This window comes from Diadema setosum, chromosome 2, assembly GCF_964275005.1.
Source record: "Diadema setosum chromosome 2, eeDiaSeto1, whole genome shotgun sequence".
Taxonomy (NCBI): domain Eukaryota; kingdom Metazoa; phylum Echinodermata; class Echinoidea; order Diadematoida; family Diadematidae; genus Diadema; species Diadema setosum.
In genome coordinates this window covers 45,849,814-45,976,889 of record NC_092686.1, presented here as the reverse complement: position 1 = coordinate 45,976,889, position 127,076 = coordinate 45,849,814, and the positions used below count along the sequence as shown (strand labels likewise).

At 38.2% G+C, this 127,076-nt stretch overlaps 1 protein-coding gene across 1 annotated transcript; it reads left to right on the top strand.

Moving 5' to 3' along the window:
• Nucleotides 1-30,248: 30,248 nt before the first annotated feature.
• Nucleotides 30,249-126,639, top strand: LOC140246056 (cyclin-dependent kinase 17-like). Its single transcript, XM_072325501.1, has 14 exons — nucleotides 30,249-30,351; nucleotides 57,519-57,675; nucleotides 86,210-86,703; nucleotides 94,450-94,583; nucleotides 98,010-98,129; nucleotides 101,887-102,058; nucleotides 104,459-104,553; nucleotides 105,480-105,542; nucleotides 108,410-108,533; nucleotides 110,981-111,101; nucleotides 114,108-114,354; nucleotides 114,907-114,997; nucleotides 115,909-115,986; nucleotides 126,235-126,639. Exons 3-14 carry the CDS (start codon nucleotides 86,559-86,561, stop codon nucleotides 126,270-126,272), a joined length of 1,428 nt encoding a protein of 475 aa, XP_072181602.1. The 5' UTR covers nucleotides 30,249-30,351; nucleotides 57,519-57,675; nucleotides 86,210-86,558; the 3' UTR covers nucleotides 126,273-126,639.
• Nucleotides 126,640-127,076: the final 437 nt, after the last annotated feature.

Below are 127,076 nucleotides of genomic sequence, written 5' to 3'. Positions count from 1 at the left end.
AATAAAAGGCATGCGGTACTTGATATTAACCTTCACTGGATGCATTATTCAGTTATGTCATAGAGAGATTTTGTCACCCATTGCCAATGATGGATGCATGGTGTTGATATTGTGAGTGCGCCATGATTTTACTATGTTCTCAATGTACAGTATATACATTGTATGTGAATCCTCACCACATTACCCTAATAAAGTTGCAGATACCTAAAAGGACAAGTGTGGGTCACAAATATTTGATTTTTAAAAAGACCACAGTTTACAAGCACAAAGAAAATTTATCACAAGGCAAGTGCCAAATTGTGTCTCGCCCATTTGCATAGATGAAATTCATGTTTATCTAACTCCCGGAAGTTCATTGACCCATCTACGACCTTTGACCTCGTGGTGACCTTCAACTCCCCAAGGGACATCTGCCATCAAAGTTTGGTCACAAATGAACAAAGGGATCAAAAGTTATGAGCCATAATCGAAACACGCTGTAAAAACTTAACATTGGGCCCTAAAATTTTGTTGAGCCCTATCTGTGACCTTTGACCTTGTGGTGACCTTCAAATCCCCAAGGGACATCTACCATCCAAGTTTGATAACAAACGGATATGTACATCAAAAGTTATGAGCCATAATCGAAATGCGCTGTAAAAACTTAATATTGGGCCCTACAGTTCATTGACCTCTGCCTGTGACCTTTGACCTTGAGGTGACCTTCATGTTTGGTATAATGTGTAACTGTGTATAACCACTCTTCCCTCCAAGTTTGATTGAACTTGAAGTCTTAGTAGAGAGTTATTCAAGTTTTTGTAGCGTTTTTACAGTATGAGTATACTCACTGATATGATACAGAGTACTGTTTGCATGGTGACAACATTTGCTCCCGAGACAGTTGCTCCGGTCTTATTTTCTCTAAGGACTTGGGGTTTGGTTTAGAGTTGTGGTAGTGTTTTAGGTTTAGTTTGATGTGAGGATTACAATCAGGGTTAGGGTTGTGTTTGGGGGTTGAATTTATGTTTGGCTTAGCATGCAGATATTTCATGGGAGCAATTGTCACAGGAGCAAATGTTATGGAACCCATAATTTAAATGCTAATGTGAAAATGTCCGTGTATTTCATGTACATGTGTTGACACAGTACCAAGTATATGCCTGGAGATATATAACATGCCTTGTCTTGCTCTAACCCCTATGAAACACAACAGCAAAATTTGTCTTCCTTACAAGCATAGTGCATTCTTGTCTGTAGATTCCACTTGTTACAGTATTCTACCTAAACAAAAATTTTTTCAGTGACATGTGTATCAAAACATGAGAAGAAAAAAAATTATCTCATGTAGAGGGGAGAATTACTGTCCAAATTTAGTCTATCTGTGCTCTACATCATTTTTTTTTTCAAAAACTTTAGTGCACTTGTCATCCCTATCATCGATTACCAAAATTATGTACCGGTACCGTATGTCCCCCAAAAATTTACAACGGTACCCTCCACAGTGATATCTTTAAAAATATTGAATCAATCTAAATACAAATTCAGGGTACGAAACTATAACTCATTGCCCACATATTACAGAAAACCCCATTCGATTTGTTTCAGTGGTCAAAGAGAAATGAGGAATATTGTAGAGGATGTCGGGAATCTCTTCCCTCCAAGTTCTGTCTATTGTATTCACACACAAGAGCATCGAAGTGCTAAACTTAGAAGAATCAGACTCATGACATGCTTTACAGCAATCCACATTTCTCTGTGACCGCTTAACCAAATCGAATGGGGTTTTCTGCAAAATAGAGCTAAAATGTTATATTTCAAGACCCTGAAGTAGCATTTAGACAATTTAATCATATTGGGTGTTATTAATGCGAAAATCTGATTGTAACTTTTGAATGGATTGTTCGATTTTCCCCAAACTTTCACTGATGTGTTTTACTAATATTGCTGCATTCAGTCAATCTGCATTTATATGAAGGTGGACTTGTCCTTTAAGATGGTACTTTCCCATATTTTCTGATACTGAACACTTGACTCACATTGCACTTGACACTTATAAATTGATGTACATATTGTAAGTACAGTGTACTTCCATAACTGTTTTAATGATGTATCAGTGTAAGAATATGAATGCCTAATGAGCAGTGGATGTTTGCTGTGTTTCTTGTTGAAAGTTTTCTTGAATGTCTTTTATCTCATGAAAGGCCTCAGTATATGTGCAATTTAACAGATTTACCTAGTTAAAGAGTGTGTGCAGTTCTGGTCGAGGTGAGGATTTAGCTTTTAACGTTTTGCGAGATATTCAGAAACCACTTTATGAGATGTCAAAGAGCATGCAGTTCTAAGGGGTATCAAAAGTTTATTCGATGAAAATCGGTTTTGAAATGGCTGAGATATCCAAAAACAAGGTGAAACAAAGAGATCCTAATAAAGTTGTGGCATGTCGCCTTTTATCATTAGCTCTTTTTTGGATATCTCGGTCATTTGAAAACCAATTTTCATCAAATAAATGTTCAGTCCTTCTTAAAATTACATGCTCTTTCATATTTCATAAGAGGCTTTTTATTATCTCACTTAGGAATGTTCAAAACATGAATCCCCACCTCAACCAGTACTGTACAGTCCCTTTAATGCTAAGTTTGGGTCTTACTTGTGTTGGATATCAAATGATGTACAGTATTCTATTTTGCAGAATAAGCCAAAGTTACTACCATTGTAAATGTATTATTTATTTAAGAAAATTGTTTACCATGAGCCTTGATGAAGACTGGAGTTTCAATAATCTTCCCAAATCTGTGTATTTATGGAAGAAATTGCACCAGAACCAAGATGTGTAGAGAGAAAAACCAGTCAATCTGAGAACTGGGGAAATATTCAGCAGAAATGCTGTTTACTATGACTTAATCTGCCTAGCCAGTCCATAACTGATCGTTGATAAGATGTACATAACAAGTTTTCCATGAATACTGGCATTGTAGGTACAGTGGTATGAAGGACTTAATTTACCAAAGAAATCACCTTACCACCAACATGGCTGTTTAATCAATAATATCTATGACTAAAAGTACAGAAATACAGGTAACGTACAGAAGATAGGAATGATACTACTCGAATCATTGACAGAGCAATTTTATTGTAACTGACACATGTTGAGTACTTCAAAAAGAAATAAATATGATTTAGTACTGTATTTTGTTGGTCTATGGAAATAATTTACATGTACATTGTATATATGTTTCAACAATGGAACAATGCTGGGAATTAACAATGATACACACATAAATAACATTTTGTTTTGTATTGTCATTTATTATTCATAAATGGATTTTTTTTTTCCTTTTCAACAAACAAACACAGGATATGAGTGGCAATAACATTCACTAACGATTGCAACTGTACTCCATAAATACACACAGAATTATGCATATAAAAATATTCAACAAATTTTTTTTTTGCTGTTTTCATTTTCACACATTTCATGACTCAACTCATATTCATGAAATTGACATCTTGCAAAAATATTGCCTCCTGCTATAAAAAAGAAGAAGTGTTGTATATCTTCACCCAGCTGAGAATCAGTAACTTTTCTCCTAAAAAGAGAAAATACTTAATTTGTCATTCTTTCACTGTAGTTGTTTATTGCAAATTCAGCTACTCGTGATATTGTCTTACATGTCCCAATTCTCAAAGTACACTTGGGGTATATAAGGTGAATATAGTACTAACTGTACCTTAATTAACATTCGCACATGAAAATGAAGTTACTAATTTGGAGGAGTGTCAGTGCCGTGATTTCAAACAGCTGCAAAAACAAGCTAATATAACTCAAAATTAGAATTGTCAGTGCATCGAAGTAACGGTAAATTTATGTCATTTTGTCACACTGGCAAATACTATACATGAATAAAACATTTATCATTTCAGAGTACAATTGTAAGTCTAATCTAGATAGATTTTGTGATAGCTTTTGACTTTCTTGGCATGTTTCACATATATTTTATGTTGCCTGCTGTTTAAAAAAAGGAGAAGATAAACCCTTCCCATTGATTTTCTTCCATACCATAGTTGGCGAAACTGACAATGATGTTCCATAATCTTGTGCATTTTGCATTGTAGTGACAATTAATTTCTGGTGCATGTACTGCTGTATCACAGTTACAAGAATACTCAGAAAGTGCATAAGATGCATCGTTCTATGTCTGACTAAGGTTTTACAAAATTTATGTAGGTGCAGAAGGCAACTACACATACTGGTACTTCAATATTGATTTGCAATCAACAGGTAAACAGTTATTTCAGGTGTGGTAAAGTCAATTGTGTAATGGTCTCAAAATTCAGAGTGAACAATGCAAGAACCTCTTCCCACATTTGGTGCTTAATATTTACAAATCAAATAAACCCAAATAAAGCTTCCCAGCTTTATGTCATCTCAGTTTAAGGTTTGATGAGATGACTCTTGTTTCCCTTTGTCAACTCTTTGGTATCACACTTTATTATTGGAATTCTTACGAACAATGTCTTCATGCACCAATACCACTTCCCTGTATTAACAAGGAACAGATGAACCAACCATTGTGGGTTGTGGTTTTTTTTTTGTCTTTTGTTTTTATAAGACTTGAACACCATACAACACTTCAAACAGATCTGACACAATGGTGAAACATTCCCAGACTGGAAACACTAGGCATGCTTCATTCATCATGGTCATTATCAAACTACAGCAGTAAAGGAAGTCATATTAGGATTCCTTTCCTCCTTTCACAATGACACTGTTTTCACAGTCAGCAAATTACACATCATGCATGAATAGCGGGGGTGGTTGCTCATGCCCTGCTTGTGGCTTGATGACCTTATAGCCACATACATGTATCTACAAAATAATACTAGTACTAGTAGCTTATGATATCTTCATACATGTTCATGTTCTATGCAACTACATCTGTACCAGCCTGGGCGTTCAGATGTCAAAAATTTATACCAAAACGGTAAAGCTATATGATGAGTTTCAATTTATACTTCTGAATGCTGACTAACAAAACATCATTTAATGAAATGACATATAATGAAATGAAGGTCAGAGATCATTTCGAACTAGAACTCGATAACGAATCACCATTCCATGTGAATCTTAACGTATGGCGACCATAGAATGGTACAACTGGGTGGGCTTACTGTGAACATGCATGTAAGGTGGCCCTACCTCTTACTTCCACTTCAGTTCCTGAACCTGCCAGCTGTTTACAATCATGAATAAGCTCTGGACGTGCATGCATCGCTTTTAACAATGTGAATTTGTGGTGCCAGTATACGTATAGTAAGGACAAGGTGTGAATAACTGTGACTTGTGTGCATCCACTACCGGTCCAATCACCAAAATTGTCAAACTCTTCCATCATATTCAAAAGAGCGAGGCAATACTTGGAGCAGAGAAGCGCTTTAGAAATAAGCTGCTTGTTGGATGCGTAGGGGAGTGACCGCATCCAACGCATGTTCGCGGGAACCCACTGCAACAAAGAAGTCTACGAGAGGGTAAGCAGCAGTCTTTATAGCGAACTTGGATTTGAGCAAAGATCATGGGAGAAAGTTCAGGATAAGGTCAACACGTTGAGTGATGAGTACAGGAATATCAAAGACAGATTGCATACGTCAGGTGAGGGCAGGAATGAGGTCCCTATTCCAGAATGGTTTAAAACTATGGATGCAGTGCTGAAGCAAACAAAACATCAACAATTGGAGCTGCAACTGATGGATGAAGAATAACAAAGACCGACAACTGCACTGCTTCCATTGCCACAAAAAAGAAGACAACTTACACCTAGGTAAAAACTGACAAAAAACAAAGTAGATGGAACTGAAACCTTGGCTGGAAGAAGCAGCTAGTACTAGTTTGAAGTAAAACCGAGTTGGACCCGAGTCTGTGATTTCAGGCAAAGTCAATATAACACAGAATAAATGGCAGATTTGTTTGAAATACACTGTACTATCAAAATAATGCCCAGACAATTTCTATGAAAAAAAAACAAAACAAGCGAAAGTCATTAAGTACTGTAAAAGTGGATATTTCGCGCGACTAATTTTTCGCCTCAGAAGAGTTTCGCGTGTTTTTAATTCCGCGGAATCAAGACATCATGCACAGGAACGTATGGCAAGCAAAAATATTCGTGTGCTTTTATTTTCGCGCTAGCTTCTGGTTGCGCGAAATGCGTGAAAATTTCAACACCGCGAAAATTTCCACTTTTACAGTAGATCTGACATGCTTCCCTCGGTGGCGAGAGCAAAAATATGTTCAACATTATTCCACTGCTCATTACAAATTAACAACAGGCACCAGTTTCTTTCATTTTTCATGATATAATGACATTTGTGATTGAGAAACTTTTATTTTACATGTAGAGCAGTGATTATCACGTATTTCTGAAGTATTCTATTATCATGTGACCGTAGTTGATAGTGGAATCTTCCACTTATGTTGGGGGACACAATACAAGATATGCACAAATATGACATGTTGCAGCAGTAGATTTGCTCATTAAATTACTTAATTGTCACTGTAAATATAACACTTCAATAAAACACTATTGAATTCGTGAGCCAGGAAATGAGAATAAAAATTAGATGAGATAATGTCAAATAAGGAAACTGTGTCCTTTGGAAGAAATACCATAATGACATCTGCTTTTTCATTTGCTTTGAGTTGATCACTCACGGCATTGGCAGCAATAATGTTTCTGACATCATCGTGTCGACGGACATAGCTAAAATGAATATGGGCAGACTACCAAAGCTGACTCTAATTAAGTACCTGGCAGTGGAACAAGTCTTGTTAAACAAGGCAAGTGCTTGTACTGCTTTAGATGAGTCAGACCTACCAGACACCCTTCGTACAGATGGAACAACTAAAAAAAAGAAAAGGTTATACCATGTTCCTAGTGCAACAGAAAAAGGTACAAGTGGCATGAGTTTCAATGACATAATATCTGAGACTGCAGACACCCTTCTAGAGGACACTACAAAGAAACTCTGGAGAGCTGGTACAGTATCAGTAGATGTACAGAGAGTTCTGTACTTTGTTTAATGAAGACAGAAGTGCAGGGGCAGTTGAGCATTACCTCTTCTACAGTTCAGGTTCCGTAGTTACAGGTGAACTCAGCCTAGCGGGTAAACTTGGCCCCCAGCGCACGCATTACAACTAGTTATAATAAACGCGCTGGGGGCCGAGTTTACCCGTAACTACGGTATATGCCTGACATATTTGCACATTGTGAAATACTTCCTTTCTACATGTATTATTGAAGTATAAATGGCCAGTTTATGACTCTATTACTGTATGTGCTACCGTGGAGATATATTGTTATGTCTAGATACACATTGCATATCAAATCATGTTGTGTACAGATATAATTCATATTAAGTGTCTACATGCCAAGGCAAGTCATATTACGTAACCGCATACAGCCACATGCTATTGGCCTGTTCCATGCATGCCATTATGCAAATAACTTCAGCATGTGTCTCAGCATGCATTCCAACATTTCCACCCATCGACAACGTTGCTCGTAAGTATTGGTATACACTGTAAGACTGGAGACATTGAGTCTGCAATAAACACTGGAATCTGCCACACCTCTTGTGTTCCTTATTTGAAGTAACTAGTTATGTTCTCGTAACCCGCGATAGAACATAATTTCTGGCAACGAGGATCAAGCTGTTTCACTTTTATGATTGTTGAATTTCGTTCCTGACTTTAGTCCAGTTCCAACCAAAATGTCTTCTACACCCCCACCCTCATTTTTCTTACAACATCCTGGTCAACCACCAACTACACAGCCAATATGGAACCATCAGTTTGAAAACTACTTACTGGCATGAGGGAACGATACATTTCAGCCTGAGAGAAAAAAGGCACTTTGTTACATTGCTCAGGAGCAGAGGGACAGAAATCTTCTACTCCTTGAACACTGGTACAGCGACTGCATCAGAGTCACGCCCTACTGGAAACGCGTATCAGATGGCATTAGCAATACCTGAACTTACTTTCTTCCTCACATTAATGTGGTCACTGAGAGATACAGGTTCAGATGACACAGGCAGAGGGCTGATGAGACTGTTGCATAGTATATTTCCACCTTACAGGAATTAGTTAAACATTGCACTTTTGGGGTCCAGAAAGATGACATGATTTGTGATCAGGTTGTTGAAGCATATGGGCTATACCGTACGAAAGTGAGCTTAAGAACCACTACCAAAAGATGAGCCTCATAAAAAAAATATACATCACGATATAACACAAACATTGAGTTGAATATATTCATCTACCATCATATATACATATAACAACAACAATATCAGCTGACACACATCCTCTCTGGAATATATATTCACATTTTAGATATGAAATATGTTGATATTCTGGTGTGAAAAATTGGACATTTAAAACTACAGTTTATCTAAACCTGTGGATAATAAAATTCAAAAGTGAGATTTCAGAGAGAAATTCAGTGGTCCGATGGTTGTGCCGCCCAGTACAGAAGCAAAGTGGCATTTGCGGACATCAGCTTCGGGACAAATGTGGAGATAAATTATTTCGGGGCTCGTCATGGCAAAGGGCCGTGTGATGGGGAGGGGGGAGTCTTGAAAAGTGTATGTGATAGAGCTGTCCGGAGTGGGAAGACAATAATACGGAATGCAAAGGAGATGGCCACATATCTCATGGATAACCACAGCAAACAACCAACTAACAATGAATGTTTACATTCCAGAAGACAGATTATTTATGTCAGCCCAGCAGACATAAAACGAGACAGACCATCCCGAAACATCACCAGGTCTGTCAAAGGAACACAATCACTACACATGGTGGGAGGTATTTCTCCTGGGAAAATCTCAGTCAGAAACTTATCTTGTTTCTGCAGTGGGTGTGAAAATTCAACAACTTGCGCTAACCAGGAACATGTTGATGCCCACAAGGAAGTCATCCTGAAGATGGAACGTATCCTTTTTGTGAAATGGGTCTGCTTTTTACGAAATTGGATTATGTTGGTCATTTTATTGGTTAGTCTCTAAACTTTGTTGGGAGAGGGTTGGCCTTGAATTAAACATCATATATGGTCCCAACTTGATAACTGTGACAGCATGAGGATATATTTCAGTTAACTTAAAAATTTGAATATGTAGCGCCAAGTATATTGCTACAAGGGTTCTGAAGAAAAAATATATATAGATTTTAAGCATATACAGACAAGAACACAGAACTCCTTCACTAAACCTAACGTTTGCAGATCAGGAGCTTGAAGACGCTCTTTCCAGCGTGCCTCCATCACCTATATCTGATCTGCCTTCATCGCCTACCGATGGCTCACCGCTGTTCCTAGGAACCCAGGCATCAGCGCTGGGCAGAGTTGACCAGCCTTCGTTGTATGCAGATGGTCTACCCCCATTACCAGTGTAAGATCTAAGTATCTAAGGTAGCATTAAGTGTTAACTTACCTTCAGCATTCTTTTTCCATAACATTATTGTGAAGGGGATTTATTATGGTGAAAGAGCCATCCTACATACATATAAGAGGAAGATTTATATGAGAAGGAATGGAAGAAAAGGAAATGAATGAGGGAATGGATGTGGAGTAAGAAAGCTTGAGGACATTCTAATTATGAATAATTTTGTGTGTTATTGATATCTAATTTACAGGCTGATAACAGGAACTCAGGGGTCGATGTTGGGCACGTTTGACCTGCCTTCATCGCCAACAGATGTTCCACCGCTGTTATCAGGAACCAAGTCTTCCCCTTTCGGCACCTCTGATCTGCCTTTGTCGCCTATGGATGGCCCTTTGCTGCTACCGGGAACCCAGGCATTTCTGCCAGGCAGATCTGATCTGTCTTCGCCTACAGATGGCCCACCACTGCTACCGGGAACCCAGGCATCTCTGCCAGGCAGATCTGATCTGTCGTCGCCTACAGATGGCCCACCGCTGCTACCGGGAACCCAGGCATCTCTGCCAGGCAGATCTGATCTGTCGTCGCCTACAGATGGTCCACCGTGGCTACCGGGAACCCAGGCATCTCTGCCAGGCAGATCTGATCTGTCGTTGTCACCTACAGATGGTCCACCGCGGCTACCGGGAACCCAGGCATTGGGCAGATCTGATCCGCCGCTGTCTCCTATGGATGGCCTACCCCCATTACAAGTGTAAGATCTAAGTTTCTAAGATAGTATTGAGTTTTAACATACCATCCCTTTTTTTTTGTGGGGGGGGGGGGACATTTTACCATAAAACATAATATTGCATTGTGAAAGGATTTTATGAGAAGGAAAGGAGGGAATGGAAGGGGTGAAGGAGTGAGGGATAGTATGTAGAGAAAGTAAGTACTATTCTGATTATGGATGATTTAAGTGTGTTATTGATATCTAATTTCCAGTCCAACAACAGGAACACAGGCATCTCTTTTGGGCAGATCTGATCCGCCGCTGTCGCCTACAGATGGCCCACTACTGCTACCGGGAACCCAGGCATCTCTGCCAGGCAGATCTGATCCGCCGCTGTCGCCTACAGATGGCCCACCACTGCTACTGGGAACCCAGGCATCTCTGCCAGGTCCTGCTTTCCGTATCCCGAGAGAGGGAGATTTTGTGGCCATTGGTGTTGAGGGCCAGAAACAGCGGACGGTTACATTTATTGCAAAGGTAATATGTTTCTAAGAATATAATCAGAATACCTGACAGTAGACTCGCACGTATATACTAAATATGCTCTCCATAAAAAATATGAACCTGTACAATTGCATGTTTACTTTAATGTGTTAAGGAAATGAAAAAAAGACATTTCATAAGATAACTAATGACTGAATTTTCTTTCTGGGGACAAAATTATATATTGTCTTTAATGAAAACATAGTGATCTCGTATTTGACTCGGGTCATATTTACAGTGCATGCAGACATTGATTCCCGAGGTCATATGAAATGAACATAGTAATTAAACAATAGTTGTAAAATTAATCATTATTATTAATGCATATTTATTTTTTCTCCCTTTCTATCTTTCAGGTTCTGGAAGTCGATGGTCAGGAGCTTAATGTCGCATACCTCAATAAAATATCAGAATCCACATTTTCTTTTCCGTCAGACAGTGATGCCACATATTGGCATCCACTTTCTGACGTGAATAGAATTCTGCACCCGCCATCTTTGAGTGGCACAGGGTCGCGGGTGAAGTTGGCATTCAAAGGTGACACATTGTAGAATATATTCTACGTGTCACCTTCAGCATTTGCAATGAATTGCATTATTGATAGCCAAATTACACCAAGCCTGGTATCTTATGTAAACACTATCTTCTTTCACCCTGAATCCCATGAAAATACGCAAATTCTATCGATCCTTGGGATGTTATGTGGAGCACCAGCATGTTTTCATATTTTAGCCAGGCTTTAATCTTGTTAAGTTTCACAACATAAGTCACAAATGTAATTATATTGCTGTCCACATTTGAATTTGCACAATGCTCATGACACCATTGTTCGCAAGCAGAGCACTGAATCCTGAATTCAGTGATCGGTTCTTTGTACTGCTCGGAGCAAAATATGCACCAGTAGTCTTTGGAGGTAGTCTTCTTGGAAGTCTCCTTACCCTTTCCAGCATATTTGGATTGACCTTTCCCACCTTTGGCATTTGTCTTTTGCTTATTCAATTCTACACAAACTATCTTTTGCCATTTACTTTGCAAAGTCTAGCGGAGTTTTTCTTTATATGGACTGCTTGTGAGCACCTCTGCCTTGCCTACTGCACGTTTCCATGTTGTGTTGCTCTGCTCTGCTTTGGGAAGTGGAGAAATATGCTCGATAGGAACTCTTGCCCTTGATCCCGATGACGATCCACTTGCATCCGAAGAGGATGGATGGCTGCCAGGCGGTTCATGTGTTGATTTTCTTGCGATTTTCTTATTCTCACTCGACGAGGGTCCTTGGAGGAGGTCAAGTGATGCTTGTCCCCTGACATCTTCTTCACTTGCTGCATCTTGAGTCTGGATGTTTCTTTCTGTGTCTTCTGATGGGGCATAATCAGATTCATCAAATACATCCGGATTGAAAGGATAGATGCCTGTGCACTGAAACCCTTCACTCCTTTCTCAACTGCGGCGCAACGGTCATACGCATTTCTCACAAGCTCTGCCATGTCATGGTGTGATGCGTTTCCCTGGATTGTTCACCATGAACTTATTGCACTCTTGTTCGTAAGAAGTCTTTAGTGGACCATAGAATGTTCGGTCCAGTGGCTGTGATTTTGCTCAGACATTCGCCAATTTGTAACTTATGTCTCACTGCTTTCATTGAAACTAGCACTCTCCGTCGGTTTATTTCCCCTTTAAAGTTTCTCACATGCTTATTTAGTGTCCATGTCTCTGCTCCATACACTGGATTGACTACACATAGCACGATAAGATTCGTTCCGTAGTAATCTTATCGTGCTACGTGTGGTTAACCCGATTATAATAATGGACATGGACACTAAATAAGCATATGAGAAACCTTTTAGCATGACTCTAAACACTTGTGTATAAGGCCAACTTCTTGCCCAATAAGGACGAAGATTCACCATGATGATGATAATGATACATAACAATGATAAATGGATACATTTCATTAAAGAAGGATAAATGGAATGCTTGTGAAATATTGTTTTATTTTTAATTCAAAAGGAACAATTACACTTCAATGAGAGAAAAAAAAAAAAAGGAATACAGCCTCTATTGCCAAGTTGCATAAGATCAGGAAAATGTCAATATATACCGGTAATTTTTTTTCTATAGAAAATCGTTCATAAAGTATGCCAGGTACTTTAGAATATGATATAATGGACGTTTGAAGAGTCATGTGCCAAAACTTCTTAAATAGAATTCAATGACCTTTTCTTTTTATCATGAAATTGAACATTAATGTTTGTATTTTAAAGAGAATTCAAATTTGACTTGTTTTATGACATTGAGTGTTGCAAATTAATTGAAAATATGTGTTCTTGCATAAAGCTTGTCAAAAGCAAGATACCAATCAAGACAATGATATGGCTTCTGAGTCATGATGTTATCTGGTGTCTGTATGAGCTAGTGCTCCAATTCTTCTGTGTCATGATGAACATGTGCAAACAATCCAACTTGTGTTGGATGATGATGATCATCATCATGTAGTGTTGATGATAGTGGCGGTGATGATTGCAGCCTTTGTGACGAGTATGACTGGTTGGTGGTTAAGGTGATGCTGATTGTGATGATGGTAATTATGGTGGTGGTGATGCATGATGGCAATACTTTTGTAATGGTATGTTGAAGGTATTGATGAAATGGTCATAATGGTGATGTGCTGATGAGGATGGATGTGTATGTGTCATGGATGTGATCCTGATATGATAGAGCCTTGTTAGTAGAAGATTTTGATGATCATGGTGGTGGTGATGACAACAATGTAATGATAATAAAAGTGTGATAATGATGCTGAAAAACAGGAAGGGGTCGAGCAGAAGATTGACTAGTGGTCACTACCCTGAGTAAGGCTCTTCCAAAGTTTGGAGGCAATCTGGTAGGTCGTCATTACAAAACTTATTATAATAATTACCACCAGCACAACTATTATGTTTAGAACTCCGTTATCAGCTTTCATCAATGAGTAATAATATCATCCTTCAATTCTCGTCATAAATTCTGTTCAAATGGACCAACATTTCTAACAAGCTTCCCCCCCCCCCAAAAAAAAAAGGGGGGGGGGGGGTAATGGTTGTTTGAAGGTTAAATATAAATTCAAAACTCGTCTTTTAATATTACATGAGAAAAAGTACCAAAGGGTGGGGTTCCAGTCAACGCGACGCGACCCAACGCTCCCAACGCACCCTTTCGGCAAAACCGGGGCGGGGGGGGGGGGGGGGGGGGGGGGGGGGGCTTTGGACGAAGGGTGGTGTTCCCATTAACGCGACGCGCCACCACCCAACCCACCCTTTCGGCACAAGCCTGTGAAGACTGATTTCCGAAGCTGCCTCACTTCGCAAAGTTAGGATAAAAATTACCATGAATAGTAACCTCTGTTTAATATTATGCAAATAAATCACTCAAATAATCACTATAAACAAGTTTTATGGCTTGTCCACTTGGGCAGAGTAACATCCAGACGTTTTCTAAAAGCTCATCATATCATAAATTTGATGAACCAGCTTATCTTTTCTTCATCTCAACTACTTCATAGGTGTGTCAACCTATTCAAATCTGATTAAATTTTGAGTCTGCTGAATTATTTATTTTTAGACATCCATGTCCACAAAATGTGTCACTTTCGTACGGAATAGCCCATATACGTGAGAGATAATTGCCTGAACCTGATCTGACACTTCAGAAAGTGCTCAACTGCAGCAGATGCATCAAAGACGCACAGCGAGACTCCAAAGCGATGACTCAAGGACAAGGTATACATTTTTATTTCCTGCTCCACTAATGAATATTCCATAAAGAGACAATTGAAGGTGATCTCTGTAAGGCAGGTTTGCTTACAGTATTGCATATGTGTTCAATCAGTAAATAGGTATTATTTTAATTTTTATACAAACTAAACTTTCCAGATAAGTAATAAAATCATACAGTCTGTTAATTACTGGACAATCTCGAGCATTTGAGTAAAAGAATGTTTCTAATGCTGTTCCCTCCCCCCCCCCTCCAAAAAAAAAAAAAAAAAAAAAAAAATTAATGAAAAATTCACACACATTATTCACACACATTTTAATATTTCCCTCCATGTGTCTTCTATATAATCTTGCAGGTGGGGTTGTGAACATGAGAAAACAGCTTGGGATGCACATATACAGAAGGAAAAGGGCAATCATCAAAACCTCGCTGTATAAAGACTGTGGCCTGTATATATGTATTGACAACCCCTTCCTAGGCGCTTCACCTGATGGTATCCCGAGCTGTGATTACTGCAAGCTGCGGCTCCTGGAATTCAAGTGCCCATACTGTGTGAAGGATGGCATGCCAGAGACAGACGCTGATGCTCCCAAAGGCCTATGTACATGTATGGAGCTTCAAGAAAGTGGGGCTTGGAAACTAAAAAAGGAGCATCAGTACTTCTACCAAGTTCAGGCACAGTTGAACATTTGCAATGAAGACACAGCAGTATTCGTTCTTTGGACAAAGAAGGACCTGATGATCCAAAAAATAAGGAGAGACAGAAACTTCTTTGAGGCAGCTATAATTTCAGTCAAACTTCTTTTTTTTTTTTTTTTTTTTTTTTTGACAGGTGTCCTCCCCGAGCTCGTGGGGAAATGGTTGTCACAAAGGCCTGTACAGTCAGTTGGAAGAACTGTCAGTGTGCTTCAACCCATCGTCAACCAGGACCAAGGACCAGGACCAGGACCTCCATATTGCCAACTGTGTTTGGCAAGAGTGCTTACTTTGGTTTTAATCACCAAATCTTGGATAAAGTGAGTACGGTAAATTTTCTATAGTAAATACAATGTAGCAAACTGAAGCCATACAGAGTAGGCTTAATGATAATAATAATCATTATTATCATTATCATAATCTTATATCATTTATGAAGCAATGCAGGCTCTGATGACATAGGAATAATAATAAAATATTGATTAATTAAAGCAAGAATGGTTATGAGATAGGGAACAATGATTATTGATCGAGCACCAATAGAAAGGCTAAAAAAAAAAAGGTATTGATCAAGCAAGACAGCATCAAACGAACAGAAATGTGTGAATGGGGTCTACAATTTATCCTCAATAGCAATACTGATTAGATTTTAAGAGAAGACTTTTCCTCAGACATTCATTGGCTTACAGTTTAACAATTTGACAAATTTAATCATTCAGCATTTCCAACCAAAAGCTGACAGGCACAGCTTGGTGCGCTCATACATTATGCATGCGAGTGACACTGGGCTTACATGATTGTCACCTTCTGCGTTCGGAAATGAATAAGGATAACATTCGGCTCCAGAAGATGCTGACATAAATGTCAGCTGATTGCTTTTACGTTCGGAAGTGAATAGCAGTAATATTCTGCTCTGTCTTTTTCCCTTCAGATAAGAATGGGGAGCTACACTTGGACAAACCAAAGTGCTCCCTCAGTAATTACATGGGGGGATCGCCTAGAAATAGTGCTAGTTAAGGTAACATCCGTCTTTTTCCCGTCACAGAAGAATGGGCAGCTACACTTGGACAAACTGAAGTGCTCCTTAGGTAATTACGTGGGGGATCGCCTTTCCAGTGAGCTTGCAGACTGCACAGGGAAGACAGGGAAGACTGCACCCTTCTCTTTGGAGGCATACTTGAAGCTTGCAAGCAAAATTTATATTTCATGTTAAAAAAAAAAAAAACATTTAAACTAAATCTACAGCTGTATATTTAATCAAATTCTGTAGACTACCTATTTGCTAATAAACATTTTACAAACTGCACATTGTATTCCTTTTTTATTGTTTTCATTCTTTCGTTGTACACAGGATGGCCAACATGTCAGAATCTGTCCAAGATAAAATACAGAAGTCACTGCTTCAAGTAGTTGGTGTTTGCACCAGATTGCGCCACCATCAGTACAGACCAGCTCAAGCAGTCAATCAGATAATGATTGCTGTAAAGGACATCAAAAAACACATGGCAGACATGCATCAAAAAATGCCAAAAAAAAAAAAAAAAAAACCCTCAGCGACAAAGGTAAAAAACTGGCGACACAGAATCATGCCCTAGAGCAAGAAAACAAGAGTCTTAAAGCCGAACTAGAACAAATGAAAGCAAGTCTGAGTGCAACACAGTTGAGCCTGAGTGCTCTGGTTGACGACTCTGAACGTGGAATGGGCCACCCAAGAGACATCGGTAGAAAGCCAGGACCTCTTCAATACAAAATAAAACGGAGTACAGTTGCTGTAGTTACTCCATGGAGTAGAAACTTACATGTAGCCCAACCAGACACCCATTGTGTACAGCAACAGGGCTGTGTACATTTAGTAGTACGAGTACTTGCCTTTAATAAAGTAATCTTTAAAAATAAAATTATAGAGTAATCACATTAATGTACAGTATTTTTTATGTGAAGGTTTATATTTCTTTATACACAGGGTGCACCCTGTGTCTGTAATATTGTATCATGTGTTTGTACTTTTTCTCCTTTTGCATCATCCTTGCCAAACTGTCATATCAGTATTCTCATATTTAAATACAATGTAGCATTCATATAATTTGTGTAGTAATTGTTATCTTGCCATTAAGTAATAAACATTGCTATTGCTGTAACATGAATACTATGCAGTAATCACCTTGACGGTTTTTTAGCTTTTTATACCACTCTCCTGCATGTTGGTATGTGTAAGTGGCAGTTTGAAATGAAGTAATATATTTACAGGATAATTACATAACCTTCTAAAATACGTAACGCAAGACAATGGAATCTGCGCCGGCTGTCCTGGTCCAAGCGGTAAATCAATCGGTTATTGTCGGTGGTCGGGTTGCGGGTCATCCTGGGGGAGGCCCGAATACTGGTGGTTCGCTGAAATTAATGCTATACATCATAGTGGATACCCGCGGGTCAGCATATATTTTTATTTAACTGTAACTGCATTTCTTTTTTTCTCTCTTTTATTACTTTTTTATGTCTTATTTTTCAGTGCTTTGTTCTGTTGCTTCAAGTGTGTTCATACCCATTTTTGTACAATTGTTATCTATTGTTCAATAAAAACATTTAAAAAAAAGTCTTGATATATATCATGTGTGATACTTGCCTACATAATATAAACCATATCAGCTGTACATTTTTAATTACTCTTACATTACATTTTGTATCAGTAATATATTACTGATATGTATACAATGCTGTATCTACAGTAGTCGGTACATGTTATATATTTTATCATCTTGCCATTAAGTAATAAACATTGCTATGTATTGCTGTAACGTGTACTATGCAGTAATCACCTTGACGCTTTTCAGCTTTAAATAATGTTTTCAGTACTGAAGTCTTGATCATGTGTGATACTTGCCTACATAATATAGACCTGTCAGCTGTACATTTTTAATTACACTTACATTACATTTTGCACCAGTTATATATTTTTTAAATGTACACAATGCTGTATCTACAGTAGTCTGTACATGTTATATATTTTATATACCTCATTACAAACTTATAGATATCGACAAGCGTTACCTCCATACTTAACAAATCCTTTGTTAATATCTTAATTAATCCATGAACATGTACTGCATTACGTAGAATATGTCTGATTAATAACGTTAATTTAAAATCTTTATGCAACAATTTACATAAAAATGTTTGTGTAAACCACTATAGAAGTATTATTCACATTAGTGATAATATGACCGAAATATTTAATGCCACATACAAACATGTAGCATACTTTACATTTATTCCTTTAACACTCACTTTTTATTACTGTCGTTACAATTACAAAAATGATATTATTTATGATGCTTATGTAATGTAACCAAATTATTCTGATACCTTGCTGCAAAACAATGTGTACAACTGTACAAATACATGTAAGTTTCATGTTAATGGATACATTGTTCATATATTTAATTAACTGCAAAAAAAACATAAACAACATTGATGTTACAGTCAGTGCTCGTTTCATGATAATACTGTGTTCATGTACAACTAGCATACAACTATGCTCATGTTCAAAATATTAGACATATCTTTGATAAAAGAATTCCATAAATTTCTCATGAGTGATCTCATATCTTTGAACGGGTCCGGATTCCTTGCTTTAACTGTTTCCTTCTCTTACTATTCTTTCATTCTACTGTTATACTTTGAAATATTATTAGACCAATGAAACCACACATGGATGTTTGTATATATATTAGCTGTAAATAAATATATTAGGGCAATCTAAATTTGTATGTATGAATTCAATCTGTCAATAACGTTCACAGAACAAGCAGCCAACTGAAGAAGGTACTTTGTTTCTAACCTCTTTGAAGAGAGAAGGGGGGTTGAGGAAGATGGAGAACAGCCTTCTGTAAAACCACAACCTGTGTTTGTTACCCGTGAGGAGAGAGAGAGCATCATACAAACAATTGTAACCAAACAAAAAGTGAGATCGCACAGAGGATTCTTGACAGGGTAAGCACCCTGGATGATGACAGCATCAAAACAATGCTACTTCATGAGTGGGACACATGTGTGAAAGCAGGGAAGAAGGATGACTACATTGCATCTTGGGCGGATGGGGGGGGGGGGGGAGAAATAATATGATACATATAGATAGGTTTAGTTTGTACAAAAATATTGAATATTCTGTTGCTCTATCTTCCACCTCTACAGGTATTTCTAGGCTGCTGATTACCTTTTTATAATGACACAGATATCCAGCTCCCCCTTCCCTTTCATTAGTTGGAAGTGGTGCTCAATTAGCCCTCCACCAAGACCCCACAAAAGATCCGTCAGCACAGAATGCTCTGGAAAAAAAAAAACAACAACAATAAACAAACTTGAATGTGGTGCATGTGAAGTTTAGGCAAGTGAACTTATGGCAAGTTATGGATAATTACTAGAAAGAGCTATGCGAAGTACCTTACTGAAAATGTATTGTAGCAGAAGAAGATGTCATAACTTAAATAATATCTGTGATTCTTAAAGAATAAGAATGGAAGAAATGGAGTTTCAAAAATTACTACAAAATTACTACTGTTTCAAAACTTATTACTGAAACAACTTTAATATGTAATGAAGAATTGAAACTAGATGAAAGATTTGTACATTTCCCAAAGCATTCAATTGTTTTATCACACATTATGTGATATATATGAATTTGTAATAATACATGATCTGCAAGATTACAATAAAAATTGATCGCATGCCACATTGTGTTCTCTACCCGGATGACATGCTCATTGTGAAATACATTGTGATCATGCGGTGTATCAGTAAAGAGCTTGAATCTTGGCTTTCAGCTTGTCCGGTCAGGTGCAGTGAATCTCTGTCTCTGTCTGTCCCTCTGTCTGTCTGTCTGTGTCTCTCTCTTGATGTGTGATTCTTTTGTGAAGCTGGAACGCATGTTTATGCAATAACAAGTTTGTCCAGTTTACACAACTTTCCCAGTCGCTGCTCTCCAGCGCAAGCATTTATCGCGTGCTAATTTGGAAGATCACTAATGAAAGCAAGGATGGGTCTTTATCCAACATGAACATCAGTATCAGACCATCATTACTTCACTAATGATGACTGCTTTTAAGGCAGACAACAATTACAATCTGTTACACAACCAAAAGGAAATCAAAGGCTCACTTCTTTTTTTTTTAATTCATTGCCATACAGGAATTTTTCTGATGAAAAACACAATGCTAACTAGGTGCATACAAATTGGTCTGGAAACTTGGATTATCAAAAAAAAATATTATTAACTCTGTATTGAAATATGTTTGCGTACACACCTGCTCGTTAATTCTTACCTTGATTTAATGAGGTGCTTTGTCACCCAGAATAAACCGACAGCTCTCACACACTTTTTATGTATGTTGCCATGTGCTAGAGGATAAAACAAGGAGAGATCGGTAAACCATTGCACATTGCCATGGCTACAGACCAGCAATTACGACACAAACAAATCAATTTTCATTTGGCACATCTCTTTGAGCAAATTTCATCCCTCACCACAGTGACAAATGCTGCACAGCAATTCTAATTTACATTTTCATTGTCCTGGTGGCACTGAAGCTCATCATTTAATGTTCATTGAAATTTTATGTGTTGTTGGAAATAATCTTCATTGAAATTATCATTAAACATGTTTGGGACAACAGATGGGCACATGCTAATACACAATGACCTTCAGAACTTCTTGCAAGTTTGTGAAGAACACTATTCTTTGGCATTCCGTTTGTTTGTTTGTTTGTTTGTTTGTTTTTTTTTTTGGGGGGGGGGGTTATCTGTGCTCTACTGATTGAATCTTTGTGATCAAATTGCAAGTATTTTTGCAAAATTCATCAAATTTATGTTTGTCAACAAGCATCTCTACTCTATATGGCTACATTAAATTATGGCTCATTGAAGGGTGAAATAGTTAAGTAAACACACAAAACCTTTTGTCAAGGCTTTCATTACCATACCAGAAATTTGAGAGATTTCAGTAACTTGTTGTGCCCCAAACAACCAATCATAACATCAGTAGTTGAAATCATTGCCAAGAATACTACAGATATAGCTTCTAAGTCTGCAATTTTTTTTTTTTTTTTTTTTTTTTTTTTTGCGATCTGGTCATTGAAAACCAGCACTCTTAACATTTAATGCTATTGCACGGGTAGGTGATAACCTTAGAGTTTTATTGCTTTTTCCACTATTTTGTAAAGGGTACATGTATGCAGTAAGGTTTTTGTAGTGGGTTTCACATTCCCAAACAATACTATGAGTCACACCCTACTTGTTTTTGGAATACCAATACAGGAAATACAGTCTGGTGCCATAGTCCATGAGACCAAATTTCATAAGAACAAGTAGGAGGAAATGATTATCATTACCAAATCTTTTAGCGTCGTCTCATTGGTACACTTTCAGTGCAAACAGAGACCCCTTATTCGTAACTTCACATACCAGTACTTATTCCAGAATCCAGGATAGTACAGACATAAACATACAAGCACATTGTAGCAAAGATTTGTATGCATACATACTGCATGATGTTGTTCAGTATATCCTGAAGTGAGTGATGTGCTGCTAGGATACCCGCATCCATCACCGTGGAGACTGCATCACCACCATATTCTACACTGGACAATAGGGGAAAAAATTACCAATTTGTGATTAATGATGATGATGATGAAAATGCTTTGAATGAGAGTTGGAAATCACACAGCCCCTATAAAATGAGGGGGAAAGAAATATGACACAGAAGAGTTTGAGCTTATTAAAAAAAAAATAACTTTTCTAGCATAATGAAAGAACACTTGACTAACCGCTTTCAAAAAGCAGGGGGAATAATTGCTACCCTTAACATATGTCAGTAGCAAGTTGATAGAATCTGTAATTTTCATGAAAAAGGAATTTTTGTGGAAGTCCCTTTATATTTTCTTTATATTGTTGTCCACACATACATCATAACCTCTAGTAGTCTCCTCATCCAGCGGTTCCAACACCAAAACTGTAAAAATTCATAACTTTTGCATCAATTGTCAGATTTTCCTCAAACTTTCACTGATGTGATCTACTAATGTTACTGCTTTCACTCAATCAACATATCTCTTTGGGTTTGGGTTTCCTTTAACCCTGGGGCGCTCCTCTGTACAAACTCTGTATGTAGTACACACCAGGGCTGGTCACAGTTACACAGAACCTATTATTGTAGTGATGTACATCTGTTCAAACTGGAGTGAAAGCCCAAGTCCTCTTGCAAGTCATGCAAAATTCAATACTTTAAGATGATGTTATCTATTCAGCCTTGCATAGACATTTTATCATGTCTCTCTTAGCATAATGCATCAGAAAAAGAACAAAAATAACAGGGTTTCACAGAGGTTTATATTTGTGTGAAATCAAAATCTACTTGACAGTACATTTCTGAAGGATAGATTTTACTCAATGATTCTTTGTTTGGTGCTTTTGTTTGTTTGTTTCTCTGTTCTGTTACCAGCACCTTGGCACCTAAAGTTGTAATCATAACTACAAAAGTGCCAAGTAAATCATCTTCCTACCATTCTAAAAAGCCCTTCAGCGGCACAAATAGCAGTGAAACTGTACACCTGGTGACCGGGCCTAGTGATGGGTAGACACGACAGCTTGCGCCTATCAATGGGAGATTCGGCCAATCCTGTGTCTGCATTTTCAGCGATATCGAAATTGAGCAGCATCCCGTCATTCCTGAATTGCTCCACACCGTCGGATACACTGCATAGGGCATGTACATTCACAGGAAAGGAAATAATGATATTCACATAATCAGATCTCACTTCATGATTTTGTGAGATTGTGTGATACAATTTCAACTTTAGTCTTGTGTGGTTGAAGGAAGTGGCTTTCACAGCAGTACGCTACATACTTTAGTATCACAGAGACATGGGGATAGGTCCTGTTGGCTACCATTTATTGGCTCTAGCTTTTTGACTCGACCGAAACCACAAAATTTTTTTTGACCGAAAGATCGGTCTGTATCTGGTCTTGGGGGATATGTTCCGCGGAGACTGTGTCTGGCTCCATGGATCCCTTCCAGAGGAGAGTGATAACGTCAAAAAAAATAAAAGACTCCTCTGGACAGAGGGATCTTTCTGTCTAATACCGGTAATTTATGTGCTATCCTTTACCATCCAAGCACATGCACAGGTGCACATGTGGGCCTACCCCCTTCCTTTTTTTTTTTTCAATAATCTTTGATTTCTACAATGTAACACACACACAAAAATCCAATCAGTACATGCATGATACGAAATTATGGGTGCTGTTCGTTATTCCGAAGGTTCGTTATAAGGAAGGTTCGTTAATCTGAAAATGAAAAGGGGTTTGTTAATCCGAACATTTGTGGCATTATTCCGAAGGTTCGTTTATCCGAAAATGAAATACGGTTCGCTATTCCGAAGGCTCTTTTATCCGAAAATGAAATAGGGTTCGTTATTCCAAAGGTTCGTTAATCCGAAAATGAAATAGGGTTCGTTTCTTAACCTAAGGTTCGTTGATTCGACAATGAAATAGGGTCCGTAATGAACCTTCGGAATAACGAGCTTTGGTTTATTTTCGGATTGACGAACCTTCCGAATACCAAGCCTTATTTCATTTTTGGATTAATGAACCTTCGGAATAACAAACCTTATCACACTTTCGGATTAGTGAACCTTCGGAATAATGAATCTTTAGAATAAACCTTTGGAATAACGAACCTTCGGACTAAAGAACCTTTGGAATAACGGACCTTCAGAATAACAAAATGTAGGGCCTAACCTACAATGTAAATTACACCCTTTCTCTCTCTCACACACATACACACACAAATACACGCACCACACACAGATTCTAGAAGTTTTTCTTAGTAGAAATTCTACATGTAAACTGTTGCCCATAATTATTAACATGCCACATGGCATGGAGTAACTGCGACCAGCAGCCCCAACGTACAACGTACAGTGCAGAACGGCGGGTCTCCGGGGCTAGGCATGGAGTAGCTCCATGTGTTTTATTAGTACACGCTAAAAAAAAAAATAAATAAAAAAAAAAAATTATCCTGGTACCGCACTAGACGTCCTAGATTTTTCTCACCTCACACAGCCTACAGCCCTGTCGCGCTCGCTCGCTCTCTGTGTAACAAAAAAAGTCGTGCTTCGCATGGCGTCTGGTCAGGCCAAGGAGGTACACATACTAGCCTAGTAGTGTTAGATCTGAATAGTACCTCCTTGGTCAGGCTAACCTTGTTGAACTGGCCCGTCGGCGGCCCGACTATGACATTGACGTGGTCTCTGTGCGAAGCATGGCGCTTGTCGGTGGCTCAGCCTGGCCTGGCTGTGCATGTGCCTGTGTTTTCTAGTAGACATTGTAGTATGCTCTTCACTTCAGTCTTAGCTCATGCCGATTCTTCCCGTTTACACGTATGGTATCAGTTCAGCAATTTCGACACTTACCGCACACTTATAAAAGGACATAGCAGACTTAAGAAATGACAACGTCGTTGGACTCGCAGCCCTCTTACTACTATACTGCTACTGACTGGAGCCTTGTTCATTGGTTTGTGTACAAACGTCAAGAAACGTGCCGTCGTAAACCCCATCATGCCATGCCTAGCATGCCTAGCAGACTACCACAGCTTAGCGGTTGTAGTCTGAGTTCCAGACCAACAAGTTTAGAAGCGCAGGCAGTTGTTCCGGACCTGTCGACTAGTTGTCTAAAATACTACAATTTCCTTCCCAGATAAAACGACAAAAGAAGCTGGGGGTAAATTACAGAATACCGGCAACCAATCACGGAGAGCGCAAATCGCTCTGAAAAGAGCGTAATTACGCTTGCTGATAGCAACCATCAAAAATATTAATCCGATCTGCGATACGGTCCGTGATTCGGCTGTCGACGATTGCATTAATTTTGTTTACGTGTGTTTTCTTTGCTCAGTGCGATGAGAAGTGTGGTATTCATACGTTGTTTACGGGGGTTTCGGGGGTGCCCCCCGATAGCGATAATAATGTAGTTCTAGATCCTGACGATGCTAGTCTAGACTAGCCGAATTTACGATGTATACTCACGTTTTTAGGAGTCGAGGATACTCCATATCCTAGAAATCGATATAGCAATTTAGGTGAGACAAGAAAACAATCACTTATCTAATTGCTGGTGGTATAGCTTACAGTAGGTGCTTACGCACTGTGTGGGTGCGCTTGACAGCCCACCATGTTGACTCTATGCAGTCGTACAAGTATAGTACATTGTGCAACAGAACAGCTTATGATGCGTACGTGTGCAGTGGTAGCGCGTATTGAGTCTGCAGAACGCGCGCATGTTTACTAGTACAGTGTACAATATGTATAGCAGTTGAGTGCGCACATGTGTCTTGACAATACGCGTAAACGCGCTGCCTTGCCAAACTAGTGTGTAGTGTGATTGATCGTGATTATAAGATGGCTAAGTAATTTCCAGCTAGCTGATTGGTCAAAGTGTGCCACGTGATCATTCGCGAAAAGTGTCTATCCCTGCACGCCCGTGGGATTTTCGCGCACCCAAATTGTCTAATCCACGGTTGAAATTTTCGCGGTGTTCAAATTTTCGCGCATTTCGCGCAACCAGAAACTAGCGCGACCCGGCCAAGCGCGAAAAATTAGTCACGCGAAAATATCCACTTTTACAGTATTCAACACAAGCTGGGATGGGGTAATCTCGGGGAAAGCCTAACGTTACTCTGGGCCATTTTCCAACGGTGAGTACAATTTCAAAATCTTTGATATTGGATTTATTTCATTATTTCTTTCTCATACAAGGTATATTCACCTCGCGTTTGAAATTACTTAGCCATCTTATAAAAGGAATAACGCATTTTCCCGTCGTTGTTCAGCGATATGCAGTGCACTCGAGGTTTCTTCTTCGCATGCACACTCCACACTCGCCTCCGGCTCGTGTGGAGTGCGCATGCTCAGAAGAAACCTCTCGTGCACTGCATACTCGCTAAACAACTCCGCGGCATGCGTTATTCCTATAATGACTTGTGCGATTGTGTCGAAAAGAGTGTAAGGAAGAAGAGTGCTGCTGGCTGTGATGACGTCATCACCTTTAAAATAGTTCCGTCAAAATCGGCTCGATTTTCTTTATCGACGATTTACTCGAGTTATCTTGATTTAGAGCAGTTTTCCTCTGAAACCACTCAATTTTCATAAAAATTGTGTGGTCAACCTACTTTTTGACGGCCGTTCCGTTCCCGGGCTTTTTTGGGGCCCCAGACGACGGGAAAGACGAATTTCAGCCCTTCGGGCTGAAATTCATCTCTAAGGGAGAGCCGCCGGAGGCGGGGCCGAAGGCCCCGCGCCTCCGGCGGCTCTTATACGCACCAATATGCTAATTTATATGACGCAAAACCGGTATTCGAAGCTGGTTCAGCTTGGTGGTCCTGCCTTCGGCAAAGGGCAGCTTCAGATAGGGCGCATATTGTAAAAGGGAGTACAATTTACAAAGGGTCTGGAAACCAGACTACCTCACCAGCTGATCGGGCGTAAATACTACTTCAGTACTCAATTCCAGTACACACCATTAAACCCAAACAACAACAGGATCAGGTGGAAGGGGCGGGGAAGGGTTCAAACAAAATAATCCTCCTCCCTCTGGCTTACTGTATATCAGGCGAGCAGGCGAGCAGGGTCAAAGATAATAATCATCATAGTACTACCCTTCCCTACAGCGGCAGCTGGAGAAGGGGGAGGGGGAAGCGGTTACCCCAGAATCTTTTTTTCAAACACCCCTTTTCTGTAGACCCGAATAATAGATTTTCAAGCAATATTGATCTGTGAGTGAGAGAAAAAAAAAAACACCAAATATTGTATTTTCTTTGGGATAGGCCCGACGGACCCCCCCCCCCTCGCTCTGGATGTCGCTACCCTCCCTCTCCTGCGTGCCCCCCCCCCCCCCAATCGATGCATATTGACGCCTCCCCCCCCCCCCCAAAAAAAAAAAAAAAGTCAAGGGGCAAGGTAAATAATGATGGTGCACGCATTTCGATATCATTTTCACGCAAAAATCATACTTCAATATTTTCTTTGTATGCAAAAAAAAAAAAAAAAAATACTGTTTTGCGACACTGAGACTCGTGATGCGGTACGGTGACTGTCCATGCAAAAGTGTACTTTAAAAATCATCCCAATTGATGTATAGGAGTTGATTTCCTGAAAAAGAATGTATACCGTAAGCAAACGATCTATATAACAGAAAGTTATTGAACTTCCCCATCATGTTTTCATAAAAGGGTTATGATTAACCTTAACTAAACATACAAGTCTAGCTCCCATGAGGGCCTATGTTTTTGTGGGGACTTCTTTTTTTTTTTGGGGGGGGGGGTCGATAGATTAACGAATAGGGCCGAAACATCTGCTTTTCATCTTGAAATAAATTTTGCTTGTACGAAAAGGAAATAAACATAGTAAAAAAAAAAAATTGTCAACAAGTTAGTAAAGGAGGCTGGTGGGTGGTGACGATGGTGTCACCATTATCTCACTTGTATATGGCACACTGCTTCCAGAATGACTGTCAGCTTCCAAGAGCATGTGAAACTTAACAGTAAAGGTGGGATAAACATTTCAGGGCCGATGCCATTTAAAAACAAAACAAACAAACATGAGAGGAGAAAAAAAGATCATGACAAACTTTCCACAGAATGATTGTGAAAGAAAAGCAATAAACGACGTCGACAACGACGACGACAACAACAACAACAACAACAGCAACAGCAACACCAGAACGGTACACCCCTTGCGTGGCCCGTTATGCTGTCACAGTGGCGGATCCAGGGGAACCGCAACCGGCGCATGCCCCCCCCCCTTTATTATATATGTTGAAACAAAAGAAATAAAAAGAAAAAATGGGGGAGGGGTACGTGCGCCCCCTTTAATTTTGTAAACGCGCCCCCTCTTTACGGGATTCCTGGATCCTCCCCTGCTGTCATTATATATTCATTTGTGGTTTTTGTTTGTCCCCTGATGGTATGATAAAATTACAAATTAACATCATATTTCAGACTCTCATGCAATCATAATTAAAAGGGAAAAGTCAATCCGACTCATTTTAAATTGCTGTTACTTCTTCTATTGATATAATAGTTCTTTTTCTTGTTGCTATAAGTGCCGTTTTCATTCGAAAAAAAACCCCAGCATTTTTATAGCTGATGATTAATATTGTTGTTACCATTTTCCTTTTTTTTGGGGGGGGGGAGGGGTAGGCGGGTTCGTTCTTATTGGTATAAGCACATTATTACTGCATATTGCTGCATATTTTGTAAACGATAGCGTCTTGAAGCCAGACTATGCTGCATACTGACATTGGGGTTTCAGTCAGGCAGTGGCTCCCTTATTAATTCATATCCTGTTTATATATTCACCTGGCCAAAGAATGCACAAAACATGTTTTCGAGGAAACATTATACAATGTATGCCAGTGCCAAAACGGCAGAACCATGCATGATCGTTTATAGAAGCCTTAGAATGGGATAAGTGGAATAAGATGTAAGATGGATGGAAAAAATGGTTATCTATAGGGAAAGTTTCTTTTTTTCCGTAGTTACTGCATTTCGATAAAACATATAAGTATTTATATCCGCATGCTGAGCATACACAGCAACCGCCAACAACTTCAAGTTCTTTGGCCATGATATATGCATGCCTCTTATCTCAAGCTCTTTCCTATTATTGACTAAAAAAAAAAGAAGAAGAAATGAATCCTAAACCTTTTGTTGCAGTCGTTTCATTATCTATGTTGTGTCTTTTTATATGTGATCAGTTTGGCCTGAAATTGAAAGTCGTATCTATAAATGACAGGCTAATTATGATGTACAAAATACACAATAATCTTACTCCTCTTTCAGCACAGGACTATATTATTAAACAGGCTATTCAGTTGACGAGAGCCTCGCAACCACACTCCTATCAGGTACCATACTCAATCTTGCTGAATCGCATCGCCATTCGTTCTTTCCAAGAACTGTAAGGAACTGGAATTCCCTGTCGTCAGAAATTGTTTCAGCGCCATCTGTGGGATCATTTCGAAACCGTCTAACGGTCGATCACAGTGGCTAGTTATTTTCGTCAAATTTTATATGTGCTTGTAAATATCTGTAAATAAATTGTATTATAATGTAAATAGTACAGTCTGCAAGAATCTTCAGTCTATTGAAGGAGGGAGACTTAATCGGAAGAAGAAGAAGAAGAATCTAACCACACTGGCATGCAGCAACGTCGAATTAAATGCACGTGAACTTTGGGGTCTCAATGGAAATACTGTCGCTGTCAATCTGTAAATCAATCAGTTTATCCATAAAAATATTCAACAATCTGTCAGTCGAATAACAATCTTACAAATTTATAGGTATTTAACCATAGGATATCTTTACATCTATTCTTCTAAGTTCGTATTTGATAATGCCGATCCCGAGGCTTTTGCCACATTTATTATCTCATCATGTGGATGAAATATGAACAGCCTGATGAAAATGTTGGGTAGGTCATTTATATCCTTCCAATAAAATGATAACCGTACTCACTACCCATACCAATATCCAACAAAGGTTTTCTATTCTATACTTCAGCTTTTCCGGAATCTAGAAGGAAATGATACTTTGAAGTGAAAGCCAACAATTTATTTTTCTTTTCTATTTTACCACCGCCAATAAGGAGCTCATGTTTTTACCGGCTTTTGCATGTTTGTTTGTTGGTATGCTAGTTGATTTAATACTGAAGAAGTAGGAACAGATTTCGATGACAGCTACGGGAAAGGTCCGTTGGGAATCAAATATAATATACCGGAACAAACAAAATAAGAGTAGGCCTTTGTACTTCTAGTAATATAGCTGTTGAGACTATAGGACGCAGTCGGGTAAAACACTGTTCACGTATTTAGCTAAAGATGGCGCGCTCCTAAAAAGTTAGTACCGTAGGCGGACTCGGCCAGCCCAGCAGCCAGCGAGACAGACGTGTTGTTCGAGCTTGACAAACAACAAAAGACCCGTTGGCATTTCGGCATCGATTCATGGCAGCTAGCTCTGCCTGCGATGTTACATTATACACGGTACGGATACCGAACTACACACACGCAACAGTAAGATACCAATAGAATTTTGCATACTCGTAGTGCTAGTGCAGTGTACGCCCGCCGCGACCGGTCGGGTGTTGTTGCGGAGATTGCACAATTGACGATAGGAATTCTAGAACAGTCAGGTAAGCATAAAACAACATTATATCCCCAAAATTAAGGAGTGCAAACTTGAGAGTGTGACTGAGCTTCGAAGTTATTTTGAAATAATGTAGAGGAAGCAGCGGGATGGTGTAGGAGAGGTCTGTACCAATCGTTTTTCGGTCATTTTGTTTGGTGCTGGCCTGCCTGGTGGGCCTACCTACGTACTGTACTACGCATATTTGTCTGGATTGTACAGTAGATTTAATCGTAACGTTAAACCCGTATGGCCGTAGCCGTACGACCCATTCATTTCCATCTGGGTATGTCGGCAGCCAGCTAGCAGCACAGCGGCTGGAGAAGTCTGCAGTAGACACTGTAATTTACTATTAAAATATGTTACCGGTATGTACATGTAGCTACCTCATGTGACGAGTATTTTTAACGCGACTGTGGGCTTACTGTTTTGTGTGAAATATTGTCTAAATCTAAAATGACATCTTGGGCGACTTCGACACGCCCGTACAGAGTCTTTTCTTGGAAACTGTAAATTAGATTAACGTTAGTTATAGTGTAATAATGGAGTCGTATTCATGGCAGTTTGTTTGCTTTTTTTTTTTTTGACACTATGACAGTATTAAAAGTAGCCCGACCAGACGCTGTAAGTACGCTGTGCATCGACGTACCTACGTACAGCGACTGGGCTGTGTATAGTTATATTAAAAGTAACTACACGCAGCCGCTGTCGCTTTGCGACAGCGCTGCACGTGTACTCCTTCGCAGACGTTGTCATTTTTCAGTGGTGGTTGTGCGACTCCTTCATGAATATCTTTTTGAATCGTGGAAAACTAAAATATAAGGAATCCCCGTAATCTATGATAATCATCCAATAATCGGTATGCGTATTTTTTTTTAATTACATCAAAAACCTACCGAAATCCGTCCTTAAAATCAGGTCTGTGAGCGTCCGTATTGCTTCACTCCTCATCTTCTGCGTGTTATTGAATGGCAATCACTCTCCTATGCTACAACGTAGGTAGTCGGAGGTAGTCGGAGTGATGTCATATCATGAGAGCAGCACGCGCGGAAATACATGGTAGAAGACGACAAGCTTTACGTAACACACGAAACGCACGGGCGTACGTAAAATGCTAACACGGTATCTCGGGTTGAGCGTTCGTGGCTGTTCGTTAATTTTGTGAATCATCGCATAATCTACTCCGAAAAATTCAACAATAAGGTTTGGATACCAACAAAACACCAAATTGAACTCGACCATCAGCAACATACGATATAGGTGGGTGGTATTACTGTTCAAATCAAACAAAATAAAAGACATTTTTGTGGTCTTGCCGTCAAAAGCGACAGTCGTTTACGTACGTTTAAACACTAGTACATGTCAGACTGTTGTGCTGTGCACAGCGGTCTGGTCAGGCTATATTAAAAGATGCCTGATAAAGTACTGATGACCTGATCATGGGCACACCCGAGCTGGAACCATCCTATTTAATTAAGGACAAGATGTTTGACTGTTCTGTTTACAAATTTATTGTTGGAAGAAATCTGAACTGAGTAAATTTCACTCACGGCTTTATCTAGCAGTTACAGATATTTCTGTCAGTGGCGTGGCAAGAGAACTGGGACGGAAAGTATGCACTTTGACTGTACGTCTATTGAGATGCATTTAAACTCTAAATTATAGTAGACTCTAAATTTATACGGCACCTGCACCAAGGTTTGACTGGCGTGTATTTTCGACGTTGTGGTCAAATTACGGCCGGCTTGTGTTATAAAGTCCTATCCTAATTTTTAAGACCAGAGCACAGAGGCAATTAATGGCATACTCGTGAAATAGGCCCTGCTGGTGCTGCTGCGCGTGCTGCTGCCTGTCTGTACTAATAGTACGGCGGCTTTCCTGTTATACTCGTGAACCACTTTGTGGCGTTCAGTGGTACACAGCGTGGCACACAGCCACAGCGGTGGGGCTTTCTTCACAGTCAGTATTTAATGCTTGTGAATGTGGCCCCACCTTCTTTTCTTTTTCCTGTTGTTTCTCTATTTCATTTTAAAAAGGACTTCCTAATGTCTCTCGACTAATTTAACCATAAATACAACCCTAGCCTAGCCCTAAACCTAACCTAACCTTGCTTGCTATTTGAATGGATGTGTGCGCACTGCGGTGGGGCCAATATCACGATTTTCCCCCAATTAATTATGATATTCCAGTAAAATTTTTGTGTCCTGCATAGTACATTTCCCTATTGCCTTGTAAGTCGTATCTGCTGTGCACTGACACACAGAGCATTGGATAATGGGTCTTATGTATGCTCATTTTGCATCTATCTGTGAGCATGTGATGTAGGTCATCTATCTTCGCTTATCCCATAAGGCTGCGTTCACATAGAAGTATTCGGTATTCGGTATTCGCTATTCGGGCCCCGAATACACCATCACCCGCACCGTCAACTCACCATCCCATGCAGTGAGGATTTCTTCCTCCTACATCCTAGCAAATCTTATTAACAATTTCTAAACTGCATCAGAATGTCAGTCTACATGCTTATTTTTGCTAAAGGGCAAATCCAGACCAAAATTGTCATTATTTCATAAACGAGAGACGGTATACGCTGCAAGAAAATCGAACAAGTTCGATTCCCACTTTGCTATACTTTTCGCAGCTATTCGGTACTTTCGAATAGTGCCCTCCTATGTGAACCGGTGTGAGGAAATCCTATCGTTCGATTCAAGCTATTCGTGTGCCCTCGAAAAATGAGCCCGAATACCCGAATAGTATACTTCTATGTGAACGCAGCCTAAGCTACATGTAGTTGCAGGACTGGGTCGACCAGACTCTGTGCGAAGCACGGTACGGCTTCTGTACAGCGACAGGGCTGTGATAACACCTAGTTCGTGTGGGACATGCATCATGGAGTTTTGCATTCATGTACTATGTAGTGATGGAGTATTTTGTGGTTGTTCCAAATAGATTCTATTTTATTAGGGAACCTGTCAATTCTGTCATTGGTAAGCGAAGCATGACTTCCTTATTGGGGGATAGTGTATTCTGCCTAGATATTTGTCAGATATTGCCAAGGTAGCCTGTAAAGTTCTATGGATGTTTCTACATCACTCTGTTCATTTGAGAGATTCTCACTGCTATAGGAAGTAGAGTGTTCTACTACTTCAGGGTCTACACAATGATCGTGTAGTCATGTTGACATACAATAAGGTTGATTACCAGGTACTTTGTAGTTACAGTAACTCCTCCCAGCTAACAGAGCAGGCTTGCATTATCATGTAGTGGTCAATCCAGTTGATGGAGGCCTTAAATCTTTTGTGATTTCATGAAGAAAATTATGTGCTACAGTAGGTCCATGGTCGGAGTCATATTGACGTTTGTAATGGCAAGTGTACTCTACATGCCTAGTAATTTCTGCCCTGGGCACACACACCTGGATGTCATCCGAGTGTTCCTTTCTCCATATCAAATCACAGAGGAAGCTAGGTAGATCTGGCCCAGTTCCTGTGTATATCCACTCATAAGTTCATGGTGATTACCAAAAAGGGAAACATTTTGAGTGTCTCGCTTTCAGAATTTGCCTTCCCACAAATGTATGAAACATGAGAAATCACTTGCAATTTTGTAGATTTAATACAGTCTGTACATTGTACACAACTGTATGTTGACTCTCAACAGTTCCCTGCCAAGGTTGCTCTCATTATTGTCGACATCTTGTAAGTTGTATGTACATGTACTGTGTTCTACATGCAGTAGTTACATAACGTAGCTCTATTGCTAGTTTTTGTGTTTTTTTTTTGTTTATTTATGAATTTACTATACACTGTACTTACAAGAGTTTAGTATTGTATTACATTGTTGCAACTAATTCTCGCTATTGCATTTAGCATAGTAACTGTAAAAATTCAAACAGCAGCGGCGCTATTTGATTGACACTTAACAATGAGTCAACAATACAACTTTTAGCTCAGCTGGTGAGCAGGGCGAGCTCTATTTGATCATACACGAAGAACGCAGAGCACTATCTGTACTTTTAAACTACAACAGTTTTGTAAATTTTCTTATAAACAACTGCAAAGCTTTGAAAATGCATTTTTATTGTGCACTTTATGAGTGAGCCGCGAAAGTGTGACCCTGCTTGACCTCCATTTGTTGTGTGCAGGTGTGTGAGATTGCCTCATTCATTTGCACGTAGCGTACGACTAGCATACGGACCTGGCTGCGTAGTGACTAACTGTATGTTATCCATCAAATTAGGCTGTTTTATGATTATATTTCTTGATCATACTAGAGATTTAAATGACTTTCCCATATCAAATTATAAAGTGGTTGGCAAACAGATTAGTGAATCTCAGTTCAACTGTGTGCTGTATAGTTTGTTTTAATGGGGACTGTACAAGATAGACTTTGTTGTCATATTGTAGAATTTTTCCTGTTTTATGTTTTGTTAGATTCTTTCATCCTGGTCTAAATTTGGTAAACTCATCCACTGGTTGGAAGTATCTAGATGTGATATTCTGATTCTAAAAGGGACTTCTTAGCATACAATATACAGTAATGAGATCATTTAGTCTCTGGGACACAGCAGAAACATGGTCTATCCCAATTCCAGGTTGTATGTTAACCCGTTGAGGACGGACTGATTTTGCTACAACACACATTTCCCATTGTATAGACACTGCCCGAGTATACTCAAGACTTGTCCTCAATGGGTAAACTGTATCTGTCTAGTCTGGATACATGTACATTGTACATGCACAAAATTGTAGAATTACATGTAGACTGTATTGCATTCAGGTTCTATGGTAGCATACAGTAGATAATACACATAATTTACACATGTTGAACCTGCGTTACCTCTACTGTTAAGTGTAAAGACACTAACAGTATGGTTGGGAAGTGAAGAACTTGGAACATGGTATACCCACAGTAGGAGGGAAATTCTAGAGCATTGATATCAAGTGCCTTGTACAGTCTGTACATGAAGAAGGTGGGAATATGGGAACTTTACAGAGCCTACTTACTGTCCTGCACTACAAGTGGCCTCCTGTCTTAATTCTTGTACTATAGAAAAATTTCCCCGGCACTTGTTCTTGATTATGCAAATATTACATGTACAACGTTTATGAAATTGTCTGGGACACAAGAAGAGATGCCATTGAATTGTCTGTAGTAAAGCATTTAAAGGGATTGTGTAGTTTGGGTTGAGACCTACAATGTAACTTCAGGTTTGTAAAATTTTTGGGTGGGAGATAATGAGAAACCTGCAATATGAAACATGAAAGAGAATGCAATTCCAAGAGGGATTCAACATTTATTTGATGGAAATTTGTTTTGAAATGGCTGAGATATCCAAAACAGAGCAATCCTAATAAAAGTTTTGACCCACCTCTTATTAGGATGGCATCGTTATACTTTGTTTTTGGATGTCTCAGCCATTCTAAAATCAATTTTCATCTTATAAACTTAAAATTCCTCGTAGACTAGAATGGTATGCTTTGTATTATTCCATAAGTAGTTTCTTGGTATCTTGCAAAATGTTAAAAGCCTAATCTTCATCTCCTCCAGTACACTGTACCATCCCTTTAACACAACAATCTAATTTCAAGATGTCATGGTGGCTTTAACAATGGGTAACATCATGTAGACTTCATGTACAGTACAGCTGTACATTTAGCTGTGGTGAGTGAATCTGTTGAATCCAGCCTCAGACTGTGCATATAATCTAATGCAAGGTTCAGCTTTGCATTATAAAGCAGAATTACCCCCCCCCCCCTCCTCCTTTTCAACATTGTGCAATATCATTTATATGTCACGACTATGTGTTGGCATGTGAATAACACACCCTGGGACGCTGTCAACAGAGGGCTCCATTTGATATAGATGTTGAAGGAATGTATAAAAGAACATACAGTGTATTGCAGCTTCAAAAAGGATTATGAGAGATGCTACTTGTGTACACAATGTCACATTGAAAATGCTGTCGTGAAATACTTCATATCGCACCCACACAATGTTCTCAACCAGATTTCTTGACAGGTTTCAGCCTTTCGGCATCTGCTATGGTGGAATTAAAAAAAAAAAGACAATACTTATTCACTACAGGGAGATTGTTAGTTTTAAGATTACAAATTGGTTTTAATACTTCTAGATGCATCATCAATTAAATTTATCCTTTCAGTTTCATGCTTTGTTTTCTAGCTTTAAGTTTCCAAACCGCAAGGAGGCCTACAATTGTACTTTAACACATACAATGTATGTATCTATCCTTATGCTCAATAACAATGTAACTTTATACAGTACCTTTCTGATATTGCTAATCCTTGAGTGAATTAAAATGAACTTATACGTATAGATGTCTAAGAAGTTGGTCAGATCATTCAAATGCATACTGGAATCATCTGTCTGTGAAATGCTGTCATGCTGTGAGTTTGTGTTGTGTTTGTACATTGCATGCTACAGTTTATCAAGAAAATTAGATTCTTTCAAGGTATTGTAGTGTTCAAACTTTGCAACTATCCCAAGATACAGGAACCAGAAAAATAAATGATTTAGCTACCCTCATAAAAGATGATTTATTTACTGTACAGTGTATGTTGTCACATTTTAAGACACAAGTGTTAATATTGTCAAGAGAAAACCAAAACTGAAACTATTGCTTATGTAGTTAAGATGTCAACTGCATCATTTCTAATCATTCACTGAGCTGTGCAACAAATTCTTGTAGATCTCATTTCTTCAGTGATTTTTACAAATGATGAATACTCTCTTCATCCTCTGTGGGAGAATTGGTGATCCTTGAAACCACCAGTGATTTCATTTTGTTGGTACTCCAATGAAATTGACCATATATCTGTTGTCTTGACACAGTAGATGGTGTGATTCAGGTGTGTGGTCTCATTGTGGGTGCATCGGAGCCGTGTCACTGGGTATTGATGATTCACCCAGCCAAGCTTTGCACAGTGGTGGCAGGTTGACACCAATGCAAACAGAATCTGAATATGTGCTGTAGAATCCTGTGGGCTGAGATTCGCTCAGAGTCAGAGGCCCAGAGACCAGGGAACATTTGCTGTGTTCATCTTTATTGTCTTTTGTCATTGCCAGTTCCGTCATAAATCATCATAATGGCAATGCAACCATCATCTCGCTTGAAGGCGACGATGTAATGAGAGTTACAGGCAGCCTTTATGGTTTGTTTATGATCATCATGTGGATGACATACAAGTAGCTACTGTCTTAGAATCATCTACATTTACAATGTAATGCTACTGTAGTTTGTGCTGAATAGAACAGACAGTATTTCCCACAAAGGTACCAGTACATTATGTACGTGTATTTACAATGTACATATAGTCTCCCTGACTTATTTGTGTTCGCACAAAGGACAGTAACAAGAATGTTAACAAACTCCATTTACAAATTAATTGCACTTCTTACTGTCTAATCAACACACTCTACATATTGTAATCACACATGAACACTGACAAATTATGCATTCTATTTCCAGCTGTGCTGATGGACAAAAAAAAAAAAAAAATGTGAGCAAAATTTCACATTAACATGTTCTTGTGGAATGTGCTATAGTGTGGAATTAGTAATATTAATAGTATATTAATAGTATACACGAACATTGTACTCGTAATTGATTTTGGATTTCTTTGTGTGTTTGTGTGTGTGTGTTTGTGTGTGTGTGTCATGCATAATGTCATGCAGTTTCAAAAGGATGGGGATGGGGTAGGTATGAAGTACTTTCTGACCTTTGTATTGGTATTCATGACTTAGGTGAACTACATGTACACAGGAAGTGGTGGAGGCAATTGGAACAGCTTGAAGCCCTGGCGCGGCCCCGTGCATGGGATGTGTGTGATGTTCCTCAATTATCAAGCTTTGTTTTCTTAGGACATTTGTTTTGATCAAGTTGAGTGCCATGCTGCACTTTGTAAACATGCCTTCACCATGGCCCTGGTAATTTATTTTCATCTCCCTCCAGGTTTGGCCTCAAGTGCGCAGGCTGTAAGCGCTTTTGCGAGGAGAGCTTTGCACTCGATTGTTTACTGTGGGTGCTTGGGACCATCATGTTTTCTGTGCCCAGTGTTTATTCCTGGAGTGAAATGCATTAATCCACCTCTAGACAGGATGTTTTTAGCCTGTTTGGTTGAAATTAAATCAGGCAAGGGTTGGAATCAAGCATATAGCAGTACATATACAGTACAAACTATATTAGTATGTACAATTGGAACACTTTTTAAAGAATTGGCTAAAGTGCATTTTTCTTTGAAAAGAAATGAATTGTTTCAAAAATGTTCTTTCTTTTTTTTTAGTCAAAAATCATCCCAAACCAAAGAAGACACAAGCTAGGTGAATTGATGACATTTATTACATACTGAGAAATTCAATGTACAGTACGTGTCTAGAAGTGATTTAGCACAAACACCATCTACGTGTATGTATCAGCATTCATGTTTAGTTTCTGAGTTGGAATGCTACATTTCCTACACAACTGTTATCTACTGGTACAGAAACATGTTTAAATCTGAATTATTCTTAATCTTTGATGAAGGACAGATACTGTAATGACACAAACTATCTGTTTTTTATTTTGTATGAACATGTATTTCAGAGAGATAGAGAGAAAAAAAATTGAGCTTGCCACACATTGAGTTGAGTCGATATCAATACAGTTTCACTTAATGAATATAAAAAAAAGTTGCCTTTAGTCAGGTACAGTAGATTGTTTGGAGAGCTCTGCTTCCTTTAGTTTCCACTCTTTGTATGTAACCCCCTTTCTCGAGATTTTTGGTCGTGTGATGTTCCTCAAAATGCAGACTTAATTGTGTGACCATTACGACCCCATTCCACTGACCTTCGGAGGCTCATATGGTCCTCAAAATGTGAAAATTTTGACGTTCTGATGAGCTTCGATGACATTATGAACTGATAAGTTAGAGCTGCAGTTGTAGAGACTCACACCAATACTCACCAATGGTGATACCAGTACCAGAAGAGAGTCCAAGAACTTTGACTGAAGTTAACCTGTCCGATGACTGTTCAATCATCAGAAACTCAACAGACTGCCACATAGGACGTCAGCTGGACACACCTGACTGGACACTTATCCGACACTGACTGGACTCGCTACTGGAAATGGCATCCGATGCCGAACCAAGCTCGAGCTTTTAGTTCCTTCATTGAATCACACCCAACATGTCTAACACTGACCCGATGGTTGACCAACACAAGTCGGATTCATCAGTGTGATTTGATACACTTTGGTGAATAGGTGGAGGCAAAAAACTTTGCTTCGGACAGTGAGTGACCAATGAGAGAAAAAAAAATCTGTGGAATGGGGTTATTATTGCCTTCCTGTGCTTCCTTCCTGCTCCACTTCACAGATATTTTAAGCCTATTGTAATTGGGTGATCCTTACCCACTTCAGATAGAACCACCTCATACACACAGACCCATTACAACTAGATTGTACATTTAGATTTAAGGTAGAACCACATCTCGTGATATGTTCACACTGGAGAAGCTGTAAGCAAACCCACTTCTCCTTCCTGAGAAATGTCACTCAATCATTTAATTGACCTGAGTGCAAAAGAGTAAAATCAAGCAAATTTAACACAACATATTTCAATGTATTACATATTTTCACATAACATTAGTATTGGTAGCAAAATTCTATTTTCCAATTTTTGTGTATGGCAGTATATAATTGATTTGGACCCTCAAACTATCCTATTCTTGTAAAATAGACACAGTTGCCATTTTCTTTTCCTCTTTATTTTATTGAGAGTGTGATGTGACTGTTGTAGAAATGATTTTCTGTTAGGCTGATTTGATGGGTTTTATTTTGGTATTGTGTATCACATGTAAATATATGTAGACCTGTCGTAGGCTGAAAGATGAACCAAATTTTAGCAAAGACTAGAGCCATGCATCTGTGATGAGAAGGTCTATTCTTCAGTCTCTCTTTTTATGTCTGATGCAAGTCTGCACATAACTGTGCTTTTAACCTCCTTTCAAGTATTTTTGATAAATTTCAGGTGGTCCAGTTTCTGAGAGGGCACAGAAATTTCTGCTTTATTTCAAAAGTGAAAACAATTATAGCAATTACAAGTGTCTGAACTGGAAGGAAAGCTTTGTCGATGACTTTAAAAAGTCAGTGATAAAATAGGAAACCCATGTCAGGGCTTCCTTTAGGCCAATTTTCACCTCGCATTTTGTGTCCTCATTTGATTAGGGCAAAGCATGTGTTTGTCCCGTGCTATATGATTGAATTACATGGCTCCATTGTAGATTCTTCACATGTTTGATTGCCCCTCAAGTCACTGATGCCTCAACAATTTCATCCTTGCCCCTCCCTTTAACCATCTCTGCCCCTCAAAAGAAGTCCTTTGTAACACACCTTTTGACATCCTGGGAATGTGATTTCAGCCCATCTCTAAAAGAGTATTCACTGATTGAAAAAAGAAAAAGAATGGTTTACTTCTTCTTTTTTTTAAAGTACCTTTAAGAACATGACCTATTAACCGAAATGTAAGCTAAATGAATAAAAACCGGAGAGCATGGAAATGCTCAGTGTATTTGATGAAGCAAATTCTGGGTACAGTATAACAAGATGTACACCGTGTGCATAAACAGTATATTAACCCGTTGAGGACGGTTTGATTTTGCTACAACACGCATTTCCCATTGACACCTGCCCAAGTATACTCGGGACTCTTCCTCAATGGGTTAAGTTTTAACAAGTCACATGCTTTGGGTTGTCTAACAACACTTGTCATGGACTTTACAAGTATTATCTTTTTGTCACATCAGTGGGAGGTCATTTTTGTGTAGTGCTCATATTATTTGTACAGAAAGGACCAAAACATTTTTTTCGCTTAACATTTAGAAGAAATACTAGTATTGACTAGTCCGTAATAGCTATCATAAAACACAATCGTTGCCAAAGATATGACTTGAGAAGACTGTATGTGAGTTAGTGGTCATCTTTCAAGTGCAAACGTAAAGTAGCGTATTATGTGAAACAAAGGAGTTATACCCTCATTTTGACCTACATTTTCCCCCAACTTTTAATACCATAACATATCCGTCTCTTTAAATAATACTGTAATAATTCCAACATGTAAGAATTCCTGACACGTGACTGAAATATTCAATTTCCTTTTGTGACTTCTTTCAAGTTGTGCATTGCTTCTTTTTCACCATCTTATCAGCTTTTACTTTCTTTCAAAAAGGAAGCTACAGTATGTATCTCTGCTAGTAGATAAAATATTGTTTAACTACCCTCATTATTATGAGCCCAAAAGCCATTTAACCTAGAATATGGATGTTTACCCAGTTTATATTCAGGGAACATTTTTGTTAAATAGCATGCAGTGTGTCAAATCCTGTCTCTGAGGTATTGTAGTACAGTTGTTGTGTACAGTTTTGTAACAGCTCACACTAAATCCCTGTGAAATGGATTTGACTGCTCTTGCCAGTGCAGTGCAATATGCTGGACATTTTGAGAATATTGAAACATAACGGATACAAACCATGTCGTCCATGCAGCATCATGTTAGACAGTAACCGATGGCAACAGGGCATGTACGTACATGCACATGTACAACGTATGTAATAATGCAAAGCCTAGAACCGTGTGAATGTGTGTCATGCACATTGAGGTATAGTGTGGACAAGCTTATAAATGCATACATAGACTTGAACCATTACTGATTGCCTACTCTGCCCTGCTTTCATGTGAGTCATATATTCATGTATTGTACATGTACGATGGAGATTGACAATCCAAATTTTGACAGAGTCTGCAGAAAATAAGCCACTGCTTCTCGCAGACCTTTCCCTGGGCAGAGCACATCCAGCACAGAGTCTCATTCCATCTGTCTGTCTGTCTCTTCCCCTTCTCTCTCTTATTGAGACATAGCAACAACATCAATGAAAGGTTACAACCACAACAAAAAGAATGTTGTAATAAAATGTCCTGAGTATTTTCCGATAACCACCTTGGAAGACAGAGAGGGAAACATACGATGTAGTATCATCATAATGAACGTAAGACTAAATTGATTCATAGTCTCCTGGCAAGAGATATTTTTGATGTCAATTTGTGTTTATACCCCAAATATCTCTGCATTGTCTTCTTGTAAGAAACTACATTTTACTTGCAGGGCTGCACACTAACCATTTTTCTTTTTTCCCTACTGGTCCAACCTGTATGTCAGACCAGTAGGTACCCAGTCTTTCCACTTATGGTCCATTCCTAAAAAAGTTACTGGTCTGACACTGATTTTTGCTGGTCAGGGACCATCGGACCAGTGCCAGTGTGCAGTGTTGTTCAATGTAACGCCATACATGTCCATTATGCAGCACAATGCTTCAGATACAGCAGATCATGTTATTAATCATCAAATTTTTTTAATCATGATTATTCCCATATTCATCAAAGTTATGCTGGAATCGCTACGATTAATTCATAACTCAACATGCAGTTGTCGGGAAAAATAAGTATAGAATGCTGGTGATTTGTTACATGGAAAGACTCATTTTATATGATGAAAGGTGCTGCATCTTGTTCCACTACACTGTGTAGGCTACCACATGTGTGACAGCACTCAAAATATTCACTTTTACTATAAAAGCAGTTGAAGTCTATTAGGATAGTAACATGACTTGCATGTTATAGTATTTTGATGTTAAACATATATTTTTTAAGCAACAGGAGAGATTATATAGGATATGATTCTCCATCAGTTTACACTGCAGTTGTAAACACCAGAATAATTACTGCATTTTTTCATTTCAGAAATCAACTTTAGTTTAGTATTGGTTTATAATACTTTGCTGTCAAAAAAAAAGGGCGCCACGGTTAGATGTGACTAGCAATGAACATCAAAGTAGTGAAAGTCAATGTACCAACTATCTCCAGGTTTCCTTTTTTTTTTTTTTAAATCAGTAAAAGTGGAAACAATATCTTTTTGGTTTGACAGTTTTTTTTCTCTTACATGCTAAACACTACCAGTAGGCCTTTTCAAGCATGGTCTTGAACACACTCCTGCATGGGCAATGTCAGCACATACATACTGTTATTGGCTGTGCTTTCTGTTACAAAATATGATAAATTATTGATGATAGCATAGTCACACAATGCAGTACATGTATAAGCCGAGATAAGCAGCTTGAATTCACTTTTACTCACAGCTGAACAAACACCAAATACTGGCCTGTGCGGTATTGCCCGCAGCAGTGTAATTTAGCTTTTGTTTTGCCATCAATACTGAGTATTGCTAGGCAGCAGTGGCTTTCACAGTGATTGAAGTGGATTACAGCAGTACCAAAATAATATTCTGCAGGATATGCTATTTTCCAACCGAGTGAAAAGTTATGCATAAATATCCATTGACAGTCGTTAATTTTACTTCAGTATTAAAAGCGTGCATTAATTCCCTGTGGTGAAGGAGAAAAAGCTTGGATTTTTAGTTGCAATTGAATGACCTTTTCATGACTTGCGTTCACATAGTGGACTGTACATACGTTTGGAATTGTTCAGACTGCTGCCTTGTGTAACATTTTCAATAGTTTGGCAATTGATGATTCCTTTCTTTTGGGATGTGCTGTGCATGGACTACAAGCATGTTTTGATTCGTGGAGGATGTAATGACAAAACATACCAAGTACATTGTGTGCATACCAGAATGCCTGCCAACAGTGTGGCATTGGAATGCAAAATGCTTTGTATTTAATTGCAATATTTTCTGTATTGAGCACAGAGAGAAGTATTTCAGTGGTACAAATGTATCTTAAAAACCTTGGGAAAACTGTTGAAAGTATTAATGCTACTGTAGATGTTGAGGAAATCCATGATGAATATAAGAGGATTCACATATTGTCAGTCTTTAACTCTAAAATGTTTAATGTGTGAAAGAATGTGTGAAAGAAAAGAAAGCTATGAAATATATTCCATGTGTGTGAAAAATTAATATTTATTTATAGGGCTTTTGTCTTCCCCATTAAGAAGAGTTTTGTAGAAAAGCACTTGTACACTGTAAGCATAACACTTTCAATGTGTCTAATTTGCATGATTCCCCTTATTGCAGGTGAACAACTTTGCTATTAGATACGGGAACATATCCTTTTGACAATTGAATTAGACATGCAAATTATTAAAAGACATAACCTCAAGGTATAGTTTGTACTTGGAAGTCTGTCATATAGCTTCTATGGATTTGAACAGGGTAGGCATAGGAAATTTGCATTGTCAAGAATTATTTCTGTAATGAAGTACCTATCAGACTTACAGTGACTAAGCAAATTAAACAAATGACTGATAAAAGACGTACTTTGCTTTTATTGTTCATGCCTTCAAGACAAAGGATTTTGCTTGTTGTAAACAAAATCAATATTTTCTGTGGTCTTTCATTAGACCTTTCCTTCTCCATTCTGCTGTTGAATCCAAAAACTCTTTCAGGCACAGGGCAATTGTGTGGCTGGTTACAGTGTATTTGATATAGTACTAAGGTGTAAGACCTACAACTGTACATGAATATGATTTTGAAATGAAGTGGTGCTCACAGAAAATTCTACTTCTTAAAGTTGTATGCATACAGTTGCATATCAATATAGTGTGCTATTTGTTCCTACAAACTTTTTGTTTATAACATGGCATACAACATGTACAAAAACTATAGTTGATGTACCATGTGTGATGGAGGTTGCAATAAAAAGTTGAGAGCTTACACAATGAATTTGATTTTTTTAAAACAAAATCCATTGAAAGTGACCTTTAATTGATGCAAGTTTCAGATGATATCACAAAAATCTTACCACTTATATGTTTATTGAAAATTTCATTCTCTGTGATAATTTAAGCATATTGTTGCCTATATGTCTTGATTAGCAACCAGGGAAAAGAGGGAAAATACCTTTTTTCATGACATTTGAATATCTTATGAAATACTGTATATTTGCCTTAAGGTAAAGTTACCAAGATATCCATCCAGTATTTTCCAGAATGAAAACATTCCTGTAGAAATGAAGAATATAAGCATACTATTTGAAAACAAAATATAATTTATTTTTCAATTCTGAGGTGATAAAGCCCTAGTGCAAAATAACAATGTAGTTGGAAGGAATGTTCCTTGCTGTATGCCTCCCCCCCCCCCCCCCACCCTTGATATGATCCCTTTCCTTATATGGATGGCAGTGGAGACTCCACACCCAATTTCTCATAATGGACATGGTGCCAGCTGAATACATGCATAACCTGACCTACTGTATACAGACTGTCCCCAAGAAATGCTGCTGATGAGGCACTGTGTTGCTATGACATTCAGCCCTAAATGATTCGGACTGACTGGGCTCCTAATGAGGTCAATAGCAGTGCAGTGTGATGTGTGCACTCACTGGTTGGGTATGTCATTGTTCTGTTTCTATAGCATGGTAGAGAGCCTAAGGGCAAACCATTTCTGTATATCATTAGACTCATGGGAAGCACATGAACTCCATTACAGCTGGTACATTTGGTATGACAAGGGAGACGTACTGACTGCATTATCTCTCTATTTAAATCAGACATGATATCCCATTGCATTACAAATCTTGACTGGAAAGACACACTTCTCAAGGGGTACTGAGTAGTGCACATTGATATTAGATCATTTCGTCTGCCTGTCTGCATTGTAGGCCTACAACATACATCATCAACGGCATGTTGTGGCAGGCTTAGGATATTTAGAACTTACAAGTGGATGTACTTGGTGCTATGATGATGTATTAAATGTCAGAAGTGAAGTCAAAAGTCAGTTAAATACTGCTTACATTGTACATGTTGATACATAATGTGTAGGTTCACAAAGATTACTTTAAAAAAAATCACAAGCCTAGTGTAGAGTGGATTTTAGCATCATGCTACAATGTAACTCTAGATGGTTAAGTATTGTCATATCATGTTCTTAGCATTAGTACTTTCAAACATGCATATTTAAAGTACATTGTAGCAGATCTTCACAGCTTTGCATTATACATGTACTTTGAGAGGGAAGTTGACCTTGTAATATTTTCAGCTTGATATCTTCTCATGCTCTTTATTGTTGTATTCTGCAGTTTACTGATTAACACTATAAATAGTGTTGTATGTCAGGTATTGAATGTTGGGGAAAAGGACTGGAAGTCCCTCAATTTGATAGTGAAACTCATTTATGGCATGACATTATCACCCAGTCAGTCTTTCTGTTTCATGCTGAAAAGAAGATGTTTCCTGTTCATGGTCTGCCACAAGATTGCAGTACAATTTTAGCCACAAATCCCACAAGGAAAGAGGCATCCCTGCTGTGGTAAGATTCTCCTCCCAGTGTGGTGTGACTGATCACCCTCTCTCTGTATAGTTAGTACCCTGTCTTTTGTTCTCTGCAAAGGCAGTCTGCCCCTCTTTTGTTTGACTGGAATCTTTTGTCCAAATAGGCTTCCTTTTAGTATGTGTCTGCCTGTTGTATATGAGGAAAAACCCACTTGTCTGGTTCCCAAGTTTGGAGGAGGACTTTATTTGCTGACAATCTTTTATACAATGGGGGAGTGATACTCAGATTTGCACTAGAGTCAGCCAGCAACCCATGATATCTTTATATCAAGATGTTAACCATTGTTGCTCTAGAATGACACACTTCCATTGTGTTTTGCACTGGTATGATGTTTCAAATGACATTACATTGTAAATGCACTTGTAACTTGTGAAATGCACAGTGAGAACTGCAATATTGAAAGTGCATAAAAAAAAAAAAATCTGTACAGATGTTCAAATATTAATGTTGAGATCTATCTTCTTATAAAGTTTGAAAAAAGGAATGAAAAACAGGCTTACACATTTAATACCCAAGCTGAGGATGTACTGTAGTACGACAGGTTTTGAATTCCTGTTTTGATGTACGTAGAATATAGAATGATTTGCATCAACAGTATACAAACAGAGGGGACAGCATGGAATAAGATAACGTGCCTATAAAAGTATAGGACATGTACGTACAAAGTGTACACGTATAAAAATGATTTCCCTTGCAATCGGGTATGAAGAAAGGGACACATCTATTGGATACCTACTGTACTGATAATTAATTCAAAGAATATACACATTCTACTCACAACATGCGGAATAATTTGTTATGAACAATAAAAGCACACTACATTTTCTGTAGAGGACAGTAAATTGTATTTGAAACCAATCTTGCAAAATGATATCAGTCTAAAATTAGAAGCTCTTCAATTAACTTACCGGTATAACTTTAGGTTTGATTTGCAGCTTTCAAGTACATGTATAAGGAGAGGAGAGCTAAAAAGTAGATTATTTCACTTGATGAAAGGGGGGCTTGAAAGGAAAAGTTAGCCTGTGAAGAGGAAAATGCGTAAGAATTTTCTGGTTTCTTGTTATTTTGTTGTAATCAGATTTTGGGGTCATGTTTGCACGTTGCTGATGTCATATTATTATTATTTTTTGGATAAAATGGAAGAGGAAGTGGTGATTGTGGTTTCTCCGTTTCCCAGTGCTGACAATATCAGCGTGGCTTTGGATGGATATGAAATACTGGGAGTTCATAGAATATAGTGGAATGAACACACAAAAAGGCATGCACAGACACACACACGAACACATGCAAATGCACCATACTCTTGCAGACTTTTTTGTGCTCATATTCTAGATTTATGGTGTGTGTGGATTGATGGAGTGGCTAGAAACGATTGTGAGATAGGGCTCCCTCCTGGATGATTTGTAGACACACTTTATGGACGTGGACTTCACGCAGACCTCACACAATGAGTCATCCCAAACCCTCCATGCTCTCAAAGCGACAAGGCTGACACAAAGATTTGGGCTTGCCTGCACTCTAGAGACAGACATGGTACTGTAGGTGCACTATGTGGTTCATGATGTGTTGTGCTGTGCACCCACACTGAATGAGTTCACCTGCATTGACTCTTTGGTGTATTGTGTGACCATGAGCAACATGACAATGCAACATTACCGGTACAATTGTACATATTACGACGTGGTTACTGGGTATTCAAGTCTCCCACTTGGGGAATCTCTCTTTCTGACAAAGCAAAAATCCCACATATAATCGTGTGTGTTCCATAGGGTGAGTAATACACCTGTATCTCTGCAGATTCAACAACCGACTGCCATGGTAGAAATTTATGTCGAGTTTATATCAGGCTGTGTGTTTAATACACTGTGTGTGAAGAATTGCTCGATACAGTATAGCAAGTGCAGTAGACACAAAGACCTGGATTCATGAAGGTGGTACAAATGAAACCATGGTTTAAACCATGGACAAAAACCATCATGGAGCGCCAAGTGTCGCATGAAATATTTTATTACGAAATCAGTCATTTCGTCGATGAAATGATTATTTTGTAACAAAATGACAACATTTTGTAACTAAATGAACATTTCGTCCACGAAATGATAATTTCGTTAACGAAACAATCATTTTGTCGACGAAATGACTGATTTCGTAACGAAATATTCCTTGCGACACTTGGCGCTCCATGGTTTTTGTCCATGATTTAAACCATGGTTTCATTTGTACCACTTTCGTGAATTTGGGCCATAGTGCTTCCTTTCTCATCAGCTAACTTACTGTTAAAGTGATTCAAAATTTTGTCAGTCTGCCAGCATCTTACTATAGTCAAGGAGCTTGAAGCTCCTTGCTATAGTACAACCACTGCTGCTACGTGGACTACTGCTGCTACTGCTGCTACTACTAGTGCTACTACTAGTGCTACTACTACAATGTACGCCCTACAGTGTACTACTAGTACTACTACTTAGTGGGCACATATCCAAAATGGAATCCTACACCATTTATCTGGGACCGACATTAGTATTCATGTCCAATATATTAGATTCATCCATTTGTTTTGCTGTAGAAGGCAGTCTGAAAGAAATCGCATTCAGGTTTGACCTGCTTGTTGTCAAGAGAAAAACGACCAGCCAGTGTGCTCCCATAAATGCAATCCAGTCTTTTTTTTTTTTCTCTTTTGTTTAATTTTTCTATAAAACCACACAAAGCCTTAACATGATAAACAGTACCAGAAACTAAGGCTCATCAAGTCTTTTGAAAGCTTCATTGTAGCTTTTACATATCAGAGTGAATATCTGTCAATAATTTGACAGAATCAGTTTTCAATATCTAGACATTATGAAAGGGGAATTAAAGATGATTTTCATAATTTCATATCATGCTTACATAAATCGACAGGTACATAGGTTTGTGGAATATATTGCGGTCTTTGAGCAGAGAAACCAATACTCCGAAAAACCCCAAACCAATTACGCTGAACAAGAATAACCACATACAACTATACAGTGTAGGAGCCTCACATACAATATGGTGTTCTTCGGGAATGTAGCAATGTACACGTAATTCCATTACAATACCGCCTGCTTATTAAACAAGTTCACCTGTGTAGAATTTATGCATGTTTTTTTTTTTTTTTTTTTTCTGCTTCCTTGAACCTCCATTCATGTACTAGTACACATATTTGTATGGTGAGGCTACTACTTAGTATAATGTACATGGATTGTCTTCATCCCTTTCTGTTGTGATTTGTTATGAATTTTGAAAACATTTGTATTCCTCGTCCAAATCATTATAAAGTCTTAAACTCTGTACCCAGTATGACTAATTTATAGTTGTTAAAATGTAAAAATCTGAAAATCGTCCATGAGTTACATCATGGGATTGAGAATATACATTGTATATGTGTGTGTGTTATATGGGTATATCGCTTGTCATTCACACACACTGCACAGAGCAAATTATCATTAGCATTTTGGAAAAAAAAGTCAAGATGGACAATATTTAGTATTTTTTCATTGCAATGCAGATCACGGTAGTGTAGTGATAGCTGTTGATGTTTTCATGTCCCTGCAAGAATTATCAGTTTTTGCACCATCTTGCAAAAATTGATGTTTCAAAAACATTGTTTTTGAGGATATGTGTGAATGGCCTTGTGAGGCTCCTGTGTGAGTATTATATATAGGTAGATAAGGACAAGTCTCTCCTTATGCTCCAGAATGGGAGATTGTTCAGGCAATCGTGGATTACACATTTTTGAACTCATATCTTTTTTTTTTTCAAATTACTTTGCATTCTTCAGTCCCAGATATATCTGTATGATTCAGATCAGGGAAATTCTTACAAAATTATGCTACATGTGGATATAAACATGGTGCAATTTTGTCTGGCCCAGTTGCCCATGTATAATGTATTTTTGCAATAGAGATTCTTGCAGTCATGCAGCACAATGTTATGTATGTTTTATATTGTTTTGAAAGCAATGTATTGTAGGCTATGTGAACAAAAATGGGGGAATTCATGAGCTAATGCATGTTTTTGCAGGTCTAATGAAGCTGTATTCTCAAGCTTTTACATCTTGTTTGGAATACCCCATATCAGAAGGACATCGATCTTAAATTTGAGAACGAGGCATTGTATAGTGTATGTACACTTATATAGTGAGACATTGCTGGGCATTGCTTAAAAGATAAAGTAAAACTGAAATGACACAGTAATGATGAAGTAATCCACATTGATTCGGCTTGACATTTCTAGCTCTAAAAATTCAAAGAAGACAAGTCAAAAATAATTCTCAGAAGTACAGTGTGTTTGTCATATATCCAAGGTTGCACAATACCCTTTTTAAAGAAAGCATGCAGACAAAACACAAAGAAGTTATTCATTGAATGAATGCACTGTGTACACACTGTACATTGCTTGCCATGTGCTGAACATTCAAGTTGAGATTTTGTGCAGGCCCATCAAAAAGCACGGCTACTCTCGCTTCGCTCCACCGAGCTGCATTAATGTTAACTGCATATTGCAGCAGATTACAGGAAGACATGAGAGGCACTGCAGGGATGTGATGATGTACAGTGAAGGAGGCATATCTGGAATGTTTGTGAGATGATGTGAGTGAGTGTTATACAAAAAGCTGCTGATCCAACTGGATTGCACGAGGAATTACAGGATGAATTTTTATTACTAAATACAGATTACATACATAGTTCGATTTTATGATATAGACCTGTATGTAAAAACATGGAGTTGACCTGTGTATTGGCTGTAACACTATACATATATGCATCCTAAGTGGATGAATGGGGAAAAAACAACAACAACAACAACCAAAAAGGTATACAATTCCTAGGTTGTATTATATAAAAATCATAATGAAGAAACCACGATACCCTTTTCGGTAATTCAATTCTGTGGATCTGATGGGTACATGTTGTTCAAAGAATCGATAGAATGCCAAAAGTTAGTGCACACTCTCACAACTGTAGTAGTTGGAGCAAGAAATGTAGTTAGATAGATCTGTTTCACCATCAAGGGTAGATGTAAACATTTTCCCTAGTTGTAGCCATGTACATGTAGTTGGCGGCAATGATTTGCTTGCCAAAAGTAGGCCTAATCTAGACCAATCAAAGTACTGTATTTCAAAGCCTTCTTGCTGACGTAGATGAAGCTGCTTTTAATACAGGACAATGCACTTTCATATGCTTCTGATCCATGTGCAAACTGTGTAAAGAATAAGGAGAAAGCCAAAGAAAAGTTGAACATCCTCCAGGATGTAATAAAGTGAAATTACACCCTGGAGGAATTTGTTGAAATAACCTAGCGTCCTCAAGGTAACTGTCCCATCAAAGTTGCATTAGGGCTAACTTAGAAAGGGAGCCGGAGTGGAGCTAGCTTCTGTATCGGGTTGGCCTTTCAGGTCCACCCCTTGCAGCGGCCTCCAGCCGTGTTTCAACACAGCCATTCATGTGTGGAGCAGGGCAGGAATTCAGCGAAGGCTACAGTGTAAGTGATCCCATGGAGCCAAGAATTCATGGATGTCTCTCGTGCTGGTCTCCCCTTTAGGATGACTGTGGCAATGTCCTCGTTCACTCAGTGCACTATGGAGGCACATTTATAGTGTGTTAAAGCATGATTACCAAGATATGCATCGTGCCTCCTAACACTGTTTTATAGTTTCTGACAATGATGCACATAACTTATACAGCACATGTTGTGTGTTGCTGGTACCAGTCAAATAAATTAGCGGACCTACCTATCAATTCAAGCTTAGTTACAATGTTATCTTTTATTGACAACTTTTAGTTGTTTAAGGACCATATGAATGCTTTTTCCTTCTCCCTCTGAAACATACACACACAACATGTACACAGCAAACAAACAAACAAGTCATACAACTTGTACCTTGATACTGTTAGCAGCAAAAGGTCCCTAGTGTATGTTTCTCTAGATGTGGTGCCTTCAGCTACCATGGGATTTCTGCGAATGATGCCGATTGAGGGAAGAACTTCGCAATTCTCCTCACACTGAAAGTTGCTAGCCTCGACCTGGAATTCCAACAATTTTCTGTGTCCACTTATATCCACAGCTTTCAAAATTATCCTCTAGGGTCAATTGTGTACAATGCACATGAAACTGTCGCAATGAAATTATGTGGTAGGGCCTATTCAAAGACCTTTTTGGCTGTGTTAAAGAATCATTTGCCTGGTTCAAGTTCAGCCTGAGGAATAGTGCTACTGGAATCTTGGTGAAAATTTACTGTGATGCACTAATACATGATAGCATGTTAAGGTGTGGCAAATCTGAGCAACCGACTAAGTACTCAGGAGGACATTTTATGAGTTTACTGGATGGCACATCCAGGCACTTTTTAAAGTGTGAAGAAACGTACACATCAATAGCGGCAATTAAATGCGGTGATGGCTGCCACCACTTTGATCTATAATGGGAGGTCTACTGAGATTCTAAGGAGCACAAACTTTACTTCTCCTGATGATAGCAACAGAGAATGTGAACTGAGGCTCGCTTGTTGGTACTGCATGGTACAAGTGGAAATCCTTGCTTCCCTCCAGTTGATTATTAACTAACCATGCCAATTGTGCTCAATATATCATGCCTGTTGTACGTATGTAACGTGCAGTTGGCGGTGGCAAGCATGGATGGGAGGAATACTTTCCACATTATGCCCAATAATCTGGAATTGGTTTGTCCCTGTGGAGACATAACCTCCACACCCCATCAGTCATATTAATCAGATTTGCCTCACCATGTTTCGTAGATGGAGCATTGCCTTTCATTTGAGATAGGACTTATTTGGTCTGATTTTCCAGATGAAAAATATTTTCATTCTTTATCAACTAGATGTCCATTTACAAATCAAATGTGGCAGTTTGAAGCCCTAAAGCATTTTTTTTTTTTTTTTTTTGGGGGGGGGGGTTGTTCTTCAAGAGATTTGTAAACATGTTGGCACTAATGACGTCTTTTTTTGATCGTCTTTTTTTTATCGGTAACTCTTGACGCTTGATACTTTTTTTTTTTTTTTTTTTTTTTTTTTAGTCATTAAATGCATTCCTGGGGAAGTTTTGACAGGCTTGCATGGTCATAAAGAAGGAATGGTAGTACAACATAACATCATGCCTCTGTTGAAGGTTTTTTTTTTTTAATAAAATCTTTTGAGCTCCTCTTTGATGAAATTAGAACTAGGTTTGAAATTAGAAATATGTAGAATTAAAATAGTACATTAAAAAACAAATGTAGACTTTACCTCTATAGAGAGCTCCATTTCTTTCCCTGTAAGAAAACATTTTTTTTTTGTTTTTTTTTGTTTTTTTTTTGTTAGTGGGTTCATTGTTGGGTATTTTTTGCAGCTGTTGAAGCAAATAATTTAGGCCAGGTTTAGGGGCCTGTAATTTTTGTGTGTGTGAGAGAGAGTGAGTAAAATGTATAGAGCAGTATGTTGAACGTATCTGCATTACACTGCAACTCTTGCATGATCAGTTGGTATTTCTTTTAATTTATGAAAAGTGCATTTGGAGAAATATTAAGCGCCTACAAATGTGCCCAGCTCTTACAATTTGGCAATATGTATCAGAAATGATATAAAAGCTTTTGACTCTACCAACTGTATATAATTTTACAGTGTACAACAAAAAACAAACAAACAAACAAATGTACTGAAATGTGTCCTCTTGGTGACTATGTTGTCCTTTGGTGGTGACATATATTTGGACACAAATGCCAACGGGAGGCAAACAGCGTTCTTTCCCACCCATGAAAGTTTGTCGCTTTCAGAATCAGGAAGAATTGATGACTACCTTTTAATGTTAGCTCACAAAATGATACAGGTACCAGGAATAAGAACACACACTGTTCTTGCTGGTATCTAATAGGTAATTTTGAGCATAGTTGATTCCCTTGGTCAGAGATTTTCACTTTAAAAAGTATTCATCACATAGATTCAACCTGAATTATTATTATTATTTTAGATAGCTTTATTTACACAATATCAGAGATTCAAGTACATGTGGTACCATGCCTGCAAGTCAGTGTTTTAGACTAGCAGCATTGTTGAAAAGTGCCTGATATGGAGTTTACTTCCCCTATTCAGTTTTCCCCCATGCCTCATTTCATTTGCAACCATGCTAGAAGTGACACAGTCAACCCCTCCAGAAAGTCCAGAATGTCTCCTAGCTCATCCCACTTCACCAATCAATACAATTGATGTGTAAAACATCATCTAACATCATAATTGTTAGAGACATCCCCCTCCCCCCTCTGCCTTTTTCCTGCAGCAGAGATATATTTTTAGCTCAAGTGGATTGTTTTTTACCGCTAACCTCTCTCCATCTGAAATTCCCGGACACGTCCCCAAATTGATATGGGACATTATCATCCATCAATAAGGACGTCATCATGTAGTGTCGCTAAATTGATTTGTGCATGTCATTATATGATGCAGGGTTTTTGGAACCCTGGAGTACCAAGTAGAAATTCGCCATTTTGTTGAACTATTTTTTTTTCTACATGTAGCGCTGCACATCGGGTTACTCCAAAACAGGTGAAAGCAATTGTTATTGCTTTGTGCAAGAGTCTCTAGTGCTATTGTACAAGAATCTCTGTGTTGTTTGAGAATTTGAATGTACAAAAATCCCTGTGAAGTCATTTTTAATGGTGGATCTTGGATCTCCCAATGTAAATTTGATGTATTTGATTCTGTCTATTATCGAAAATAAAATTCCCAGTGTTGATTTCTTTCATTTGATACAGTAATGCTGTAGTTAAAGTGTGTGTGTGCTCTCTTTGCATTCCCTTAAAAGCCTGTAGCTTTTGTAAGCTTTTATTATTCCACTGTAATCAATGATATTGTAGGAAAAGGTGAGAAATTACCATACACATACTTCTTGCATAGCTCAAATGAACTGGCCAAATTTTCAGAATGCTGAATCCTGGTATTCCCTCAGTGATTAGAAATATATATATTTATTATTATTGTCACTGTAATTACATCAAACACAACATAGCAGTGCTAAATTGGCATTGGAATACTCATTGCCGATTGCTGAAATTTGGCTGCCGTTATAGCAATGCGTAACTGTACATCTCATGAACACAAGATGGCGCTTCACCATGGCGTAACCTAGGGTATGATGGCACCCTGGGGTACGGCGTGCCGGCCTATGTGTGAGTAGACACCAGAGAGTACTTACTCCAGCAAAGTTGACTTCTGGGGACTAGCTTGGCCTGGCTCCATTACTTTTCTCTGCATCCCTGTAATTGGCACCGCCTGCAGTGCATTGTTCATGGTATTCAAAGAAGAAAAAAAAAAAAAAAAGAGAAAAAGACATGAGTTTGAGATGGAGCTGCTGCAATGATAAACATTTTTTATGGCTCGGTTAATTTGCACATGATGCAGTTCACAGACATAAATTGAGCCTCTGATGAGGTGAGATCTGTAGAAATTGGTGATTGAAATATGAACATGACAATTAAAAGGGTGTGAGCATTGAAAATACGTACATTCAAACTGCACAGCCCATGTGAATGACAGGATTCCTAACATGCCGTTACATAGTTTTTAACCAAACATCAAAACCAATTGTCTATATTCAAGAACTAAAAGATGACTGAGGAAACGAGAGCTTTGAAATGACTGGTACAGAGCTAATATTATCTTATTCAAGGCACACCACACTCCTGAATAGCAATTGAAGCAGCAGTTATTGAGCTCTTTTCAGTTACGTTTTTCTGTTTTCAGAAAGGTTTACATACATGACATCCGATATTCACAGGGGAAAATAAGCAAAATTGTACATTTGCGGTAAAGAGTTTATGTGTGCAGATTGATATGCAGACATATCAAAGTAATCTACAGTGTAAATCTTTCCTAGTATACCTGGTTCTAGATAAATAGTCTGGATGTTGTATACGTACATGTTTTGTACCATGGACTGCTTTTTTAGTGAGTTAAGTCCATTTTGCACTAATTGCAGTGGTACTATTGCTCCATTCCAGAGAGATTAGGGTAGAGCCTACCTGCTAATACTCACTGAACTGAAGTATAATGTGCATTTAATTAATTAGGAACTTATTGAGCGCCTCGCTGGGTTATCTCTATTAGATTGAATGAGGTGAAAGAGAAGCTAGAAGGAAGAGAGAAGAGGTGAGGGGCGAGAGAGGGGGTTCTCAAATTCTGAGTAATGGTGTACAGAGAGCATGTCTCTAGGCAAACAAATATCAAGGACCTCCAAAGTGTGGAATTGAGAGTCTATTTTTTTCTTACGAGTAAGATGAAAGCATTCTAGATGAGGGGCAGCTTCCACTAGTTTGAATCAGCATTGTTTTGATAATTTCCAAACACCAGTGTGCAAATGATATCAAATATGAAACCTTAGTTTTGACAGCAGAGTTGTGTTTAGTGGTAAACTTGGAAAGCATTACAGTGTGTATAGGAGTATTATCAAATGACTTAAAATGCTGTAATGCAATATGTTCAAACGTGTAGAATGTGATACATCATTAAATCCTTCTGAAACCACTGCAGCTGTATCTCATTTTACCATTGACAGTGCGCACAACAGGTTAAAAATTATAATAATGGGGCTGCAGGAGTTTCATCATTATTCCCTCAGTCACATCAAGTTGATAAACTGTTCTCTTTCAAGCTAGGAAATCTGCTACTCACTCCCATCTTTTTGTAAAAAAAGAAATACATGTATTCAAAGCGTGCAAATTGGAATAGAAAACGTTGCAGTGTTTCCGCATTGTCAATACTGTGATGAGATGAGAATTGAGTTCAATTTGCAATTTGCTCTTCTTTTTTTTAAAAATCTTTCCACAGAAAGCTGTAGTGAGCCAAGGATGTGTGCTCAACCTTCAACATAGTGGTGACAACTTTCCCCCCGAAAAGTCTCCATGGTCGAACCATCTCATGTCTGGGAGATGTGAAAAGTGCCCACAGAGCTACCGTCAAGTTCATGAATTGCAAATTACATCAGGTAAGTATTTGCCTGATTTCCCAGCAGCCCTACCTTCATATTGGGCTATTGCCATGAGAGCATGGTCCTCCCTGGAGATTTGAAGGAAAGAGAGGGAGAGAGAGAGATGGGAAAGAGAGAGAGAAAAAGAGAGAGATAAAGACTGATAAGAATATATGTGAGAGAGGAAGAGAATGAGACAGATGCAGGGATGAGAATTATTGTAGAGAAAGTTCAACAGCAAAATGAGAGCTGGAGAAAGAGAAGCAAGTAAACATGGAGAATGAAATGGAAGAGTGTATGGGTTGGGGGTCAGAAGATTGGATTTTGGAGGAGCCAGAATAACTAGACATGAAAGGAGCGACAGATTTGAGTGTACACTACAGTATGTCCCAGAAAAAATTACAATCAAATATTCGCATTGATAACACCCAAAATGATTAAACTGTCTAAATGCTACTTCAGGGTCTTAAAATATAACATCTTAGCTCTATGTTGCAGAAGACCCCATTCAATTTGGTTATTAAAGCGGTCACAGAGAAATGTGGAATGTTGGAAAGCATGTCATGAGTCTGATTCTTCCAAGTTAAGCACTTTGATGCTTTTGTGTGTGAATACAATAGACAGAACTTGGAGGGAAGAGATTCTTAACATCCTCTACAAAATTCCTTATTTCTCTTTGACCACTGAAGCAAATCGAATGGGGTTTTCTGTAAGATGTGGGCAATGAGTTATAGTTTCATACCCTGAATTAGGTGATCCGAGTATTTGTATTTGGATTGATTCACTATTTTTAAAGATATCATTGCGGAGGGTCCCGTTGTAATTTTTTTTTTTTTTTTTTTTTTTTGGGGGGGGGGACATACGGTACAGTGTAATAGTTTACCTAGCTGAGATGTATTCTCCTTTTCAGCTGTTCTTAGTCATTGACTAGACATAATGCAATAGGAATAAAGCGTTTTTGCTTTCACAATGAGCTTCAGGTAAGACTAATCCAGCGTACCCATCTTCTTTTCTTTTTTTCCACAACGTCTGATGTGCTTAGTGCTAACAGTTGTGCTCCTATGAATGAGTATGGTTGGCTTCTTAGCTTGTATAGCCCTCTATGACCTTCTGAAAATCTGAAACTGTCCACACAAATTAGCCATTTAATGTCCCTGTTTGTGGTGTAGGTGGACGTGCTGAGAATTGCTGGTCTGTTTTTGTCTGACAGAGGGTCACCAGAGCAAATTATGTATTGCCTTTGAAATGTTTTTTGCTGGGTGATACCGTCGCTCAGTGTGGGCTGGGCTCAGGCTCTAGGCTGTGTTTTATATAAAGATATGATCAAACATAAGTCATGAAATGAAACGCAAGTCAGGTATCAACCAATCCAATTCAGTGACCTACATGTATGTTTGATTTTCTGATCTACTGTAAAACATAATGTATTCGCGGCATGAAATTTTCGTGAATTGGAGCCGACAGCCTTTTTCGTGGCATGAAATTTTCGTGAATTGCCAGTGGCATTCAATGCATGTAGACAAGAACTTTCGTGTACATTTTAATTTTGAGAATCTTGGCACTCGTGAAATTTGCGAAATTAAAATGCACGCGAACATTCCTCGTTTTACAGTATGTTTTGTCTCAACTTCAACGCAAAAGAGCCCTGGACATGTTTACAATGCGACAATGTTAAGAGAACACAAGCCAAGGTAATGTGTTTAATGTGTCACTCCAAATTTTAAGGCAGTGATGGTGATTCCAGTATTCTAAATCATATTGTAGATTCCCATAGCAGCTGCAATATTCACCTCAGGAGTGAATTTGCTTCAAAATTTACAATCAATGATGAATTGTGACTTACGAAAATTTACTTTGCATTAAATGCAGTTCCCCCAAAGTGACCACCATTAGTTGCATACTATCAATCATAAAAGATTAACCTGCTGACGATGATAAATACTGATTGATGTGGACATGTACATTTTGATATTGAACTCTTACATAATTACGTAGAATTATACTTGGCAAAGGGCATTTATTGAACATACTTGAATATATACTAGATTAACATTTTGTGACCTAAAAGTAGCATTTTTGCTTCTTCATTTTATTGTTGTAGAGAGGCATCAGTGAGAAAATCTATAAGCTTATTCTATTTTTACAATGTACGTAGAGTATGTATTTGATTTGGCATTGTCAAGAAAGCTAACATCCGGCCATGCATTTCAGCGGATTTGTAGCATAAAATCTTGGCAGGAATCATTTAGAATGGTCGATTATCCTGGAAGAAAGACTGAGGTTATCCAGGTGAAAATGGCAGTGCCCCTCAGGTGAACTTGCCATGCACTGGTGAGCACAAGACCCTCTTGGTCTCCTGTTACAGTATACAGAGGTTTTGATTTCAGACCCAATGAGGTGTGTGTGACATCAAATACCGTATTACCTTCCCAAAATTTACGAACAGTAGGAGCTTTACTATCAGAGAGATTCTTGCCTGCTAGTGGTAGAGGGCAGCTAAGGGTCACACTGTCATGCTGTAGAAAACTTCAGAAGAGTTTTGCAAAGAATGCCACTGATTCTTCAAGCTCTTTGTCAACTATGTGTCTTCTCATCTAGCCTCTTGAAGATGTCTACTGACGGGAATGAATGATAATTCTTATCCCAAACCAAGAAATGATGCTATATAGTTTGGCATGCACGGAAGGAAATGCCAACATGCAGGAAAATGCAATATTGTGCATACTAATGAATGTCATCTTAAAGTTCCCACATTTTCAAATTTGAGTGGCTTCATTCATGTGTAGTGTTAGGCTTTTTCTTCTTGATTTTGTTATACCGCAAGGAGATAAAGGTAGTATTTAATCGGATTTGAGTAGCTTAGGAGGGGATGAGTGCCAAAAATAAAGTACTAACGCCATAAAGTCCCTTCCTGCGTTCGCCTATCAGTCATGTCTCTCAGTAAACCTTACTTTGCAGAACGAGAAGGCGAGAGCAAATCACAAAAATTCTGTCATCGTGAATGCCCATTTATACCGGCAAGTCAGAGACATTCATACAATAAGTACAATGTACGTATGCAAGTGTATTTCCATTTATGCTGTTGTTCCTGTAGGGCAGAGTCAAAGTTTGCATGATCAGGTTGGACTGGTTGCTATCAGTGTTACATTGTAAGTGGAAATGTCAGTTGGATATGTGGGTGGTAAATATCTGCAAGTAACAAAAGTACACACACAGTGGAATGGGAGAAGCTGATATTGTCAGGGAGAGAGACATGCGTCCTTCTGGCGTACATACTGTAGTCCATCGTCTCGCTTAGTGTGTGATGCAGATAATTGGCAGCGCAGAATGTCACTTTATTAAACATGATAATGCAACACCACTTCCCGTTCTTTCATGTGCGACCACTCAGGAATTCCCCCTCGTCTATATGGAACAAAGAGGAGGGTTATACCTGAATGAAACAACTGAATGTAATACCTGCTTGTAGACACAGTGTAAACACAAGGCAGAAATGTGCTCTTGTTGGTGGTGAACTTTCACGCACTTGTACAACGTGAATGATTCCGACATGTAGAAGGCTTACTATTCATCTTTCCATTACATGTGTTGATACAGACATATCTCAAGTTACAGTTTCAGATACAGTGTATATAATCTGTATGAGTATTGGATGTAAATGTTCATGTAATTACAATGATACATCCAATGACATTCATATCAATGCACACAGCTTCAGACATAAAAATTTACACAGTGTTTCATATATGATGTAGAGTTCACTTTTCCTCAGCACTGCACTATCAGAGTATACTGTACAATGTATGTGTGGAACATATTGCAGTGAATCTTGAAGTTAAACATTATGGCCCGAATTCACAAAGGTGGTACAATCCATACAAATTGTCCATGGTTTAAATCATGGTTTCAATTGTACCACCTTCGTGAATTCTTGCCTGCGGGTCATGGTTAATGTTGATTTCACTGAAATGATAAGACCTACAACACTCATATTTGACAGGTCTGGTAGTGCAGTTATGCTGCATTTTGCCAGTTTTTCTTATGCAGTGTCCATTTTGTGAAATCCAATGTGATTATTTATAAATGCGCTGCCCAGAACTTCTGAAAAATGTTTCCTAAGATTCAATTTTCTATTAGCTATGCTGTAATCATTTTACACCCATGAAGTTTAACATTGGATGAAATGTAGCAGATTGTGGAAAATTTTCAGCCATTACGTGGGAAAGGAAGTGGTGTCGATTTCCCAATTTAGGAAACGGTTGTGATCTAGTTAGAATCCTTCTAATGCTGCGTAATCTAAACATGTCACAATGGATTAATGAATGAGAGTGGGGTTTATATAGACTAGTTGGCAAGCATGTTTCCCACTGTTTATATGGAACTGATGAAAGAGCTGATGGAAACAGTAATTCAGAGTAGCCAGGAAAGCAGCATTTGTCATTGGTGAAACTGCCATGTTGCTTTGTTACAACTTGACCAAATTTGAATTAAAAGACAAGTTCACCTTACTAAACATGTGGATTGAGTGAATGCAGCAATACAAGTAGAATACATCAGTGAAAGATTCAGGAAAAATCAAACATTCTGTTTTACATGAATAAAATTTTGAATTTTCTGTGCAGGCACTGCTGAATGAAAAGACTACCACAGTTTGTGATGTCACATGCATAGAATGATATATAATGAAAATAAAAAGAGAGTTCCACTAAATTGAAATTAAAACAAAAAAGTGCACATTCCTGCAACTTGTTACTGATGTACCAGTATGTTAAGGGTAATGTTATTCCCCTTTCCTTCTGAAAGAGGCAAGTCAAATGCTCTTTTATTATGGGAGAGAAATGAAAATATGTTAATTATTTTCTTTATATTTTTTTATATTGTTCTATACATGTGACATCACAAACTGTAGTTTTAGTCTTCTCATTCAGTGATGGCAGCACTGAAACTTCAAAAATTCATAACTTTTGAACAAATTGTCTTATTTTCCTGAAATTTTCACAGTTTTTTATTTTTTATTTTTTTTTTACTCTATTTAGATATATCACTGCATTCTGTCAATCCACATGTATATAAAGGTGAACTTGTCCTTGAAGGAAAGTACTATAGTGGAATTTAACCTACCAAATTCCAATAAGTTGTCAGCATCATCTGAAATTAATGCCATGCACTGCTTGAGCATGCCACATGTATCACATAGACGTATCACACTCGGCATGCAGGGAAGTAGAATGGACATCGATCACTATCACTCTTCCCAAGTAGGGTAGGAATTCCATATTCCTCATTACATGTGTTTTCATTTATTCATGTTTCCCAAGGGATTTGAGTCTCTGGCAGACAGATATGTAAATTAATAATAAATAAAGAAGACCTGTACACAAGGGCAAGATAAGACTGGAGTTTCGGGCTCTTTGGCTTTAAAGGGATGGTATGGTTTTGGTTGAGATAGGGCTTCAGGTGTCCAACTTTTTTGTGAGATAATGGAAACTTCCTATCTAATATTAAAGAGCACACAATTCTAAGAAGAATTCAAAGTTTTTTTGATGAAAATCAGTTTTGAAATGGCTAAGATATTAAAAAAAAAAAGAGGTCGTAATAAAAGGTGGGACCCACCTTTTATGAGGATCACTTTGTTTTACTTTGTTTTTGGATACCTTGGCCATTTCAAAACAAATAAACTTTGAAGACCTCTTCAAATTTTATGCTCTTTAATATTTCACAAAGGGGTTCCCTCATTATCTTGCAAAAAGTTGTGTAGAGACTACAAAAATATGGTATATTGCGTTCTAAGAACTGATTATTTTTATTATCAAAGTTAAAATTTGAATTCCCCATTCAACCAAAACAATGTCAGCCCTTTAATGTGAGGTGAGATTTTAAGAGCATGTAGGGAGGTACAATATTTAGACTCTGTCATCTGAACTGATTCTACAATGTATTTCTTGGCAATTTTCGTGGCAACAGTACACTTTTGTTTGTACAAGTTTGTACAAGTTTGGTGCAACAGTACACTTGGCAGATATATCATACAACATTTGATTAAAATTGATTATATGTGTATGGATAGATAAAACTGTTGAGAAGGTATGGTAAAGTGAATTTATTTTACAAACATGTAAGCCTTCAGCTGTTGGTACAAATTACATGTATAATCATAATGTTGATAGATGGAATTGTCAGTATGTACTGTATAAAATTAGTACATCATAGGTATCATCTTTGATAAATAATGTAGAAAATCACCGCTCCCCCCTAAATATTCATAGTGCATCACTGTCATGCTTTCATGATATGAATTGACTGACCTGACTACGTGTAGTATGTCTGATGCAATCATCTGACACAAAATTAAAGGTATTATGGCCATGTCATGGCTAATCCTATTAACGCAGTGAAAATTCAAGTAAAGCTAGACCTGAAACTAGAATGAATGAGAGTGATAGAAAGTGGCAGGTCACATTTAACAGACACACACACACACACACACACACACACACACACACATACACACACACACACATAAACACACAATACTGTTGAAGGTGTACATCGTTGTATACAGTGAGTTTGATAGAATGATACCATATCATCCTGGGTATCATGGTATAGGTCACCCAGCAGATAAGCCTTCATTGTAATTTTAGCTCAAAATATGCATGGTGAACTTTGGTGCACTCTGAGCTACATGCTGTGCAGGTACATTGTATAAGGGTGTACACACATACCATGTTTAATTTTGTTCTCTTTTTTAAAAATCTTTTTTATACCGAACACATAAAGTCCTTGACCTTTGCGGTATGCTGAAAAATGTTGTAAAAATTGAATTATCTCTCTTGAATTATGTGATGTCACACATGCAGCACTGACATATATTGTACACTACAATGTACAGCTTGTACAGGCTGGAGGGTAAGGATGCCCATGTGGGATGAGAAACTCAGATGATTACGTCACGAGTTATAATACAAAGCAAAAATTTGGGCGTGAGGCACGCAAGACAACCCAAATATTCTCAAGCATATGGGTTGATATGAGCTCCAGACCAACTGGCACAACAATAATGTCAGACATCTGCCTTGGAGCCAATCAGACCATCTATGTTAAAGTAGCCAAGATGGCTGAAAAATTTGTTCAGTGATAAACTCCATAGACAATGGGCCACCTCCCGCCCCTCGTGCAGTACAAGTCAGTCGGCGATTTACACCGGCAGCCCACCATATTTTCGCCCAGACAAAGGAGTTTAACTGAGGAATACTGCTGAGCAATATCGCCACTGATTAATTGCTGTCATGTGGCATGGCTCAATCTGTTGAAGCAATTTCACTTTCGATCATCGCCAGCGAGGCAGTGTGCAATGGCTGGATGTTTGTGGCGTCAGTGATGCATGCAGACGTCTGTTTGTGTGATGAGCAGTGCCCTAACTTGAGAGAAATTAACAATTTCCTTACAGCTCTGCTAACAGTTGTAGATTTGAATTGAAAAGGAGGGAGAGGAGGGGCAGGAGAGAGAGAGAGAGCGATGGGGGAGGGAGCAGATATTTGAGGTGAAGGACTCTATGACAAATCTAGTACTTCTTTTATCAGCAACGTTTTTAGGATAATGACTGCACTGTATTGACTCTAGGAAGAATTTTGTGTAAACTCAGGAAGTTGCTTTATTAGACGTGTATGAATTTTTAAATTTCCAGTTTATTGACCTATATTGTGTATCCCTTTCTAGTGGGTTTCTAATGCAGTCCTAGCTAAAGATGTCTTACCTGTTGTAGAATAGGCTTCTCTTTGCTATGTGCTCTCCTCACACTCTCGATTATTCACTCTGTGCATAGAGTTAAATTATGTTTTCGTGCTTGGCTGTTTTACAAAAAAAAAAATTCAAGAAACATGTGTCACTTATAGAGCATTTTAAATCTGAGAGGAAAAAGGCCTGCTAAACATGCCAGATACTGATATCAAATAAAATCATACATAATATACTCTTTTGTTAAAAGCGTATGTTTTGTTTTGATAATGAAAGTGCATTTCAAGAACAATTGCTAAACCTTGCACTATATGGTTGTTGTTCATTGATATTCCTTCTCATTGTTTGACCTTCAAAATACTGTCCAATATATCACAAAATTTTCCTGTGTAAGAAAACTCACCCTATGCAGGGAATCATTACTTCATTCTAAAAGCTAGCAGCACAAAATGGACTTTGAACAACTTTGTGTAAGAGAAGATTTAAGAAAAAAGAAGAAATTTACTGTCACTTTGTTATGAAAGTTGTTTTGCACCCAACTTGAACTTTTGGAAATATCTTCTTTCAAAAGATCCTGTGAAAATGAAAGCACATCTGGTGCACAATTTGTCGTTTGACAAGGGGGGGGGGGGGGCAAGCTCTAAAGTCACATACACTAATATACACTGCTCAATCAGAAATCTCCATATAGCCAGGAGATTTAGGGAAAGTCACAAGTAAGTCACAGAAGAAGACCACATCTCCTTGATTATGTACTTTGAAAGCTGCAACCGTAAACTGCAGATGAGATATATGTGGGATATTTATGTTGTGAGTAAGAGAGATTTTAAAGGTCTTGTTTACCTTTGGGAGCAGTGATTTAGAAAATGTTCAAGATGTCACTTTTGATGCATATTTAGGTCAGTTGTATCACAAAGCATCCTACTGCATAATTTTTTTTTTGCAATAAAGCCTAAAATATAAGGAAATATCACTATTTTTCTCATTAGGGCATAACTGTAGACGGTTTAGTCTGGAAGCATTTTTATTATAATTATTGTTCACATTTTGTATATTTAACAATGCTTAACATTGATTATACTGTTTCAAATTTTTACATTGGTTGTTTCCATGCCTAACTCACAATTTAAGAACTACTTTGAAGCACTGATGCTGGGTTTTTGTTTCATCTGCAATGTGGTAAATTATGCCTTTAAGTCTCAAGACATGATGCATGTTTGTGATTTGATCTCTGTCATTTTGCTTTTAAAGCAACAATGCATACAGACAGTCTGCTGCTTTGTGTAAGGTCGACAGGAAACAAACACCAAACTTCGGCAGCATTTTATGATGACACTGGCTTTTAGTGAAAGTGGAGAGGATTTGTAAATGACAACCAGTATTACACCACAGATCAGGAGGGATGCCTTGATGTCTACTGAACTTTGCATGAGACAAGGAAAGGAATTGTTGACAAACAACAAGAAATAATGTTCTGGAGTCAATGTTACTATCATAGACATTCTCAGATCACAAGGAGGGGGAATGTTATCACATTTTCTTGTCTCATTGTCATCCCTCATATGTATACATTGTAGGAAGAAACATTCCTGCTATTCAGGTAGTAAAAAATAAAATAAAATGGTTGGTTGCGTGGTCCTTTAGCCATGAGCACTACTGTACCAAGTAGGGCAGGGTGCCACGTAACTTCTTTTTTTTTTTTTTTTAACCAATTGCCCAATCGAGCAGGCAGATTTTCATTTTGTTGTAAAACACTTGCCCAAATATGAATTTTACTTGCTCAAAAAAAGAAAAAGGAAGTTCAAAAATATAGGAAAATAATGTGGAAGAAAAATCACTTCTAAGTCAAAGTGTTAATAAAACATAATCACTTGAATAAACAGCACATGTTGATTCGCAGGAGAAAATGTATCGGAATAACAGACTTGGTTTGATCGAGTGTTGGCGTTGCTTTGCCTTCCCTTAAGAGTTTCTTCACATAAATGTTGGAAAGTTGCTGAAATGAAATTAAAGTGCATTGCATCACTGGACAGTTGTATCATGAGGCTTCTGTATGGTTGATTTTATGGGTTTGTGGGGGTGGGGGATGTGAAAGAAAGGTGGCTTCAAAACTCTTTGCTTGCCCAATTTGGGCAAGCATTTTTTCCTCAATGTTCCAATAACACTTGCCTGACTTTGATTTTCACTTGCCCTGGGCATTCAGGCAAGTGCTTACAGTGTATGTTACACCGTGTATAAGGGTCTGTTTTTCCCAGTTATTAGACTAATAAGCTGCTAAGGAGAAAGAAAAGAAAAAGGGAGGGAAAGTACCTAATTACGCCAAAGAGAAAAACACGGATTCCATTGACGTTTGCTCCATAGAAAATGACCCCACTGCTGCTGGGTGAATGCTGGGCGTAAATATCAACGAAAAAGTGTTAACAGTGCATCATGCATCCATTGTGTCATCATAATGCAGTGGTCGGTGCAGTGCAGGTGAATCAGCCTGTCCAGGTGAATGATGGGTCCTTAGTACTGGGCTAGTGTTACCTCTTTATTTTGAATGACAGAGAGTGAATGATTGGCTCGAGAAATTTTATATGCGTTGTCTTATCCAAAATGAGCATGCTGATGGTAAACATAGTGGACTGTGTTGTCAACTAGACTACATTGTAGCATTAGTCACAAAATGTTATTGAGATATTTACAACGTGCTCGATGAAGTTTCGTTTGCATTGGCAAAGAGTAAACTATCATATGATTAGGTTAATTTCCTGAATCAGGACATGGCACGCTATCTAGAAACTGGGGATGGTTAGACACTTGAAACATAAAAACTACATCACTAATAGAGAGTTTCAGTGTTGAGATGTTATCACAGGTATCACTTTTATAACGTTGTTAATCACTTCATACAATGCAGCAGGTGATCAGTAGGATGGTGGTCATTCAGTGTTGAGCTTTTTATTTTCTCATTATTTCATTCCCTTGTTCCTCTCAACTTTTTTTTTGATACTAACCTTCTTATTAGCATCAGGTTTAGATTATGTTTTGAAGAACCATGGTGCTTTAAAAGAAAGATAAAGGCGGAGCTGGTATTTTCAATCACTTGCCTGTCACTGAAATGTGGCAAATTATTTCTGAGAATTGATAACAGAAAGTAGGTACAATGAATTATATTTCATTGTCATGGCATGACATTACATTTATCATGATTGTGATCGTCATGATCATTGAACGATCCATAGCTGACATGGAGAAGAGGTCTGATTGAAGATGCCTGCTCCATCCCTGAATGAGTCGTGTATAAACACACTTGTATTAAATATCGAAACAGCATTTCATATGCTTTGTACACAGCAGCATGTTCATACGTGTATGTAGAGCTGCGCGTGTTAGATGACATTTCAGTGAGAGTACACATTGGGGAGCAAAGCTGTACATACATGGTGCACTGCCGTAATACATAGTGTACTTGGTATGTTACTCAAGGCAGCCCTGCGAAAATCAAAGAAAGTACACGCATAAAAACTACCCACGTCATAGCATGATGCAACTGCCATTCATGTGGTAATCCATATGTAGTACATATTTGTGTCAAGTAAACATGAATTCAGCATGATTGTCTCCTGAATTCTGTTCGAAGTTTCTCATGGCTGATATAGGACAATGGATTTTGTTTTGTGTACTCTATTCTAAGATCAAATCAGAATTCATTCATCTGCATTTTTTTGGGGTGATAATTGAGAAATTCAAAGCATTCTAATTAAAATGCTTATAATGACTGACTTTCACTTAAATTTGCAGTGATATTGTGCAAGTTCTCTCCTGTGTGAATAGATATTGTAGAAGGATGGCAACCAAAGTGCAGTTTAAAGGTATTATTTGAAAGGATTGCTTTATCTTCCTATTCTAATTAAATAACCCTATTATTCACAGCCTGATTCGCACAGTCTTTTCACAGGCTATTTCATGCCAATCAATCAATAGCTCCCTCTTTTGTCCAAATATTGACTTCTGCCATGTATGCTGACTCCCGGCTGGAAACAACCATCCGGCATTTCAGGCAATCAATATGTATGTCACACACTGCTAATCATCAAAGACATTGATTGGTAGAAGACCTAAAGGACGACATCCTTCGTCTCAGCTCTGATACGATGCTGATTAGAGCTGTAAGTAGTCCACTGGCCTTGTAGCATCATCCCGCTGAGACAATGTCCAGTTCTACTGACCATTCTTTTAATGATCATCATCCTCCAGCTGAGAATCAGGGGATGCAATGGTGTACACATTGGCCAGTCTTAACCATGATTTCTGTCGCCATTGCGGGCTTGAGGCTTCCTTGCATTACGGTTGGTTTGTTTGTTAGTTTGTTTGTTTGTCCGTGTGCAAAATAACTCAAAAAGTTGGGCACGGATTTGGATGAAACTTGCAGGAAAGGTCAAGAATGACATAAGGAACAGATGATTAAATTTTGGTAGTGATCTGGAAATTTTTATGGATTTTATGAAGGATTTTCGATATTTTGGCAGGAAGGGTCAATGAACTTGGGAGTGGGAGTTCAAGCTGCGCATTTTTGAGGTTTTCATACGCGCACTAAAGTGCGTGCTCTAGTATCTGCTAGGGCGAGGTGCGCCGCGCAGCTGAGGGTTTATGACATAACAAAGGCTTCTATATTGGGAAATCGGACGATTTTTCAGCACGCATACGTATGGGTGGAAATCACTGATCTCTATGGAAGAGCAAGATCATCATTGGAAAGTAGCTGCTTGGCGGAGGTCTGCGCTCTCAGAGTGCTTTTCTAGTTATCTATTGTATGCTTTCCTTTTCTCCCTCGAGTCCATACCTGTATGATAGACTTAAGTACATGATGTAATGGTGTGTATATAACCGAGGACAGTAGGTTCAATGTTCTGTAGTATAGACTGCAGAAGTATTTGAATATCAGGCAAGACGTACAGTGAAGCATAACAGCACTTTGCATAACCTTGAAAGTGCAAGTGTTCTTTGCAATGTGATCTTCATGGTTGAACACAGTACAAGTATCTCACACCATGTCAAAGACAATGAAAAACCTGTTTATAATGATCTACTTTCTCTCTGAAGTAGATAGAAGAATTCTTGCCACACTAGCCACTGCCCTGGATATGTTTCCTGTCATGGTATGTGCTAGTACATACACATACAAATATGCTCTTACTAAGCATTCCCCCCCCCCTTTTTTTAAATAAATGTGAGAATACATTCTAGCCTTTTTATCAAATAGTGTCATAATTATATCTCAGCAGTGCTGACTTTGTAAAGGGTGGGTGTTAGAATTGTTGAATTACAGATACAAATAATGTGTTGCAAAATATTTTATTAAATCATACCGAAGGGAAAATTGCAAGGTACAATTTAGTGATATCATTGCCCTGTCTATTTCACATGGATGTGATTGAGATAAATATCACTGTTTCGCAACAAAACACATCAAAATTAAAAAGATATATAATGTTTGTTTGTACTGGAATGTGTTCTTTTCTGATTATCTGATTTTGTTTGTATAAAGAGTCAAGTTGAATTTTGACTGAAATTCCTTTTATGACCGCTGAGCGTTAAAATGTAGCTGCCTTGTCATGGTATTGGGAATTCTGCGAATATGTAAATGTGACATTGTCAGTAATATGAGCAAGGAGGTATGCGAGAATGTGTATACCTCCTTGGTATGAGCAGATGGAGAGTGTTGAAAGGAGATTTGTGATACTTTGTAATGATCAAATTGGACTCTCTTTTTTGTGTGTGTGTGTACATTTGATAAAGGTCATCAAATTCTTAATAGAGTTTTTTTTTCTATTTTTTTTTTTTTTTTTTTTTTTGGGGGGGGGGGAATTAATGGAGATTGTGCTTGCAATACTGTAGTCTCACTCTTCAGCAATTTTATTAAACAAGGATCAGTATATATATATAAAAAAAAAAAAAAAACATTCTGGATTTTCAGTCTGTATTTACTTCCCATGGATGCAGAATGCAACCCCTTCTTCCCTTTAAAAAAGCAAAAAAACAAAAACAAAACAAAATAAAAAATCCCATCCCAAAACAAAAAACAAAAACGAAAAAGAAAGAAAGAAGCAAATACAGAAACTCAAAATAAAACGGGAGTAGGACAGGGAAACACAACATATAAAAATAATGAGGTTTGTCAGGCTCAGCGTGGTGTCTATGACAGATTTAATTTTGTGTTTGTGTAGTCTTGATAATACAAATCCATCTGACGACAGAGCTAGAGTATGGTATCATAGTTTATATGCAGCGCAATGATTAGGTGGGAAAGGAGGCTGGTCCAATATCTGTTCCACTTTCAATTCATTATACATGAGTGCCTGAAGGCAGATCTATGCATCCAGAGTCACATTGTGTCATTGCTGTACTTGGGTTGCTGAGAAATTGATATTTTTAACAGTTGGGAGTTATGCTTGTGTGATGACTGTGATATCAGGAAAGCTTTTAGTGGAAGTCTCAGAAGCTGCATTTTCTGGGGTTGATTCTGTATTATCTATTTTGATTTTTATCATTCATTGTTAGCGTTTTACAAGGTACGTTAAAAAAAATTGTATTTTAACTCTTTGTTTTTCACACAGGGCTCAACGTTAGTGGTGGTCCGGTGCCTCTACAAATTGATATCGGGTCACCAGATTTTAAAAATGTTATCCTTCGGTATCCCAAGCGGGCAGCTAAAATTCAAGTTTGAATTTTAGATTTTTACAATTATTTCCGGCCACTCCATTTCTTTCTTAGGCCACCAAAATTTCAAACTCAAGGAATGGTCTAAATGGGCCACCAGACAGAAAAAAAAGAGTTTATCTAGAGCCCTTTCACATTTATTTGTTTTGGTCGCAGAATTTCAAAAGTCTTTGCTTCATATAAAACCATTTCTCTGATTGGCACCACATTCTAAATGGTAAAACTTCCTGTTCTCTCCCAAGTTGACAAATGTTTGCAACATTTCTTTCTATTATTGTGCAAATTTAATGAATATTTTTTTCATATTGATATATTCTTTCTGCAATATGAGATACAGCTGTGCATGCAGTGCAATTCAAAGATGTCATTTTAACGATGACAGCTAGGATGGTAATGTCTGCAGCAAATTTTCCCCAGAGGTTGATGGGTTAATGTTCCTGTTATTGGGTCTGAAGGACCCTGTGAGGAGGCTGTAGTGTGAGGAGACTGTACAGTGTGAGGACTATGCTGTGGAGGTGTAAGGCAGGGATTACGAAAGACCCACCTCTGAAAATAGTCCTTTGTGAACATCAGCTGGGCAGAGCAGAATCATCACCTCCATACTCACTGTACAATGAAGGTGACACTAGTGATACATCTGCCCCTAGGAACATCAAGATCCAGGCATTTAATGACTTATGAAGATGATACAAAGATAGTTTGGCTATTTGTGTCTTCGGAAGGCAAGCTTGAAGGTTGAAGAGTAATCGCAAATATACATAGATGCTGTTATTTTCCTATAAAAGCTCATGAACAGCTGCAAAACTGCTCAAAATGTGAAAAATTGTGGCAGTATGGATGTCTTGAGTTCAATCTTTCTATACTGATAGCTTCCTGTATTTGCTGAGGTTTTTGCAATGAATTCTCTCTTTTTCATTTTTGCAATAATGTCATAATTAGCGGAATGATTAGCAAGGGTAAATCTTTAAATGAGACCCTGAGACTAATCTTGTTCAAGAGAGGGAAAGGGAGTGATTGAGGTGTACAGACGATGGACAGATATGTTCACTTGAATATCAATTGGCCATCTTTCAGGTAAATCACATTATGCCTGTGTCTTCAGTGTCTATATAAATGTGTGTGTGTGTGTGTGTGTGTTTGTCTGTCTGTTTAACTATTGTGTATCAAGTTATTTGTGTGATAATGCAAGGAGATACTGCATTAGGGCAAGTGTGTGGGATGCTTGTTTGTCAGATGGCAACATGTCCTAAAGTTCTGTGAATAGCACATGCCGTTGATTGCCTGAGAAGTGGAATCACCTTCCCATAGTGGACTGGAAGTTAAATGTCAAAAGCATCATTTTTTTCCCTTTCAGCCATTCAATGGGAGATGCCCAGTATCTAATCAAGATATGTACTTTCTGATTGCTTGGGAAAACATGTGGAAATTGGAAGGACTCTCTGTAGAGCCTATAATGGAGAACTATATGATTGCTGGGTAGGTCTCAAAAACTTTGATTCCTGTTTTCTCTGAAAATGTTTACTCTTATAATCGGTAGAAAAGAAGGAATACTACCAGTGATAACAGGGCATATTTAGGTTATAAGATATTTGCTTAACAGTCTATTATTAGCGCAACCAAATTTATACTTTTCAGAGATGTGGTGTTAAACCATGCAGGAAACTGGAAAGTGGAATTCACAAATCAGTGAAAAACTGTGTCAAGTTGCCATTCTCTAGCTCAATTTGTACTGCACTCTGTGCTACGTGAAGAGCTAGTTAATTCAATTCTCCAGCAATTTGCATCCCTTTTGGACTGCAGCAGTGGAATGAGCAAAGCTATTGGAGTTAGCACTTAGCGTAGCAAATCTACCACTAATGTAGGCAAGCGATGTTATTAGATTGGACAGACCTGCTGTTTCTTCAAATGAACTGTGTTTAGATCTGCACAATTTGTAGCATTTCTGTTCACTTTACACACAATCAAAAGGAAATGTGCCAATATATGTGGGATGAATTTACAGTTAATGTGTTTCAGGCGACGGTTCCCTCCTTTTTTTTTTTTTGCATTTAAAGCCATGTATCATTCCATGGAAGCACATGATTATGTGTGCGCAAGCTGTGCATCCAGAGGCTTTAAACAAAATGCTCAAAAGTTGAGATCTTATCAGTGTAGAAATCTATTGCACATTTCGCGCAAAAATAAAAGTGTGTGAATTTGTAATGCCAAGCAGTTACCTTTTATTGCAATAAGTGCTCCCAAAGCCCTACAGCCATGACAGCAATGAGCTGTTCGAAGTGTTCACTCTATCGTAGTGACCATCCACGAAATTCATCTTAGCTGGCCAAGTTCAAAAAAGTGATTGCGTGAAAATTTTTGCTCTTACCATAATACTGAATGTAAGAAGTTCATGATTACACATGGTTCTTTCACTATTCGGACCCAAAAATATGAGATAATACTAATGATAATAGTTGATATTTTTAGAGCACCTTTTCTACTGGATACAAAGCACTATGAGATGCCGTCCGTGGTCGCCATGGGAGATGAAATTACCAGGCAGTGACAGTACAAGTCCAGTGCATAATAAGTAGGGATATCAAAATAAGAATGGTAGGTCTTCTCTCTATTCTTTCCATTAAGCAGTGGTAAGCATACATGTGGTGTATGCATCATTCACTTTTTAGTAGATTATAGATAGTCAATGAAATATTTGTACTACAAAAAGTACATAACTTACAATTTGCCATATGGGTTCCCTGTCATTAAAGCCTTCTGTTGAAATACCTACCTGTAGATTAGATAACTTGTGCATTATATATGTATGCATTTATTACTGTTGAACATACAGCTTTTTCATCCGGCAAGTCATACTCAATTAGATGCAATGATTATTCCTTATATGAAATGCATAGCAATGTGATTTTTTTTTTTCTTGCCACTGAAAATCATGCCAATTTTAATGGTACCAGCAACAGATATTGCCCAGAAATCTGTAGTTTATATTAATAGTTTCTTATAAGTAGGATGGATCCAAAAGAAGAGCAGCTTTGTTGTTCGTGGGAGAGGGAGTGTTCCCATTGTCCCATTGTCTGGCAGAAGCACAATCTAGAGGTGGAATTATGTTCCTAATCGGCATGAGCCACTCCTACCCAGTCGTGTGAACACAGCCTGTGTGTCATGTGAGTGGGGAGTTTGCTGAATGGTTGACCCCATTGCATAGCGTATGGACCCAGATGATTTGGCGAGATTGTGAATTGGTGGTGGTGGGGGGTGGGTGGGATCATGGTTCGGCAGCCAGTGACGTGGGCAGCCATGAAGGGTAGGTGGGCAACAAGCCAGATGCCAAGATGGCACCATGAGGGCGTGCACCATCCTGGCTGTGCTTAGCTGTGTGAAAATGGCCCATCCATCAATGTTGCCTCTGACATGCCAACAGTGTGAAAGCTGGGCTTGTTTTGTTCCATGTGCTGAGAACGGTGATGAAGATAGTACCCTTGTATATCTTGATTAGATGTTAAAGTCATAGCTCATCTGACAGAAAGCTTTATGGAAAGCTCTATGCTTTCAAGTAGATAGTCAATTAAAAAGGAAGTTTAATCAAAATTTATAGGTGTACATTCAGTGCCTCTGAATATTCACAGAAAGTGAGCATCATAGGTAAGTGCATGTTGATAATATAAACACGTGTATGGCTAGATATCTGATGAGATACTACATGCCTATGCTTCACTTTCACATTGAAATTGGCTTGTGGTTTTAGACAAAAGCAATATAATTATTATGCAGTTACAAAGTACAAGTGCCTATGGTCAATTCCAGCGTAACGGACATGACATTCAGACCACTTTTTTGTGATTCAAACCATCACACAGTGAAACTGGGAGTCTCCAAAAGTTTCTAATTGAGTTTATCAGACACATTTAAGTATATGGAACGTACACTGAAAATTTCAAGGAAATTTATCAAGTGGTTGTTGAGAAATTGCATTTTTAGCGAGCGTAACGGACATGACACTAAATGGACAAGGCATTTTGATCTACTTACCATTATGAAAATTCCTGTGAATTTTTGGATAAGATGCAGCTGGTTTTGGTCTTGATTAAACCTTTAGGTCATGCTTTACTCATAAAGTCCTAATTTAGAGTAGTTTTACTGTTCATTCTTTTTTAATGGTTTAAAATATTGCGTAACGGACATGACACTTCGAGTGTAACGGACATGACAGTTTTGTCCACTTTTTGTAAGCTAAGGGAATTTTTTTATTACAAGGTATAGCAGATATTCAATGGTTGGCATAGTAAGGTTAGAACATAGGGACACACATCATAACTGCAATCATGTAATATTTCTTATATTTATATCATTTTAGGGGGGTTAGTCTTTGTATATATTTACAAAACAAACAAATATAAAAAAAATTCGCTCCTGCACCAGCTAGCTACAATTAGTGACAAATTTCCAGTTACTACCACCCACCATAGCAAAACAGGACATATTACTATCTTATACTGTGGTTATTTTTTTCTTAGTGGCCTAATATTTGATACTTAGTATTATACACTAGCGTAACGGATATGACACCCTTGTAAGGTGAACCATATTTTCACTTCTTTGTTTCAAAATAAAAAGATTAAAATAACTGCACACTGCTAACTACATTATGTTCTTGAACAAAACATAAAAAAGTCCTTTTATTGCAGGTTTCAGTGATCTAACAGCTACTCTAAAGCACATGGAGTACAATGCCCAGAGTACCACAATGGCATACATGTACAACACAGAAGATCATGTCTCCATATCTGCGGATAGGCAAAGAAAACAGAACAAACCAGAACCAGATCTGTATGAAATAAAAAGTTTGAATACAACATCATTAAAATGAACTCAGGATTGCATCAACTTTTATGCAATGAAACAGGACAACAAAACTGTTTGGTACCATTATCAAATTAATGTTATTATCTGAAAGAAATAAGGTATGTAAATTTTATTTCTGCAAAGTTCTTTCATTTGGCATTAATGTCATCCTTGGAGTAGAATCATCCTCTGTTATCCAATCTTGGATAGACTATTGTAAAAACTTCCACTGCTAGTACCAGTACTTTATCATTGTCAACAAATGCTTTATTTTCTTGGCTAGAAGTAAATGATCAAGCCCCTTTTTTTTCTGAGAATTTTCACAACATATACCGGTAATCCATTTCCATGTAGAGTGGTCACCTGGGCAACAAAGTATTTCTTGTTTTCTTCACGGCAAATTCAACTCGTACAAATTGTATAATCAACTTCTTGCTTGCTTAGGCTTGCCAGAGTGGAGTACTGGTTACATTATTCTCACCAGCTTGTGAGTAGGACTTTTTGAAATACTGGATGCTTTCCCTACAAACTGGTTGTAAATGATTAAATACAGTGTACCTTTCAGTGGATAAACATCTTCTCATAGCATCTCAAAATTGTGCTTTTTGTACGATGCTGAGCGCTGTCATATATACCGGTATATCCCTTGGCATAGAGGTACATCTAGTTTAGTTGTATTGATGAAATGGATAGGCAGCATTCAGACTGACTTTCTCTGACGATAGAGCTACATGTACTGTCAACACGCTTAATAAAGAAACAATTCCATTCTCAGCCCTCTTGGCAAATGATATCTCATTAACGTGCCACTGAAGGTGTGGATTTATAGAGTCATAGAGATCAGAGAGGTACATGTATGGATGCAGCACAATCTTTTTTTTTAATTATGAGGCAACACCATCATTGAAGACATTGATGCTGGTGACATTTGGATTCTTTGTTGTATCATCAGTGATCATGATCATTGGATGCACGAGGATCCATTTGTGCAGGAGTTCCTGGCTGTTGTGTTGACTCCATGGCGAATATGTGTTAAGTGTTGTCTACAATGTACTTATATGTAGAAAATGCTCATTTTAAGTATTGAAGGGAAGGCCAACAGTGAAAACTCCATTGTCTAAATACTCCTTGGAATGACAGCTGCTGTTTATCAGTCAGGATTACAAGAGGTGGGAATGGATCAAACCGGTTTAACAGGGTAGCAAGATCATCTAAAATCAACAGTCTTCCAGTGGCAGAAAGCAAAGTCTGCTTGTTTTTGTTTTATTGAGTGATGTGCAGACTTAATTATTTACTCAAGTATAGAAATGTCCTACTATCCTCAAGCAATTAAAACTAATCACCATCCTGTTTCACTGAGCCACAGTGTTATTTCTGCCACTTGTCTAATATGAGGTGTCATGTCCGTTACGCAAAGCGTCATGTCCGTTACGCCATTTACAGGAAAACTAGAAGTGGTATAGAAAAGTGGTTTCCACGCATGCAAGGGGATTCAATCCTAACATAGAAAATGAATTTGCAGCAACTTTACACTAATTTCCTCTTGGCTATGAAAACTTATAGTAAAAAACGTAACGGACATGACGCTTCAAATGTTAGAAAAATCACACAACTTTGAGGATCAATGGGTCAAAAACTGATGATTGCTGAGGAAGTTGGTTGTGATTTTCCGTTGATATATACACTGGACTATAATTCAAAACCTGAACAAGGCCTCTAGGACATATCTGGCCTGCTTTAGAGACAGGAACACTAAACTCTTTAAAAAATAGCCAAATTTTTGCCTCATTGCAACACATCATACAGTATTTTCATTGACTGAGAAAAATACAAAATTTTGTAATGACAAAGATGAGACTAGTGAAAAATTAAAATATATATGTTACTTTTTCAGAATATTTGAGAACTTAAGTGAAACTCAAAACTTCATTTTTTCGCCAAAGTGAACATTTCTCATGGAATTGCCCCTATGTTTGTTTGGCTCTAAAGAACAGCCGTTTTGACTCTGTGTATGTTTTTTTTTTTGGTTATGCGTAATTTATAATAGTCTTCTGAAATATCATACTTATGTTTATTTTTGAGAAGTGCAGAGAAAGTTGAAAATATGTGGTTGTAGTTTCGCATCCTCATTTTCTGCCGTTGTATTGCATACAGACCCAATCAAAGTCTTGACTTTAGATGAAGTGGTAGATTGTTATTTGTAATCTGTATACTGTATGTTTATGCTCGTGTAAGAGCATGTGTCTGTTTCCTTTGGATATACAAGGTTGAATTTCATGTCACCTGTTTCGTGTAATATAGGTTGTGATAACATGACTCGTGAGATATCCAGCCATTTGTTGGTGTAATGGGGACAAAATTTCAACTCTGGCTTTGTAATCACAATACTCAGACAATGTACCCCATCTGCCATCAATACTTTCACCTGTTAGTAAACATGATTATTTCATATCATGGACTGTGGTACATATCAGAGATCAGCAAGCGTTTTACAGACCCGTTCAGATGACGCCAATGACACCAAACACCAAGCACATGTGTCAGTCTTTTTTTTTTGTGTGTGTGTGTGTGTGTGGCTGCTAAATTTGAGCTCATCACAGGTCATGAGCGGTACCCAGGGTCGGGGAGGTGGGATGAGGGATGGCTATGACGTCATGCTGTGACTAAAGTGATGATCACTCCCGGCTTTAGTCCGTGCCCGTACCTCTCCAAAATAGCAGCCTTTTGCTCCGGCTTGATGATGGTTGAGAGGGTGGTCAGCTCTTCAAGTCGAAATGAAATTCTCCCGCTCGGCTGACTTACAAGTGCTCCATCGCTGGCCTCTGCACAGTCCCATCTTTATCTTCTGTAGAATAAATCACAAATAGGGATGTCTCTAATAAGATACTGCCTCAAGGCACATGAACATTTTAAAGGAAGACCCAAAAGCAGAACTTGTGTATTTGCATCTCATTGCTTGTGTTAAACCCATCAAGGCCCGAGGTAATTTTACTGCAGAATTTGTCATCCTATCCTCGTTACAGTGCCAACTCTAAATTTGTCTGATTAGTATCCTGTATGAGAGGAAGAGTAGATAGAACAGGTAGAATTCATTCAAAATTCAAAGTCAGAAAAACAAAAATTTGCCAATTTCAAAAAGAAATGTGGACATTTAAGCTTCTAAAAATGTTTTGAGAATCACATTTGAATTTAGTTGGAATCGTTTAATAATTGCCCAACCTATCAAAGTTAGCAATTGTATATTATATCATGACTAAAATGGAGCTCAAATGAAGAAAGCATTGATTACTGTGCAACACAATATTTTCGCGGCATGAAATTTTCGGGAATTGGAGCCAATGGCCTTTTTTTCTGCATGAACATTCGCGAGTTGCTTCTAACATTCAATGCGTATAGTGTAGACAAGAACTTTCATGTGCATTTTAATTTTGCGAATTTTGGCTTGTGAAATTTGCAAGATTAAAATGCTCATGATCATTCCTCATTTTACAATAGTATACAAATAATGCACAGGTGAGAGTGCGTTAGTGGAGTTGGAGCGCACTCAAGGGTATTTACAATTTATTGTGTAACATGCACGAGGCGCAGCTACAGTTTACATTACATTGTACAATCGTATGTCTTATGTGGAGCCAAGGGTATAACTTATCTCACCATGCAATATAACTGTTCTGAGAAATAATGCCCAGTATTTTACTCCAGTGTGGCCTACAGGAATAGTACAGCACACTAATACTTGACCTGTGGTATGTAGGGGGCGCATCTATGTGGCCAGGGAACAAAACAACGCTGTGGTGATGGTGTTAATTCAGCTGGTATTGATGATGGTGCATGCTGTGCACATCCCACTGTCCCTCCCCATGGTTGGATTGGAGCTGACTGGCTGTAGGGCTGTGACGTGTTACCATACTTTTGATTCACATAGAAAGTGAGTCACCTCTGTAAGATCACGTGCAATGTGTACCCATTTACAGTGAGTCTTTTCTGGGAAAATGAATTATGTCTGTGAAGCAGATCATACATTACTTACTCCTTACGACCGATCAATTGAATTGTCTTTTATTTTTTCTTTAAAGACAAACAACTATAAATGCATATTCAAAATCAATTGACTGAAAAATTGTTCTTTGTGTAGATTCGAGCTAAAGTTGTATGCATTAAAAACCTTGACACAATTCTTGTCAGGAAGATGTAGAATTTGTTTTGATAGAAACATAATGTGCCTTGTATTGACAGTGCAGTTTCATAGAATATTGGTAAGGGAATTGTTGACCAGCTATGAGTAATATAATAGTCTCTTTTTTTTTCTTTTGTCTCCACTGTATCAATCTCTGTCACAAGCCAGCTGATCTCAATGTTCTACCGAGTGTGCCTCCATACAGACTCAATGTACCCTCAGTTTAAATCCATGAATCAAAGCCACAGGGAAATGTGTCGAGACATGAATGTTGCATCAGTGGCATGGGTTAGTGTTCCCGCACCCAGGTGATGGTGCTAATGGTTCTTTGTGTTTTCTGGTGCCTGCGGCCTCCCATCTTCCTCTTCAAAGCTCAAACAATGTTTGCGTACTTGCTGTAGTGCTGTCTCGAACTGCATCCCAGCGTCGTCGCCATGGGAACGGGCAAATGATGTTGGCACAGATTATCGAGTGGGGCTGGCTGGCCAATCTGCAAAGGATGGATGGATGATTAAAAGAAGCATCCAACTGCAGTGTCTTCGCATTGTCTTTGATTGTCTGTATTTATGTTGCGGGGGGGGGGGGGGGGACTACTTATAAGCATAGCTCCTTCTTTTTGGTTCTGTATTGATGTTGTGCTCTCCAGTGAGATATATTGAACACAGGAGGTAACTGAATGAGAAAAGCAGTTTACTTGAATGCTCTTTCCATACCCAAACTTATCTTTGCGGTGCATAAGCTAACTGCTGTGCTTTCTATCAATATGACGTGGTCGTCCAATTCTGTTTTTCGAGGCCATGCTCAAGTGGAAAAGGTCAATTGAGATTTGTTTGTGTGTCCATGGTGGCTGAATCACTTCTCTTTGGGCTTGAGGCATTCAGGTCTATGCTAGACTGGAACACAGTTTGTCTAGATATATATTGGCTAAACATGCAGACTTGGGATCTCCCCTCCCCTTCTCTCCCCCCCCCCCCCCCCCCCCACACACACACACACACCAACAATTCTATTTTTGTGGGTCCTCTGTGGCACTGTGGCAGTGATTCTCTAAGCGTGTGGCATATTGGCGTGTTCACCTGTGCAAATATGGGAAGAGTAAATATCTCATCCGTACATTTCCCTGAATAAGTCTGCATCACGTTTGTGATAGATCTCAATGTGTTTTGTAGTGCCTAGATGTTGCTAGAACTCTGTGGGGCATTGTCTATCCGTGGAAGTTGTTGGAAAACTGCCCAATATCTTCAATTCAAATTGGAAAAAAAAAAACACCAATTGATGTTTGTTGAGTAATATGAAAATGGAGAGAGAGTCAGAGATAAATAAACTGAGAGAAGAAATTTGAATTTAGAGAGATAAAGACTTAAAGAAACAAAAAGATTGAAAAAGGAGAGAAAATATATATCATTGCATCGTGGAAGTAGAGAACATATTATGTGCATAGATATGCAAATGATATAGTATTGATGTCATTATTGAAGTGAAATAATGTAGGTTGTTGTGATCCCTTGAGATGTACATGCTGGTGAATTTACTAGTTAGTAAAAAATCATCCAATTTCATGAGATATCTCCACACACTTTACTTTTACAGCAAAATCTCCCTTTCTACCCCCCCCCCAAAAAAAAAGAAGAAGAAATGTATTGATGTGATTCAACTGGAGATGCAAACATGGAAGGAAGTTTACATGTAGCAGAAGTATAGTAATTATAAGGGATATGATTTTTTAATAACTGTTTTTTTCTAGAACCTTTCCATCATTAGATAGGCACAAATGAATTGTTATTGAGCACCATACCCCTAGACATGCACAAATTTCCATTTGTGACCTCATAGTCATTATTGGGGATTATTGACTGCCAAGATACCATTTTCAGGCAGGAGAATTTCCTAAATTTACCAGCAGCTAATGGAGGGGATGGGGGAGATGTACAATAGTTCTGTGATAAAGTAGACCCTCCTTAACAATATAAGGAGCGCATTACCTGTGAAGACAAACAACTCTACCTGACCTTGTGTCTTAGGCATGGGATCATCTTTCATAGGTACGTGATGGCCAAGAATGAAGGAGATCATATTTTCTTGTCTACAATTAACTCTGACCTGAATAACAGGGATATCATTGATGCAGGTAATTAAAAAATATAGCTTTGACACCCTTACCAAGGCTGCTCTGTTTTGTTTGTATAATATCTGTTTATGTTTATGCCTGTTGTTGATACCCCATATCAAATTAGGGGAACCTCCCCTCCTCTCCTCCCCTCCCCCCCTCCCCTCCCCCCCCCCCCAAAAAAAAAAACACCCCAAAAAAACCAAACGGTAACAACAATAAACGACAATAACAATAAAACTCTGGCGTCTTGCACTCTACATCTGATAGAGCATCAAAGTAATATTCGCACAATGTTTCATTTTGATTGAACACATGTCTTGAAAAAAAAAAAACACCTCCCCCTTCCTCTGCTACTTTTGAGGTCTTCATGAATACTCATGTGACATCTTATTTCATTTTCATTTCACATTTGCAGACAACAATCCTCACATTTTCAAGTCATGATGTTAAGCACAGCTATAATTTGGGACCAAAAAAAAAAATCCTGTTAGGCTTGCCTTGATGTGAAGTACCCATGTACATGCTGTAACAAGGGTTGAAGGGAGAATTTTTGTGCTGTATGTGAAAGAGTCACCAGAGGAAATCATGCTTTGAAGTGTGACATATTTCTGGAGTTTACATGAAGTTTACAAGATACACGATTGCAGACTTTTGTCCTCAATTCCTGTGGATTGTCTGACCGGTAAACCTTGACTGAAATGTATCCATCTCAATTTACTTCATTTTCCATGCTAATATTTCCTGTTGAATAGTGAGTGAAAAAAAAAATGTAGTCGAAGGCATTCAGAACAGCTGATATCCATGTCATAATAGTCATGGGAGCTGTGACTGAGGTATTAAATCACTGCCAAACTCTACTTTTCAGCCAAAACACTCTACCCTTAATGCAGCCTCTTTGAGCTCTGCCTCAAGTATCAAGGTATTGATGTGCAGCTGAATACCTGATCCTGTCCTGAGCTTTTGATACAGATTCGCCCTTTCTTAGAGCCCTTTTGTGGCTGTGTCTAAATGCAGGGCTGTTAATCCGTGTGTTGTTTTCTGAATACAGGGTCCTTCCCATCAGAAACCGTTTACTCACTTTCTCGACAAAACTTCCTCCATAAGTGTGATATGATCAAGATTAAAGTCTCTGTTTGTTCATTCTTCCCAAGGGGCCTGTATCTAAACAACAATTAACAACAAGGGCAACAACAATAACAAAACAAACAAGCAAAAATAGGAAAAATACACCCATGAACTTTTCAAGAAACCTGTTTTTTTCTTCTTCATCTTCTTTGAGGATTGGTCTATCTCACAAATCCTTTGAATTTTAAATCAATTGGCACACATCTCACCAGCTTAAGTACCATTCCTTGCAAGTACAGTACAACCTTTTGCCCCTTGTGCATTCATGACTAGTGGAGACTATTCGGATTGGAAATGTGTATCATGCTTCCTTCTACCTGTGCTAGACCACAGTGACAGAATTAGATCACCTCTGTCTATTTTCAGACAATTTATATCCCAGAGGGTCGGCCCAGAGATGGCAAGAAATCACATCAAAGGAGACTTCCTTGAGCTTACTGCATGCGTTTGTGTACTACGTGCTAGGACTACAATTTCCCCCTTTTGATCCATCAGATGTCTGTCTATCCAGCGTCTAGCTGCAAAGAGGAAATTGAATGGGTTTTCCTATTGTGTTTGCTTACTGCACTATCATTCAGGTATTTCAAGTCAACAGAAGATAGCAATACTCGACCGATCTCAAGCCTATTCAGATCATTTGCCCCCCCCCCCCCCCATTGCAGCCTAATCTGTGTTGGTAAACAAAGATTTATACCATTTGAACTTCTTGAAGTGTGGATATATCAAACAAATGGTAGGAGATTGTGTTAGGAGTGAATGCAAAGTCCATAGTGAGTAAGAGGGGCAAAACTGGACTTTAAATTACAGTTAAGAAGATAAAAGAGCAAACACAATGATTAGTTCAGATGATACCGGCATTTTATAATTCAAATGCTTGAACTCATGATAGCTGTTTTTACGTCATTAGACTAAGTACAATGGAGTATTGTTCTGCATGATATACACATGATGAATGCAATATTCTATAAGTGTATTTAAATCTGTCATGACTGGGAAAAAAAACCAACAACCGCCTGCCTGGCTGATGTGTCAACTGAGGTCTGTGCAGTGTGATGTTTGTTTAACATCCACAGACTTTTATCGGTGGAAGAACTCTGGCCACACGGTGAAGCCATGTGCATGTACGCGTGCATGCGTGTAATGATGTGCCCCGAATGTATGTAAGATACGTATTGCCTCAGCTGAGTCATGGCGTTTAATCACGGACCCGTATGCAGACAAGGCAGTCAGTGAAAGACTTTGCTTTGGAGACGTGCACTGGATACCACCCGTCCCTCTCCCCCCTGCTTGTTAGCGCTCATTTCCAACTAACGAGAGAGCGAGCTGCAGTGACGACAGATCCCTGGTCTTCAGGTGGGGCGAAAGGGACATGCAGTATTGCCTACACAGGGGAGGGCTGAAAGCTGTTGCGTGCAGCTTGCCTTTGAGAAGGGAACTCCTTTTCTCCAATTTTTTCCATCCCCTCTAGGAGATGCCCTGTAACATTTCAATGTAGAATGGTATATATCTCCTGGAGCAATATGTATTCTTGTTAATTTGCTCAGTAAGAACATTTCTTCTGTGATAGTTAGGTTTCACAATTTAATTGCTGTATGCATATTCATCTGTACATGTACATGTATAAATGTACTCACATACCATTATGCGTGTACCTTATTACATGTTAGAAAAAGAGGAATGAAGTGCTTTTCTGTGATTAAATGTGTTTATCTCACATTTGTGAGATTAGAAACCCCCAAAAAATATTGAAAGCTGGATCAAGAATATATATTTTGTTTTTTTCATTGATGCCTCTGAAAGAAGTTGACATTTACAATCATCTTTCTTTTTGTCTCATTTTCTTTGCACTTTCTTTATAGGTTGACACTTGAGGAGCCCTGTGAAAAAGTGCTGGATCAACTTGGATGTTTCCTTCACAGTGAGTAAAGAGAGTGCATCTATGCAACCTTGAGCACAGGATGTATCACCAGCTTTTCCGGAGTCCAGTGTAAAAAGAAAGAAGAAGAAAACTTCTTTGATAACCCGCAGCAACTGAATGCATGACTCCGTACCGTAATTCCCAGAGTGCAGACTTCTAGCTGTGACGCTTGCCCAAAAAGTGTTGGAATACTTCAGGAAATATATACTACATACATACATACATTGAAGCCGGAGGGGGCCATTTCCAGAGGGCTCGTCAATGTTTTCGTGAGCAGCTATTGACGTGGGATGAGTAGAATGAAGCGACTAAAGAGGAGACTGTCGCAATCATTCCGGAGTAACTCTGTGATCGAGGACTCCCTCTCTGAGCTGACGGAGAGTATGAGCATTGAGGAGAACGGCACCAATGGCACCAAAGAAGGTGGTAAGATAGGTACGTCATCGCACTGCGCGGTTTCTGCATGCTGTAGTGTGTTCTGGGTTTATGTCAGTTTTCCAATACAATGAAACCCATTACCATCGCATTGTCAATTCCCTTTCAGCGTTATCAATTTAGAATGTGCCAGTGCATCCAACCCTTCCATACCCTCCTATACCAATTGCCTAGCACTTTGCAGTCCCTTTAACTCCTACTTCCTACTTAAAAATAAGGAGTTCTCATGTTTTATGCAGGAATATTCAAACTCTCAGTCATAATTCCCAACTCATGTTTTATTTCATTCTTCCATGCAGATGCAGTAGAGGTGTATGTTATGTATACATTTTACATATTTTCACAAAAGTCAAATATACACACACACTCATTATAAGAATGCCATCTTTGTTGTGAGTATTGATGTATTAATAAAGAGAAAGGATAAGGAAGAAGACATACCGTACCGGTAGTACTATGGTTGAAAGGGGGGGGGGTGATCGAGCAGTCATGAATAAAGTATATGCCTTGTAGCATGGCTGCTATTGTAGCTGCAAATGTTGAGAAATTGTACAACAAATGTGATTTTTTCAATTCCTTCAAGTTCAGTGCCACAAATGCTGCAATTCATGTGGTATTCTGTATGTTACTGTAAAGCTGTACAATTCTGTCTCAAAAGTGGTCATATACCAATGATGCCTGTAGCATTGTGTTCCCCATTTTCTTGATCCTAAGTATGACTTGTCTGTGATGATTTCTTGAATTTGTGTGGAAATATTAACTTCCTCTAGCCTAATAGATGTATAGAGGATACAAATTTTGAAGAAGTACCGAGTATTGCGCATCCAGTGTAATTCAGTGAGATTTGAAGCACAGCATATAATGTGATGAGTGATGAAGCTGGAGTCTTGCCTACAAGGGGTGTGTTGCTACACTTACTGGACACCGGTATATTCTAAATCACCTCATTGACAGTCAAATGAATTCAAACTTTTCTCTTTTGTGATATTTGTCCTATTTTGCTCTGAGCGCTAGTGTGGATTTCACTTCTTACATACATTCAAAACAATCCTCTTTTGGGATGACCTTTCTGTTTGTAAGTCAAGTTAACAATTCATGATTAATAAATTTTACCGGTACTTTAGAATGTCTTTGCTATTATGAAATGTAGAAATTTTTCTTGGGGTGTATCATATCATGCAGCCATTGCATACCATGATTTCAATGGATGTATTTTAAACAAGAAATTATATTCACATTACATTCCTTGGGATTGTACACATTGTACAGTACACCATCTGGGTAGATTTGTGGTAACATTACCATAGCGGGTGGGAGTGCTCATGTTAAGCAGGACACGGACTCTCAGATGTTACAAATACCCAGATTTAGTAACTTACTCTCTGAGCCCTTCAGCCACTAATGGCTTCTTGATTGATTCACCACGCCACACGCTTTCCCCCGAATTGTGTCTTGCTACATTGGATAGTGTGGTGTCACACACAAGCAGTTTCCCAGGTGCGGGATACTCTGAGTCTGAACTAAAGCGGAGAAACATTTGCCCGGCACATGTTCAGAGAATTTCAGGGTGGGCAGATTTCATGAAGAGCACGGTTACATGTGTATAGTCGCATGAAACCATTTTCTACCTGTAATTGAAATGTTGGCAAGGTGAGTGAGGTGATATTTTGTGCTGATAATGTGCCAAGGAGTGATGAATTTGTGCAGGAATCATTTTTGTTGTTGTGTCCTCACAATCTGTTTCTTCAAAGATGATTCAGTTCTGCATGGAGCTAGGTCCATGAGTCCTGGCAGTGCCATATATTTTCTTTTATGAAACTGAAATGGATTTTGTACATTGCATTCGGTATCAAGCAAAGATGGCAGTGCTGCTATCGTTTCAAAGAAGTGCAGCTATAGTGTAGATGTCATACTCCCCCCTTGTAATATCTCTTTCATAAAAAAAGATAAAACATGCACAAAGTCTGTGTACATGTGATTATTTAATGACTTCATTCATCTCACTATCCTACATGTATTGATGTACAAGTTCAATAGACACCTCAACTGGATGAAAAGAATGATCCAATTATCCACTAATGAAGTGCTGGAGATGATGACTGCCATCAGCAAGACTTTCTTCTTTTAAGATAGAGTTGTTTTTCGGAGGCAAACATACAAGTAGCAGGAAATCTCTCTGTGAGGGGGAGGGCTGGTGCCGGACACCAGATGAATGCGACCACCATCAATGTCTCTTGTTCTGCAAATGTCACAGACATGGCTGTGTTTGAAGAGTAATTTGCCCAGTTTGCCTGACGATTGAGAACACTGGGGGTAGGCATGGCGATCCTTCATGTTTTGTTTTGTTTTTTTGTTATTTTTTTGGTTGGTTGTTGTTTTGTACCAACATTGAGCTTGACAGCCCACCGTGCTCGGCGGAAAATTGTACTCTCATTTTGTGGGACCTGGGGAATAACTACAGGTTGGCAACTCATTATCCATGGGAAATGTACATTTGTTAGTTTTGGTAAATTCTTCATTAGTCGCCTCATTACTGTATAATCATTTACATACATGTAATATGTCAGTAGTCGACCCAAAGCCAACATGAACAGCAGGCTGTTTTGATGCCCTCGTTTGGCATATAAATATATGTGCAAATAATGATGATTTGGCCAAAGATGTGCATGTTTAGTTTGTGCATGTTGGATAATTTTGTGCACGTTGGATAATCATGAAAACATGATGTATTACCCGTGTGTAGTTCACAATGTAACCACCCCCCCCCCCCTTCCCCCATGGCTGTTACACCACTCATTAATGGTGTTATTTGCTGAGCTGAAGTTAATTATGACTTTCATAACCATGCTGCACTGCAACTTTTTTTTTTTCTTTTTTTAAGGTCCTTACATTGGTGGAAAAACAAATTACTGTGTGATTGAACCATCTAATTGGCTTTATCACAAACAGTATAATGAGAAGATTTTCACAAAGTAAAAGGGGCCATTACATTTCCCTGACATATTATGTGCTAGTACCATGCATGCAAAAAAAAAAGTTAGAGGGAAAATTGGAAAGACTTTCAAAAGTTGCAGATTTTTAAAGACAAAGTAATGTCCATGTGTCATTATCACTGGATACAAATGCTACAACAAATATTAACAAAATGTTTGAGTAATGAAAATATCAAATATAAAAACAGAACATGATAGAGAACTACAAATCAGAAATATCAATCATGCATGGTGTACAACGCTAATGTTAAAGAGTAGCCTTAAGAAAATGATACAGTTTGTTGATTGTAAACCATGTTTAAAACAGTACAAATAGAAAACACAAAGCACAAAATTGCCTGTTTCAAGGACAGTGTAATTAGATGCCACATACATTTTCATGTTAGCTCATCTGATAATTGACAAGGCATGTTATTTGAAAAATGGTGAAGCCAAAATTTCGTTTTGACTTCACTCTAAAGATAATAATAATAATAATAATAAAAGGACATTTATATTGCGCAGCTACTATAATGATATACTCTACTGCGCATTACAAAATGACATGCATATAATACATAAGAAATTCAAACAGAAAATACACTACACGCACCATTAGTATCCATTTAAATCAAGTACATACTACAGTCAGACACTGAAGGTTGAAACACTGGAACCAGTCATGTTTTACATGAAGCAGGGAGCAGCAACCTTTTAAAGTGCAAAGTGCACGTGCCTTGACCAAGTGTACTATTGATCGAGAAACCCAATTAGCACTTTGGGCACTCTAACCATCTCACCTCTTTGTACAGTGTACGTGATCAATGATTTACCTGTCAGTCAGTCTTGTTCTTGAAAGATACACTGTACCATGATGTGTTATTGGGATCAAAGTTATACTGAATACGCCGAATATTTTTTTAGAGGTTTTTATTTTCGCGATTTTCGTGAGTCAGGTGCTATTCGCGAAACTAAAGACACGCGAAAATATTGACTCTGATCCTGATGTGAATGTGACGTACGTGTGTACACTTCTCCGTTCAGAAGAGGACTCCCCGATTGCGAATTCAACCACTCGCGAAATCGTCGAGAGTTCCCGATTCGCGAAAATTTAGACTCACGAAATATATGGCGTATACAGTACATTCCCACTCATGAGTGACATTACAGACTGTAACAGTTTAGCTCTTGCAGAAGTAGTTAAATTTGTGTTAGATATACAATTTTGTAATTTATATCAACTTTCTTGTTTGTAAATGACATTATAATGATAGTGATCTCTAATATACCAAGTAACCTGCTCCATTTTGTAGGTACTATCTGTGTGCACAGTATAGAACTTGTATGATATTTGTATTCTAAAGCAGGCTATGCTGCGACAAAGTTTTGGATTGTTCTTGAAATATTTTATGAGACTTCTGTTGTGGTGACTTGCCTGGCATACAATTGTCCTCTCTTTCTTCATGGTAAATTTTACAGCTTGAAAAGTCTATTCAGATATTGGTTCCCTGCTCTGTACCTGAGATCCTAGTTGTGGCACAGCGAATGAATTTTCCCATAAATGTCAGTCCACACCTGACGCTGGAGTTGAGTCACAAAAATCCAGTTTGCAGTCATGTTCCTGACTTCAATCCCATATTTACTGCAGTCTTATCTGCACTGATTGCATTTGATGTGCGTCAGCAGCCAAATCTTCTCTTTGATTCCTGCTTGTCTCCTCTCCACCAAACCTCCTCCCCTAGCCTGGACTGTGGGCCAGGACAGCTCCAGCCCAGAATGTAATGAGTAAACAATCTCCAAGCGCGTGTCAGATTCCATTACCATTACCAATGAGGCAGGCTTGTGGAAGAAAAGGTGTTTTGGCTGCTTCGTCAGAAATAGCTCTGGAATGGAAAACCGGTTGTGACATTTGCTTCTCTTTTCATATTGATACATGATTGTGGCTTCATGAGAAACCTTTGCCTGGCTATCTTTGAGATCATACACAGGAGAATTCAAAACAAGGATGCGTGAGATGAGTGGATGTCAAAGGGGAAAAGATTGTTCTCTGTGATGATAGTTAATAAGGAACACAAAGAAACATTCCATGGCACTGGGGGCACACAGCATGACCTTCCCTTCTCTGCTTGATCTCTTGCCTCTTCCATGCTGCTGGTACCATGAAATTAGGCCTCTCATGGCATTGAACTGCAGGAATTCTACCCAGTGGTCAAGTCATGTATAATATATACATGTACATACCTTGTGCAACAAACTTGTAATTGCATTCCAGCGACAGCATTCCTGTGGGCCTGTTAAAGGCTGAAGTAGGCTGCCACGACGACCTACAGCATCAGACATGAACAGGTCTGAGAAGGGTACAGAAACTGTCCTGCCTTCTTAGGGCAAAGGGTTGGGATGGGAAGGAAGACGGAAAACATTAAAATTCAGTCCTTCCTCCAATTGTAAACTTCATGGTTACGATAGAAATGGGGGCAGTGTGGTATAGTGCATAGGGCTTATGACTTTCAAACACAGGTCCCAGTTCAAGTCCTGCTACGTGATTATGTCCTTGGACATGATGTTTTTTACCCATGATGTCCCTCTTAACCTGGGCATAAAAATGGATACCTTGCTATACTACAAAATAGGTTAATAATGGTAATGGCAGAGCCTCTGGAAGAACAGTGATCACACTGAAGATGCACAGGGGTTGTGGTTTTCTTGTTACATCGCATACAACATCAAGTTGCCAAATCAACTACTGTGAAGGAAATAAAGCCAAATTTTCTTCAATATCATTTAATTACCAAACGTTCAATAGGGGCTTTAATTTCACCACACACACAGCCCAATTAGGATCAATTTACTGCTCACACATTTTGCAGCAACACCACCCAGGCTTCAGTATGCTTTGTTAACTCTTAGTGAGGCTCTTTATCAAGCGAGGTAAAGAAGGAAGTACTGCCAGTGTGAGTTACCTGCACAAGTCAGCGAAGTGAAGAGATTCTCCACAGCAGAGGCTGGCTGATGTTTGGAGAGCAAACTTCCTCCAAATCATATCCATTGTGTGCTTTACAAGAGCTGGATCTATCATATTTGACGCTTGTGCTAAGTGTTGTTTGGACTCGAAAACTGGTGGGAATGCTTTTTCTCACAGGTATGACGTTGATGAATTCTTTGAAAATGTATGGATTCCTAGGATAACGGCTGCATCTTATGCTTTCTGCATTTGATGAATTCTGAAACCCAGCATCAAGACTTGTGAAAGGGGAGTGAATAATATGTACATGTACTGTATATCACTCGTGGACACAAGTTGTAGTTGACTTTACAATTTTGTGTGTAGGACACATACACAAGTTGTAGTTGACTTTACAATTTGTGTGTAGGACACATTTTATTATATTGAATTGTATTGTATGTAACTGATTGTATTCCCCATTTGTTCAACACAGAGAACATCAATATCTTTAACATTTTCTTCTTTTTTGGGGGGGTTGGGGGTTGGGAAGGATAGGTTAAAAGTGGATTATTAGTCTTCTCTGTCCCAGAGATGAGCTTTAACAATTTTGAAATTGACAGTTTACATGTGTAAAAGTTGTTTGAAAATGCAAGTTGCCAATTTCCTGTTTTGGACAGTCCTTTTGTTCTGATAATTAACAATATATAGAATAGCAATGCTGGGGTGACAAGACCTTGTGTCTCAAATTTTTGATGAAAATGTCTTTTTTGGAATAATGGTCAGATAATCAGTTAAGTGATGTCCTGTCCAAATCTTAGCTGTCTTACCACATTTGACATTTTGTAGATGCGAGGTGTTGTCAGCCCAGCGACAATATACGTATATGGTTGAACAATACTTATAGCAGTCCCTTTGCTGTCTATAGAATATAAATAGCTGAAATTTTAGGGCTTCAGATGATTGCAAAGGATTTGGTTAAAAGCATGGGTGTCTAACAGGATGCATCCAATGACACTGTCTTAAAAGAAGCCATTGTTTCTAGTTGAGAATGGCTTCAGATTCCAATAATGGTGCACAAGTCTTTTGGTAGATTTCAGTCAGTGTTTTATCAATGACCAGGAGAGATGTTGAAGGAAGTATGTCATTATGCATTTGGTGTATTAGATGGGAAGAAATGTTGCTACACATTTTGACTAATAGTTCCTTATCATGTACCAGTATTAAGATCCATCTTCAGATTAGTACTGAGTGCTACTGTGACTCAGTGAGATCAGTTGATGTATTTTGTTTAATGCAGTCTTTCTAAACCCTTTATTATATTTTTAACCCACCATCTTGACATACTATTCAGATATGAGACTGTCAATGCGCTGCAAGTAGAAGCAGAAAATGCCACGATGCTTCAAAAATACTGTGAAATTAATCCTTCCCTTCTTTTCCTAACTCAAATACTGTGATGAAAAAAAGAAAGAGAGAAGAGAGAGATATCTTTGCATAGTGAGTCAAAATTTGTGTTTAGTCTAGGAGAGAAAATTGATGAAGCCTTACTATCCATCAACTGCAGCTTGTGTCGATGTGGGCTTCTTGTATCTCTCCCTGTGATTTCTATGACATACAGAACTGACCCTGTGTGATACGCCCCTAATTGTTATGCCAGAGAAGATGAGCTGTGCGAGTTTGTTGTTACACATGTATTCCTGCAGCTTAATTATTGCTGGCAAGGAGAAATGATAAAGACAAACATTCATGCAACATCCGGCTTTCATTTTTTTTTTTTCTCTCCTCCTCTTTCTTCATCCACGTCTTCCTCTTTTCATTTCGCCGCGACAGAAATTGTAACGCAGAATCGATGGCGCAGCTCGGACGGCGAGAGCGACCAGACGTCGGGAGCGTCTGATGAGAGTCATACGCCAGTCAGGAGGAGGCACAAACATCCGAGCAGACTCCAGAGGAGGTTTAGTGAGGTGAGTGCTACCGGTCTCGTCCGTTCATAACCAGGGCACAGCCGTCTTCTTGAGTTGAATGAGCTTCATGGGCACTGTGCCAATCCACATCTCACAGTTGCCAGATGATTTTTAATACCATAATCTGTTTGTTGCCAAGTGTTAGCCTGTGTACTATATAAGAATATGCTTATGCTGTCATACTTCTTTTGGTGAGAGACTTCTGTTGGGTGTGAAGTTCTTATACAGAGTGACTATATTCGTTTCAAATTCTGCGAAATAGCCATTGTCTGTATAGCTCTTGTGGAGATCTTGATCGGAGTAGACTTGCTCAATGACACCTAAAGCTTTAGACACTTGACCCTAATGTGACGTGCACGAGTACTACAGACTTTCAAGTGTCAAAAGTTACAGCTCCTATAAAGATAGTTATATCCTTTTGTTATAAGGAAATTTGTGAAGTTTATTGTGTGTGGGCGTATGAAAAGCGCATCATTATAAAACCAGAACTGTCAGAGTGCACTAATTTGACAACACTTTAATTTATGACATAGGCCTACATGTTGTAAGTTGGTAGGATAAAATCCGTATCCTTGTATTCAAATCTGAAAATTGTGTCTTTCATTATCTTATTTGCACTGATATCGCATCTACAATAGCTATGTGCGTGCTGTGTTCAGAGTATATTTGTCTAGATTACATTAGCCAACAAAGAGCATTGACGTCATGGAAACTGAACTCAATGCGAAGGAGAAGGAAAACGGAAAATATCTCTTTTTGGGAGAAACCTGCCCTTGATATAATGTGTAATATATTTAAAGCAGAATGTCATCGTCTTGTGATGAACTGGTTTCTCTTTTTTATAGCACAGTCAGTATGTCAGTCTGTCTGTCTCCCCCTCTTCTATTTACCTTTGTTGTAGTCTCCCCGTGCCTTTTTCACACTGATCTGAATTAGTGTCAGGGTCGCATTTCCTGGCACACTTACAACAGTTGCAGCCACTAAAGTGTATACAGTTTCCATGGCAGTAGCCGAGAGACATTTGAGCAGCTGTGAGCGTTTTTAACCGCTGGTGTGAAATCTGCTGTCATTGTGCCTAAATAATTGCCAAATGTGTTTTTATGAAGGAAGACTCGTAGATATCAGCATTGTTAAATCAAACACAAAGATTCATGAAAAGAAGAATTGGACTCACATGCACCTTAGAAAATGATCGTGGCAACTGACATAAGCCAAGCTCTAGAAAGCTTTCACCTACAGCAAAAATGTGATTGTCTTCAAAATTTACAGTTGCTCTCCACAAGTCTCAGATGACTTGTGCACTTCTAGATGTTTTCATAAATGACTGTTCTTGTTTGAAGTAAGGCAGCAAAAGCAGCATTTATCATTCCTAGTCGATGAAATCATTTCTCCTTTGCATTCTTGATTAAATGAGGGACAGGCAACAAAACTTGGTAGAAATTATTTGATGAAAATAAGGTAGCACAAGCAGCATTTATCATTCCTAGTTGACAAAATTATCTCTCCCTTGACTTCTTGATAAAATGAGGCATGGGCAATGAAACTGCATAGCAATTGATATGGCATCTTTAAATCACTTGTCAGAGTTGGTTTAAAAAGACTGTAGGCATTTTGACAACATTGTAAACCTAATTGCTCTTTGGGGTTAAATTTGTGTGTGTGTGTGGGGGGGGGGGTTAAGAAAGTTTGCAAGCTGCCCTTTAAAGGTAGGGAATCCCATTTGCATGCCTTAAATGAAGAATTGTATAAATACAAAGGTATGTTGAAGAGAGTATCATTTTAGAAACTCCCATAAAGTATTGAAAGTGGAAGGTAACATTTAGTGCATTTTTATTGACCGTTAGATTTTTAATTGAATTTTTTTCGGGGCTCACCGTAAATTCCAGTACATTACTAGGCTACCTTTGCAGACCCATGCACTGCATGTGTGTCCATCATGTATTTTTTGTGAAGAAAGTTACAAAACTTACAAACATTTCTATATACATTCTTGCCACACACTCTATATGTTATTCCCTCAGCTCTTATACTTTTAGATTTGTGTTTATAGATAAAAAATACAGAAGACTGCAACAAAAAGGCTTAACTGTGGCTGACACACAGAACTACTGAGTAGTTGAGTTTTGTGCATTATTCAAATTGTAGATAACTGTTGACTTCCAAATTTCTCAGCAGTGGACTAAACAAGTCCCCTGAGGTTCATATTTAATGTTTTGCTGCATTTTGGGAGGTCTGTAAAAGGTATCCCCTACCTTTAAAACCTCCTACCAAATACCGCAACTGTTGGATTTTTTTTTTCTTTCCTATTCTGGGTAGTGCCGCAGAATTGGCACTTTTAGGTTACTTGTATTTTGTTTTCATCATTGTGTGGTAATTAACATGAAAGAGGTAAAACAGCTGTCAGGATTTATCCTGCATCACTTGCAGTTGTGGTTTATAAGATGACGAGTCGATGATGCCGAGATTCTCAAAAACTGACAACTCCATGTCTTAGTAAATATGGGAGATCAATGAGAATGATAAAGTCATGTGAGAGAATTTATTTTTCAGAGACAGAGTAGTTAAAGACATTCCGTTTAAAAATTCAGGTAATACAGGTTGAGCATGCAATCTTTCATACAGAGAGTAACAACAACAGCTATCATGTGGAAATCATGGGAGGAATGTCAATGCATACTGTACGAGCTGAAATTTTCGCGTACAGATATTTTCGTGAATTGCTACTTGGAGGACATTTTCACGTGTTGTTAATTTTGCGGTTGCGAGGGTCTAACTGAACTTTAATAGTTATTCGCGCGTTGTTATTTTTGTGTGTTATTTTTCGCGGTTCAAAGGCGATTCGCGAAGTTCGCGAAAATAAAACCACCGCGAAAATGTTAGCTCGTACAGTATTTAGGGGGTACTTCCTTGTGGAACATAGATTTAGCAGTGGATGAACAATACCTGGGTTTCTTCTACAATATCAGTGTACACTGTTGCTGGTGTGAAGGAAATTGCTCTGGAAAACACACACACACACATACAAAAAAAAAAAAAAAAAAAAAAAAAAAACCAGCATCTGCCAAGTAGTGCTTGCTAGCCTGCACGCTGATAGCTATTAGACATGATAAGGCTTGCTGAATTTGCAAAATCCGAATCTACAAAATGTACCGGTACTTATTCCAATGCTGACTGCTATACTGTGCATCAGGATTGCTAATTAATTTTTTTTTTTCATGCAAAACCCCTAGGACTGCACTGCATAATCAAAAATTGTGTAATGGAATTGAAGATCAGTGAAAACAGATAAACCATCTATTTTGTGTGCTAGGTATCATGCTGACCTTGTGTTGGATGTCTAATACTGGAGGGATACTTCCCTGTTTTGCCTTAAGATATACTTCACCAGTATGAAAAGTTGTTACACATTTCCCCTTTTTTTTCCAGGATATATCCAAGAGGTTATCCCTGCCCGCCGACATGCAACTTCCGGACCAGTTTATAGAGAAGTACAGCCTTAGTCCTCCCTTTGAGAAGATGAGCAGGAGATCCCGGAGAGCATCACTGGTGAGTGAAGGGGGAGACCACAAAGGCCCCGCCCACATTTGTTTGCAAATAGCTGCAGGGAGAGCACATGGTTAAAGGCATAATTTACCATTTGCAGATGAAACAAAAACCCAGCATTAGTGCTTTAAAATAGTTCTAAAATGTGAGTTAGGGATAGAAACAACCACTGTAAAAATTTGAATCAGTAAAATCGATGTTAAGTATTATTAAATATACAAAATGCGCACAATAGTTATAATACAAATGTTTCCAGACTACTCCGTTGACAAGTCATGGTTTATTAAGAAAAATACTGATAACTCCTTATATTTTAGGCTTTATTTGAAATCTAAAAGGACTCGCCCACCCCCCCCCCCCCCAACAAAAAGGAGATAATTTAATTTTCAGGATATAATGTGAAGACTGGTAATCATCATTATGATTGAGAAGAAAGAAGAAAGGAATTCTTTTGAAATACTGGTAATGAAAAGAAACAATGTTATGCACGTACAGAAAGAATGAGGTTGTGTTCTTTTTGTTACCTCACTATCACATGATAGAGGTTGTCATCATTCAACTCCTGTAGAATATCATGTCAGGTATTTTTAACATTGATGCTGGTCTCAAACAAAAATAGGCTCACTGGAAGAAAAAATTGTGACTCACAGAAGATATGAAGATCTTGTTCATAGTTGTGATGTGACATTTAGACAGGTATTCAGGCCTCTTACGAGATGACGGCAACGACCAGAAATCAGGGAAGTTAAAGCCAGTGTTATTCTATACTTAAATCCAATTATGGTACCACTGTACACTGGCAGCTCTCAATGCAAGTGATTTGCTGTTTAGATTTTTTTTTCCCTCTCAGTCAAAAAAGATGATATTTGTGTGGTTGTAATTTTGCTTACCACGGACATTTTACTAAAGATGTTATATGTTCACATTTTCAAAAGAAAGAAAGTCAAAATGACAGGTGATTGATTGAAGTCATGAGTGATGCGTAATGACAACTTGATTTGGAATTTTCCGGTCTATGGAAGTGAGGTATATGCTACCTTAAAGGACAAGTCCACCTTCATATACATGGATTGAGTGAATGCAACAATATTAGTAGAACACATCAGTGAAAGTTTGGGGAAAATCCGACAATCCGTTCAGAAGTTATGAATTTTTAAAGCATTTGCTCAATCACTGCTGAATGAGGAGACTACTACAGTGTATGATGTCACATGCGTACAACGGTATAAGGAAAATAAAAAGAGAATTTCACAAAACTTTGTTTTTTGAATAAAGTGCACATTTCTTCGACTTGTTACTGACGTATGTTAAGGGAAATATTATTCCCCTTGTCTTCTGAAAGAGAGAAGTCGAGTGTTCTTTTGTTATGCGAGAAAAGTGAAAATATGTTGAATTTTCTTTATACTTTCTTTATCTCGTTGTACTCATGTGACATCACAAGCTATAGTAGTCTTCTCATCCAGCCGTGACTGAGCAGAAACTTCAAAAATTCATAACATTTGAACGGATTGTCCGATTTTCCTCAAATTGTCAGTGATGTTCTCAACTAATATTGCTGCATTCACTCAACCCACATGTCTATGAAGGTGAACTTGTCCTTTAATGGCGCAGCACTGTGAAGGGCCTTGAATGGGAGAGAAGCCAAAGCATAATATTGGTAATATGTATGCGGCTGTTGTGGACAAACACAGCCCTTTATGAACCTATCACTTTACCTGCCAGCAGATGTGAGCATGGGTCACGTATGTTAGAGGGGTGTATACATGTGTGCTACAAATGTACATCACCTCTCGCTTCATGAAAGAGAAAAACAAGGACTTGTTTCTAGTCATTCTAGGTGTTTAGAATTCATAGTTTTCTATCATTTCTTTATCATTTAAATATTTGAATGTGTATGTTTGTATAATATCTAAGGCCTGGATGCAAGATGATGAGTTTTCTTTAAAATAAAATAAATTAAAAAAAGGATAAAAAGTGTGGGAAGTCACAATACTTTGTACAGCATGTAGATCCATGGAGAAAATGCAGTAATCAAGTCTTTCAGTAACTACTGGTATAGAAAAAAAAAATAGAAATGCTGATCATGCATTATACTGTAAAAGTGGATACTTTCACGCGAGTAATTTTTTTTTTTTTTTGTGCCCGGCTGGATTAGATGAATTTTGCTTTTTTTGATTCCGCGGGATCAAGACATGAATTATTGGAATGGCATGCAAAAATAATCCCACTAGCTTCTGGTTGTGAGCAATGCATACAAATTTCCACTATTACAGTATATTGACCTGTTTGCATGCAGCATCGTCGGATCATAATGCTATGAGTACATAATGAGTGCTTGATACAAATTAAACCCTACATATTTTTTCTACACTGAATGTACATTTTTTTTTTTACTTAGAACTGTTTTAGTGTGTGTGTATTTGTATAGCCTTCACAGTCTATGATTCAGGACCAAATATAGCTGTTGTATTTGCGAAGCATTTTCATTACCAAATATTTACAGGTTACTTTGATATACAAATTTTTTATATTACATTGTATTTAATGTTCATTGCACAAGGTCGAGAGTGAGATCCTTTGTCACTACTGCTGTAATGTATTCTGCCATTTATGTGTCGATTCTGATAACTCATTCATTAAGTGAGTATTGCTGCTTGTCATAACGTTGGCTAATACATGACGCTGCTCATGAGATCAATCAGTCACATACAGTAGATCACATGTATGGCAGAAAATTTCAAGGATGTTGTTATGATGTAAAGTGCTCTGCGCCTAATGGAGCTCTGTGCCTAATGGGAGGGGGCAGTAAATGGCAAGTATATTCATGTACATGGTGATAATTACAACACCAGTCTTATTAATGCATAACACTGCGGTTGTTTACACTGTGCAGCGTCAGTGGAAACATGAGAACAACGAAATCAGGACAGATAGCGGGCGAAAAACCAACAATGTATACAGTAGTACCTGCTATTCAGTATTAAAGTGCAGTATAGTCCCAGAAGGTTTTCATAAGTATTTTGACATTATCAGAATTCACCTGTTTCCAATGAGGAGGGATGGAGTTCCACCAGAATGGATCTCTGAGGGAAAAAGCTGCCCCCCCCCCAAAAAAAAAAAAAAACCCAACAAAACAAACAAACAAACAAACCTCAGTGTACAACACACAGGCTTTTAGGAGAGATATCTTAGTTGTATTCTTTGTTACTTTTATGACAGTAGTACTGTTATGAGATATCGTATGATTGCTGTTGTAGAATATTTCTTTGTGTGTGAAAGTACTTGATCTTATGTAGTATGGATAACATATAATATCTTTATTAATAGCTGTCAGTTATGCTGCATCTCACATAATATCTAATGTTGTACCTCTTCACCTCTCTGTGTTAAAACTGTACATCATTTGCATTTGTGGATGATGTGAATAGTTCATCAGAGATGTGAACTTTTACTTTTTTGCAGTATTTTGTACAAGTGTACTTTTTTGCCCAAAATATTGCAATTTTCATGGAGAGTAACATTTTTTTTTTCCAAAATTGCATTACTGCACATGTCTATTGCAGGAAAGGTAAAAATACTCTTTTTTCACCAGAAATATATGCATTATACCTTTCATCCCTTAGAACACTGCATAATGCTGTTGACTAGTTTTGGCACTCTTAGTTCAATATGTAACATAATATGATGTATAGAAAGGGAAAACCCAGTAATAGTAGTAATGCTCACCGTGCCTCTGGCTGTCCTCTCTTCCCCACTGCAGTCAGAGATAGGCTTCGGCAAGATGGAGACCTACACCAAACTGGACAAGCTCGGGGAGGGGACGTATGCCACAGTATTCAAGGGGCGGAGCAGGCTGACGGACAATCTAGTGGCCCTCAAGGAGATAAGGCTGGAACATGAGGAAGGTGCTCCCTGCACGGCAATAAGAGAAGGTAGGTCCTTGAAGGGAGACTACAAGATAAAAATAGTCTGGCATCAATACTGAAGGTGAATTACAAAACCATTCGATTCAGCAACACCAACATACCATGGTAGCCAGTGGTTTTTACCAAAGGTTGTGATTACCAATCACCTTGTGTGCAGCATGGCAAAGACATTTTGCTATGAAAAGAGAATTTACAATTTTTTTTAATCCAGTGACATTTTGTCTTCACCATTGTTCACACAGTGTAGGATTTGTGGTGCATAACTGTGATATTTCAATTTCTTTCTGTTAACCTTTTATACAATTACCTTAGGTAGGCACTACTTTATGTATGTTTCCTAGACTCGTGGCTGAAGACTTGACGTTGTTTTACTTTTTGTATGTTTTGGATTTTCATCACCATCTCCATGATATTAGTGACTCTCTTCAATTTTATGTCAAGCTTTGGAAGGTTATGACGAATGTTGACAGTGGTGGTAGCGATACAGATGTTACAGGACGTATAAGTAGTTTTATAGCTGCAAAATACAAATGTAGTTTCCACCTTTTCAGGATGCATGTCTTTATCTACAAACTGTATAAAAATATACATTTTTTTTTTCACTCTTAAGAGTGTAATTCTCAGCAATATTGTCTTTTTTTGAAGGGGGGGGGGGATGGGTGGAGGGAATGACTGATTGTATCATAATACAGCAACACCACAACTTGGCACCAGACCATGATGTTCCCCTTTAATGGTTTGACCTAAGAGAAGATTAGTGGGTGCTGTTTAGCTGTGAGAAGGCGGGCCCAGAGAAATCCAATCACAGGCTTCCTCCGTGCTCTCTGCCTTGTCTAAGTGGATCTCGTGCCTAGCAACGGTGATCAAGTTTTAGATGCTTCTTGATTCAAGGATAAAATTTCAAATGTTAGGCGTTGAAAGATGTAAACATGACTGTTGGACGAAACCCACTTTCCCTGTCATGCCACTCCCAGTGACAGGGACAGTTACAGATATTTGCATAGATAACTGGAATTGGTAGAAACCTGGTGTACAGTCCAAGCGTGGTTTTCTGGAAGCTAACATGAATGTGAAAACCAGAATTATGCTTTTCATTGACTATTATTAGACAGCAGACATTAGAACCCATGTGCACAGATAAGGTTCAGAGAAAACTATAAGTTTGGACTTTTAATAATAATATAAAATAAAGATAAGAGTGGAAACACAGGAAATATTTCATGAAAACTGAAGGGAGGATGATGCTAGATCCACTTTTACTTTTCTTTGAAGAAAACATTTGCACAGATGGCATTGAGCAACCTGATTTTATACTTTACTTTGAGTATTCCAGTTATTTTGGGGTGAAATAAATTTACCCACATGGCAATTAAAGTTCTTTAAATGAGCTTGTGCCATAGGCAGAGATCTACAACATTCTTTCTTTTTTTTTTAAAGAAAAAGGTCAACAGTTTACACTTTACTTTTAAGTCTCCTAACTATTTAATGAGTTGTAGCTGCAGTTTTTATTGCAAAAGTTTCAGTAAGATAGATGTTTCACTTTGACAAGTTTGTAGTGCCTATAGATCTTGTTTCTGAAGTGGATGTGACCTCTTGACCTTTGGTACTGAGTGAGTGGGAGAGTGAGTATGAATCAATGACTTTGCCAGGGGTCTATGGAGGTAATTAGATAAGGGTCTAATGAATTGTCCAGGATTGAACAGTTGTATTCAGGCCTCAGCAGCACATGTTCTGATCTGCAGATGGAACCTGTCATGACACATATTCGATATCATTTTTATCAACCCCCGAAAGAGGGGAAGGTGTTGTAATCCCTCAGATTTGGCTTGGACGTAGTCATACCTCCTGAACCCATCAGAGAGGATGTTTCATTTCAGGGTTAACCTATATTTTTGGTTTCCCTGCTGCTCAGCAAAACTGAAAGTGTTTGGAAGCTGCCAGGAAATCATAGTAAAGGTTGCTTGTGTCAACCATGAGAGGCGTGTACTACTATTTTTGTAATTTCATGTGTATACCAAAATACATAGCCTGACTTGAATTCATCGATGAAAGAGAAAGTTGTCAAATTCTGACAATTTTAAGCCATTTCAGGCAAAAGGGACTTATTGGTACTAATTTAGGTAACTTGATTTCACTAGCAACAGTTAAGAAATTGCTATATGTGACATTGTATCAAAAGATACTAAAATTGCAGTGCTAATGCATCATCCAGTTTTTGCATGATACTGCATCTGTTCTCATTCAATAGCTTTAAGGTTTTTCTTTCTATCGCTTTTCAATATAATCTTTATTTCTTCTTGTTCATACTGTCATTCGTTCATTCCTTCATTCTCCCTCTCTCCATCTGCATCTCCTCCCTATGCAGTCCACATTTAAACGTTCTGTCATTCCGCCTCTCTCTTCCAGTGTCTCTCCTCAAGGGCCTGAAGCACAACAACATTGTGACTCTCCATGACATTGTGCACACCGAGAAGTCTCTCACGTTAGTCTTTGAATACTTGGTAAGAAAGTCACCGCTCTTCCAGTCTTCTGTATCTGTATTATGTCCCTATTTGCCCCATCGCAGCCATAATCCATAGATCATCATCAGCCAGTGGAAACACAAGCAAACCCCCAAAATAAGCAACTTGATATGTTTTGATCAAAACTGAGACTGACAAACATTGTTGTGCAGATCTAGCCAGGAAACATGGCAACAAGTTCGCATACAGTATCCCTCAAGAGTGAATTTTGAATGAAATTGCTGAAACGGTAAATCAGTAAACCTCGCAGCAAACTTGTACTGATAATGAGAAAGTCGAATTACCAGTGATCTCTGGTTGTTGATTTGATGAATTATCCAGATTTCTCCTTGGCCTATTATCTCTCTTTAACTCGCACACTAGGTCTGCTTTGTAGACAGTACACAGAAAATGAAATGGAGGAAAAATTTCCATTTATTGTCCCAGCCTGTACATCGTGGGATTTCTGATATATATGCTTTACCTCTTCTGTGTGTATTAGGTGGTCATTGATATATTACTTTCACTTCTTTGTTTAGCTTCATAAGTGCCATGCTGACAATGTAAATGTTGATGGACTCTTCCAGATTCAGTCATTTATGCTCATGGAATGTTGTCCACTATTGCATAAAATGTGAATGGTCGATCATATTGGGGAAATTGTTATGGTTTGGGGTTTTTTGTTGTTGTTACTGTTTTTTTGTATGATTTGAATTGTTGTGAAAAATCATAGGTGTCAATCTGAATTTTACAAATGTAATTGGAGTTGTTGAGACTTATTGGCTTCTTACTGGACCTGCATCTTTCTTTCTTTCTTTTTTTTTCAGGGGTGGGGATATATCTTTGTCTCTTTTAATTTGCAGCATTTCTGTTGTTTGCTATGTACTTATCTCACTTTATGTGCATGTCTATTTTGTTGCTTGCAGGAAAAGGACTTGAAACAGTACATGGATGATTGTGGAAATATAATGAACATGAACAATGTTAAGGTGAGTTTACGCTCGCATAACAACATGGAGTAATGGTAGCTTCTGTTTCATCATTTCTTTCGACATTTTGCTTTTCTTCATTTGATTATGCTTTCACAAAAGGAAGAGCAAAATACATTTCTTCAAATTTGGTAAAGTTAAAAAAAAAGTAACAATGGAAATATCACAATAATGATAATTTCAAAAATATTCAGTTGGATTAGAAAATTAGTACTGTTGATCTTTTGTGGTAATGTGACTTTCAAACACCCCGATCAATTTTTATGAAGTTAGGCAAAAATATTTGCAAAACTGTGTAGATGAATATTAGGAAAGAGCATTTTCATTTCTGAGAATTTTTCACGTTGTTGCAGATGGTGAATGGACTGTTGTTTAACAAAACATTTGATGCTTTCCATGTACTGTTATTATTAACGTTACACTGCTGACTGTATTTGGCATGACTTTCCAATAGACCCATTCACACACAAATTATAATTTTATTTGCCACTGTTCACACATTGCTCTCCAAAAACTCATTCAGATGCAGGCAAAGTGCTTTCAAGCTGTGAACAATGGATGACTTAATTATGACTGAAGTGCAATGTCTGACACCCTAGTGTGCAAACCTAGTGTAATTGGATGCATCATAGGATTAAAAATTGTGTGAAGCAAATTATTGCAAGGGTTTCAAGAAAAATCAAAATGAACCAATTTTCACATAGCTATGTGTATTGCAAAAGTTTACAATTTCTTCAGTGTTATTTTTTATTTATTTTTTTTTTTGGTGCCTGCACACAATAATTTGCCTTTTTTTTTGCATCACATTGCAAAAGTTTAATCTAAAACTGTTAATTTTAGGTTGGTATGAACAGGCCTAATGCCTGTAATTAGCTGGAGTTGGTGTGATGGTATTTTTCCTCTGTAACAGCGTCAGTTACTGGAGTAATTAGTTGCCTTCCAGACCTTGTATTCAATGGTGTGTGCAGAGTGCAATTAAAGGAGTTGAGGCCCAAGCTTGATACCATGAATAGTCAAATGATAAATTAGATCCAAGCCTTCTAACAATCAAGCTGAGAGTCCTATTGCTGGGCTGTGGTGTCGCTGAAAGTCCATGATTAGTTTTGATACAATGGGCAGGAAAATAGACCTACAATGTAAGTGTAGATGCTTTAGTTGGCATAACACTTTCTCCCATTGTGTACACTGTATTTATGCTATCTGTTTCTAAATACAACAAGTCAGCATATACGGACAGCTAGTTCTCAAACCATGTATTGAAATGAATTTGAAATGAAATTGAATGACAGCTATTTTGATGAGGCGCAATTTACATACTGCATGGAATGAGCCCTCTTTGAACACATGGACTGTGAATTTGAGTCTACATGCATTATTTTTCTCTGTTTTGGGTCACTCTTGGTACTTTCAAGTGCTTTAAAGTCAGTACTCTCTACATTATTGGTATTACTTTGCAACAAGATCGTAAAGGCCATAAATTTTCCGAATAGGGATTTGATTAACTTGATTTGAATAATCTCGTATGAAGATTGGACTTTCAAATATCAATTATCAAGATTGTTATTAAGATTATGAGTTCTGGAAAACAAAGAACTTCGTCTGTTTGAAAGAAAAAGAATGCATCTGTAGCGTTGTTTTCAGGGCATCTGTGATTACACTGTATATTCAGTTTTTTTGTTTGGTTTTGGTGTTGTTGGTTTTTTTTTTTTTTCCAGTTTCATCACTTCAGTGTAATCCTTGTGTGGTATTCAGTATTTACGCTTAAGAATCATCCATTAATGCTTTATCCTTTCAAAGAAAAAGGGATCCAACTCTTTTGTGCTTTTCACAGAATGATGAATATCTCCTGTAATTTCATGCATACTTGATGTCCAAAGTATAGCATATGCGATGCATTGTCCTAGGCCGTGGATTTGCAGTATGAAATCTCCTTCACTCAACTGTGCATGTTGATTTGCATCTCTGTATGCTATGCTGCTGCAGCGGAGCAGTAAGGCAGGGTTTTTTTTATGTACACTCTGAGCCTGGAAATTCATCTGTCTTTGCTACACTTGTCGTGATATGTTTGTGAGATTCTGTGTTTCTGAGATTTCAAAGAGAAAGGATGTTGATTTGGATCAAATGTCCGGATGGGAAGGGGAAGTATTTGGACCAAGAGTGAAGTGTTTTGTATTCTAGGTGAGGTGGGGTGGGGAGGGGAGGGATGGGGAGGGGTGGGGGAGGATGGGGAGGGGCGGGGAGGTGAGGGGAGGGGGCATTGGCCAACATTGCTATAGTGTATATTTGAAGAATGGCATTAGAGGAACATGCTGTAGACAGTTATATGGTCTGGAGTGGCGCAGCAGATGCTGTATGTACTAAAGGAATACTGTACAAGGTTTACATACCCAAGATGTAGCCTGGACCCTTTCTGATGTACAACAATCCACCAAAACTGTTCATCATTACATATCGTCATCTGAGAACCAGAAGGGCGCTATCATGTTCTAAGATTTCAGCACAAATAAAAACAAAACAATCAATATTCATGAAATAAAAAGCTTATTTGATCAAAGTGGGTAAATTTGTAAGGATTGTTCCAAATATCAGGTAAAATAGCACCACTTTGGTTTTGATTTTTAACATTTTAAAATTTTTTTTTTTTTTAGTTAAAATAATGACACCATAATGTAGAGGAGATCAAGTTTACAACCCAATACCAATATTAATACTACAAAAGAAATTTTGATGAAGCCCTTGTACTCACCCGAGGATATGAAATGCGTGCAACTTTAATGATCTCTATTTAGAAAATATAGGGTTTTTCTGAGAAACTAGTGTAATGTAGATTGACCCATACCTTCTATCTCTCTTTTTTGCTTCACCAGCTTTTCTTATTTCAATTACTGCGAGGCCTGGCCTACTGCCACAAGCGCCAGGTCCTACACCGAGACCTCAAACCTCAGAACCTCTTGATCAATGAGAAAGGGGAACTCAAGCTGGCAGACTTTGGTAAGTGTACACATACATCAAGGAAGCTGATCCTCCACCGGACAAGTTTCCCTTCACATGTGAAACATCACCAGCACCTTCCAACCTGACAGTGCCACTGGTACAAACTTTATAGACTCTAAATTGGCGTGGCTGATTTTTATTTGATGTGCAAACACACCGACAATGTTACTGTGTGTACATTCCTTCATTCATTGGTTGTTATGCAATGTTAAAATTGGCCTACTTTCTTAACTACTCATGTGGTGTTGTTGGGTTTTTTTTTTTTTTTCAGTGTCGATAAGAATGTAGACATTTGTGATGGTAAGTTGATGTGTTTTCAAACATTTTAAGCTGAAACCGAATCATAGAATGAGCAAGCTGGTCACCACTATTCGTGATGATAATCAAAGTTTGAGATCTCAGTGGAATAATATTTACACATTTGCATGCAGTCTGTGAATAAATAATGCTAGCTTCTGTGTCAGGATTTTGAAAATGTGGGCTTTTCTTGCATTTTTCTTTTCTCTTTTTTTTTGGGGGGGGGGGGGGAGGGGGGGGGGTTCAAGTTGCTGATATAGAATAGTAACAGGTGATACATACTATAAAGGCTTGTGGTGTTCTAGTGTACTCAAAAGTCAGTAAGTTGGGAGAATCACTGCTACAGAGTTTCAACAGTGTGTACAACACTGTAGGGTTTTCTATTCCAAGTTGCACTAAAAGCGCACAAAGGGTGAAGAAGCCCTTTTTGTAACATAGTGACGTACTTACCAGTGATTGCAGTAGAGGATATATAAAATGAGTACTAAGGGTGGTGATGAAAATAAAAGGAGTACTGTACTTGAACCATTGCAGGCAAAGTGTGAATGAGCAACTTTTTCTGTGTGTGTGACCTGAATTCCATTTGAACCTAGTGCTATGACAGCAGTTGATCAAAATTGTCAAATGGTTTTGAGAGGCAATGGCTAGGAATGTGAAGATTGTTGAAATTATTAAGATTCTGTTTGAATGATAGGGAGGATATGTAGCAATCAAATGTGTGAGACAGAAAGGGGGGGGGAAGGTACTAGTAGAAAAAAAAAGGAATTTAAAAAAGTCTTGAAAGAAGGCATGCTGTTAAAGAGACATAGATTGATAGATAGAGATAGGGGGGGGGGGGGAGGGAGAGATTATACATTGACCAAGAGAAATGTGGAAGGTCAAAAACATACTTGTCCCTGACAGACCGTAATGAAGGAGAATGGGGAAAGAGATTAACGGTGGTGGTAAAACGCAGAAAGCAATTATTTTGATGAGAAAAAAAAAGTGAACTGGATAAGCAAAGAGGGTTGAACTGTGACTAGCGCTGAGATTGTAAACAGTCTAAATGTCAGCGTATGCAAATTTCTGTTAAAACCACTTGCGGCGGGCGGCGAGAAAGAGAATGGGACAAAGTGTAAACATGATCGCGTGTCTGATATCAGACCTTCAGGTAAAAACCAAGCAGGGATCCTGCATTACTCGTGTTCGTTTGCCTATGCAGTCATAGAAAACGAGTCAGACAAACAGATTGGAGGTGGAGAGATGAATGGACCATCCCTTGAAAAGCCTGCAGGCTTCCTTTTTTTTTTTTTTTTTTACCTTTATAGAGAAACAAACAACAAAATGACTGTTTCCAGCTAGTATTCATGAAGTATTTCCAACCTGATCAACAGCAGCTGGTTTATTCTGTGGAGACATTGTCATGGATGATTGGGTTTGAATGGTATTGTCTGTTTTGAGGGTGGGATTATGAGCAAAGCTTTGATGTTATCAAGCTGCCCGTCATATTGCCTCCAGGAAAGTCCTTCATGGAAATGAGGAAGCCTTTAAACGTCTTCTTTCTTATCCAAAATCCATTTATTAGATGACTATATCCTTAAGAGTGTAAACACTTGGTCTTATTCTTGTCACGACCTTGGTGTAACTCAAGAAGTCCAGGGATTAACATGTGAATCGTCTATATAACTTGTGCCACTTCAGTTGAATTAGGTGAGAGAAAATGGTAGATGTGGAATGAAGGAAATTGCTATCATGTAGATTGCTATGATGGACATATATTTCATAAGCAACTCATATTTTTGCAAAGTTACTCTCTTCTTGGCAGATTGAAGAAGGGCTAATCTGCCCCTCTTAGTAGTATGTAAGAGTTGATTTGGTTCTTTATTCTTACAAGGGAGTGAATGTGGTCTGATGTGCATTGTAGGAATTTTTTGTGGGATGGACTTGTGGTACAGATTATGTGAAGTTCATAGAAGTCCCCATAGTATCTCAGTATGTCTGTGCAATGTTGTACTGTTAAAAGTCACCATTCTAATTCATCATGAACATGGAGAAGAATCTCTGTGGCTGCTGTACAGCCTGCATCAAATATTTTGATGCCCTTGACATTCTGGAATATCATGTATAACCCTGACTCTTCAATCTCTTGTGACTTTATCAACTAACAGGTCTGGCCAGAGCAAAATCAGTACCTAGTAAGACCTTTTCCAACGAAGTAGTAACTCTCTGGTATCGACCGCCAGATGTTCTCCTCGGCAGCACAGAGTACTCTACGTCCATTGATATGTGGTAAGTACAACGACCTCATCGTCAGCGCTATATTAGTAATATATGACTTTGATCTTTCTTTGATCTTTACCAGGTCAGGCCAGCTTCCTTACAGTTGTTCCAAGCCCCCTACCTGACCTCCAAAAGTTACAAGAATAAATGATTAATCAGCTTCCCAAATCCAGATGAAGTATGATGCCTGTTTGTCGTGATGGAAATCCTCATTGCAAGCCATTTCTTTGTTAAATTTTACATCTGTAAAGATTTCATGCTGCATCTTTATAGCAGTAATTGTTACATGAGTGTTTGGAAGGGACATCTAACTCTTGATTTAATTCTATATTTTTGCAATGACAGCAGCACCTTTGCACTGCTTTATTGAAATAAATAAATAACAGTAAATTGCTCATTCACTATCTTTTTTTTTTTTTTAAAGGACATCTCTTGATTTTTCAATAATTATTTTTGACAAAATTGTGGACTTGTGTATCTGTTGCATAGGAGACAGCAGTGTCATTTCCACTGCCTTAATGAATTAAATAAATGACAGTAAATTGGTCATTCACTATCAATTTTTGTCTCGCCCACCGGAGGTGAAGGCGAGACTAAGGGATCCAAATGGCGTCCGTCCGTCGTCTGTCCGTCGTCCGTCCGTCGTCCGTCGTCCGTCACAAATGTTAAAGTTTACCTGCAAGACTCTCTTATGATCCATAACTTGGCAACTGTTACAGCAATGGCAGCGACACTTGGGTGATAGAAGCACTAGGGGTATCTTCATGTTATGGTGTTGTCGGAGGCCATGTGATGATGTCAAAGGTCATTTGAGGTCATATATTAAAGAGAATGTGCAAGACTCTCTTTTCTATGTTAAAGTTTACCTGCAAGACTCTCTTTTGACAAATAACTTCACATAGGTTGCTTGGATTACAACCTAACTTGGGTCATAGATGCACTGGGGGTACCTTCATGTTATGGTGCCGTTGGAGGTCACAGGATAAGGTCAAAGGTCATTTGAGGTCATACGTTAAAGTTTACCTGCAAGACTCTCTTTTGACAAATAACTTCACATAGGTTGCTTGGATTACAACCTAATTTGGGTCATAGATGCACTGGGGGTACCTTCATGTTATGGTGCCGTTGGAGGTCACAGGATAAGGTCAAAGGTCATTTGAGGTCATACGTTAAAGTTTACCTGCAAGACTCTCTTTTGACAAATAACTTCACATAGGTTGCTTGGATTACAACCTAACTTGGGTCATAGATGCACTTGGGGTACCTTCATGTTATGGTGCCGTTGGAGGTCACAGGATAAGGTCAAAGGTCATTTGAGGTCATACGTTAAAGTTTACCTGCAAGACTCACTTTTGACAAATAACTTCACATAGGTTGCTTGGATTACAACCTAACTTGGGTCATAGATGCACTGGGGGTACCTTCATGTTATGGTGCCGTTGGAGGTCACAGGATAAGGTCAAAGGTCATTTGAGGTCATGTGTTAAAGTTGACTTGCAAGACTCTCGTATCACACGTAACTCGACACATGTTGCTACAATGGCAATCAAACTTGGGTGATGGATGCACTGGGGGCACCTGCGTGTTATGGTGCTGTAAGAGGTCACATGATAAGGTCAAAGGTCATTTGAGGTCATGCATTAAAGTTTACTTTCAAGACTCTTGGTGAAGGCTTCCTAACTTGTGCACAGAATTGTGTGAGCATGTGTGAGCATTACTGATGTAGATTTAGGCAAACATAACTCATGCACATTTATGCAAATTTATTAAAAGTCACTATTTTGCACCTGATTTTGATGTTGTCTAAAGTTGCTTATTTGTTGGTTTCAGTTTTTCACAGGTTTTACAGGCAGGCACTACCTCTTAGGCAACAAAGGAGCCCATTTATTTTATGGCAACATGGCGTATACATGTAATAGATGTGGAAAGTCATTCCAGTTGAGAGCGAACCTCCAGAAACATTCATGTAATATTTGCTACAAATGTGGGAAGCAGTTTACCAGGAAACAAATGTTGCATTCACATTCTTGTATAGGTGGTTATTTTCGCAAGTGGGCGAGACACAATATTGCTAATGCCTTGTTTTTTAGAAGGACATAGACCTGTAGATTGTTCAATATTTGTCCCCGCCGAACGAGTTCGAGCAGGGGACTATGAAACGGGCTCCGTACGCGTGTGTGTCTGTGCGTCCGTCCGTCTGTCTGTTCGTCCGTCCGTCTGTGTGTGCATCCGTGTGTGATCAAAATGTTCAATTTACTACTTCTCTGTCATTTATGAGCCAATTTTGATTCTGTTTGCTTTATATGATAGCACTACATGGGAGCTTTGAAACTTGTACACAGAATTTCAGTTGTGACCTTTGACCTTGATCTTTGACCTATATTGTACATTTTGCTACAAAATGCTACTCCTTCGCCATTTCTCACCCGATTTCGATTCCGTTTGCTTTATGTGATGGCACTAGGTGAAGGCTTCCAAACTTCTACACAGAATTTTGACCTTTGTCTTCTTTGACCTTTGACCTTAATTTTTGACCTGTATTGTACATCTTGCTACAAAATGCTACTCCTTCGCCATTTCTAACCCGATTTCGATTCCGTTTGCTTTATGTGATGGCACTAGGTGAGAGCTTTCAAACTTCTTCACAGAATTTTGACCTTTGACTTCTTTGACCTTTGACCTTGATTTTTGACTTATATTGTACATTGGCTACAAAATGCTACTCCTTCGCCATTTCTAACCCGATTTTGATTCCGTTTGCTTTATGTGATGCACTAGGTGAGGGCTTCAAAACTTCTACACAGAATTTTGACCTTTGACTTCTTTGACCTTTGACCTTGATTTTTTACCTATATTGTACATTTTGCTACTTAATGCTACTTCCGGCGGGGACATATATTACGCACCGCATAATTTCTACTTTTCCTTGTTATTATTGACAAAATGGTTGACATATGTATCTGTTGCATTGGAGAAGATGCCGTAAAACAATGGTATGTTGTGTGTCTGTGGCAGGGGTGTTGGTTGTATATTCTACGAGATGGCGGCTGGCCGACCCCTCTTCCCCGGCTCCACTGTGGAGGACGAACTCCACCTCATCTTCAAGTTCCTGGGCACGCCCATCGAGGCGACGTGGCCGGGTATCACCAGCAACGAGGACTTCATCTCCTACGGCTTCCCCAACTACCCCAAGGAGCCGGTGGTCAACCACGCCCCTCGGCTGGATCTCCAGGGACAGGACCTCCTCGAGGACCTCCTCAAGGTAGGAGATGATGCACATTACACCATGCATCCCATGAGATTTATATGGGGCCCTTTATCAAAAGATTGAGCAATGGAAACTGCTGTAAGGGACAGCGACACCTCTAACAAAAAATGAATGTATCCTGCACTTTGTGTAGTTTTATTTAGATTTTGATGTCAAAGTCATAATTGTGTGAGAAAAGATGGCAATGTTCTATAAATAAAAGAGGCAAACTTTACCTCTGGCTTCATGACGTGAGGTATATCAGAGAGAGGATTAGTATGGAATCATATTGAGGACATCTGTGACAAATTGTATCAGCATTCTTGGTATATATGACTGAAGCAAAAGGTCATAAATTTTGAGTTCCATTTCCCTGAATCAGTTTTACAGGGTTAATTGCAAAGTACAAACCAGAAAATATTAGAGGATATTTTTGTTCCAGCACAAGTTGAGATAACAACTTTTTCCCTTGTGAGTTGGATTTTATTTATATATTCACCATAAACCAAGCATCAAATGCTTCTGGACAATGACATTTTTCTCTCTTCCGATTCTGTTGTTTCATAGTTTGAAGGCAAGAACCGTCTGTCAGCAGCCAAAGCCATGAGACATCCCTGCTTTAATTGCTTCGGTCCCAGGATACACACGCTAAGAGATGGTGAGGCTACTTTAATACTGCTTCTCAATTTTATCTACCTACCCTGGAGCATTTCTGAAGCAAGGGAGAGAGATATTAAGAGAGAGAGGGTGAAAAATAGAATGAGAGATTATGGGAAAATATATATATAGGTAGGTAGATTGATAGATATAGATAAATGGAGAAAATCGAAAGAGAGTGACATATTTAGATAAAGGGAGTGAGAGAGAAAGAGAGTGATGGTGGAAGATAATGAGAGATTAAGGGAAAATATAAAGAAATAGATTGATAGATTTACAGTGTAGATGAATAGATACAGACAAGAGAAAGAGAAGGACAAATATATTACATAACAGGGCTTGACACTAAATTTTTTTCTGGTGGCCCAAATGGGCCAATTAAATCTGAATCGGAAATTTTGGTGGCCCGAAAAAGACATACAGTTGCCTAAAATAAAAGGAAAATTTCATTGTGAATTTCAGGTGCCCAATTTGGCCACCAAAAGATAACTTTTTTGGAAATTTGATGGGCTGACATCAATTGTTACTGGCCCAGGGCCGCCGGGCGACCACTAATTTTGAGCCTTATATATAATTATATATTTATGTACACAAAGAGAGGGCGATAATAGTAGATAGAGTGATAGGTAGGGAGATAGATAGATAGATAGATAGATAGATAGATAGATAGATAGATAGATAGATAGATAGATAGATAGATAGATGGATAGATAGATAGATAGATAGATAGATAGATAAGATGGATAGAAAGGTAGATAGATAGATAGATAGATAGATAGATAGATAGATAGATAGATAAGATGGATAGAAAGGTAGATAGATAGATAGAAAGGTAGATGGATAGATAGGGATAGACAGACAGGTAAAGTGAGAGAATTGACTTCATTGTCTGTCCTACTGTCTGTCTTCCAGTTCAATCTCTGATGGATCTACCTGAATGCGAGTTGTCCCGCGATCCAGGCATCCGCTCATCCACAGTGCCTAGCACAGGTAAGAACATCACCTGCCACGCCTACCTTCCCCAATTAACATCCAGCATCCCTCGAGCAAAGTGAATGCATTAATATAAAATCATGATATACCTCTGTATCTATGGATGTTTTAGCTGAGCTTCAGTGTAAGGTGTTATGCACTATGAATCTGCAAATGCTCTTTAAACTGATTATACATTTGCATTTGAGAGCACTGTGCATCAAGGTTAGAATGAAATTTGTTTTATTTGATACATGTAATTATCTTCAACATATTTTTGTAGTAAATGTTTGGTTTATTCTGTTTCTTTCAAATGTCACTACCACTCTTCATCAGTATACACTATTTAGGAAACACTGACTTTTCAGACCAGCCACTAGCAGCTGCAAAATACACAGTTGATTTGCTATATTAGTACACAAATGAAAACAACCATTCTTAAACCAAGATGCTTTATTTCACATTATTCATGGTGACTTCTCATTGAATTTCGTAACAGTATGGAGGAAGAAAATTTCATAATACAGCCTATTCTGATTGGGTTAACCTTGAAGAAAAAGAAGCAAGTGGAGAGAAAAAAAAAAAACAATATCACTTACTTTTTCAGCAGATCTTATTGGTGGTAATAATTTGAAGACCAATTCTTGCAAACAGATCAATATGTAAATTCAAACAAGAGTTTGTGGTAGGGGGAATGATGGATTTGTGAAGTGTTTGAAAGTATTTTTAATGAATTAGAGGTCACTTTCTCATATATTGTTATTATTGTAAGTTTCATTGTTTCCACTTGCCATTTTAACTATGTCGATTCTCAGAGTTGATCGGTTGCTACCCAGTTCTTGCCACCGTAGCTGAAGTTATTATGAGTTGCAATTATTGTGCAGATTTGTTGAAGGTCGTTGGAAGCCATGTTGCCTTTTTACGTGATGTGCAACATTCTAGGCAAGCAGCCTTTATCTATTTCCATGCTCCAAAGTGTTCAAATGGATTCATTGTTGCTACTGACTTACAAAAAAAAAAAATTGAGTTGCAACGGATTGACAAATTGCCCCACATCGATGTATATAAGCACTGAATTAATCACTGTTTTAGTAGGAGCAATGATAAAAAAAAATCATGGGCATACATACTTGGGCTGGACTTGAACCAACAACCTCCTGATCACATCCACTGGACCACCGATGTAGGGCAATTTGTCAGTCAGATGCAATAAAAACAGCTTCATACAAGAATTTCATTGATTTGTAGAGCTTACGAGTGAAAAGTATCAAAGTTATTATGCAGAGTGTTCAATAAAATACAATTCCAAGGCTTAATGTCATTGTGTGTGATGCCCGAGTGCTGGAACTTTGTTGTGCTACATATATGGAAAGAGTAGTTCCCAAACTTGATATCTATTTTTGATCAGGGATATGTACTAACCCCTTATACCTGTCATGCTGTGGGGCATCATAGTTTGAGTGTGGGCGTTCATATTCCAGATATAGCCCACTTAAAGGACAAGTTCACCTTCATTAATATAAGGATTGAGAGAATGCAGCAATATTAGTAGAACACATCAGTGAAAGTTTTAGGAAAATTGGACAATCGATGCAAAAGTTATGAATTTTTTAAATTTTTGTGTTGGAACCGCTGGATGAAGAGACTACTAATGCTCGTGATGTCATATGAGTACAACAGTATAAAGAAAATGTAAAGAAAATTCAACATATTTCTACTTTTTTTTCATAATAAAAGAGCACTTGACTTCCCTCTTTCTAAAGGCAATGGGAATAATATTACCCATAACATATGTCAGTAACGAATCAAGGGAATGTGTACTTTTTTCAAAAGATGAAATTTTGTGAAATTCTCTTTATATTTTCCTTATATTGTTGTACGCATGTGACATCATACACTGCAGTAGTCTTCTCATCCAGCGGTGACTGCACAAAAACTTAAAAAATTCATAACTTTTGAACGGATTGTCTGATTCTCCTCAATCTTTCAATGATGTGTTCTACTAATATTGCTACATTCTCTCAATCCTTATGTTAATGAAGGTGAACTTGTCCTTTAATAGCACATACAAGTATGTGTGTTTTTCCCTTTCGGTCTGAAGTTTATTCCTTGCTTGCGTACATATTCAGTAATAAGCCTTGTATAAGTCTCTGTGATGTGAACAAGACTGGGTTGAAGCTATATCTTGTTGTGCTCTGAGGTAGAGTGTATTTTATCATCTTGGATTCAGTTATATTTACATGTCCTTCAGCATATGTGATTAACCTTTCAGTGCCTTAGTCCCAGGAGAGCATTTATATGTTTGTTTTTTAAAGCCTAGTTTTATGATTGAGACATTACAAAGTAAAAGTATTATTAGTCACGGGGGATCTCATTAACATGTTACATCATTATGAGCTATTTCAGGCAAAAGTTACTTTTCTCCATGGGGAAGCAATTAAATGTGATGGAATTTATGTTGCAGGCAAATTGGAACTCAGTGCCTGAAATACAGCTTGTGGCTTCATTTTGTTTATGTTCATTTGCAGTGTGCATATTTAGCTTTCTTGTAGCAATGCTTGAAAGAAGAACACAAATGCTGTTGTTGTTTTTGTAGGCATTAGTGCTATTGAATGGAATGCTGCATGTTGTTCACAAGTATTTTAAACCAGAGTGGGTAAATGCAGTTATAAGTAACAACAGAGTATCACTGTTAAAACTTGTAGCTTGATATCAGGCTAGTTTGTCTTAAGCAGAGGCACTTGATTCTTATATACCTTCTTTTCAGGCTGTAGATAAACAACAATGCTGACATTCATAATACCATGTAAAAATATACCTTTTTGATTTCCGGTCATATATTCTCGAATTGTTGGAATATTCCTGATATCTTTGGTACGAAATCAGCCCTCTGCCCCTAAAGAAAATAAAAAAGAAAAGCCTCAAGTTGATTTTAAAGGTACTAATGAAACTGCCTGTGTACACTTTGTGTGCATTTATTGTAGGACTGCTGCAGCAATAAATACATTTTGTTCTACATTACTTCAATATTTGATTAAGAATGTCAGCCATATTGAGGTTTGGTCTTGTAAAAGTGATAAGTTACATGGTACAGTAAAAGGCAAGATAATGAAAGCTTCATTTACACCACACATGAGTTTGACTCAGTCAATTTTCTCTCATGAGTCAAATTGAACTTGGTTCACCTCATGTGCCAATTTATCATTTGATTGGCATAGAAGCAGGATTGAGATCTGAAAAATGGGGCTTCATCCTATTACTAGAAATGTTGGTAGATGAGGACAGTTTACTTCTTTGTGTAGTTTGGTTGCTGCTACTTTAACCTGAATATTAAGAGAGGAAGGGATTTATTGAGAGATGAAATATATAATAGATCAGAGCATAGATGAAATTGTATAGTGTTTCCGTTGTGATAGGCATGAGAGAAATTTATTTGTCAAAGCAGATTGCAGTAATAAGCATCTTTTGGTTAGTGTATGACTCACTCATATATACACATTTTTGAAATGAAAGTAATTCTTTGAAGTGTGCTGCAAGTTTGTGCATGAGCCTTTATTGTTCCTGCATGTTACGTGTTGCATCTTGGCAATGTACTCTGCATGTTTGTCTTTGGTATGCTGTTTGTACCAACAGTTTCTCTGTGCTGCAGCATGGCAAGCCGAGTTCACATCTCTTTTGCATCTTTGTATTCTGTTCTGCGCTGTGACACTCTGATACACCATTGCATGATAATCAAATGATTCAAACGTCTACACCTTGGACTTGGACAATTCACCTCTAACTATGTAGGAGATTGAAACCAGTGGTGGTGTACACAAAATTTCTTTTCTTGGGAACTAAAAAAGTGGCTGAAATGCATGGCTACCCTAGATTCATTTCTGCCTTTTACGTATAGGGATGGAATTGAACATATATATGCGTGATGTGATGAAAAGCAATATTTATCGGGTGTGTGTGGTAGAGGGATGGGTGCCTAGCATCAAATTGCAGGAACTGTCTAAATGAACTCTTGAGTGGTGTAGTATCCACTGTAGGGAACATTATGTTTGAAATATTTTTACAACAGTATCATTCTTTACAGGTGCATCAACTTATAGCCATCAGAACTGCTTCCAATATGTATGGAAGGAAATATGTCAAAATGCATGGTGTCTTTTAAGTGTGGCGTCCTCACCAGTATGCATTGTATGTGAAATCAAACTTTACTGTCTGCCGTGCACTTTATAACACGCAGACACTGCTTTCTATACCACACTTTGCTTGTTGAATGTGTTTTACTGTGCCACTGTGAGTATCTCTTTTTTGTGTTATCTTTATCTCAATTTTCTGACAGAGGAAACGAGGGGGAGATCAAAACAGATTTCTTTTGTAAACCACAGGTACTGTGCCTCGTCCCATCTTTCATAGCAGCGAGAAATGAATCCTAACAAAGCGTACCCAGTGCCAGTCAAACCCCCTATCTGCATCTCTAGCCCTAGTCTCTGCTCCAGCCACCAGTATCATGGGCTTCTGGTTTCCTATTCCTGGCTCCTCCCATTTCATCCCCTCATACTATTCTTCATCTTTCCCTTTCAGAAGAGATTGAAAGGCTGTCGCTATGATTTCTAGCATTGCATGTTTTCACTAGCTCCATTCACATGTCATACCCCAGTTCAGTAGCCACGTTTGCACAAACCTTGCAGTAATCCAAATTTTCAGTTCATTTCCAATATGGAAAAATGGTGACTTCCTCTTGATTAGAGATTGCTCCATTTCTTTAAATAGTGCCTTACTTTTCACACCCTGTCAAATGTTTGATTGTGTGATCAAATGATATAGTATATACCCTTATGCTGCAAATGTGTACATATTCATATACCAGTTCGACTGAGGCATTTTCTTGTCACAACTACTGTGACTAGCATTAATGATGCAGCAGCTTATCAGAATTACAACTCATTTCATAGCTCAATCATTCAGTCTTGTTTATTCCTCTTTCTCTCAAAGGCTTCAGGACAATTCATAGTTTTTCAGCTAATGCAGTGTTTCTTTTAATGGTCTTCTAATATATGCCATACCTTCCATTTCCAGTCAGTTTGCATGTAGTCAGCGTGAAGAATTTTCTTTACTCCATTTTGCAAGTGGCCTTTTCTTGCTTGTTTTTTATATTTCATATTTTATGTATTTATTTTAGGTTAGCATGTCAAATGTAGTATATATTACCATTAATATATATTTATTCATTTTTGAATATTTTTCATAGCATGATTCATCTTACTAACGCAGTTAATTTTTTCTTCCGAGAAATATTTCATGTAGCGTTAGACATAGAGAGATACATAGTGGAATGTAGCGAACAGCTTTTATGAGCAGTACTGCATAAAGCTGTAGCAGTCAATTTTCATTCTTACAGTCAATTACACTTTTCCATTGCTTTAATAGCCTTTTTCTGTTTATGGGATTTAATTTATGAAAAGGATATTAGTGTTCACATGAGCTCCCAAGCAAATCTCATTTTCTATTTCTGGACCTAAGTAAAACCACTCCCCCATTTTTTTTTTTTCTTATCTCTATAGTATCAAGGTCTATCGTTTATTTACTCAGTTGTTGTTTTTTTCTTTAATGAGACTGAGAATGCTTTTCTTGAAGCCAATATGGAAAATCAAAGCAAGAGAGTAGCAAAAGTTCACAGAAGTCAAATACTGTAAAAGTGGATATTTTCGTGCGACTAATTTTTCGCGCTTAGCTGGGTAAGAAGAGTTTTGCATGTTTGTAATTCCAAGGAATCAAGACATCAACTACTGGAACATATGGCACACAAAAATATTCATGTGCTTTTATTTTCGCACTAGCTTCTGGTTGCGTGAAATGGGCGAAGATTTCAGCACCGCAAAAATTTCCACTTTTACGGTACTGTAGATATTTAAAAAGAAGTTTGAATATGGTAAGTAAGCCATCTTACTCAGGTTGGAGAACCTCCCAAACAGCTGCATGTGCTAAGTGTCTATGACATCATAATCAGAGAAACGGTCACACCGTTTGCATACAACATGTGTAAAGTACAATTTCCATTAATTTATGCAGAAGGTAAAATCCTTTGACTTTGAAGATCTGTAATATTTGAAATAGAATTCTAAGGCCCTTACTGAATGTTGCGCTGCATACTCATGCTGATTGCAAAGGTCAGAAATTTCTGCTTATGTTTGTCTGATTTAGCTTCAATTTTTAACGTCCTTTTGCTTTGGTTTTGCTGACTTCATGCAAAACATGTTTCCGAGCATTCTTTTTTTTTTTCCTGCAGTAACTTCATTTCATGGAAGTTGCTTCTGTCATTGTGTGGCATTGTTAATTGACACCGATGAACTGATGATGTTGGTTGGTAGTTCTGCAGAATGTTGAACCAGGTCCTGACAACTTGTGCAGTGTTCTCTAGCATAAATATCTTTCAAGCCATGTGCCAATCATCCATTAAAGTTTAAAGATTTATCCCAACCATGTGACCATGTGTTATTAAAGTCAGTATTGTGCCTTTGTCGTATTTTTTAAAAAAGAGCTTTTTCACAAATTGCCACAATTTTTTTTATTCTATCAAGCTATCATGCATATTAAATACAGATATCACTTCCTGTTGTAAGATTTTTCGTAGCCCTCTTCTGATACGCCCTCTTGTTGTTATGTCCATATTTTGTAAACTTGTAGTCAATGTTTTGTATTTCATACTAGTTGTATGTTCATTTTGATGATGGTGTGAGCTAATCTTACAGTAAATGGAATTGTGTACCACCTCATACATAGACAGAGACAGAAAATGTAAAAGTTAATGCCATCTACATGGTACATTTCACAAGAAACATGGATTTTAGCAAAATGATAGTTGGAGTTAACTCTTGGAAAGATTCATCTACTTGGAAGTGATCCGAATTCACAGGTATGAAGTTATGTTAAAGAAGTGATTTTCCTTTTTACTTTACTAGTGACTGCACCTTTCAAAATGCAATACCACTTCCACATATTCTCAGATATGTGATGTTGCTATGTTGGATGGTCCTTTTCACAAAGGTCAGATAAAACATCTGAACATACTGCAACAAACAAAACAAAAAGCAAAATAAGAATATCCACTTCAGCCCAGCCATTCTCGTCCATACATTAAAAGAAGCATGATCTAATGATTGAAACTTTCTCATCATCACAGTATATCATATTTTAATTACATATTTATACAGATGCTAAAGAAGGAGTTTTTAACAAATACACTGAAAGATATCCCTTGAAAGGAGAAAATTCTTTTGCCAGCTATCAGTCCTATTCATTGGATAAACATTTGAGCAAATGTATAAATACACTTGCAGTCTTCTATAAGACATTGTATACCTACATAACGTCAGTTGGGGGAGGGGTTTGTGTTTGTTTTTGTACTTTCCCCCAACCATTCTATGAACGGAAGAACATCGGGCCATATCATGTAATAATATTAAGTTACATTATATATATATCACAATTTTATAACCTTTATGACTACTGTAAATTTCTTCTTCACTGAGTAAACCATAGTGAAACCCATGCTTCAGGTAAAATAAATGGTAGTATATTCCACCCATAGCAACCCTTTTTGGTTTACTCCCCTTAATATAGACTAAAGTAGCAGCTTTAACACAGGATTCTCATCACATAATGAATGCTAATAGCTAAGTTCCATAATTGTGGTATTAAAATAGGATGTATGATATCAGTTAGAATATTCATAAGTGACCCAACACCTAGTATTGAAATTATCTCGAAGTAGTGTTACATTTTAAGGGCCTCAGCAGCTGGCTGTTCTGGATGTAGTGCTCACTGAATAAAGTCTTTGGCAACTGCTTATGAGCAGCTGCCTATTGCATCTTGCTGGACACCGTGAAGTAACACCAGAGGTGACACCGGAGGTGCAGCCGATGGTCTCGTCCGGTGTCAGCGCCCTCGTCCCATATGTATTGTGTGGATGTTCTCGGTGTCACGTGAGCGCTTTAGCTGTCATCATCCATCCAGCTGCACCTGTGCTCTCTCCCCTCGCATTGCATCACACTAAACATCAGGCTGGCAGGCTAAAATGACTCTGACGTCATACCATCAATTGGTTTGCCAGCCAAGGACCAAGCTCTGACGGTGCATCGGCGAAAGTGATGCCGATGTCAAAGAAAGTGGTGCTTTTGATTCCTTCATTGGGAAATTATCTTGTATGGAGGGAGATTTGTATGTGGCAGAAATAATAGATCCGAATCACTGTGGACTGGTACTTGTAATAGATTGTTGAGGACCAGCATTGATTTTCAAAGTCTCTCAAACAAATGGAAATAGAATTTTGATGGAGTAAATATCCAGTGTCTAGTGTCCAATATTCTTCTTCGTCAAAATTCACTAAATATGATGATTTGAGCAATATCATAATTATTCAGGACACATACTACAAACTTCATCTAAAGTAAACTCTACAGTTTACAGATTGTAGAGAACATTCAGCGTGTATGAGTAGAACATTATGAGAGTGAGAGAGAGAGAGAAATAAGGATTTCATGAATTGATACAGCCAAGTGATTTTGTCTTTCAAGGATAATTTACTTGGTGACTTGAACATGATTGGATTGGTTCTGAGTGGAGTACAATGATTTATTTATAGATGGGTGGGCATTGCAACACAGCAGATTTTTTTCCCCCCTTTTATCAGTCTGATTTCATACATCTGACCTCCTGTATGTATGCATTATGGTGTCATCGCATATATCATCCATGTGTATCCATTGGTATAGATGACAGTTATGTGTATCCATGAGTAGCTATTGTAATCATGTGTTAATGCTGTATACTTCATCTGCATGCTCATTAGGTTATGATTCAGTTTTGACAGTACTATTTATGTGCATTCCCGAAGACTAAGATAACATCCCATGTTTCATCTGTGCCAAACATAATGCTCAGTTTAACATCCACTAACCTGTGGCCTAGCATTTACAGTACTTCAACTCATTCCAACCCCCTATCCAACCCCTTGTTTTTATTTGATGTCTGTGCAAATGATTTAATTCTGCATGTTACTCATAATTGAATAATCAGTTACTTCAATATATGATAGAAACTCTTCTATGAGAACATCTATTCACCAACCCCTCAGCCAAGGGGGCTGTTGGTGTGGAGGTACATTTCAATGCAGTACTGCTGATTTTTTGCTGAATACAGAAGTTAGATTCTGTAGGACATGCCATCATGGAAGATGTTTCAATAGAAGCATGTAAATTTAACTATCTATCTTGTCTCTGGTTTTTGTCATCTCATCATATGCCTAGTAACATTTTGACATTGCCTTATAGGTACAGTCTAAAATACAAATAAGAAAAACAAAATATTCTAATTGGATTTAACATGTGCAACTGTTTGGCAATAGCCTGGTGGTGGGAATGATCTGATGTGATGGTATGAGAAATATGTGTGGCATGTTAGAAATCATCAGTAGCTTTAACCATACAAATGGGATTTTAAGGATTTATGATTAAATGCAGTTATTCCACACCATGATCAAGATGAATTTAATGAGTAGAGGAAAATCAGACTGAAAATTACAGCAGTTCCATCAAAATTGAGCAAGATGGAAGATGTGAAGTTTTCAAAGTTTCCTATGAATTCACCAAAGAGTAATATTGGTGTAAACCATGTATGCAAAACAGCTGAAGTGATGATGCCATAAACTTACAACTCTCCTCTTGGTTTATACACAAATTTCATGTTTAGTCAATAGATTAAACTGCATCCCTTTCCCTCAAAGAGACTTCTTTGTTAAGTTATTGAAATACAACAAAAATTTGATTTAGTAGATATAAGATGGGTGCCGGTGCTGTTATGATTATGGGCTGTCTGTCCACCCCAGTTTTCATTTTGTGCGATTTCATAAAAAAAAAAAAAAAAAAAATTGAAAAATGGGGACATTTAGTTTTTAAAAAGGTATTTAGGTCACTGAGAAACTTGTGAATTCAAGACATCCTAGCCAACTCCAATTTGCATACATGGCTGCTACTAACTTTGCTGTCGTATCAAACAATGTAAAACTGAAAAATTTAGTAACTTTCATATTTATGGCAGAATGAAATGTCACCATTCCGTCTGATTTCACTCCTTTGAATCAAACTTGAGCCTGGTGTCTAAAACCATATTTAGGACATTTTGAAATGAAAGCGTCAAATGATACCTTGTTGTGCTCTGTGTTATCCTACAGCCCTTGACCTGACCCGTGTTTCCTTTCAACTTTCCCTTCTCCAGGCCCCTCTCGTGGGCGACGCCAGAGCATGCACTTCTGACCTGACACAGGAGAAGGGTTTGCCATTCAGCTTCCTTGGTTGTCAAGGCAACAACCTTGATAGAACATCACCAGTATCTAAGCCTGAGAGAGCGTGTCAACCAGACGTCAGAGGAAATTTACTTGTTAATAATTTCCCGAACTAATTCTGGGCAGACGGGAGGACGGGGCAGTGCCCTGTCTTTAGTCTCTCGCAGCAAGGAGTGAAAAAAAAAAAAACTTGTGAAATTCCGTCTATTTGAAGTGCCACCCCAAATCACCTCATGTTGCATTGTGTTCACAGTGGAAGTCCAATCACGCAAGCAATATGAATGAGACCTTCGCCTCTCGTTTTCAGAGAACACGCACTCGTGCACGCATCTTTGTCTGAGGATCCTTGGTACAGAGTGGAAGAAACCGTGATGGTGTTCCTGAGTGGCATTTATCAGTGTTCTTGCGACACAGTGGGGAAGATGCGTTTACCATGATTGGGTGTGAATATCCATTCACAGAGACGCACTCTTCTCTTCATATTTGTTTCGAAGCATGGGTGAAAAAAAAATGCAAAGCAGAGGAAACACATTTATTCCCATCCCACATCCACAGAGGTAGAACGAAACTTTGGAAAATTTGTCAGTACTTTGACTAATGCTGCTCTTACAGAGCACTGTAAACCTATGTATTGTTGCTTGGTAGCTGCAGAGGTGATTTTAAATTATGGTGTAAGTTTACTGAGGACACTTTGCGTTCCATGCTTATTGCAAACAAACGGTACAACAAACTGCAAACAATCATGTGTACAAAAAAAAAAAGTGATTGGCTTGAC

Excerpts from the sequence above, each read along its gene's own strand:
- LOC140246056 (XM_072325501.1), top strand. The coding sequence starts at position 86,559 with ATGAGTAGAATGAAGCGACTAAAGAGGAGACTGTCGCAATCATTCCGG. Across the intron at positions 86,704-94,449 it reads CAAAGAAGGTGGTAAGATAG|AAATTGTAACGCAGAATCGA; the intron begins GTACGTCATCGC and ends TCGCCGCGACAG. Across the intron at positions 94,584-98,009 it reads TCCAGAGGAGGTTTAGTGAG|GATATATCCAAGAGGTTATC; the intron begins GTGAGTGCTACC and ends TTTTTTTTCCAG.